General features: G+C 47.0%; 1 protein-coding gene across 1 annotated transcript; it reads left to right on the forward strand.

Moving 5' to 3' along the window:
* Positions 1 to 30392: 30392 nt before the first annotated feature.
* On the forward strand, positions 30393 to 81330 carry LOC143781551 (mediator of RNA polymerase II transcription subunit 30-like). Its single transcript, XM_077268192.1, has 5 exons — positions 30393 to 30442; positions 33130 to 33271; positions 79030 to 79188; positions 80072 to 80182; positions 81206 to 81330. The coding sequence occupies exons 2-5, from the start codon at positions 33194 to 33196 to the stop codon at positions 81299 to 81301; spliced, it is 444 nt and encodes a 147-aa protein (XP_077124307.1). The 5' UTR covers positions 30393 to 30442; positions 33130 to 33193; the 3' UTR covers positions 81302 to 81330.
* Positions 81331 to 144179: the final 62849 nt, after the last annotated feature.

Consider the following 144179-nt stretch of genomic DNA (forward strand, 5'->3'; position numbering starts at 1 on the left):
ACTGTACGCCCCTCAGCAGGGTCACGGACCGGGTCTAGCCACCGTGACGACCTCAGAGCAGAGACTCAGAGGCCCGGTACCGGGTACCCCTCGGCCCTGCAGCAGTGGGGGCGCTACATTATTTTATGAGCCTCCGATATGATTTGTACGAGCAGAGTGACGCTAACAGTGAAGCTCCTTTTAATGAACTTAGTCAGCAGATATAACATTTAGTATCTTTACAGTTTATATTCCGTATGCTTTTGCTGTTTTTTCCTTTTTTTTTTTTGTGTACAATCTATGAGAAAATACTGGAAACAATCAACAAGCTGCTGTTGCTGTATGTGTTATATCTGTTACAAGGGCAATCTTACCACCGCTGCAGCCTCAGGGTATGTGTCCACGGTCAGGAAACGCTGCGTTTTTGACGCAGCGTCCAGATGTTACAGCATAGTGGAGGGGATTTAATGAAATCCCGTCTCCACTGTGCATTAAAAACGCATGCGTTTTTCCCACAAAAACCACATACGTTGCGTTTTTTCAGAATGCAGCATGTTGCTACAATGAGCAAAACACGCAGGAACACCGCAGGTGACCTGCCAGTGACCTCAGGTGCATTTTTGGTCAGGATCTTACCTGCATAAAATCCCGACCAAAGCCTGAAGCAAACCTGAACGTGGACACATACCCTTAGCAGTGGCAGCGGGGACGAGGGGTGGAGGAGGCCCTTGCGGGAGGCGGCGTATAATGGGACAGATGGCAGTAAAGAGAATAAGAATCTTTGTAATGAATTGGAGAGTGGGAAAAGATGTTATCAGGGTCTTATAATGAATAGGAGGGGGAACGTAAGATGTTATACAAGGTTTTATAATGAATTTGGGGTGGGGAAGTATGCGAAGTCCCTGATAGCGTCTTACTCCTTCCCAATTCATTATAATGCTATATATAATGAATTGGGGGGTGAGTGATGAGGGGGTAAAGGGGATAGGACACTATCAGGGACTTATATTGAATAGAGAAAGAAGCTGGAGGATGCTATACAGGGATTTAAATGAATTGATGGTGGTGGGGAAGACGCTGTCAGGGACGTATAATGAATTGGGGGTGGAGGAGGACAAATCCTCTCTGTGAAGGTCTGAGGTTGTGGGTTGTAATCATCACGTAGGCAGGTTAACAATGCAATTAGTTTATTTCTTCCATTTAGGGTACAGCAAATCCAAGTAGATGGCAATAATGAGATACCCCCAGTCCGCAAGATCTCAACCCAGAACCGGTAGTTCCACTGCCCCCGTACCAGGTGATACCCACTGTCTCACAACTTTTGGTTGGCCCACAGGTTTTGTATCTCCTGCCTGTATAGTCTGCAGTCAGTCCAATCTCTTACAGGTGACGGATACCACGACCGCAGCACGTGTATCCAGCCCCAGCCAGGAATATCCCCAGATTACCCCATCAGTGTCCTAAATAACCCAATGCATGCCCCAGAATTGAGCCCGGTCCTAGGGAACCCCCCCCCCCAAAGCTAACATGTGCATTGGTGAAGGTATTTTCCTGAGACTTTACCTTGGACTGAATGTGAGATTCCCTGTGGTGACGGCTCCACTGGGTCTACTATTCCCATCCACATAATGGGACCAGTGACTGGGAGGACAGTGGCTTAATTGAGGCTCTTGAGACACTAACGAGAGTAATGGAATGATTGCTTTAACTGAATCTCATGTCTGGACCTATGTATACAAAAGATCCAGCCCGCACGTCTTTCTCTGCTTGCTGAATGGAAACATCGATTCCTAAGGTTGATGGTTTTCCAGGAGAGATGTGTGCACCTTAAACTGATGAGCAAGTAAATGTCTAATAAAACACAATGAGATTGATGTAACCGGGGCTCCTTGCTGAAAAAAGTCTGAGTCTCTTAGAGATGTGGACTCCGCTCTACCTCCATTGGTCCAATAGTCTTTAGTCCGTGGCCTGCTCCTCCCCCTCCCCAATTCATTATAAGTCCCTGATAGAATCCTCTCTCGCGCTCTCAATTCATTGCAAAGCTCTGATAGTGTCTTCTCCTACCCCAAATTCATTCTGTTGCTACCAGGGACTTATAATGAATTGGAGGGGATAGTATACAGGGAATAATAGTGAATTGGGGTTATGAGAGAATGCTATCAGGGACTTATGCTTTGATTTAAACCATTCCATTGTAGCTGCTGGAAGGTGAGCCTTCGCCACAGTCACAAGTCTTTTGCAGCCTGTAACAGGTTTTCCTTCTAGATTGCCCTGTATTTAGCTTGATCTATTATCCCATCAACTGTGACCAGCTTCCTTTTCCCGACTGAGGAAAAAAAAACCCACAGCATGATGCTGCCACCACCATGTTTGACTTGGGGATGGTGTTTTCAGGGTGATGTGAGGTGTTCATTTTCTGCCACATATAGCGTTTTGCAATTAGCCCAAAAAGTTTTTCTTTGGTCTTATCTGAACAAAGCACCTTCTTTCACGTGCTAGCTGTGTCTCCTTCATGGCATTCTGGAAACTGCAAATGGGACTTCTTATGGCTTGCTTTAAAAAATGTCTTCCTTCTTACCACTGTTTCATAACGGAGAAAGTATGGATAATTTCAGCTCACCACTACGATGGCCATTTCAGACGCTCCAGGACAGGAGTAGTTCAGTCCAGACTAAGAATAGCTGTATCCAAGCCAGTGGCGTATCCAGGGGGGGCAGCCGGGGCATGTGCCACGGGCGCAGCTGACAGGGGGGCGCCAGCGGGCCGCCTGATGATGCGGCGGTCCAAGGAGGCTCCTCATCGGCGGCATTCTGCCGCCCCCACACTGAGATTGTAGTCCCGTTCTCTGAGCCGGCTGTCAAATTGACAGCCGGCTCAGATAAAGTCCTACGTGTGGAATCCCAAGTGTCAGCAGCATAACTACCGCGGTCGCAGGTGGGACTGCACTTGTCCCGAAGCAGAGCCCCTCCACCGCAGAGAGCCGCACACCACAACTATGGTAGAGGCTAAATCCAAGTCGGCTAAAGGACCTCTGCCAACGTCATGCCCATGTGACCGGAAGGGGCGGCACCTCTTCCTCCATAGAACAGACAGAGCAGACACGAGGAAGCTGTGATATCATGGCGGGATTTCATGCAGGATTTGGTTTTGGAGTGTTTTGTGCAGAATCTGCCTCTTCCTCCATAGAGCAGAGCAGACAGGAGGAAGCTGTGGATGTCATGGCTGGATTTCGAGGATTTTGTGCAAGATTTGGGGTATTTTGGGGTCATTCTCCAAAGTCACAGATCAGGTAAGTGGGAGTCTGCCTGGGGAGAATGGGGTGATGTTGCTTGCATGGGGCTGTGTTGTGAATTTACCTTTTGGCTCCCTCTAGTGGCTACTAGTGATTTGACTCTGGGTATGTCATTCATCCCTTGTATGCTCACCTGGGTCGTTAGGTCAGGGGTGTCGCTATATAAGCTCCCTGGACCTTCAGTTCAATGCCTGGCAACGTTGATATCAGAGCTAATCTGTAGTGCTCTGGTCTGCTGATCCTGGTTCCTGCTTGATTAAGCTAAGTCTACTTTCTTGCTTTTTGCTATTTGTTTTTGTTTTGCATTTTTGTCCAGCTTGTATATAATCTGTTTCCTGACCTTGCTGGAAGCTCTAGGGTGGCTGGTGTTCTCCCCCCGGGCCATTAGACGGTTCGGGGGTTCTTGAATCTCCAGCGTGGATCCATTAAATGTTTAATGCATTGCAGAAGCGGGATTATAAGAAAGAAAGTTCTGAGTTTTTTTTTTCTCTCTCGGTTTTTTTTTTTTTTTTTTTTCTTTTCCCCTTTACCTCAGAGTGGCTTGTGATTGCTGCAGACATGAATGTCCAGACCTTGATTACAAGTGTGGACCAGCTTGCTGCTCGTGTGCAGGGCATACAAGATTATGTCATCAGAAATCCTATGTCAGAACCTAAGATACAGATTCCTGAACTGTTTTCCGGAGACCGATTTAAGTTTAGAAATTTCAGGAATAATTGTAAATTGTTTTTGTCCCTGAGACCCTGTTCCTCTGGAGACTCCGCTCAGCAAGTGAAAATTGTTATTTCTTTTTTACGGGGCGACCCTCAGGATTGGGCTTTCTCGCTGGCGCCAGGAGATCCGGCATTGGCTGATATTGATGCGTTTTTTCTGGCGCTCGGTTTGCTTTATGAGGAACCCAATCTTGAGATTCAGGCAGAAAAAGCCTTGCTGGCTATGTCTCAGGGCCAGGACGAGGCTGAAGTGTATTGCCAAAAATTTCGAAAATGGTCCGTGCTGACTCAGTGGAACGAGTGTGCATTGGCTGCAAATTTTAGAAATGGCCTTTCTGAAGAATGTGATGGTGGGTTTTCCCATTCCCACAGGTCTGAATGATTCCATGGCCCTGGCAATTCAAATTGACCGGCGGTTGCGGGAGCGTAAAACCGCAAATTCAACTATGGTGCTGTCTGAACAAATGCCTGATTTAATGCAATGTGATAGAAAAACCGCAAATTCACCTATGGTGCTGTCTGAACAAAACGCCTGATTTAATGCAATGTGATAGAATCCTGACTAGAAATGAGCGGAAAATTCATAGACGCCAGAATGGCTTGTGTTACTACTGTGGTGATTCTACACATGTTATCTCAGCATGCTCTAAACGTCTTACTAAGGTTGTTAGTCCTGTCGCCATTGATAATTTGCAACTGCAGCGCCCCAGAGTCCTGGTCGTTGCAGTACTGTGGCTCCGCCACTAAGGGGAGCCATGGTGCGTTCGATGGCACTGAAGGAGTTCCTCTGAACAGGTATCACAGACACCAATATGTTTCACAGCAGGGCCTCTGGGGGGGAGCTAAGGGTGCTATTCATTAGGCCACTCCCCACCATAGTGGGTAAACTGGGGGTCAGGCAGGAAGTTAGTAAGAGAAAGCTGACTGGATTGAACGAAGCAACACCTTGTGGCAGAGGGTGTTGCGGAGGAAGAGACAGTAGGGTCTCTGTCAGGGGTGGGATCCTGACAGAGGCTTGGCATTGGAAAGAACGTAACGGGACCGTGCCTGCTCAGCATAGCGGCGGTGCCCCAAGAAAGGACTAGAAGCGAGATAGATTGTGCTGAGTGAGAAACGAGATCAAGCAAAAGGAGAATACCAGTGGGGGTTATGCTGAAAGAGGCAGCACCTTACTGAGGCGCATTACCGGTGGCCGGAACGCCGAGGGAGTGGAATAGAATACAGCTTCAAGCCATACTCCAAACAGCGGCAGGACAGTCAGTCTCAGGCGGGCTGTCTAACACATATCACCTATGAAGTCTTGGGGGGCAATTGCGGGAGAGGGGCGTCTCTAGGGTCCCGGAAGAACTCCAGGCCTACCTGACAAACGGGTGCCGTTCCAACCTGAATAACAGGGAGGGATGGAATACGAGAAGAACATCAATTAATCGAGTTGTGAGGGAACTTAAGAAACAGACACAACCGTTGTGGGGTACTTTCCGTGAGCACAGCAGGGAAGGACTACAACACACAGCGCTAGAAGGAGGGCACTGATTTCCACCTGTGAAGAGAACTCTGGAAGTGCCATTGGACCGGCCGGACTTGCGCAGCCTGGTGAACCGGATTCTGGACTGAGGACCGAGAGATCTCCAGTAAAGAGGTAAAGAGACTGCAACCTGGTGTCCTCGTTATTTACCGCGACCTGCACCCCACAACTGCACCGCTACACCACCATTAACACCTCTTATTGCACCGGACGTCCCCCACTGACGGACAGGGCCACGGACCGGGTCTAGCCACCGTGACAACCCCAGGACTGAGACTCTGAGGCCCGGCTCCGGGTACCCCTCGGCCCTGCGGCGGTGTGGGGGCGCTCCAGACTTGGCGTCACGAACAGGATCTACTTAAGCCTGAAGAATCAGGTCATGTGTGCCTAGAGACTGTGATTTGTTGTGCTTGGACTGTACTTTATTGCAAAGACTGTGCTGTGTCACTTGCCGCCAAAAGTTCGCGCCAAAACCGCCGCCATTACAGCGCTAAGGAGAGCGCAGGAGAAGAAGAAGGGCGTGGAAGTGGGCGTGAACAAGCTGAAGAGCGCGAAAGACAATGGCCGCCCAGTCTAAATATCTCGGCCCCTTGAGGACGTGTCCGTCAGCAGCCGAGATCCGCCTCCTGATCCTCAATGGTGGGCAGAGACAGAGAAAACGAAACCGCCCACGCAGGAGAGAGCGGGAAAAAGACCAGGAAGAAGAAGTGAGCGACATGGAGGACGCCATGGCGAGCCGCCCGGAGCCGGAGCGTGGGGTCGGAGCAGAGGACTCCCCCAGCCACCCGGAGGGGCACCGCAACCCGGCCTCCACCACTGATGCTGAATTCCTGCAGGCCGGAGTGGACGAGATCAGCGACCGACCCCGGCGGACGCAGCTGAGCACTGAGGCCGGGTGGAAGAAGGCCATCATCAGGAGCCTCACCAGACATCTGTCGGAAGCCTCATCTGGTCCGGAGCAGGAAAGAAGTCCCAGCGCCCCGAAGCCGGAAAGCGAGATGCTGCGAGCAGAGATGACGACGTTGCAGCGCGAGGCCCTGCAGCCAGCGTTCCAGACCCCAGCGGAGGCAGAGCAGACCGGCACCGGAGGAACCGCATCTGAAGCAGGTAGGAAGAACGACCCTGCCCTGATGACCGACACCACTCCAGTGACTGCTAGTGCCACAACTGCTGACTCCATTCCAGTGACTGATCTTGCAGCAGCCGCTACCTCTGCTGCAGCAAATGCCCATACTCAAGCTGCGCAGACCTCCATCGCTGCGCATGATTTAACCATACATGAAAGACGGATTAACGGCGTTTGTCCAGCACTGGGTGTAACCCTGGACCTCACTTTGCCCAGGCCAAGAGGGGTTAAGTGCCAGGTGCAGCCCTGGAAGCCGTCCAACTAAACCTCGGAAACCTGAACATGTAAATAGTTAACTGTTTGTTTCCCTGCTTTTTGCTGCTAAAACCCGTCCTGGGTTAACTCTTAAAGGGATCCCTTTGTTTACCCGGGATCCCTATTGCTTTTTATTTTTGCTTTCACTTTCATTTTTGCCTTTTTGTTCCACAATGTTATAAAAACTGCTGAATCATGAACAATGCATGATACAAACTTCTTGTAAATAGTTTGCACCTTCTTAAAGGTGCTATCTACTGGTTCCATATGAAGAAAGGACACTTTGCGAAGATATTGTTTTTTTGAAAACATCACTGGAGTCCTTATTGCAAACAGACTTGCAGCTTGAGGAGTTGCACTACCTCATAGAGACTTGGTCCCCTCTTAAAGGGGATGTTCACTGATGGTACTTAGAGAATGATGTTGCTCTAAAAAGAAAGTTAATGATGCTGCTGATATGTACAAGTTGTATGTAACTAAATTGTTGAAAGAAAGAAGTGTTTAATAATGTGTTCTGAGATAAAGTAATTATTGGAAAGGTGCAGTAGGCCCCCGTAGGGGTAGACATGAAGTCCTGCATAAGTGAAAGTTAGAAGAAAGATGCAGCAGACCCGTAGGGGTAGACATAGTGTCCTGCATACATGTTAGTAAGAAAAGTAGTGAAGGAAGTTTAATGTTCGATAGAAAATGTTTAGATAATGTTGATAAGAAAAAAAAGGTGAGGATAGAAGGTAAACCCTGCATCCCCATAGAAAGTTAGTTCGTTACTAAGGACAGAAAGTAGACCCGTAGGGGTTAGTGAGTGAGTCCTTATAGGAGTCAAGCAGAGTGGACTCCGTGTTCTCAAACTGAAAGGAATGTTATGTCTATACTATGTATAGTTGCGAAAGGCAGTAGGCCCTGGCTGAACGGGGCGGTCCTGTAAAAGAAAGGAGAGGCAGTAGGTCTGGTGCCATAGGGACAGGCGGTCCTGCAGGTTCAAAGTAGGGGAATGTAAAAGTTAACTTGCCCTGTAATGTGATTATAGGAAGGCCTTTAGCGAGCTAGGAGTGTATGTTCCTTGAAGGCAATGTTAAATTATTGTTCATAAAATTTGCACTTAGTAGAATACCCGGTTGGGTAATGAGAGTTAATTGTAGCCTGTTGCTATGATATTTAATTATGTTTGTAACGTTAAAGTGTCCTCACCTCCCATAAAGGGAAGCCTGTTCAAGTATGCTTATTGTTTTGCACTCAACAAATTTGTATGTCTTTTTGCTAACCTGTATTGTTGTTTTCTTCCCAGTCCCGGAGTACTGTGTTTAACCAGGGGGGAGTGCAGCGCCCCAGAGTCCTGGTCGTTGCAGTACTGTGGCTCCGCCACTAAGGGGAGTCATGGTGCGTTCGATGGCACTGAAGGAGTTCCTCTGAACAGGTATCACAGACACCAATATGTTTCACAGCAGGGCCTCCGGGGGGGAGCTAAGGGTGCTATTCATTAGGCCACTCCCCACCATAGTGGGTAAACTGGGGGTCAGGCAGGAAGTTAGTAAGAGAAAGCTGACTGGATTGAACGAAGCAACACCTTGTGGCAGAGGGTGTTGCGGAGGAAGAGACAGTAGGGTCTCTGTCAGGGGTGGGATCCTGACAGAGGCTTGGCATTGGAAAGAACGTAACGGGACCGTGCCTGCTCAGCATAGCGGCGGTGCCCCAAGAAAGGACTAGAAGCGAGATAGATTGTGCTGAGTGAGAAACGAGATCAAGCAAAAGGAGAATACCAGTGGGGGTTATGCTGAAAGAGGCAGCACCTTACTGAGGCGCATTACCGGTGGCCGGAACGCCGAGGGAGTGGAATAGAATACAGCTTCAAGCCATACTCCAAACAGCGGCAGGACAGTCAGTCTCAGGCGGGCTGTCTAACACATATCACCTATGAAGTCTTGGGGGGCAATTGCGGGAGAGGGGCGTCTCTAGGGTCCCGGAAGAACTCCAGGCCTACCTGACAAACGGGTGCCGTTCCAACCTGAATAACAGGGAGGGATGGAATACGAGAAGAACATCAATTAATCGAGTTGTGAGGGAACTTAAGAAACAGACACAACCGTTGTGGGGTACTTTCCGTGAGCACAGCAGGGAAGGACTACAACACACAGCGCTAGAAGGAGGGCACTGATTTCCACCTGTGAAGAGAACTCTGGAAGTGCCATTGGACCGGCCGGACTTGCGCAGCCTGGTGAACCGGATTGTGGACTGAGGACCGAGAGATCTCCAGTAAAGAGGTAAAGAGACTGCAACCTGGTGTCCTCGTTATTTACCGCGACCTGCACCCCACAACTGCACCGCTACACCACCATTAACACCTCTTATTGCACCGGACGTCCCCCACTGACGGACAGGGCCACGGACCGGGTCTAGCCACCGTGACAACCCCAGGACTGAGACTCTGAGGCCCGGCTCCGGGTACCCCTCGGCCCTGCGGCGGTGTGGGGGCGCTCCACAACCTAAATTTATTCTATCTGTAACTTTGATTTGCTCACTGTCATCGTATCCTGTCATGGCGTTTGTAGACTCAGGTGCTGCCCTGAGTCTTATGGATCTGTCATTTGCCAAGCGCTGCGGTTTTGCTCTGGAGCCATTAGAAAATCCTATCCCTCTTAGGGGTATTGATGCTATGCCTTTGGCAAAAAATAAACCGCAGTTTTGGACACAGGTTACCATGTGCATGACTCCCGAACATCGGGAGGTGATACGTTTTCTGGTTCTGCATAAAATGCATGATTTGGTTGTTTTGGGTTTGCCATGGTTACAGACCCATAATCCAGTCTTGGACTGGAAGGCAATGTCAGTGTCAAGTTGGGGCTGCCATGGAATTCATGGAGATTCCCTGCCCTTGTCTATTGCTTCTTCTACGCCTTCGGAAGTTCCGGCGTATTTGTCTGATTATCAGGATGTCTTCAGCGAGTCTAAGTCCAGTGCACTGCCTCCTCATAGAGAATGTGACTGTGCAATAGATTTGATTCCTGGCAGTAAGTTTCCTAAGGGGAGACTGTTTAATTTGTCGGTACCTGAACATACCGCAATGCGTTCATATATCAAGGAGTCTCTTGAGAAGGGGCATATCCGTCCTTCTTCTTCCCCTCTTGGTGCGGGATTCTTTTTTGTGGCCAAAAAGGACGGATCTTTGAGGCCTTGTATTGACTATCGGCTTTTAAATAAGATCACTGTCAAATTTCAGTATCCTTTGCTGCTGTTGTCAGATTTGTTTGCCCGGATTAAAGGTGCCAAGTGGTTTACCAAGATAGATCTTCGTGCTGCGTACAACCTTGTGCGCATTAGGCAAGGCGATGAATGGAAAACCGCATTCAATACGCCCGAAGGTCATTTTGAGTACTTGGTGATGCCATTTGGGCTCTCTAATGCACCTTCAGTTTTTCAGTCCTTCATGCATGACATTTTCCGGAAGTATCTGGATAAATTTTTGATTGTTTATCTGGATGATATTCTGGTTTTTTCTGATGATTGGGACTCGCATGTGGAGCAGGTCAGGATGGTTTTTGAGATTTTGCGTGAAAATTCTTTGTTTGTAAAAGGCTCAAAGTGTCTTTTTGGTGTACAGAGGGTCCCCTTTTTGGGGTTCATTTTTTCCCCTTCTGCTGTGGAGATGGACCCAGTCAAGGTCCGAGCTATTCATGATTGGACTCAACCCTCGTCAGTTAAGAGTCTTCAGAAGTTCTTGGGTTTTGCTAACTTCTACCGTCGTTTTATCGCAAATTTTTCTAGCGTTGTTAAACCGCTGACGGATATGACCAAGAAAGGCTCTGATGTAACTAACTGGGCTCCTGCTGCCGTGGAGGCTTTCCAGGAGTTGAAACGCCGGTTTACTTCGGCGCCTGTTTTGTGCCAGCCTGACGTCTCACTTCCCTTTCAGGTTGAGGTGGATGCTTCAGAGATTGGGGCAGGGGCCGTTTTGTCGCAGAGAGGCCCTGGTTGCTCCACTATGAGACCTTGTGCCTTTTTCTCTAGGAAGTTTTCGCCGGCAGAGCGAAATTATGATGTGGGCAATCGGGAGTTGTTGGCCATGAAGTGGGCATTTGAGGAGTGGCGTCATTGGCTCGAGGGTGCTAAGCATCGTGTGGTGGTCTTGACTGATCACAAAAATCTGATGTATCTCGAGTCTGCTAAACGCCTGAATCCTAGACAGGCCCGCTTGTCATTGTTTTTCTCCCGTTTTGACTTTGTGGTCTCGTATTTACCAGGTTCTAAGAATGTGAAGGCCGATGCTCTGTCTAGGAGCTTTGTGCCTGATGCTCCTGGAGTCGCTGAACCTGGGGGTATTCTTAAGGAAGGAATTATCGTGTCAGCTATTTCTCCAGATCTGCGACGTGTGTTACAGAGATTTCAGGCTGGTAGGCCTGACTCTTGTCCACCTGACAGATTGTTTGTGCCTGCTAAATGGACCAGCAGAGTCATTTCCGAGGTTCATTCCTCAGTGTTGGCAGGGCACCCGGGAATTTTTGGCACCAGAGATCTGGTGGCCAGGTCCTTTTGGTGGCCTTCCTTGTCAAGGGATGTGCGGTCATTTGTGCAGTCCTGTGGAACTTGTGCTCGAGCTAAACCTTGCTGTTCTCGTGCCAGCGGGTTGCTCTTGCCCTTGCCTGTCCCGAAGAGACCTTGGACACACATCTCTATGGATTTCATTTCTGATCTTCCGGTGTCTCAGGGCATGTCTGTCATCTGGGTGATATGTGATCGTTTCTCCAAGATGGTCCATTTGGTTCCTTTGCCTAAGCTGCCTTCCTCTTCTGATCTGGTTCCTGTGTTCTTCCAGAACGTGGTTCGTTTGCACGGCATTCCTGAGAATATTGTGTCGGACAGAGGATCCCAGTTTGTTTCCAGGTTCTGGCGATCCTTTTGTGGAAGGATGGGCATTGATTTGTCGTTTTCGTCCGCTTTCCATCCCCAGACTAACGGACAAACGGAGCGTACTAATCAGACTCTGGAGGCTTATTTGAGGTGTTTTGTCTCTTCTGATCAGGATGATTGGGTGACCGTCTTGCCGTTGGCTGAATTTGCCCTTAATAATCGGGCTAGTTCCGCCACCTTGGTTTCGCCATTTTTCTGCAACTCTGGTTTCCATCCTCGTTTTTCCTCGGGACATGTGGAGCCTTCTGACTGTCCTGGGGTGGATTCCGTGGTGGATAGGTTGCAGCAGATCTGGACTCATGTGGTGGACAACTTGAAGTTGTCACAGGAGAAGGCTCAGCGTTTTGCCAACCGCCGCCGCGTTGTGGGTCCCCGACTTCGCGTTGGGGATTTGGTATGGCTGTCTTCTCGATTTGTTCCTATGAAGGTCTCCTCTCCCAAATTTAAGCCTCGCTTCATTGGTCCTTACAAGATATTGGAAGTCATTAATCCTGTATCCTTTCGCCTGGATCTTCCGGTGTCGTTTGCCATTCACAACGTATTTCATAGGTCCTTGTTACGGCGGTACGTTGTGCCTGTGGTTCCTTCTGCTGAGCCTCCTGCTCCGGTGTTGGTGGAGGGCGAGTTGGAGTACGTGGTGGAGAAGATCTTAGATTCTCGTCTCTCCAGGCGGAGGCTTCAGTACCTGGTCAAGTGGAAGGGCTATGGTCAGGAGGATAATTCCTGGGTGGTCGCCTCTGATGTGCATGCGGCCGATTTAGTTCGTGCCTTTCACGCCGCTCATCCTGATCGCCCTGGTGGTCTTGGTGAGGGTTCGGTGACCCCTCACTAAGGGGGGGGTACTGTTGTGAATTTACCTTTTGGCTCCCTCTAGTGGCTACTAGTGATTTGACTCTGGGTATGTCATTCATCCCTTGTATGCTCACCTGGGTCGTTAGGTCAGGGGTGTCGCTATATAAGCTCCCTGGACCTTCAGTTCAATGCCTGGCAACGTTGATATCAGAGCTAATCTGTAGTGCTCTGGTCTGCTGATCCTGGTTCCTGCTTGATTAAGCTAAGTCTACTTTCTTGCTTTTTGCTATTTGTTTTTGTTTTGCATTTTTGTCCAGCTTGTATATAATCTGTTTCCTGACCTTGCTGGAAGCTCTAGGGTGGCTGGTGTTCTCCCCCCGGGCCGTTAGACGGTTCGGGGGTTCTTGAATCTCCAGCGTGGATTTTTGATAGGGTTTTCGTTGACCATATAAGTTATCTTACTACATTCTGCTATTAGTAAGTGGGCCTCTCTTTGCTAAACCTAGTTCATCTCTGTGTTTGTCATTTCCTCTTACCTCACCGTTATTATTTGTGGGGGGCTTGTATCCTACTTTTGGGGTCTTATCTCTGGAGGCAAGAGAGGTCTTTGTTTTCCTCTTCTAGGGGTAGTTAGCTCTCCGGCTGGCGCGAGACATCTAGCGACCAACGTAGGCATGTTCCCCGGCTACTTCTAGTGTTGGCGTTAGGAGTAGATATATGGTCAACCCAGTTACCACTGCCCTATGAGCTGGATTTTTGTACTTCGCAGACTTGCTGATATCTCTGAGACCCTCGCCATTGGGGTCATAACAGGGCTGCCTGGGGAGAATGGGGTGATGTTGCTTGCATGAGGCTGCATGTGCATGCTGGATGGGGGGTCCGCCTGGGGAGAATAGGGTGATGTTGCTTGCATGGGGCTGCATGTGCATGCTGGATGGGGATCTGCCTGGGGAGAATAGGGTGATGTTGCTTGCATGAGGCTGCATGTGCATGCTGGACGGGGGGTCCGCCTGGGAAGAATAGGGTGATGTTGCTTGCATGGGGCTGCATGTGTATGCTGGACGGGGATCCGCCTGGGGAGAATAGGGTGATGTTGCTTGCATGGGGCTGCATGCTGGAGGGGGGTCTGCCTGGTGAGAATGGGTGATGTTGCTTGCATGGGGCTGCATGTGCATGCTGGACGGGGGGTCCGCCTGGGGAGAATAGGGTGATGTTGCTTGCATGGGGCTGCATGCTGGAGGGGTGTGTGCCTGGGGAGAATGGGTGATGTTGCTTGCATGGGGCTGCATGCTGGAGGGGGGTGCCTGGGGAGAAGGGGGTGGTGATGCTTGCATGGGTCTGCCTGGGGAGAATGGGGTGATGTTGCTTGCATGGGTCTGCCTGGGGAGAATGGGGTGATGTTACTTGCATGGGGCTGCATGTGCATGCTGGACAGGGGGTCTGCCTGGGGAGAATGGGGTGATGCTTGCATGGTGCTGCCTGGGGAGAATGGGGTGATGTTGCTTGCATGGGGCTGCCTGGGGAGAATGGGGTGATTTTGCTTGCATGGGGCTGCCTGGGGAGAATGGGGTGATGTTGCTTGCATGGGGCTGCACGTGCATGCTGGACGGGGGGTCTGCCTGGGGAGAATGGGGGGGAATGTTGCTTGCATGGGGCTGCCTGGGGAGAATGAGGTGGTGATGCTTGCATGGGGCTGCCTGGGGAAAATGGGGTGATCTTGCTTGCATGGGGCTGAGTGTTAATGCTGGGGGGGTTCTGCCTGGGGAGAAGGGGGAGATGTTGTTTGCATGGGACTGCGTGCTGGAGGGGCCTGCCTGGGGAAAGGTGACTGCATGCTGGGGGTCTCAGTGGGAAGGGGGTCATGTTCCTTGCTAGCGGTGCTGGGTGTCTGTTTGGAAGGGGGGCTGCAGGTTTCTGGGGAAGAGAGGCTGTGTGCTGGAGTCTCTGTTGGGAAGGGGGTCATGTTGCATGTGGGGGGGATCTGCGTGCAGGGGGGTCTACCTGCAGAATGGGGCTGATGTTACTCGCATGGGTCTGTGTGGTGTGGGGGGCTGATGTCATGTGCTGTGCAGGTCAGTGTGTGATGTCACTTGCGGTGGGGGGTGCAGGGAAGTATAGTGCTACGTGTGTGGGGGCGAACAGGGGAGGGGATGAATGATGATGGAGATCTGAGGGATTGATATTACTTAGAATGAGAATCTCTGCCTGATGGTGAGGAGTCGGTACTGGTGTTTTTTTTTTAAATACATAAAACGTGTTCTCATTAATATTATTGGGGACACATGCTGTCAGGTTGATGACTGACCTATGACCTCTGGGAGCTAAACAGCTTTACATCAATGTCTCCAGATCCCTGGCTTTATTCTCCCCTCGCACGCTGTGCTGGTCAGTATTAGCCCGGTGGCCACTGGTGTCAGCCACTACTTGTATCCAGTTTTCTGCATGATTTTTTTTCTGTTTTATTCTAGGTATTGTGACTTTTCCCCATCCTGTGCCCCCCAGAGCAGTGACCTCCCTGCAGATGTTATTTCATCACTGGACTTCTTTTCACCAAGTGGAAAAACGGTGCCCCCACAATCCATGTGAGGACCCAAAGGGATGACACTGTGGGCGTCTGATAATGTCAGATAGATGAGTATAATTTACCTAAAAGGAAAAAAAAAAAAATCCCTTTTTCTCGATCCGCTCTCCCTCTGTCTCCCCGCTCTCCCTCTGTCTCCCCGCTCTCCCTCTGTCTCCCCGCTCTCCCTCTATCTCCCCGCTCTCCCTCTGTCTCCCCCAAAATCGATGGTGCGCTAAGCCCACCAGCATCAGGGGCTTATCTACAGCATTCTGTAATGCTGTAGTTAAGCCTCTAATGTATCCAAAAAGATGAGAAAAAGAGGTTATATTATACTCACGCGGGCGGTCCGATCCAAGTCGCAGTCCGGTCCTGGGCCTCCCATCTTGATAGGATGACTTCCTCTTCTTGTCTTTACGCTGCGGTGCGCAGGCGCCGGGAAAGGTCAGAGAGGCCTGGGGCCTGCGCACTGCAGTACTTTGTGCTGGAGCCGCAGCGTGAAGACACGAAGAGGACGTCATCTGATGAAGATAGGAGGCGCCAGAGCGGACCGCGATGCCCATCGGACAGGACCGGGACTGTCCCTCGGTGAGTATAATATAACCTCTTTTTCTCATTTTTTTAGGATACATCGGGGGCTTATCTACAGCATTACAGAATGCTGTAGATAAGCCCCTGATGCTGGTGGGCTTAGCTCGCCCTCGATTTTGGGGGTGACAGGTTGCCTTTAAGCACCACAATACAATTTTTGCAGCTAAAGCACAGGGAACTTTGGTACAAAATGTGTTTTTCTTTTTAGTAATTAATCTGTCTTTAATGTTTAATTCATTGTTTTGATTTCTAAAACTCTTTATTATTGATTTGTTTGTATGCATACTTATATATTTCTCGTTTTTATTTCTAACTATTTGACTTGTAATAAACTTGTTTGACAGCTATGAGTTGAAATTTCATTTCCTTGCTGATTTACATTCTATGGGATAATGGGGAAGAGACAAAAGGTCGGGGTTGCAGCAGCTCGGGTGGTGGTGAGGTGGCAGAATGGTTATTGCAGGCTGTAGGCTTTCCTGAAGAGGTGGGTTTTCAGGTTCTGTCTGAAGGATCCAAGGGTGGTGGATAATCAGACGTGTTGAGGCATAGAATTCGAGAGGATGGGGGATATTGGGGAGAAATCTTGGAGGCGGTTGTGTGAGGAATGAATAAGTGTGGAGGAGAGTAGGAGGTCTTGGGAGGATTGAAGATTACTTGAGGGAAGATATTGGGAGATTAGTTCAGAGATATAGGGAGGGGACAGGTTGTGGATGGCTTTATAGATCAGTGTTAGTAGTTTGAACTGGATTCGTTGTGGAATTGGGAGCCAGTGGAGGGATTTGCAGAGGGGAGAAGCAGGGGAGTAGCGAGGAGAGAGGTGGATTATCCGGGCAGCAGAGTTGAGGACAGACTGGAGTGGTGCAAGAGAGTTAGCGGGGAGGCCACAGAGGAGGATGTTGCAGTAGTCGAGGTGAGAGATGAGGGCATGCACAAGCATTTTAGTAGATTGAGGGCAGAGGAAGGGACGGATTCTGGCAATATGTTTGAGTTGGAGGTGGCAAGAGTTTGGACGTGCGGTTTGATGGACAGAGCAGAGTCGAGAGTTACTGTGAGGCAGCGGATTTCAGGTGTGGGAGAGAGCTTGACGCTGCTTACCATAATAGATAGATCAGGTAGGGGGGATACGCGAGATGGAGGAAAGATGATGAGTTCGGCATTGTCTGCATTGAGTTTTAGGAAGCGAGAGGTGAAGGAGGATATGGCTGATAGACACTTCGGGATTCTGGACAGCAGAGAGGTGACATCTGGGCTAGAGAGGTAGATCTGAGTGTCATCAGCATACAGGTGATACTGGAAGCCATGGGACTTTGAGTTATCCTAGGCCAAGGGTATAGATGGAAAAAAGTAGGGGCCCCAGGACAGAGCCTTGAGGGACTCCAACAGAGAGAGGGCGGAATAAGCCAATACAGTCTGCTGTGCCTGCGCAACGACCGCAGAGTTGCCCAGATCATACCCCTACTGATTACTGGGTGGCCACCCTGCTGGATCCCTGCTGCAAAGACAAAGTACCATTATTACTTCCGTCACTGGAGCGGGATGGCAAAATGTGTGAATACAAGCACATGCTGGTAGGGGCACTACTGACGGCATTCCCACCTGACAGAAGAAACACAAGGCAGAGGAGGAGGAAGTCGCCAACGCAGCTGGGGCACCACCTCGGAAGGGAGGGTTAACATGGCTAAAATGTGAAAAAAATTCAACAGCATGACACAGCATCCAGCACCACCATCTGATACGGTCTATACAAATAGGTGCCAGCGTTATAACAACATGGTGGAAGAGTACATGTCAATGTCCACACTAGGGTTGAGCGAAACGGGTCGGCCATTTTCAGAAGTCGCCGACTTTTGGCAAAGTCGGGTTTCATGAAACCCGACCCGACCCCTGTGTGGGGTCGGCCATGAGGTCGGCGATCTTCTGAATCTGGTATCGGAATTCCGATACCGAGTTCCGATATGTTTGCGATATCGGAACTCGGTATCGGAATCCACATTTAAGTGTAAAATAAAGAATTAAAATAAAAAATATTGATATACTCACCTCTCCGACGCAGCCTGGACATCGCCGCTGGTAACCGGCATCTTCCGTTCCTAAGAATGGCGCTTGAAAGACCTTTCGATGACGTCACGGCTTGTGATTGGTCGCTGAGCGGTCACGTGGGCCGCCGCGACCAATCACAAGCCGTGACGTCATCGAAAGGTCCTTCACGCGCTGATTCTTAAGAAGGAAGGCTGCCGGAAAGAAGCAGGGTGAGTATATACCTAATAGGAATATACTCACCCTCGGCTTCTTTCCGGCAGCCTTCCTTCTTAAGAATGAGCGCGTGAAGGACCTTTCGATGACGTCACGGCTTGTGATTTGTCGCGGCAGCCCACGTGACCGCTCAGCGACCAATCACAAGCCGTGACGTAATTCTCATGGCCTAAATTCCTAGAATGAGGAATTTAGGACCTGAGAATTACGTCACGGCTTGTTGTGATTGGTCGCTCAGCGGTCACGTGGGCCGCCGCGACCAATCACAAGCCGTGACGTCATCGAAAGGTCTTTCAAGCGCCATTCTTAGGAACGGAAGATGCCAATTACTACCAGGGCGCGTCAGAGGGTGAGTATATCAATATTTTTTATTTTAATTCTTTTTTTTACACTTAAATATGGATCTCAGGGCCTGAAGGAGAGTTTCCTCTCCTTCAGACCCTGGGAACCATAGTATCCCATTGCACTGCATTGGGTTTCGCGTTTCGGCCGACCCCGACCCCGACTTTTTTATAGGATCGGCCGATTTCACTCGACCCGACTTTTGAGAAAGTCGGGTTTCGTGAAACCCGACCCGATCCTATAAAAATAAAAGTCGCTCAACCCTAGTCCACACGTCTGCATGTACTAAGTGATGGGTCTGCCCATTTAACTTCTTGGTTTCCAAACTGGACACATGGCCTAGGCTTGTACTTTTTGACTTGGAAGTGCTGGCATGCCCCGTGGCAAGTGTAATGTTGGAACATGTGTTTATCACAGCAGGGGATATCACACATAGGTGCATCCACCTGTCCAAAGCCAACGTGGGCACTCTTGCATTCATTAAAAGAAACCAGGAGTGGAGTCCACAGGACTTGTCTGTACCTTTGGCTGACCAGACAAATGTACCATCTGCACCCAGACATTGTTATATTTTATTTGCCATTTGTTTTATTTTGGGGCCTTACCAAAAAGGAAGAGAAATAAAATCCCCAAAAATAATGTTGGATACCATCAGGCCTGCCTCTTCCACCTACACTGCAATGTCCACCTCCTGCTAGTCCACCTACACCACCACCTCCTCCACTAGGACATCCGACTACTGTATCTACATTGTTCTTTTTTATTTTATACTATGTTCTTCTAAGTGCTGTCCCTAAAAAAAAATTAATAAACCACCCTCTCAAAAAAAAACTGTTGGATACCTCATCCCCTGCCTTTTCCACCTTCATCGTCACATTCGCCTCAAGCTCATCCACCTACTACACCTCCTCCTACATTTGGACCTATGCCTCTTTTATCAAGATTATTATTATTACTTTTTATTATCTGTTATTTTAAGTGATCTTACTATCCATATTTGTTTTCAGGGCTGTTGTCCTGCTTACCCCCTTTTTGTTCCATTTTACACGTTTACCGCTTACTACCCCCAATTTACAGCACGAAAGTTCGAGACCACATTGGCTGTGAACTGGTCTCATTATGCTGGAAAGGGCCCAATAAACATTCACCTTTTCAGCCTATTAATCAGTGAACAGCTGTCTGCTTTTTCTTAGCTGGTTATTAAAAAAATGGGTGGACTCACCCAAAAAATTGGGGCCCCCTCCATTTTTAATAACAAGCTAAGGCAAAACAGACAGCTAAGGGCTAATATTAAAAAGCTGTGAAGGTCCATGGATATTGGCCCCTACCAACACTAATAAGACTAGTCCTCAGCCGCGCGAGAAATGGAGCATCTATTAGAAGCGCTAATTCTTGAGCATCAACTCAGCTCTTCCTGATTGCATGTGTGCAGTGGCAATTGGGGTAATCTATACAGCTCTGGCAAAAATTAAGAACCCACCACATCAAAACCCTGTCATGGGCAGCCCAATCTCCAGACCTGAACCCAATTGGAAAACTTGGAATGTAATCAAGAGGATGATGGATAGTCACAAGCCATCAAACAAAGAACTGCTTACATTTTTGCGCCAGAAGCAGTGTGAAACACTGCTGGAAAGCATGCCAAGATGCATGTAAGCTGTGATTAAAAATTATGGTTATTACACAAAATATTAATTTCTGAATAGTGATGGGCGAGCACTAAAATGCGCGGGTGCTCGTTGCTCGGGTCGAGCAAATTGGAATACTCGGGTACTCGGCCAGAACAGCGAACCCAATATAAGTCTACGGGAGACCCGAGTATTTTTACTGCGATCCCCCCCGGGGGTCCTTTTAATTTCTAAAAACATCTGAAAATGATGGAAACACTGCTCAAAAGACACAGGAACATCATGGGGATCGCCCCTGGAAGAAATCCTGACTCCTAGTTCACAGCCTTAATCATTTTTTTCCGAGATTCATGCCATTTTTCCCGGTGCCACAAAAAACACATTAAAACGAAACCAAAACGGGTTTTGCTGGGAAATATGTCAAGGTACATCCTTTGTAGGTTAATCACTTGCCTGTAAGGCCAAATATTTAACCCCAGACCGAAAATTTCCTCCCCCACTTGGGCTTAGTTCAGACGCAGCGATTTTGAAGCGTTTTTCAACTTTAACATTGCATTCAACCACAACAAATGCATTCACTGGGAAATGTCAAAAATACTTTTCAAAATGTATTTTACAATTGCAAGGTAAGGATGCATTCCAACTAGCGCTGGGGTCCGCCAGGAGGGGATCCGTAATGGATCTGACCTCCTGGTGACCCCAGCTAAGGCTGGCGGAATCCCGCCATTCCGGCAGCCTTAGACTACTTTCACACTAGCGTTTTTTTCAATACGTCGCAATGCGTCGTTTTGGCAAAAAAACGCATCCTGCAAAAGTGCTTGCAGGATGCGTTTTTTTCCCATTGATTAACATTAGCGACGCATTTGGGACGCATTGACACACGTCACAACCGCCGTGCGACGGTTGCGCCGTGTTGTGGCGGACCGTCGGCTGCAAAAAACGTTGCTTGTAACGTTTTTTGCGGCCGACGGACCGCCATTTCCGACCGCGCATGCGCGGCCGGAACTCCGCCCCCACCTCCGCGCACCTCACAATGGGGCAGCAGATGCGCTGGAAAAATGCATCCGCTGCCCCCGTTGTGCGGCGCAGAGAACGTTAGCGTCGGTAACCGAGCCCGACACTAGTGTGAAAGTAGCCTTAGCTGGAGTTACCAGGAGGTCAGATCCATTATGGATCCCCTTCTGGCGAACCCCAGCGCTACTGGGAACACAGCCTAAGATGTGTATATTTTAAAACATAATTATGTGCATAAAACAACAAAAAAGTAAGTAAACGGGCACGCCAAATATAGGCATTCTATATGCAATTTTTTTATGAAAACATTTTTTGTTTGTAGCAAACTTGGTGCAGGAATATTTATTTGTAACTTTACATATTCCCCTGACAATTCTCGCATATTATTTTTTCGGCTGAATGTTCCTTGCATACATTTTGTCCGCAAGTAGAACAGAAACGCTCCGATTTTCTTTCCTTCTTTGCTGGACAAATATAGCAGCGCTGTCATGCAGAATCCACACTCTTCCCAGCAATAGCAGAGTCATAAAAGTTCTTCCCCAGCAACAATACATACAAAAAGACTGAGTATCACATGTAAACCTAGTACAGGACTAAAAGGCCCCAGGTGCGTGAATATGGGGTAGTCCCCAAAAAAGGTTGTTATACCGAAATGTCTGTAACATAAAAATATATGAATAACTGGAAATTACTAACAACTATATACCTGAGGATTACCTAGATTTTCAAAATTCTAACTAAAGTACTTTTACAGAAAATAGAAAACATGTAACCTGGCAGGCCTGCGAGGCCCCAGGTATGCGTTCTAGGGTTAAACTGAGATATCATGGAGTCATCAGACGAGTGGCCATAAACCACTAGAAAATAAAAGCCACAAGGATTTAGACCAAACCACCACAGGCAGAGTTTCAGTAAACCTTAATGTTTTACAATGACAAACAGCAAACATATAGAGGCTTCGAACTGTTTCTGAAGTGAGAAAACAAACATTTATCAAGATTGTGTCACTATGAGCATTGTCTGTCACATCTGTAAATGTTTTACAAGACATGCAGCTATGTGATTGTCTGAATGCATTCGGTGTGCAGTATTTCAATCTTGTTTACAAATCGCCATTTGTATATTCGCCATTTGTACATTTGAGGCAGCCAAAGTTATGGCTCTCAAGGAGAGAAACTAATATAGTGGACAAAGAAATATTTGTAATAAACTACTGAGCCAAACTAACATCATTGCATTATCAAATTTATATGAAGTGTATTGTGTCCAATTTGCGCAACCAGGCAACACAAAAAGGAGCTTTTCCAGTGAGCTCTATAAGGTACACAAATGTGAAGTGTTTGCCATCAAGGATGTGGTTTCACCAATGGTGGGTACCTTTTTTAAAAATATACTATTGCCATCACAGCCACCCATGCCCAGGCCTATAACAATACAAAGCATGTTCACCCAGGTCATGTCGTCGGAGATAAGGAAGAGACATTGCAGGAGACAGAGTTAAGAATTAGGGCCAATGTAGTGGTGTGGGTCTCTGAAACTTGTAATGCAGTGCATGATCTGCCAAACAATTCCCCAATGGGGGTACCTTTTTTAAAAGTACACTAGTGCCATCACATGCCCCTAGCCCAAATATCAACGGCCTATAACAGTACTGAGCACGTTTACCCTGGTGATCTAGTGGCAGGAACATTTTAGATTGCAGGAGACTGAGTTAAGAAGTCGGCCCAATGGAATGTCATGCCCAATTCCACAATGTGGGATCCTTTTTAAAAAAAATAAGAGAGTGCCATAACAGCCCCCTTGGCCAAAATGCACCGTACAGACCACGTTCACCCTGGTGATATATTGGTTCTGGATGAGGATAAGGAGGAGGATAAGAACAAACAGACAAAATCTGTAAGCGTATACCCATGTGGGGTTGTGAAGAGGTGCATGAGAATACGCCTGCCCAAAAGAGAGAATGTATTTGAGGTTATGTTTGCTGTTTTCACTTGGTGGTGTACAGAAGTCTTTCCCAATCCAGGCCTTGTTCATTTTTATAAGAGTCAGCCTGTCAGCATTTTCAGTTGACAGGCGGATGCGCTTTTCTGTTATAATTCCACCAGCGGCACTAAAAACCCTCTCTGACAGAACGCTAGCAGCAGGGCAGGCCAGGACCTCCAAGGCGTAGAGAGCCAGTTCATGCCACGTGTCCAGCTTGGATACCCAATAATTCAAAGGCACATAGGAATCACGGAGGATGTTTGTACGATCTGCAAGGTACTCCCTCACCATCTTCCCAAACATTGCACTTCTTGTGACAGCACCCCTTGCCTCTGTGCCGCCACGATGGGAGTGTCTGAGAAAACTGTCCCAGAACTTGGCCATTGTTCCCCTGCCTGAGCTGGATTGTACTTCTGTCTCTCGCTTGGAGTCCTTGGTTGTACAACAAACTCTGACGTCTGCTGCCAGCGTTCTCACATGGGAATTTTCTAAGTAATTCCGCTACAAGGGCCCTGTGGTACTGCAACATTTTAGTACACCTCTCTGCCTCAGGCAGAAGAGATTGAAAGTTCTCCTGGTAGCGTGGGTCTAGAAGTGTCACCAACCAGTAATGAGTGTCACCCAAAATTTTGATAATCCGAGGGTCACGTGAAATACAGTGCAACATAAAGTCAGCCATGCGTGCCAGACTGCTAACAGGCAAGACTTCCGTGTCCTCATCAACAGGACGACTGACGATGCTGTCCTCCTCCTCCTCCCTGTCCTCAGGTCATCCCCACTGAACAGAAGCTAATACAGATGTGTTTGTAGCACCATCTATAGCACATGAAAGTAGCTCCTGTTCTTCCTCCTCCTCCTCATTGCCTACCAATCCACGTTGAGAAGACATGAGGCTGGGCTGAGTGTAATCCCCCTGTATGTTTCCTTGCTCAATGTCCTCGTGCTCCGCCTGCAATGCATCCTCTCTGATTGTGAGCAGAGAGTTTTTCAGAATGCTGAGAAGCGGGATAGTGATGCTAATTATGGCATAATCGCCACTCACCATCTTAGTGCAGTCCTCAAAGTTTTGGAGGATGTTACATATGTCTGACATCCATGTCCACTCCTGAGGTCTTATGTGTGGAGTCTGACCTGAAATTCGATGGCCTTTTTGATGTTGGTAGTCAACAACGGCCCTCTTCTGCTCACAAATCCTTTCCAACATATGCAGCGTGTTGTGAATTCTGCTCTTGGGCTCCCTCCGGTGGTTGTAAGTGGTACTGCTCCTGATCTCAGCAGTCATCAGGTGCTTTCACTTACTACCAATTCTGACTGGGCTACTTATTCTGGCTGGATCCTTTAGTCAGTGCCAGTTGTCCATTGTTTTCTGGAGGATTCACATCTCTGCTTGGTTTCTCCTGCTGGATTGTCCAAATCATCAAAGATAAGTCCTGGCTTTGTTTTTGCAGTCCACATGCGGTGGACTTTATAGCTCAGTGAATTGCTATGTTTTTTCTTGTCCAGCTTTGTCTGTGTAAGGATTTATTCAGCCAAGCTGGAAGCTCTGGAGTTGCAGAGTTACCCTCCATGCCTTTAGTTAGGTGTGGAGATTTTCGTATTCTCTGTGGTGGATTTTTGTAGTATTTTAATACTGACCGCACAGTACTCTGTCCTGTCTTTTCTTTCTAGCTAGCGTGGCCTCCTTTGCTAAATTCTGTTTTCAGTCTGCGTATGTAATTTCCCTCTCTTCTCACAGTCAATATTTGTGGGGGGCTGTCTTTCCTTTGGGGATTTTCTCTGAGGCAAATATAGTTTTCCTGTTTCTTTCTTTAAGGGTAATTAGCCCTCCGGCTGTGACGAGGTGTCTAGGGAGTGACAGGAACATCCCACGGCTACTTCTAGTTGCGTGTTAAGTTCAGGGTCTGCGGTCAGTATAGAGGCCACCTACTCCAGAGCTCGTCCATGCTGCTCCTGGGCCACCAGATCATAACAGCAGCGTAGAGTTCCAGCGCGTGGGGATGGGGACATCACACAATAGTCGGTGAGCTGGAATCTGAAAACGCTGCTGAAGCATGGCAAGGGCGGCTGAAGCTGTAGCTGACTTTCTAAAAAGGTCAGACAGACGGCATACTTTCACTAGCAGATTCGGCAGCTCCGGGTAGCTTTTCAGAAATCGTTGAACCAAGAGGTTAAGCACATGGGCCAAGCAAGGTGTGTGTATGAGCTCACCTTGCCTCAGAGTAGCCATCAGGTTACGGCCATTGTCACACACGACCATGACTGGCTGTAGGTTCAGTGGTGTCATCCAAACATCTGACTGCTTTTTCAGCGCTGTCCACAACTCTTCTGCATTGTGCGGTTTGTCACCTATGCAGATTAGCTTCAGCACAGCCTGTTGCCGCTTGACTGAGGCAGTGCTGCAGTGCTTCCAGCTTCTGACTGATGTGTTGATTTCAGAGATGGAGGATGAAGAGGAGGAGGTGCAGGAGCTGTAGACTGTGGGGGCAACCCTGATTGACATAGGGACAGAAATCCTCAGCATGGGGAGGATGTGTTCCATCCCAAGGTCCAACTGGGTCCCGGCTTCCACTATGTTAACCCAGTGTGCCGTCATTGAGATGTACCGTCCCTACCCACAAGCACTTGTCCACGTGTCCGTGGTTAGGTGGACTTTCCCGGTAACAGCATTGTTGAGGGCACGGGTAATGTTGTGGGACACATGCTGGTGTAATGCCGGTACGGCACACCGGGAGAAATAGTGGCGACTGGGGACCGAGTACCTTGGGATGACCGCCCCCATCAGGTTGCGGAATGCTTCCGTCTCAACAAGCCTAAAAGGCAGCATTTCTAGCACAAGCAGAAGAGAAATATTAGAATTGAGGACTGTGGCCTGTGGGGCGTTGGCTGGGTATTTCTGCTTGCGTTCCAAAGACTGGGTTATAGACAACTGAACGCTGTGCTGGGTCAAGGACGTGGACGGGCTTGCTGATGGTGCTGCTTGACTGTGGGCCACAACAGGTGCAGGGCTAGAGGCATCTTCACATGCACGGTGTACTGGGGATTGGCTTCTATGCAAAACAGTGGAAGAAGCAGTGGTGTGACCAGCAGACAGTGGTCCTCGAGCCTGGGGTTCAGCCCACAAAGTCAGGTGCTTTGCTTGCATGTGCCTGATCATGCTGGTGGTCAGGCTGGTTGTTTTGCTACCCCTGCTGAAGCAGGCATGGCAGGTGCTGCAAATGGCCTGTTTAGGGTTATCGGCAGAGTCTGTAAAAAATAGCCAGACTCGGGAAGATCTCACAGGTGGAATGGCAACTTCACTCTTCACTAGTCTGTGGCCACCACACTGCTTCTTCCTGCCTGTTGGGGGATATGCCTCCTTCCCCATTTGTGCTGCTGTCCTCGCTACCCATGTCCTCCTGCCAGCTTGGGTCAGTTACTATGTCATCCAGTACCTCGTCGTCCACATCTGCACCCTGCGCCTCCTCCTGACTTTCTAGAAATTGTGTCTCATCATGGTCCACCTTTTGTGACACTTTCCCACCATTGCCTTCGTGTGACTGGGGCTGGTCAAAGCTTTGGGCAGCTCTACATCCGATCTCATCTTTGCCCACTTCAAGTTGACTGGGAGAGATTTCTGAATCTTGAAATGGAAAACTGAACAGCTCTTCAGAGTGTCCAAGTGTGGGATCAGTTGTCTCAGGGCACTCGGCATGGTGGGAGGAAGGAGGATCAGGGTGAGGAATATCCTGGCCTCACTCACGGCTACTCAGACTTGACCGTGCGGAAGACAAGGTGGTGGTGGTGGTGGCTAAGTGACTGGAAGCATTATCCGCTATCCAACCAACAACCGTTACACACTGCTCTGGCTTCAATAGTTGTGTGCTGCGGTCCCCTAGAAACTGGGACAGGAATGTCGAGCGAGAAGATGTGGGTCTTTGTTGTTGCCCACTTTCACCTTGCCCACGGCCTCATCCTCTGGATGCACCATCAGCATCACGTTCACTTCCCCGTCCCTTGCCTTAACCATTTTAAATGGACTACTGCACTATTTCAAATGCTCAACACAAATGTCTTTATTAGTAGCAAAATAATATCTGATCAGTATGCCTGCAAATCTATGATTTTTCAAACCCAAACACCAGACAGGCCTCAGCCTGACCTAACAGACTGTATTCAATTTTTTTTTTTAAGTTAATTTATGCAAAATAGTGCTGTATAGAATTTGAGTATCACACAGCCAAAAAATAAGTACACCAGCCTCCAATGCCCAAACTTGGAGCACAGAGATATATGACGGCTGTAACGGAAATACCACAATGGCAAATCTGTGGCCTTTGAATTTTTTTGATACGAAATAGTGCTGTATAGAATATGAATATCACACAGTCAAAAAATAAGTACACCGGCCTCCAATGACCAAATATGGAGCACGCAGATATATGAGGCCTTTTTCAGTGAATTTAAAACACCAAAAAAAAGGGAGCACAAGGGTCGCACAGACAACTATGCTACGTATGCCTGACAAACTATAACTTTTCAACAGGCCTCAGTCTGACAGAACAGACTGTATTTTTTTTTGGGGGGGGGGGATTTTTTTTTTAAAAAGAAGGAAAAATAGGTATATAGACAGTAAATAAGCTGCAGCAGCAGGCAGTTATGGAGCTTTGGGAGGGATGCAGTGGGAGCAATGGACGCACATACAGTGCCTGCAGGCCTTGCACTGATGTGGATATGCTATGCCCTGCCTACCTAGCGCTGCAATATCGGGACCCACGAATTAGCCCTAAAAAGGACTTTTGGTGTCTGAGGAGTTGTGGATGTAAGAGTTACAGACCTACACTAACTCTAAAACCACGATTCCGACCCTATCTCGGCAGCAGCTCTCCCTATTCTCGCTGAAACAGGAACAGAATGCGGCGAGCAGGGCGACGCCAGGTCTCTTATACTCGGGATGATGCTGTACGGCCCAGCCAATCACTGCACGACACAACAAAGATGGCTGCCGTGTTTCATGGCCTGGCAGACAATCCCTGCACCGTGATTGGGTCTCTAAAGTCCGCCAAAACTGCTGGGTGGAGACTGCAGTTACCGCCGAATAATCCCGGAAATGCTCGCTGCTCGCCGAGTACCCCGATACTCGGGCGAGTAACGAGTAGTGGCGAGCACGTTCACTCATCACTATTTCTGAACTCTTACGGAGTTAAAAAATTAGTACGAAGAAAAAGCAGAAGTCCAGCGTGGGTGATGTCCATAAAAAATACCTTTTATTCCATTTTTGTTAAAAGCACATAAATCCAAAGTCCATCTTCATATCCATAGACACAAAAACGGGTGATTCCTACCAGTGACAGTCACAGGCTTAAAGTGCATTAAAATCAAACGCGTTTCAACGGTCGTGCCGCCTTACTCATTGTGTCATCACACCTGGCGGAAACATTGTAGTAGGTTGGATTGCCGGACTGCCCCCAGCGTGACACAGGGGCACTACAGTACGGAAGTCCGACAGTGAACCAGTGGGATCATTACAGTGCATCAGATTGGTGAATCTCTGGTGGACTGCGTTGCCCACTAGACTTTGTTATATACAGCAAGCTAAAGCTAAGTGGGCAGAAGGACCTGGTGTTTTAGCTTACTAAGTCTGGTATTAAACCACTCCAAGGGACCTGCTCCTTTATCCCACTTGGATTTAGCTTTCTCACAGAGAGCAGGCTAAATCCAAGTTGGCAGAAGGACCTGGTCCATTTGGCCAATAATTCTAGTATTAACCCCTTCACAACGCATGATGCAGTTACGTCATATATCATAGAAATATATAAAAAAAAATATTGCTTTTGCTCAATTAAAAAAATACACAAATTTGGAATTGACGTGTTCAGAAAGGTCTGACCAATCAAAATGTAAAATAATCTGATCAGTAAACGGTATAACGAGAAAAAACTCGAAACGCCATAATGACTTTTTTTTGGTTGCCGCAACATTGCAATAAAATGAAATAAGAGGTGAGAAAAACATGGTATCCGCGCCAAAATGGTATCAATAAGAACGTCCCGCCAAAATAAAAAAAATTCCCAGCGGCGATGTGGATGGAAAAATAAGTTATGGGAAGGAAAAAAATAAAAAAAAAATGGAAAATCGCCCGAGGGTTAAAACACTCCTAGGTGCATGCATGGAAAAAAATCTGTGGTTGTGTGATCTACAAAAATGATCACCAGTAAATAAAACGGGACGAGGATGAGATTGGCGCAGAATATTGTACACACTGGGATTAAAGGGAACCTGTCACCACGTTTTTGGAAGATGGGATAAAAATAGCGTTAAATAGGGGCAGAGGTGGGCGTTACATTAGTGTGTGTGTTATGCGTTTATTACCCACCTAAGTTGCCGAAATAACTTTGCAAAGTCTCCGTTTTCGCCTGTCAATCAGGCTGGTCAGGTCGCATGGGCGTTGTCTTCCCCCAGATTTGGCGTAGTTTTCCGTTGGTGGCGTAGTGGTGTGCGCATGCCCAAAGTCCGGAATCCTCTTCCAGGGGATTTAAAATAGCGCGGTGTTCGTTATTGCATTGGTGATCGGTGGGCGCGGCCATCTTCCTTTGGCCGCGCGTGCGCAGAAGCGGCGCTCTGCTGGCCGCGGCTTCAGGAAAATGGCCGCCGCGATATCTATCTGCGCACGCGCGGCATCCCGCGGCCATTTTCCTGAAGCCGCGGCCAGCAGAGCGCCGCTTCTGCGCACGCGCGGCCAAAGGAAGATGGCCGCGCCCACCGATCACCAATGCAATAACGAACACCGCGCTATTTTAAATCCCCTGGAAGAGGATTCCGGACTTTGGGCATGCGCACACCACTACGCCACCAACGGAAAACTACGCCAAATCTGGGTGAAGACACCACGCCCATGTGACCTGACCAGCCTGATTGACAGGCGAAAACGGAGACTTTGCAAAGTTATTTCGGCAACTTAGGTGGGTAATAAACGCATAACACACACACTAATGTAACGCCCACCTCTGCCCCTATTTAACGCTATTTTTATCCCATCTTCCAAAAACGTGGTGACAGGTTCCCTTTAAGGGGAAAATTCGTGTGTATAATTGTCACATATAAATAAATGTGTAATCAGATGTCATATCTAGTCTGCGGCTCAATATTACTGCACAAAATCACATGACAGGATTCATATCTATCTATATACAATGAGGGTCCTTGTATCTACTGGGATTTAGCATTCTTATATAGAGCAGGCGAAATCCAAGTCCGCTAAAGGCCCTGGTCCCTCTGCCGACTGGGAAATAGCCGACTGTGTGAGAAAGCGAAATCCCAGTGCACAGAGGGACCTGGGCCTATAGCCGACTGGGATTTAGCCACAACCCCACAACTATGGCTGCTGCTGCTCTGTGTGCACAGGACCTAGGATGAGGTCACAGGAGGGGAGGAGTCAGAGTCACATGATCGGGACGGGAGGACCTCTGTGTAGTGCTGGACTCTGCTGGTTTTCATGGTGCTGAACGAGGGTAAGGTTTTGTGTGGGGTCAGGAGTGGTTTATGTGGATGTAGCAGAGCCATGTGTGTATGAGGTGTACAGAGCGGAGCCGTGTGTGCAAGGTGTATGGAGCGGAGCCGTGTGTGTACGAGGTCTACAGAGCGGAGCCGTGTGTGCAAGGTGTATGGAGCGGAGCCGTGTGTGTACGAGGTCTACAGAGCGGAGCCGTGTGTGCAAGGTGTATGGAGCGGAGCCGTGTGTGTACGAGGTCTACAGAGCGGAGCCGTGTGTGCAAGGTGTATGGAGCGGAGCCGTGTGTGCGAGGTGTTCAGAGCGGAGCCGTGTGTGCAAGGTGTATGGAGCGGAGCCGTGTGTGTACGAGGTCTACAGAGCGGAGCCGTGTGTGCAAGGTGTATGGAGCGGAGCCGTGTGTGTACGAGGTCTACAGAGCGGAGCCGTGTGTGCAAGGTGTATGGAGCGGAGCCGTGTGTGTGTACGAGGTCTACAGAGCGGAGCCGTGTGTGCAAGGTGTATGGAGCGGAGCTGGGTGTGTGCGAGGTCTACAGAGCGGAGTGTGTGTGCAAGGTGTATGGAGCGGAGCCGTGTGTGTGCAAGGTGTTCAGAGCGGAGCCGTGTGTGCAAGGTGTATGGAGCGGAGCTGTGTGTGTGCAAGGTGTATGGAGCGGAGCTGGGTGTGTGCGAGGTCTACAGAGCGGAGCCGTGTGTGCAAGGTGTATGGAGCGGAGCTGGGTGTGTGCGAGGCCTACAGAGCAGAGTGTGTGTGCAAGGTGTATGGAGCGGAGCCGTGTGTGTACGAGGTGTTCAGAGCGGAGCCGTGTGTGCAAGGTGTATGGAGCGGAGCTGGGTGTGTGCGAGGTCTACAGAGCGGAGTGTGTGTGCAAGGTGTATGGAGCGGAGCTGGGTGTGTGCGAGGTCTACAGAGCGGAGCCGTGTGTGCAAGGTGTATGGAGCGGAGCTGGGTGTGTGCGAGGTCTACAGAGCGGAGTGTGTGTGCAAGGTGTATGGAGCGGAGCCGTGTGTGCGAGGTGTAAGGAGCGGAGCCGTGTGTGCAAAGTATATGGAGCGGAGCCGTGTGTGTACGAGGTGTTCAGAGCGGAGTGTGTGTGCAAGGTGTATGGAGCGGAGCTGGGTGTGTGCGAGGTCTACAGAGCGGAGCCGTGTGTGCAAGGTGTATGGAGCGGAGCTGGGTGTGTGCGGAGCGGAAGCCGTGTGTGTAAGGTGTATGGAGCGGAGCTGGGTGTGTACGAGGTGTAAGGAGCGGAGCCATGTGTGCAAGGTGTATGGAGCGGTGCTGGGTGTGTGCGAGGTCTACAGAGCGGAAGCCGTGTGTGCAAGGTGTACGGAGCTCAGCCGCGTGTGTAGGAGTAACTAGGTGTGGCCATTATACTGTATGCAACATGTGTGTGTGTGTTTGTGCGTGCATGCGTAGCGCTGCGGGTGAATGTGCAGAGAGGTAAATGGTTTTGTGTGAGTGTGTACGGGGAGAAGAGGCGAGGGCAATGATGGGGCTGACGGGGAGAGTGCAATAATTGGGATGGAGGGAGAGGAGGAAATGATGGATGTGGTGGAATGGGCAATGATGGAGGTGGAATAGGCAATGATGGGGGGAGGAAATGATGGAGGTGGAAATTGGAATGGTCGATGGTGGTGGGGGGAGAATGCAATGATGGTGGGGAGTAGGAAATCATGGAGGTGGTGGAAAGGGCAATAATGAGGGGGAAGAAATTATGGACGTGGTAGAATGGACAAGGATGGTGGTGGTGGAAAGCACACTGATGATATTGGAGGGGGAGAAAATGATGGAGGTGGTGGAATGGGCAAGTATGGTGATGGCGGCGGAAAGGACAATGATGATCGTGGTGGAAAGGGCAATGATGGGGATGGTGGGGGAAGAGAAAATGATGGATATGGTGGAAAAGACAAAGGAGGAAATGATTGAGGTGGTGGAATGGGAAATTATGGGGTGATGGGGAGAAAGCAATGATAGTGGTGGTGGAGAAGGCGAAGATGGAGGTAGTGAAGAGAGCAATGATGGGGTGGGGTAGAGGAAAATAATAGGCATATATGAGGAAACAGTACAGGAGAATGGGGGGCATGTATGAGGAAACAATATGGGGGGATGGGTGCAGACAGTATGGGGAGCGAATGGGGGAATGTATGCGGGCACAGTATGAGTAGTGATGTGAAAAATGCATGTTTACAGAGTACGGGGAGTGAGGGTGATGGGATGTGTGCAGACACAATGGGGAGTCAGGTGAGCAGGCAGTATAGAAAGTGAGGGGGTAAATATATGAGGAGACAGTATGGTGAACAGGAGGGATGTGAGAGGAGACAGTATGAGGAGGGAGGGGAATAGTGTGAGGAGCCAGTATGAGGGGAGAAAAGTGATTGGGCATAGAATAGAAACTGAGTAGTGGGGGCGTAGCATGGAGGGACAGTGTAAGGGCACAGCCAGGAGCGGACAGTATACCAGGAAGGGGGAGTGTGATGAGAGAGTACAGTATAAATACTGGGCCCTATAGGGGGGACACAGTATGAGAGGACAGTGTGAAGAGGGGTCCGGTATGGAAAGGAGAGGTCAGTGTGAAGAGCATGTACCATAAGAGGGACAGTGTGGGGGTCATATTTTATGCAAATATAGTGAGGGAGGGGCAATTTTTTATTCAGGAGCATTATAATGACACTTGTATCTTTAAGGGCATCATGTGGAGATTTTCTGCAAAAGAACGGAGAAGATGGAAGTCTGCAGAGACGGCTGTGGATGAGAAAACTCATCATGGGATCTGGACAAGATGAAGAAAAGAAGGAGATCGGCTCCAGAGACGACGTCACCTATAAGGTACCTGGATGTAAATGTTATTTGTGATACTGACTAATTCTCATGTTTTTATTTATGTTAGGAGCATTAAAGGGGATGTCCCGGTTTGTAATGAGTCTGCAGTCATTCTTTGTGACTGCAGACTTCTGAGTTCTCACAATGCGCACTGCACGCTGTCAGAATTCTCTCGTGCCGGCGATTTACATACATGCGGTCATGTGCTGACTAGACATGCGTGGCCTCACTCTATGAAAATGAACTGAGCGAGGCCGGCCACGTCTAGTCGGAATGTGGTCAGAAGTATACAAATCACATGCTTGTGCTGACATGACTGTCCACCGGCAAGGGAGAATCCTAAAAGTGTGCAGTGCATGCGTTGTGAGAATTCAGAAGCTGCGATGTCAGGATTCAGCTCTGCAGGCTCCAGTAGTCGTCACATGGACACTTCACTCATATGTGATTTTCATACTTATGGTCCTGTGACAACGAGCTTCTCTTCTGCTTCTCTCAGTTTTTCACTGAATATTGAGAGCATTAAGGAGAGCGGCTCGTGGGTACATGACTAAGTGTGCAAATCGCATATGTCCTGGGGGGAACGCCAAAATGAATTCTTGCCCCGGGTGCCAGAAACCCTAGATACGCCTCTGATCCAAGCAAAAAAAGGAGTGTATCCAGCCAGCGTTGAAGGAACAGTGATAGACGTTTATGCAAAGAACTTCTCAATATTTAATGAATCCAAAAATGTTTCATGTATAGACAAATAATGTAACCCCTCACCCCCCTAAAACTACGCGTTTTGGCAGATGCCTTTTTCAAGTTGAAGTTTTCAAGAAGTTCTTTGCATAAACGTCTATCACTGTTCCCTCAACGTTCGCTGTATACACTCCTTTTTTTGCTTGGATACTGTTTTATAGCAACCAGATTTGTGGTGTATACGACTAAGGCTACTTTCACACTAGCGTTTTTTGCAATCCGTCGCAATGCGTCGTTTGGCCGAAAAAACGCATCCTGCAAAAGTGCTTGCAGGATGCGTTTTTTCCCCATAGACTAACATTAAGCGACGTATTGCGACCGATTGACACACGTCGCAACCGTCGTGCGACGGTTGCGCCGTGTTGTGGCGGACCGTCGGCACAAAAAAACGCTACATGTAATGTTTTTTGCCGCCGACGGTCTGCTTTTTCCGACCGCGCATGCGCAGCCGGAACTCCGCCCCCACCTCCCCGCACTTCCCCGCACCTCACAATGGGGCGGCGGATGCGCTGGAAAAATGCATCCGCTGCCCCCGTTGTGCGGCGCAGAGAACGCTAGCGTCGGTAACCTCGGCCCGACACACTGCGACCGGCCGAGCCCGACGCTAGTGTGAAAGTAGCCTAATACAGTAGTTGTCCTGTAGACAGATTCTCCCACCTGAGCTGTGGATCCTTGCAGCTCCTCCGGAGTGACCATGAGCCTCTTGGCTGCTTCTCTAAATAGTGCTTTTCTTGCTTGAGATGTCAGTTTAGGTGATCTTGGTAGGTTTGAATTGTCCCATACTCCTTCCATTTTTTTTTATCATGAATTGAACCATGCTCCATGAGATATTCAGATCGTGGTCTATTCTTTTATAACCTAATCCTGCTTGTCTCTTCTCCACAACTTTATCCCTGACATTTCTGGTGTGTTCCTTGGTTTTCATGATGCTGCTAGATCCCTAATATTCTCAAGCAAACTCCTGAGGCCTTCACAGAACAGCTGTAGTTATACCGAGAATAAGTTACACACAGGTGGACTCGATTTACTCATTATGAGACTTCTGTATGGAAACGATCACGCAGAATTGTATTTAGGGGTGTCAGACTACAGAGGGATGAATGCTAATGCATGTCACAATTTTGAGATTTTTTTTTCAAATATTTAGAAAACCATTTATCATTTCCTTTACACTTCACAAATACTTGGTACTTTGTATTGGTATATCACATCCACAAAATCACAATAAAATACATTTAGGTATGTGTGTGTATCGTGGGAAAAAATGTTTAAAAGTCCACGGAGTATGAATACTTTTTCAAGGCACTGTATTTGTTGGAGTATAGCCACAGCTGCAACTTGTCCTGGAATTACTAATTAGCAGAGTTGTTGTAGTGAGCTTATATACTTGTAGTTCCTCTAGAGTCTAGACCAAGGGTGTACAACCTTCTAATGAAATGTGGTCAGGGTTTATATACACCCCTGAACAGAAAGGGCTTTATGCCAAGAAGCAAGCAACTGTTTTCTGGGATTTAGACGTAGACTCTCTACAACAGATCATAGACTACAGTGGAGCGAGCCACAGACATAGAGGCCACCTGCCTAGTTCACATACTACTTTCTGGAGTGTTAAATGAGTGACAAGGCCTCGTTCTCCTGAGAAGTACAGTATACACAGGACACCATTAGCACTTGCCTGTTCCTGCTCCTCAGTTGTCGCCACTACTCCCCTGTGTGGCTACTCACATAGTTATTCTGTCAAACAAGCATATTTCTATCAAATGGTTGGGACCACACAGAATGGAATCACGGGATGCATATGGCCCCTAGGCTGCAGATTGTGCATTGTCTGTGTTAACCTCTCCAGTTTGTTTGCATGTGTTCTTCCTCTAATCCTTTGCCACGCTGTGGTGGTCTTTGGTAAGGAAGGGGGGCCGCAATCTGTCCTGGGAACAGGGAACCTAACTATCCCTCTCCTGGGGGTACTCTTAAAGGTAGAGAGGCCCAAGTCTCCAACCTTACTATGCTCCTGTTAAGGTCCTAAGTTATGAAAACATTCTGGAACCATTGAATTACTGTATATGCTCGAGTATAAGCTGACCCGAGTATAAGCTGAGACCCCTAATTTTGACACAAAAAACTGGGAAAACTTAATGTCTCAAGTATAAGCCTAGGGTTGGAAATGCAGCAGCTACCAGTAAATTTCAAAAATAAAAATAGGTACCAATAAATGTAAAATTATTTGAGACATCAGTAGGTTAAGTGTTTTTGAATATCAATATTGAATCAGGAGCCCCTTATAATGCTCCTTACAGTTCATGATGGGCCCCATAAGATGCTCCATATTAAAATACGCCCCATATAATGCTGCACAAATGTTGATTATGGCCCCATAAGATGCTCCATAAAGATATTTGCCCCATATAATGCTGCATAAAAGTTGATTATTGCCTCATAAGATGCTCCATAGGAAATTTGCTCCATATAATGCTGCATAAAAGTTGATTATTGCCCCATAAGATGCTCCATGGAAACATTTGCCCCATATAATGCTGCATAAAAGTTGATTATTGCCCCATAAGATGATCCATAGAAACATTTGCCCCATATAATGCTGCACAAATGTTGATTACGGCCCCATAAGATGCTCCATAAAGAGATTTGCCCCATATAATGCTGCATGAAAGTTGATTATTGCCCCATAAGATGCTCCATAGGAAATTTGCCCCATATAATGCTGCATAAAAGTAAATTATGGCCCCATAAAATGCAGTTTATGCTGATATTATTAACTGTACAGTATAGCTGAGCCTGGCGGTGGAACGAGGAGAGGTGAATATCGCGCAATGCCCCCGTTATACTCACCTGCTCCTGGTGCGGTCCCTGCATGTCCCTGGTTCTCCAGCGCCGACAGCTTCTTCCAGCGTTGAGCGGTCACCGTTACCGCTCATTACAGTAATGAATATGCGGCTCCACCCCTATGGGAGTGGAGTTGCGTACATTGTTGTGAATTCCGCTCTTGGGCTCCCTCCGGTGGTTGTAAGTGGCACTTTTGTGAGTTCTGCTCTTGGGCTCCCTCCGGTGGTTTTAAGTGGTACGGCTGCTCCTTGGATTTAGCAGTCAGCAGCTGCTTCCACTGATCGTCTATTCTGGCTCGGCTATATAGCCTGGCTCTATCCTTCAGCCAGTGCCAGTTGTCAATGGTTCCTGGTTGGATTCACATCTCTGCTTGGATTTCCCTGATATTCTGACCAGTTCAGCAAAGATAAGTCCTTGCTTGTTCTTTTGCTGTCCACATATTGTGGACTTAATCGTTCAGCACTTTCTATGTTTTTTCTTGTCCAGCTTGTCAGTATGGATTTATTCAGTTAAGCTGGAAGCTCTGGAAAGCAGATTTACCCTCCACACCTTTAGTCAGGTGTGGAGATTTTTGTAAACTCTGTGGTGGATTTTTCTAGTATTTTTATACTGACCGTACAGTATTCTGTCCTGTCCAATCTATCTAGCTAGATTGGCCTTCTTTGCTATAGCCTGGTTTCATTCTGTGTGTCATTTCCCTCTCCACTCACAGTCAATATTTGTGGGGGCTGTCTGTCCTTTGGGAATTTTCTCTGAGGCAAGATAGCTTTCCTGTTTCCATCTTTAGGGGTAGTTAGTCCTCCGGCTGTGACGAGGTGTCTAGGGAGTGACAGGAACATCCCACGGCTACTTCTAGTGTTGTGTTTAGCTCAGGAACTGCGGTTAGTACAGGTACCACCTCCTCCAGAGCACGTCCCATGTTGCTCCTAAACCACCAGTGCATAACAGTACAACTGGCCAAAAATGAATTAAATGCATCTCAATAGAAGGGAAAAAAAAAAAAATTCTGAGCCATTTTTTTTTCTGCAGTCTGTTTTGTCTTTTTTCCTCTTAATCTCTGGGTGGTTCAGGTTTTTGGCGCTGGCATGGATGTTCAGAGTTTATTTTCTCGTGTGGATCAACTTGCTGCAAAGGTACAGAGTATCCAAGATTATGTTGTCCAGACTCCGGCTTTAGAGCCTAGAATTCCAACTCCTGATTTGTTTTTTGGGGACAGATCCAAGTTTTTGAACTTTAAAAATAACTGCAAATTGTTTTTTGCTTTGAAACCCCGTTCCTCTGGTGATCCCATTCAGCAGGTTAAAATCGTCATCTCTCTGCTGCGTGGTGACCCTCAGGACTGGGCATTCTCCCTTGAATCAGGGGATCCGGCATTGCTTAATGTAGACGCATTATTGTATGACGATCCTAACTCTGTGGATCATGCAGAAAAAACCTTGTTGGCCCTGTGTCAGGGTCAGGAAACGGCAGAATTATACTGCCAGAAATTTAGAAAATGGTCTGTGCTCACTAAATGGAATGAGGAGGCTCTGGCAGCAATTTTCAGAAAGGGTCTTTCTGAAGCCCTTAAAGATGTTATGGTGGGGTTCCCCACGCCTACTGGTTTGAGCGAATCTATGTCTCTAGCCATTCAGATTGATCGGCGCCTGCGCGAGCGCAAAGTCGTGCACCATATGGCAGTGTCCTCTGAGCAGAGTCCTGAGCCTATGCAATGTGATAGGATTTTGACTAGAGCAGAACGGCAGGGATGCAGACGTCAGAATAGGCTGTGTTTTTACTGTGGTGATTCTGCTCATGTTATTTCTGATTGCCCTAAGCGTACTAAGAGGGTCGCTAGGTCTGTTACCATCAGTACTGTACAGCCTAAATTTCTCTTATCTGTGACCCTGATTTGCTCATTATCGTCCTTTTCTGTCATGGCATTTGTGGATTCAGGCGTTGCCCTGAACTTAATGGACTTGGAATTCGCCAGGCGCTGTGGTTTTTCCTTGCAGCCTTTGTAGAGCCCTATTCCTTTGAGGGGCATTGATGCTACGCCGTTGGCCAAGAATAAACCTCAGTATTGGACTCAGCTGACCATGTGCATGGCTCCAGCACATCAGGAAGATTGCCGTTTTCTGGTGTTGCATAATTTGCATGATGTTGTTGTACTGGGTTTTCCATGGTTACAGGTACATAATCCGGTGCTGGATTGGAAATCTATGTCTGTGACTAGTTGGGGTTGTCAAGGGGTACATAGTGACGTTCCTTTGATGTCAATTTCCTCTTCCCCCTCTTCTGAAGTTCCTGAGTTTTTGTCGGATTTCCAGGATGTATTTGATGAGCCCAAGTCCAGTTCCCTTCCTCCACATAGGGACTGTGATTGTGCTATTAATTTGATTCCTGGCTGTAAGTTCCCTAAGGGGCAACTTTTCAATCTGTCTGTGCCAGAGCATGCCGCCATGCGGAGTTATGTTAAGGAGTCTTTGGAGAAGGGGCATATTTGTCCGTCTTCGTCACCATTGGGAGCGGGATTCTTTTTTGTTGCCAAGAAGGATGGCTCCTTGAAACCCTGTATTGATTATCGCCTTCTTAATAAGATCACGGTCAAATTCCAATGCCCCTTACCTTTGCTTTCTGATTTGTTTGCTCGGATTAAGGGGGCTGGTTGGTTTACTAAGATTGACGTTCGAGGGGCATATAATCTTGTTCGTATTAAACAGGGTGACGAATGGAAAACTGCATTTAATACGCCCGAAGGCCATTTTGAATACCTTGTGATGCCTTTCGGGCTCTGTAATGCTCCTTCTGTATTTCAGTCCTTCATGCATGATATTTTCCGCAATTATCTTGATAAATTCATGATTGTGTATTTGGATGATATTTTGATTTTTTCTGATGATTGGGAGTCTCATGTGAAGCAGGTCAGGATGGTATTCCAGATCCTTCGTGATAATGCTTTATTTGTGAAGGGGTCTAAGTGCCTATTTGGAGTTCAGAAGGTCTCTTTTTTGGGTTTTATTTTTTCCCCCTCGTCTATAGAAATGGATCCTGTTAAGGTCCAAGCCATTCATGACTGGATTCAACCCACATCTGTGAAGAGCCTACAGAAATTTTTGGGCTTTGCTAATTTTTATCGCCGTTTCATTGCCAACTTTTCCAGTGTGGTTAAGCCCCTGACCGATTTGACGAAGAAAGGCGCTGATGTGACGAATTGGTCCTCTGCGGCTGTTGAGGCCTTTCAGGAGCTTAAACGCCGATTTACTTCTGCCCCTGTGTTGAATCAGCCGGATGTTTCTCTTCCTTTTCAGGTTGAGGTTGACGCTTCTGAAATTGGGGCAGGGGCCGTTTTGTCTCAGAGGAGTTCTGATGGTTCTTTGATGAAACCGTGTGCTTTTTTTTCCAGAAAGTTTTCGCCTGCGGAGCGCAATTATGATGTCGGCAATCGGGAGTTGTTGGCTATGAAGTGGGCATTTGAGGAGTGGCGACATTGGCTTGAGGGAGCCAAGCACCGCGTTGTGGTCTTGACCGATCATAAGAATCTGATTTACCTCGAGTCGGCCAAGCGGCTGAACCCTAGACAGGCTCGATGGTCCCTGTTTTTCTCCCATTTTGATTTTGTGGTCTCGTATCTTCCGGGATCTAAGAATGTTAAGGCTGATGCCCTCTCTAGGAGTTTTTTGCCTGATTCTCCTGGAGTCCTTGAGCCGGTTGGCATTCTTAAGGAAGGGGTTATTCTTTCTGCCATCTCCCCTGATTTACGGCGGGTGCTTCAGGAATTTCAGGCTGATAAACCTGACCGCTGTCCAGTGGGGAAGCTGTTTGTTCCTGATAGATGGACAAGTAAGGTAATTTCTGAGGTTCATTGTTCGGTGTTGGCTGGTCGTCCTAGGATTTTTGGTACCAGAGATTTGGTTGCTAGATCCTTTTGGTGGCCTTCCTTGTCGCGGGATGTGCGTTCTTTTGTGCAGTCCTGTGGGACTTGTGCCCGGGCCAAGCCTTGCTGTTCCCGCGCTAGTGGGTTGCTTTTGCCTTTGCCGGTCCCTGAGAGGCCTTGGACGCATATTTCCATGGATTTTATTTTGGATCTTCCTGTTTCCCAGAAGATGTCTGTTATCTGGGTGGTTTGTGACCGGTTCTCTAAAATGGTCCATTTGGTACCTTTACCTAAATTGCCTTCCTCCTCTGATTTGGTTCCATTGTTTTTTCAGCATGGTTTGGTTCGTTTGCATGGCATTCCGGAGAATATTGTGTCTGACAGAGGTTCCCAGTTTGTTTCTAGGTTTTGGCGGGCCTTTTGTGCTAGTATGGGCATTGATTTGTCTTTTTCTTCGGCGTTCCATCCTCAGACAAATGGCCAAACTGAGCGAACTAATCAGACCTTGGAAACCTATTTGAGATGCTTTGTGTCTGCTGACCAGGATGATTGGGTGGCTTTCTTGCCGTTGGCCGAGTTTGCCCTTAATAATCAGGCTAGTTCGGCTACTTTGGTTTCACCTTTCTTTTGTAATTTTGGTTTTCATCCTCGTTTTTCTTCGGGGCAGGTTGAGCCTTCTGATTGTCCTGGTGTGGATTCCGTGATGGACAGGTTACAGCAGATTTGGACTCATGTGGTAGACAATTTGACGTTGTCTCAGGAAAAGGCTCAACGTTTTGCTAACCGCCGTCAGTGTGTTGGTCCCCGGCTTCAGGTGGGGGATTTAGTCTGGTTATCTTCTCGTCATGTTCCTATGAAGGTTTCTTCCCCTAAGTTCAAGCCTCGGTTTATTGGTCCTTATAAGATTTCTGAGATTATCAATCCGGTATCTTTTCGTTTGGCCCTTCCAGCCTCTTTTGCCATCCATAATGTTTTCCATAGATCTTTGTTACGGAGATATGTGGTGCCCGTTGTTCCCTCTGTTGATCCTCCTGCCCCAGTGTTGGTTGAAGGGGAGTTGGAATATGTGGTGGAGAAAATTTTGGATTCTCGTTTTTCGAGGCAGAGGCTTCAGTATCTTGTCAAGTGGAAGGGTTATGGCCAGGAGGATAATTCTTGGGTTGTTGCCTCCGATGTCCATGCCGCCGATTTGGTTCGTGCTTTTCACTTGGCTCGTCCTGATCGGCCTGGGGGCTCTGGTGAGGGTTCGGTGACCCCTCCTCAAGCGGGGGGTACTGTTGTGAATTCCGCTCTTGGGCTCCCTCCGGTGGTTGTAAGTGGCACTTTTGTGAGTTCTGCTCTTGGGCTCCCTCCGGTGGTTTTAAGTGGTACGGCTGCTCCTTGGATTTAGCAGTCAGCAGCTGCTTCCACTGATCGTCTATTCTGGCTCGGCTATATAGCCTGGCTCTATCCTTCAGCCAGTGCCAGTTGTCAATGGTTCCTGGTTGGATTCACATCTCTGCTTGGATTTCCCTGATATTCTGACCAGTTCAGCAAAGATAAGTCCTTGCTTGTTCTTTTGCTGTCCACATATTGTGGACTTAATCGTTCAGCACTTTCTATGTTTTTTCTTGTCCACCTTGTCAGTATGGATTTATTCAGTTAAGCTGGAAGCTCTGGAAAGCAGATTTACCCTCCACACCTTTAGTCAGGTGTGGAGATTTTTGTAAACTCTGTGGTGGATTTTTCTAGTATTTTTATACTGACCGCACAGTATTCTGTCCTGTCCTATCTATCTAGCTAGATTGGCCTTCTTTGCTATACCCTGGTTTCATTCTGTGTATGTCATTTCCCTCTCCACTCAGTCAATATTTGTGGGGGCTGTCTGTCCTTTGGGAATTTTCTCTGAGGCAAGATAGCTTTCCTGTTTCCATCTTTAGGGGTAGTTAGTCCTCCGGCTGTGACGAGGTGTCTAGGGAGTGACAGGAACATCCCACGGCTACTTCTAGTGTTGTGTTTAGCTCAGGAACTGCGGTTAGTACAGGTACCACCTCCTCCAGAGCTCGTCCCATGTTGCTCCTAAACCACCAGTTCATAACAGTCCATATTCATTACTGGAATGAGCGGTAACCGTGACCGCTCAACGCTGGAAGAAGCTGTCAGCGCCCGGAGAAGCAGGGATCTGCAGAGACCGTACCAGGAGCAGGTGAGTATGATTAGAGAGCTGCTGCTTCCCCCCCTGCTGAATCCTGGGAATGACTCGAGTATAAGCTGAGAGGGGCAATTTCAGCCTTAACCCCTTCACCCCCGGAGCTTTTTCCGTTTTTCCGTTTTCGTTTTTCGCTCCCCTCCTTCCCAGAGCCATAACTTTTTTATTTTTCTGTCAATTTGGCCATGTGAGGGCTTATTTTTTGCGGGACGAGTTGTACTTTTGAACGACATCATTGGTTTTACCATGTCGTGTACTAGAAAACGGGAAAAAAATTCCAAGTGCAGTGAAATTGCAAAAAAAGTGCAATCCCACACTTGTTTTTTGCTTGCCTATTTTGCTAGGTTCACTAAATGCTAAAACTGACCTGCCATTATGATTCTCCAGGTCAGTACGAGTTCATAGACACCTAACATGACTAGGTTCTTTTTTACCTAAGTGGTGAAAAAAAATTCCAAACTTTGCAAAAAAGTAAATAAATAAAATTGCGCCATTTTCCGATACCCGTAGCGTCTCCATTTTTCGTGATCTGGGGTCGCGTGAGGGCTTATTTTTGGCGTGCCGAGCTGGCATTTTTAATGATAGCATTTTGGTGCAGATACGTTCTTTTGATCGCCCGTTATTGCATTTTAATGCAATGTCGTGGCGACCAAAAAAACGTAAATCTGGCATTTCGATTTTTTTTTTCATTAGGCCGTTTAGCGATCAGGTTAATGCTTTTTTTTTATTGATAGATCGGGCGATTCTGAACGCGGCGATACCAAATATGTGTAGGTTGGGTTTTTTTTTTATTGATTTATTTTGATTGGGGCGAAAGGGGGGTGATTTAAACTTTTATATTTTTTTTATTTTTTTCACATTTTTTTTTACTTTTTTTTTTTACTTTTACCATGCTTCTATAGCCTCCATGGGAGGCTAGAAGCAGGCACAGCCCGATCGGCTCTGCTACATAACAGCGATCATCAGATCGCTGTTATGTAGCTAAAATGCAGGTGTGCTGTGAGCGCCGACCACAGGGGGGCGCTCACAGCCACCGGCGATCAGTAACCATAGAGGTCTCCAGGACCTCTATGGTTACAATGTACAAGCATCGCCGACCTCCGATCATGTGACGGGGGTCGGCGATGCGCTCATATCCGGCCGCACGGCCGGATGCGGTAGTTAAATGCCGCTGTCTGAGTTTGACAGCGGCATTTAACTAGTTAATAGCGGCGGGTGATCGCGATTTCACCCGCCACTATTGCGCGCACATGTCAGCTGTAAAAAACAGCTGACATGTCGCGACTTTGATGTGCGCTCACCGCCGGAGCGCACATCAAAGCGGGGGTCCCGACATGTGACGTACTATTCCGTCACATGTCGGGAAGGGGTTAAAAAATGGGCTGAAATTCTCGGCTTATACTCGAGTATATACGGTGCATAATACATATTCCTAAAAAAAGGGGGGTACTCTCAAATATGCAATAGAGAATGCATGAAGACCACAGACAGCTTTAAGTACCGTAACAATCATATGGATACTGTTATGATGACCTGGTGGTTAGGAGCACTAGGAATGACCTGATGAGCAGACTAGTAATACAGGACAAGCTCTGGGAAGTGGGAGCTCTGCTGACCGCAACCCCTAATCCTATCACAACAACTAGAAATAGCCGTGGAGAGTACCTGACTCTGCCTAGACGCCTCTTCACAGCCTAAGAGCTAACTACCCCTAAAGATAGAAAATAAGGCCTAACTTGCCTCAGAGAAATTCCCCCAAAGAGAAAGGCAGCCCCCCACACATACTGACTGTGAGTTAAGATGGAAGTCACAAACACAGGAATGAAATAGGTTTCAGCAAAGGAGGCCAGACTTAACTAAACAGACTTGAGGCTAGAAAAGGTATCTTTGCGGTCAGCATAAAAAACTACCAAAAAACCACGCAGAGTGTGCAAAAGAGACCCCACACCGACTCACGGCGTGGAGGTGCCACTCTGCATCCCAGAGCTTCCAGCTAGCAAGGCAGAATCATGATAGCAAGCTGGACAAGAAAACAGTGGTAAACAAATAAGCTAGCAGGGACTTAGCTTTTGCTGGAGTAGACAGGTCATCTGAAAGATCCAAAAGAGAACTGAACCAGTACTAGGACATTGACAGCTGGCATCAAGTAACGGTCTAAGTGGAGTTAAATAGAGCAGCCAGCCTAGGACTAAACGAGGTCAGCTGAGGAAGGAACCTCAGAACCAGCAGCTCCACTCACAGCCACCAGAGGGAGTCCATGGACAGAACTCGCCGAAGTACCATTCATAACCACCGGAGGGAGTTCGAGAACAGAATTCACAACAGGATACACAGCGGAGTGTGCTTACTTATAAATTAGTCAAAAAAGACAACAAATTGTGTAAAGTTATAAAACGTCTTTTTAATGCAAAAATTACAAACAAACCACGTGCCAAATAAATAATTGAGTCCATATTAGAAGTCAGTTTATATTAAAAGAACAAGCGGGCAGCAATGTAACCATGAAAGCAATGGAAGGCACACAATGTGAATATATGGGGGAACCCCAGACATGCATGTCAAAAATGCCGTTCGTTAATAAAGTGCATAGTGCATAACATATGAACAAATATATGAATGCATGTACTGAGGCACCACCACAGGTCACAAAGATGCAGGGCAAAAAGATAAAAATTATGTAATGCCAAGCAAAATCTACTTGGCCAAACATGTTGTCATGACACAGGACAGGGTTTTTCCTGTCCTGGTCAGGTGGGGGTTAACCTTGCTTAGCCTCTCTTTGGTTCAGGGAGGGCTTTCTAGGTCTGCTGCTGGCCTTGTTCTGTGTCAGTGATATTTTTGCTTACCCGGCTTAAGTTGTTGACCCAGGTTATCGTTCTGATATCGTTGTGCCTCTGTGTGCTTGTGTTTCCAGTGTATGACCCGGCTTAGACTCTGTTTCTGCCTCTTGATTCAGTACCGCTCTGTACTCTCTAGTTCTGACCCCTGTTTGTAATTTTTGCATTAGTAAAGATGTTTTGTAACTTTACAGAATTTGTCTTTGGTGACTAATTTATAAGTAAGCACACTCCGCAGTGTATCCATATTATTGTTACGGTACTTAAAACTCTTTGTGGGCTTCATGCATTTTCTAAGGTCTTAAGTTGTCAACTCCACCTCCCCCAGGAGGCCTGGGACAGATGTAGGGAGGAATATATAGAAGGATAGGAAGGTACAAACCAAATGGAAAAATGATAATGGAGAAAGCATACACCCAAAAACAGCAGACAACAATCTCCAGCAGCAAATACGAACTCCAACTTCAGCACACGATCTCCAGCAAGCCAGGAAGTTAAATTTTCACAGGAACGGATGAGAAGGTCTGGCCAGGATCTCCCAGGAGGACATGACACACTCTTGACATCCTTTTTACGAGAAGTTCAGGGGGCTCACTGCTCATGCTCACTCTGTGCATGGCTCAGCGTCCTCCCTGTCCTCCCCCTTCTATGCATGGCTCAGCGTCCTCCCCTTCTATGCATAGCTCAGCGTCCTCCCCCTTCTATGCATGGCTCAGCGTCCTCCCCCTTCTATGCATGGCTCAGCGTCCTCCCCCTTCTATGCATGAATCAGCGTCCTCCCTGTCCTCCCCCTTCTATGCATGGCTCAGCATCCTCCCCCTTCTATGCATGGATCAGCATCCTCCCCTTCTATTTATGGATCAGCGTCCTCCCTGTCCTCCCCTTTCTATGCATGGCTCAGCATCCTCCCCCTTCTATGCATGGCTCAGCATCCTCCCCCTTCTATGCATGGCTCAGAGTCCTCCCCCTTCTATGCATGGCTCAGCGTCCTCCCCATCCTCCCCCTTCTATGCATGGCTCAGTTTCACGCTCACGCCCTGACTGGTGGGCGTGAGCTCGGGGGGTTTGTGGCCCCACTGTGCCACAAACCAGACTACCCTGGAAGGGGCGTGACTATGACAGCTGCCTGGGTTTTCACTGGAGCCTCTGATGGTGAGGTCAGGCTTGTGCAGCAGGCAGCTGCCAGGTGCTACTCCAGGGTGGTGTCTGGCTGTGGCTGCTGATCCCACTTGGGAGACAGGAGAACTAAGATTGGTGCGGGCATCAGGCAGGACTAGCAGATGAGCACGGATGAGATTCAGACGAGTAGGCTGGCACGGCTGAGACACAGAGCTGGCAGAGACACGGCAGAGAACACAGGGCTGGCAGGAACACGGCAGAGAACACAGGGCTGGCAGGAACACGGCAGAGAACACAGGGCTGGCAGGAACACGGCAGAGAGCACAGGGATGGCAGGAACACGGCAGAGAACACAGGGATGGCAGGAACACGGCAGAGAACACAGGGATGGCAGGAACACGGCAGAGAACACAGGGATGGCAGGAACACGGCAGAGAACACAGGGATGGCAGGAACACGGCAGAGAACACAGGGATGGCAGGAACACGGCAGAGAACACAGGGATGGCAGGAACACGGCAGAGAACACAGGGATGGCAGGAACACGGCAGAGAACACAGGGCTGACAGGAACACGGCAGAGAACACAGGGCTGGCAGGAACACGGCAGAGAACACAGGGCTGGCAGGAACACAGGACTGGCAGGGACGGCAGGAAACACAGAACAGGAAGGCACAGCAGGAACACAGGACTGGTTGATGTGGTTTATGAAGGAACAGGTAGGGACCTGTTCACACTGGAGGTGCAGGTAACGGATATGAAGTGTGGAGGAACAGGTAGGGACCTGTTCACACAGGAGGTGCAGGAACGGATATGAAATATGAAGGAACAGGTAGGGACCTGTTCACACAAGAGGTGCAGGAAAGGAAACAAGCAGAAAGGAATGAGGTATGAAGGAACAGGTTGGGACCTGTTCACACAAGAGATGTAGGTACGGAAACAAGCCAGAAGGAAAGGAGAATGAAGGAACAGGTTGGGCCCTGTTCACACAGAAAGAGAACCGCAAGGCTGCAGATAGGAGCGGAAGAGCAGCAAGAGATAGCGCAGCAATAAAAGCTAAGCAGAGCAGAACCACAAGAAATGCGGAGAGGAGCTGCAGCAAGAGGTCTCTGCAGCGGTAAAGCAGAGCAGAACCGCAAGGAATGCGGAGAGGAGCTGCAGAAAGAGATTCTTGCAGCAACGGGAGCAGAGCAGAGATGAATGGAGCAGAACCGCAGGAGTGCGGATCAGAGGTAAAAGGCACAAAGGTACAGAGCAGGCAGAGCTGCAAGAGTGCAGAGCATAAGCAGACTGAGAACACAAGGAAAGACACAGCAGTGAAGGAAGCCACAGACAAGGAGACGGAGATAAGACTAAGTACAGACAAGGCAATGGAACAAGACACAAGGACACAGGGACCAGGATATTCTGCCTCCTGGAGGGCGGACAACAAGACCAAGGCAAGGAGAAAAGCCTCCAGAGAGGGAGTAACATAGAGCAAGGCCTGGCAAACTCAGCAGCTAAACACTAACTGAGCAAACACATTGCACAGGCCCAGACCACTGGGTGGAGCTGCAGTAAATACTGGAGGTCTCCTGGCAATTGGTCAGGAACAGATTAGACAGATGCACCTGATTCCTATAAGAACCAGAGAGTTCAGGCGCCGCCCCCCTATACACACAGCCATGAAGCATGCAGAGAGCAGAGGCACAGAACATGGAGCTGGCATGAAACAGAAGCCACATCATGACCTGGAGCAGTGGGTAAGAGTGTGAGAGATGAGAGGCCATGCCGTGATGCCAGCAGAGTTGTTAAACTCAGCATCCTCCCCTTCTATGCATGGCTCAGCGTCCTCCCCCTTCTATGCATGGCACAGCTTCCTCCCCCTTCTGTGCATGGATCAGCGTCCTCCCCCTTCTATGCATGGATCAGCGTCCTCCCCCTTCTATGCATGGATCAGCGTCCTCCCCCTTCTATGCATGGATCAGCGTCCTCCCCTTCTATGCATGGATCAGTGTCCTCCCCCTTCTATGCTTGGATCAGTGTCCTCCCCCTTCTATGCATGGATCAGTGTCCTCCCCCTTCTATGTATGGATCAGCGTCCTCCCCCTTCTATGCATGGATCAGCGTCCTCCCCCTTCTATGCATGGATCAGCGTCCTCCCCCTTCTATGCATGGATCAGCGTCCACTCCCTTCTATGCATGGATCAGCGTCCTCCCCCTTCTATGCATGGATCAGCGTCCTCCCCCCTTCTATGCATGGATCAGCGTCCTCCCCCTTCTATGCTTGGATCAGCGTCCTCCCCCTTCTATGCTTGGATCAGTGTCCTCCCCCTTCTATGCATGAATCAGTGTCCTCCCCCTTCTATGCATGGATCAGTGTCCTCCCCCTTCTATGCATGGATCAGTGTCCTCCCCCTTCTATGCTTGGATCAGTGTCCTCCCCCTTCTATGCTTGGATCAGTGTCCTCCCCCTTCTATGCATGGATCAGTGTCCTCCCCCTTCTATGCATGGATCAGCGTCCTCCCCCTTCTATGCATGGATCAGTGTCCTCCCCCTTCTATGCTTGGATCAGTGTCCTCCCCCTTCTATGCATGGATCAGTGTCCTCCCCCTTCTATGCATGGATCAGCGTCCTCCCCCTTCTATGCATGGATCAGCGTCCTCCCCCTTCTATGCATGGCTCAGCGTCCTCCCCCTTCTATGCATGGCTCAGCGTCCTCCCCCTTCTATGCATGGCTCAACTTCCTCCCCCTTCTGTGCATGGATCAGCGTCCACCCCCTTCTATGCATGGATCAGCGTCCTCCCCCTTCTATGCATGGATCAGCATCCTGCCCCTTCTATGCATGGCTCAGCATCCTCCCCTTTCTATGCATGGCTCAGCATCCTCCCCCTTCTATGCATGGATCAGCATCCTGCCCCTTCTATGCATGGCTCAGCATCCTCCCCCTTCTATGCATGGCTCAGCATCCTCCCCCTTCTATGCATGGATCAGCGTCCTCCCCCTTCTATGCATGGATCAGCGTCCTCCCCCTTCTATGCATGGCTCAGCGTCCACCCCCTTCTATGCATTGCTCACCGTCCTCCCCCTTCTATGCATGGGTCAGCGTCCTCCCCCTTCTATGCATGGATCAGCATCCTGCCCCTTCTATGCATGGCTCAGCGTCCACCCCCTTCTATGCATGGATCAGCATCCTGCCCCTTCTATGCATGGCTCAGCATCCTCCCCCTTCTATGCATGGATCAGCGTCCTCCCCCTTCTGTGCATGGCTCAACGTCCTCCCCCTTCTGTGCATGGCTCAGCGTCCTCCCCCTTCTATGCATGGCTCAGCGTCCTCCCCCTTCTATGCATGCATCAGCGTCCTCCCCCTTCTATGCATGGCTCAGCGTCCTCCCCCTTGTATGCTTGGATCAGCGTCCTCCCCTTCTATGCATGGATCAGCATCCTCCCCCTTCTATGCATGGCTCACCGTCCTCCCCCTTCTATGCATGGATCAGCGTCCTCCTCCTTCTATGCATGGATCAGCGTCCTCCCCCTTCTATGCATGGCTCAGCGTCCTCCCCCTTCTATGCATGGATCAGCGTCCTCCTCCTTCTATGCATGGCTCAGCGTCCTCCCCCTTCTATGCATGGATTAGCGTCCTCCTCCTTCTATGCATGGATCAGCATCCTCCCCCTTCTATGCATGGATTAGCGTCCTCCTCCTTCTATGCATGGATCAGCGTCCTCCCCCTTCTATGCATGGATCAGCGTCCTCCCCCTTCTATGCATGGATCAGCGTCCACTCCCTTCTATGCATGGATCAGCGTCCTCCCCCTTCTATGCATGGATCAGCGTCCTCCCCCCTTCTATGCATGGATCAGCGTCCTCCCCCTTCTATGCTTGGATCAGCGTCCTCCCCCTTCTATGCTTGGATCAGTGTCCTCCCCCTTCTATGCATGGATCAGTGTCCTCCCCCTTCTATGCATGGATCAGTGTCCTCCCCCTTCTATGCATGGATCAGTGTCCTCCCCCTTCTATGCTTGGATCAGTGTCCTCCCCCTTCTATGCTTGGATCAGTGTCCTCCCCCTTCTATGCATGGATCAGTGTCCTCCCCCTTCTATGCATGGATCAGCGTCCTCCCCCTTCTATGCATGGATCAGTGTCCTCCCCCTTCTATGCTTGGATCAGTGTCCTCCCCCTTCTATGCATGGATCAGTGTCCTCCCCCTTCTATGCATGGATCAGCGTCCTCCCCCTTCTATGCATGGATCAGCGTCCTCCCCCTTCTATGCATGGCTCAGCGTCCTCCCCCTTCTATGCATGGCTCAGCGTCCTCCCCCTTCTATGCATGGCTCAACTTCCTCCCCCTTCTGTGCATGGATCAGCGTCCACCCCCTTCTATGCATGGATCAGCATCCTGCCCCTTCTATGCATGGCTCAGCATCCTCCCCTTTCTATGCATGGCTCAGCATCCTCCCCCTTCTATGCATGGATCAGCATCCTGCCCCTTCTATGCATGGCTCAGCATCCTCCCCCTTCTATGCATGGATCAGCGTCCTCCCCCTTCTATGCATGGATCAGCGTCCTCCCCCTTCTATGCATGGCTCAGCATCCTCCCCCTTCTATGCATGGCTCAGCGTCCACCCCCTTCTATGCATTGCTCACCGTCCTCCCCCTTCTATGCATGGATCAGCGTCCTCCCCCTTCTATGCATGGATCAGCGTCCACTCCCTTCTATGCATGGATCAGCGTCCTCCCCCTTCTATGCATGGATCAGCGTCCTCCCCCCTTCTATGCATGGATCAGCGTCCTCCCCCTTCTATGCTTGGATCAGCGTCCTCCCCCTTCTATGCTTGGATCAGTGTCCTCCCCCTTCTATGCATGGATCAGTGTCCTCCCCCTTCTATGCATGGATCAGTGTCCTCCCCCTTCTATGCATGGATCAGTGTCCTCCCCCTTCTATGCTTGGATCAGTGTCCTCCCCCTTCTATGCTTGGATCAGTGTCCTCCCCCTTCTATGCATGGATCAGTGTCCTCCCCCTTCTATGCATGGATCAGCGTCCTCCCCCTTCTATGCATGGATCAGTGTCCTCCCCCTTCTATGCTTGGATCAGTGTCCTCCCCCTTCTATGCATGGATCAGTGTCCTCCCCCTTCTATGCATGGATCAGCGTCCTCCCCCTTCTATGCATGGATCAGCGTCCTCCCCCTTCTATGCATGGCTCAGCGTCCTCCCCCTTCTATGCATGGCTCAGCGTCCTCCCCCTTCTATGCATGGCTCAACTTCCTCCCCCTTCTGTGCATGGATCAGCGTCCACCCCCTTCTATGCATGGATCAGCATCCTGCCCCTTCTATGCATGGCTCAGCATCCTCCCCTTTCTATGCATGGCTCAGCATCCTCCCCCTTCTATGCATGGATCAGCATCCTGCCCCTTCTATGCATGGCTCAGCATCCTCCCCCTTCTATGCATGGATCAGCGTCCTCCCCCTTCTATGCATGGATCAGCGTCCTCCCCCTTCTATGCATGGCTCAGCGTCCACCCCCTTCTATGCATTGCTCACCGTCCTCCCCCTTCTATGCATGGGTCAGCGTCCTCCCCCTTCTATGCATGGATCAGCATCCTGCCCCTTCTATGCATGGCTCAGCGTCCACCCCCTTCTATGCATGGATCAGCATCCTGCCCCTTCTATGCATGGCTCAGCATCCTCCCCCTTCTATGCATGGATCAGCGTCCTCCCCCTTCTGTGCATGGCTCAGCGTCCTCCCCCTTCTATGCATGGCTCAGCGTCCTCCCCCTTCTATGCATGCATCAGCGTCCTCCCCCTTCTATGCATGGCTCAGCGTCCTCCCCCTTGTATGCTTGGATCAGCGTCCTCCCCTTCTATGCATGGATCAGCATCCTCCCCCTTCTATGCATGGCTCACCGTCCTCCCCCTTCTATGCATGGATCAGCGTCCTCCTCCTTCTATGCATGGATCAGCGTCCTCCCCCTTCTATGCATGGCTCAGTGTCCTCCCCCTTCTATGCATGGCTCAGCGTCCTCCCCCTTCTATGCATGGATCAGCGTCCTCCCCCTTCTATGCATGGCTCAGTGTCCTCCCCCTTCTATGCATGGCTCAGCGTCCTCCCCCTTCTATGCATGGATCAGCGTCCTCCCCCTTCTATGCATGGCTCAGCGTCCTCCCCCTTCTATGCATGGATCAGCGTCCTCCCCCTTCTATGCATGGATCAGCGTCCTCCCCCTTCTATGCATGGATCAGCGTCCTCCCCCTTCTATGCATGGCTCAGCGTCCTCCCCCTTCTATGCATGGCTCAGCGTCCTCCCCCTTCTATGCATGGATCAGCGTCCTCCCCCTTCTATGCATGGATCAGCGTCCTCCCCCTTCTATGCATGGATCAGCGTCCTCCCCCTTCTATGCATGGATCAGCGTCCTCCCCCTTCTATGCATGGATCAGCGTCCTCCCCCTTCTATGCATGGATCAGTGTCCTCCCCCTTCTATGCATGGCTCAGCGTCCTCCCCCTTCTATGCATGGATCAGCGTCCTCCCCCTTCTATGCATGGATCACCGTCCTCCCCCTTCTATGCATGGATCAGCGTCCTCCCCCTTCTATGCATGGATCAGCGTCCTCCCCCTTCTATGCATGGATCAGCGTCCTCCCCCTTCTATGCATGGCTCAGCGTCCTCCCCCTTCTATGCATGGATCAGCGTCCTCCCCCTTCTATGCATGGATCAGCGTCCTCCCCCTTCTATGCATGGCTCAGCGTCCTCCCCCTTCTATGCATGGATCAGCGTCCTCCCCCATCATACTCACCCTCTTTGCACGTCCCTGCATCTCCGTTGTCCGGCTCCGGCAGCTCTCCTCGCCTCTGCTCAGCGGTCACGTGGTACCTCTCATTAAGGTAATGAATATGTACACAAAGAAAAGGAACCACTACTAACTGCCATCACCAATTGTGTATACAGGCCGATTGGACACCCGTTACAGGTAGTGTATGGCTTCAGGGGTACGGTTTACAAAGCAACAGGAGCAGAACTATTATTACATTCTAGATATTTAATCCAGGAAGATAGGCAGTGCTTATAAAATATATACAAGATTATACAAAATTACATGAATAAAAGGAATAACGAAAAAGAACTCTACTAAACCTGATGTCATGGAAATTACTCCAAGCTTAACAGAGAGAAGCGCTCCGATTAGGAAAATGGACCAGTCACACAGCGAACTATGACTTTCCAGAGAGACAAATGACCCAAACCCAAATTTCATCAGCTTAAGATTATGCCCACACACCGTCCCTTGATGAGCTTATGTGGTGGCTGAATGTGGGATATACTGGGTTTGTTAGAATTGTATAAGATCCCCAGTTTACAGGACATCTTTGCCCCTGAAGGTTCCTGGCAGTAGATATTGATGTCATATTTCTTGTCATGATTTTACCGTTAAGTAGAGACCAAACCTGGCCTGGTTCGCCTAATCTATTACTAAGGCTTCTTTCACACTTCCATCAGTACGGGGCCGTCGCTAAGCGTCGGCGCGACGTACCGACGGACGTTGTGAAAATTCGGCACAACGTGGGCGGCGGATGCAGTTTTTCAACGCATCCGCTGCCCATTCTAAAGTCCTGGGGAGGAGGGGCGGAGTTCCGGCCGCTCTTGCGTGGTAGGAAATGCAGGACCCGACATACGAAGAAACGTTCCCTTGAACGTTTTTTCGTGACGACGGTCCGCCAAAACACGATGCATCCAGTGCACGACGGACGCAATGTATGGCCATACGTCGCAATCGGTCGGCAATACAAGTCTATGGGAAAAAACGCATCCTGCGGGCACATTTGCAGGATGCGTTTTTTTCCCAAAACGACGCATTGCGGCGGTGGCCAAACGACGCAAGTGTGAAAGTAGACTTAGTCGGAGGGCTTCTAGCAGCGATGTGAGTGAATGCATTCTGTTTGTCCCTTTGCTATGATGCTGAAAATGTATCTCCCTTAATTATCAGATTGATGCAAACCCCAATATTCCTATCTGGACCCCGGAGACAGGCTGTCTAGCTGCAATTGTTACATTTTTCTTTGAAGAGAACAAGAGTTACCTCTGAAGGTGTTAGATTTTCCACTTATCTGCCCCCTGAATATACAAATCTATGTGGTAATTACATGGTCACTGCAGAATGTCTCTGCTTGAAAGTTAGGGTACCGTCACACAGTACCATTTTGATCGCTACGACGGTACGATTCGTGACGTTCTAGCGATATCGTTACGATATCGCAGTGTCTGACACGCAGCAGCGATCAGGGACCCTGCTGAGAATCGTACGTCGTAGCAGATCGTATGGAACTTTCTTTCGTCTCTTGATCACCCGCTGACATCGCTGGATCGTTGTGTGTGACAGCGATCCAGCGATGTGTTCGCTTGTAACCAGGGTAAACATCGGGTAACTAAGCGCAGGGCCGCGCTTAGTAACCCGATGTTTACCGTGGTTACAAGCGTAAACGTAAAAAAAACAAACAGTGCATACTTACATTCCGGTGTCTGTCCCCGGCGTCTCAGCTTCTCTGCACTGTGTGAGCGTCTGCCAGCCGGAAAGCGAGCACAGCGGTGACGTCACCGCTGTGCTTTCCGGCTATGGCGCTTACACAGTGGAGAGAAGCAGAACGCCGGGGACAGACACCGGAATGTAAGTATGTACTGTTTGGTTTTTTTACGTTTATGCTTGTAACCACGGTAAACATCGGGTTACTAAGCGCGGCCCTGCGCTTAGTTACCCGATGTTTACCCTGGTTACCGGGGACTTCGGCATCGCTCCAGCGCCGTGATTGCAACGTGTGACCGCAGTCTACGACGCTGGAGCGATAATCATACGATCGCTGCGACGTCACGGATCGTGCCGTCGTAGCGATTAAAATGGTACTGTGTGACGGTACCCTTAGAGTGTCAGCTCTTCTCTAGTTATAATTAGTTTTCAATCTTCCCCATACAGTATGTTCAATATGAATGGGGTGGGGGTGAAATACGTCCTCTCCCTGGAGATGTCTGTATTGATTTTAACTTTCTCTGACACAAACTATCCAGATTATCATCCAGATACACAGTCATAAATAAAAATCTAGGAGTTCGGACCCTTTCACACATCGGTTTTTTGCCGTCAGTCACAACCCGATGACTCGACGGATTGACTGATCCGTCGCAGATTGTGGAAAACTGATACGACAGATTCGGTTTTTTGACGGATCCGACTAGCGGATCTGGCTAAATCGGAGCGTGCTCAGTTAAAAAAATGGAATCCGTCGCCATCATTTGATGGATCCAGCGCCCATAGGCTTCCATTCGAGCAAACGACAAGATGGGGATGGATCCGTCACTGTCCGTTTTTTCGACATACAAAAAAAAAGTTACTTTGTCTGTTGTCTCCGGCCGCCGGACAATTTTCGTCGGATCCGGCGAACAACGGATGAAACGTGAGGCCATCCGTTGCAATCCGTCTCTAATACAAATCTATGAGAAAAAAACGGATCTGGCGGCATGAGTCGCCAGATTCGTTTTTATTAAAGTTCGACGGATCGCGACTGATAGCAAAAAACGATGTGTGAAAGGGGCCTTCACCAGCATCTGCAAATGGCCTTTCTCAAGTGCATGGATGTTCTTCCAGTTTTTGCTTGTTTTTTTCTTTAGGTACTATGGTTTCTTCCTACACAGAGATTGGATTAACATTTCAGGTGTTAGAAACGCTTTCACTTTTGAAGAATTTGATGTAGCCATGCCCCAATCCTAGCTGTTCCCCGAAACTGGTCTGAAAATGCCAAACTTTTTGTGCAACTTCACATTGCACAAAAAGTTTGCAAATTTTTAAAGTGACGTAAACACTTTTATGTATCACCACTAAATTTAATTGGCTTCCTATGAAATTGACTGATGTGTTTTCTAAACAGTGAAAGTAGATTGTTAGTCTCAATGAGAAGAGAGACTGGTGACAATTCTTGTACAGCATTTCAGAATATATTGGAGGTATATTATTACATTTTGCAATACAGATGTTTATTTCCTTTATGTGTATTGAAACTACACAAAAAAATGAGGAAAAGGCAAATTGGACATAATTTCACACAAAACTCCAAAAATTGTTGGCACCTTTCAAAAAATATGAGTAAACAACTTTGTTTAAAGCATGTGATGCTCATTCAGACTTACCTGTGGCAAGTAACAGGTGTGGGTAATATGAAAATCACACCTAAAACCAGACAAAAGGGGGGAAGTTGACTATCCTTGCATTGTGTGTCCATGTGTGCTACACTAAGCATAGAAAACAGAAAGAGGAGACGAGAACTGTTTGAGGACTTGAGAACGAAAATTGTTGAAAAATATCAACAATCTCAAGGTTACAAGTCCTTTCACAGAGATACTGATGTTCCTTTTTCCATGGTGCACATCATCAAAAAGTTTACAACCCATGGCACAGTAGCTAATCTCCCTGTAGATGGATGGCTTAGAAAAATTGATGAATGGTTGTAATTCAGGATAGTCTGGATGGTGATTAAGCAGCCTTAATCAAGTTCCAAAGAAATTCAATCTGTCCTGCATTCTCAGGGTACATCAGTATCAGCAAGAACTATCTATTGACATTTGAATGAAATTAAATGCTATGGCAGGAGACCCAAGAGCACCCCCACAGCTGACACAGAGACATGAAAAAAATATACTTCAGTTTGCCAAATGTACATGAGTAAGCCAAAATCCTTCTGGGAAAATGTCTTGTGGACAGATGAGACCAATATCGAGTTTTTGGGCAAAGCACATCATTCTACTGTTTATCGAAAACAGAATGAGGTCTACAAAGAAAAGAATACAGTACCTACAGTCAAATATGGTGGAGGTTCAAAGATGTTTTAGGGTTATTTGCTGACCCTGGCACTAGGTGCCTTGACTGTGTACAAGGCATCATGAAATCTGAAGATTACCAAAGGATTTTGGGTAGTAATGCAGCGCCCAGTGACAGAAAGCTGGGTTTGCATGCTAGGTCATGGGTCTTCCAGCAGGACAATGACCCCAAACCTTCAAGAAGCACCCTGAAATAAATGGAAAAAAATTGCTTGGGAGATCTGAATTGGCCAGCAATGAGTCCGGATCTAAATCCCATTGAACACCTGTAGAGAGAGATTAAAATTGCTGTAGGGAGAAGGCGCCCTTCAAATATGAGACCTGGACCAGTTTGCAAAAATTAGTTGTCAAAAATTCCAGTTGAAAGGTGTAAGACGCTTGCTGGTGGTTATATGAAGCAATTGATTGCAGTTATTTATCCTGAAGTGTGCAACCAAATATTACGTTGAGGGTGCCAACAATTTTATGAGGTCCACTTTGGGGGTTTCGTGTGAAATTATTTCCAATGTGCCTTTTTTTCCTCATTTTTTTTGTGTTGTTCCAATACACACAAAGGAAATAAAAATGTGCATAACTTAACATATGTAATTGCAATAAATTTCTTGAAGAAATATTTCATCTTCTGGAACACCTTCAAAGATGCCAACACTTTCAGCCATGGCTTGTATGCATTACGAAATAAATAATGCTGTATGTAGTAAAAGTAGTGATGTGATCACTTTAAGGCTGTGTGCACACGTAGCAGATTTTTTGCGTTTTTTTCACGGTTTTTCGCTATAAAAACGCTATAAAACCGCGAAAAAAACGCTAACATTAAGCATCCTATGTAACAGAATGCAATCCGCATTTTTTGTGCACATGCTGCATTTTTTCCTGAGCGGAATCGCAATCCAGAAAAAAACGCAGCATGTTCATTAAAATTGCGGAATCGCGGCGATTCTGCAGACATAGGAGTGCATTGATCTGCTTACTTCCCGCAGGGTGCTGTGCACACCATGCGGGAAGTAAGCAGATCAAGTGCGGTTGGTACCCAGGGTGGAGGAGAGGAGACTCTCCTCCACGGACTGGGCACCATATAAGTGGTAAAAAAAAAAGAATTAAAATAAAAAATAGTGATATACTCACCTTCGGGCGGCCCAACCTCCTCAACGGCTTCCGAGGTGTGTGTGAAGGACCTGCGATGACGTCACGGTCACATGACCGCGGGTCACGTGACCGCTACTTCAATGGAAGGTCCTGAACACACAGCATTAGGAACGGAAGCCGCTGAGGTGAGTATAACCTTTTTTTTAATTATTTTTAACATTCTACCTTTTACTATAGATGCTGCATAGGCTGCATCTATAGTAAAAAGTTGGTCACACTTGTCAAACACTATGTTTGACAAGTGTGACCAACCTGTCAGTCAGTTTTCCAAGCGATGCTACAGATCGCTTGGAAAACTCTAGCATTCTGCAAGCTAATTATGCTTGCAAAACGCTAGTTTTCTGCGGGTATATGCATGCAAATTCTGCATGCGATATACCCGCGGCAGGAGGCGCAGAATTGCCGCGGAAATTTCCGCGGCAATTCTGCTACATGTGCACATAGCCTAAAGCAGTACTGAGTAACTGGCAGCCCAGAGGCTCCTGACTTTTCTATCAGACTCTTTTATGTGACACAAAGCTGTATACTTGGACAGGGCTGTGAGGATTGTACGGACTGTGTCGAATCTTGGTCAGCCAACAGCTACTCCTCCTAACCTAGTCTCTTCTAACTCCTCCACAAACTCGGCCAAGCATATTTTCTCCAATGGAGAGGGGGATTATCCACTGCAAGTCACAATTCACCAGGGGGGGAACATTTTTTTCTGCCAAGGGCCATTTGGATATTTATACGATCCTTTGCAGACAAAATTATCAACCTGAAACATACCCTGCTATATTTGGTCAAACATTTAATTGCCTCACCTCTAATGCGATGGCTTGAACTGCTTCTCTTTGATGGGGATGTGCTGTTAGGAGGTATGGATGATGTTAGTACTTATAACTGAGATTTGTCTTTGTGATAAGTTTTGTAAAGAACTTGCAGCAGTGAGGCTAGGTTCACATTGGCGTTTCTGTGCATATCGTATCATCTGCATGCGCAAACGCATACAAATGCATGCTTACGCCTCCGCATCATCTTATGCATGACGTAACACCCCCCCCCCGCTGCGTGTGCATGCGTTTAAATGCGTTTTGGCATGCGTTTGCGTTATTTATGCGCATGGTGGAGGTGTTGACATAGTTTCCTGGACATGCACAGTCTGAGTATGCATGCGTATCGAACGCATGCATACGCATGTCCTTGCGTACCAATGCGTTCTCATAGACAGTAATGCATGTTTTGACGCACTCATCCGCATACGCATGATTGCGCAATATTTGATGCCTCAAAAATGCAACATGCTGCGTTCGTCGGACACCGCCGCACACTGTGAAACGACACATACGTACGCATGTTAAAGATGTGTACGCATGCGGATCTATGCAGATCATACACTGCACACAGATACACTAATGTGAACCCGGCCTTATTCATACCGAACATAGATGTATATTACACTGCAGGTCTCATCACAGTGGGAAATTCATCAATCAGAGATCTGCAGTATAAATAACTTTTGAGACACACAGACTGCTGTATACACATCACATAGGAGACACAGAGTGAATGTTTATATACATCACCAACGAGACACTGAGGAGACTGCCATATATATCACATAGGAGACACCGAGACTGCCATGTACATCACATAGGAGACACCAAGACTGCCTTATACATAACACAGGAGACACCGAGACAGCTGTATATACATCACAGGAGACAAAGGGCTGCGGCATATACATGACAGTAGACATGGGGCTGTGGCATATACATTACAGGAGATATGGGGCTGCGGCATATACATTACAGGAGATATGAGGCTGCGACATAAACATCACAGGAGACATGGGGCTCTGAAATAAGCATCACAGAAGACATGGGGTTGAGGTATAGGCATTCCTAGAGACATGGGGCTGCGGTATTGACTTCAAGAAAAACATGGACATTACAGGAGATATGGGTCTGTGGTATAATCATCACAGAAGAAATGGGGCTGCAGTATAGACATTACAGGAGACGCTGGGCCTGTTGTATAATCATCGCAGGAGACCCTGGGGCTGCGGTTTAGCTATCACAGGAGACTCTGGGTTGTGGTATAGACATCACAGGAGACTCTCGGGCTGCGGTATAGATGTCACACAAGACATGGGGCTGTGATATAGACATCACAGGAGGCATAGGGCTGTGGTATAGACATCGCAGGAGACATGGGGTTGTGATATAGACATCACAGTAGACATGGGGCTGCTGTATAGATGTTGTAGGAGACATGGGGCTGGACTACAGATATCACAGGAGACATGGTGCTGTGGCATAAACATCACAGGAGACGCTGCGGCTGTGGTATAATTATCACAGGAGATGCTGAGGCTGCGGTATAATCATCACAGGAGACATGGAGTCTGCGGTATAATCATCACAGGAGACATGGAGTCTGCGGTATAGCCTTTACATGAGATGCTGGGGATGCAATATATCCATCATAGGAGATGCTAGATCTGTGGTATAATCACAGGAGAGGCTGGGACTGCGGTACAGACATAATAGGAGATGCTGGGTTGCGGAAGACATCATAGTAGATGCTGGGGCTACCGTAAAGACATCACAGGAGACACGGGACTGCAGTATGGACATCATAGGAGATGCTGGAGCTGCGGTATAATCATTACAGGAAATGCTGGGGCTGCGGCATAGGCATCACAGGACACATGTGGCTGTGGTATAAACATCACAGAAGATGCTTGGGCTGCGGTATAGACATCACAGGAGACATGGGGCTGCAGTAAAGATGTCACAGAAGACATGAGGCTGCAGTATAGACATCACAGGAGACATGAGGCTGCAGTATAGGCATCACAGGAGACATGGAGCTGCTGTATAAAGGCAGGAGATGCTGGGCCTGCATATAGACATCACAGGAGAGTATCAGAATATAAAATATGGTTTGAGTCTGACTGTTCTTTTTGTTCTTTTATATCTTTGTTGAAACTACCAAAGCTGTCAATCAAGCGCCTATTTTCTTCAAACATAGATTTTAAACAGGATTTATAATTAGCTATTGATTGTTCAAAGGAAACTGATTGATTATTAAGAGACAGGTTTTTGTCTGATTGACTGCTTTGAGCTGTGGTATTATTCTTTATAGACAGTGTCTCTGAATTTTTACAGATAGATGGAGTGGACTCATGACAGGCAGTTATAAATTCAGAGGAGCTGTCACTTTTAACACCAAAAGCTTCCCCTTTCGTTGATGGTACTAAGAATGGTCCCTCCAGAGTTGCATCTATATATATAATTGTCTAAGGGTTTAATTGTCTGTCTGTCCTGGAAATCCCGCGTCGCTGATTGGTCGAGGCCGCCAGGCCTCGACCAATCAGCGACGGGCACAGTCTCTGATTGGTCAAGGCCAGCCGGCCTCGACCAATCAGCGACGGGCACAGTCTGCTACGAATTCTGGAATCATCATTGTCCTCCACTGCTGTCAAGTGCCGCCATTGTGTAGGGTGCGTGCCTGCGTCTCCCTGTATGGGCGGCATCTCCCTGTGTTTCTATCTTAGAATGGGTCATAAACGAAGATACGCCAATGAGGATGACAGAAAAGCAGCAGCAGCAAAATTATAAATAACTCATATATAGTCCCATACAACCCGTACTTATCAAAATGCTACAACTGTCACATCAACGTAGAAATCTGTGCTTCAATAAAAAGTGTAAAATATCTCTTCAAGTACATCTACAAGGGGCATGACAAAGCTAACATCGAAATACAACAGAAAACAGTCAATCACGATGAATCATCAACTTTTGTTGACTCAAGATATGTCAGTGCTCCAGAAGCTGCTTGGAGGATATTTGCGTTTCCAATGCATTCACAGTCCCATGCCATTATACGTTTAGCTATTCATTTACCAAATCAACAGCAGCTTTATTTCTTTGAAGATGCTGAAGTCAAAGATGTCTCAAAAACTTTAAGCACGACATCAACATTAATGGAATGGTTTTTGCTGAACCAACGTGACGAAAACGCAAGGCACTATTTGTACCGAGAGATTCCAGAGCATTACATTTGGAATAAAACTTGGAATGCAAGACAACGAGGAGTTAGCAGAATAATTGGATGCATGTATACTGTTAGTGTCAAGGATCAAGAAAGATATTGCTTTCGGCTGTTACTACTACATATCAAAGGAGCTAAAACTTATGACGATCTGAAAACAGTTAACGGAGTATTGCACGATACATTTAAAGCTGCAGCTTTGGCTTTAGGACTTCTATTGGATGATACTGTGTGGAAACTTACTTTAGAAGACGCAGTTACCCTACATATGCCTAAGCAACTTCGTGAATTGTTTGCCTACATGTGTGTATTTGGACCGCCTACAAATCCAGCTCAACTTTGGACTAATTTTAAAGAACATCTAATCGAGGACTACTGCTTACGTCTTCACAACAGAAGTGGAAGTTGTCAAAATTGCGAATCTTATGCCATGCAAGATGTCCAAAATATCTTACTACTACATGGAAAAACGTTTTCAGACTTTAATTTGCCCCAGCCTGCCATTCAAGTTCCACAAGTTCCAGAGTATGACGAAGCTTACGAATTATTGTTGGCAACAGAGAAGACAAACTCCTTAAATGAACAACAACGGATTGCATATGACACTATTGTGAGCGCTATAGAAAACCAAGCAGATGCAAGGCCAAAATGTTTCTTTATTGATGGTCCAGGAGGGAGCGGTAAAACATACCTCTATGAAGTTATAATGCATCACGTTAGAGGGTTGGGAAAAGTCGTATTGCCGTCAGCTACAATAGGGATTGCAGCAAACCTTTTACGAGGAGGTCGCACTATCCATTCACTCTTTGGGATACCAGTTCCAGTCAATGAAATCTCTATTTCCAGAATAAAACAAGACACATTTGCAGGAAGACTGTTAAAAAATGCACATGTTTTCATACTTGACGAGTGCACCATGGCACCCAAATATGCTTTGAGCTTAATTGACAAACTTCTGCGTGAAGTAATGACTACAAATGTCGCTGAAAAAAGTAAAATTCCATTTGGAGGTAAAGTTTTTGTGATTGGCGGAGATTTTAGGCAATGCCTTCCAGTCATACCAAATGGAACAAGAACAGATGTTATCGAGTCCAGCTTAAAAATGGCTGACCTTTGGAAACAGTTCAATAAACTCCAACTAATTAACAATATGCGATCTTCGGACCCAGAGTATAGCAACTGGCTTCTTAAACTTGGCAACGGTGAACTTAGCAAGGAATACAACCTTGGAGAAGATATTATTGAAATACCAGAAGACATTTTGTGCACTGACTGCATCGTAACTGATGTTTTTGGACAATGCATTGAAATTGATGTGAACGACCAAAGCAGTGTTGAGAGGGCCTCTTCTCATGCAATTCTTTGTCCCAAGAATGATGACGTGGCTCTGCTAAATTCCCAGGTGATGGATAGAATGCCTGGTGAGTATAAGTTGTATAAAAGTGATGATTCAGTGGATGTAGACAATGAAGATGAACGAGAGCATTATCCAGTTGAATTTTTAAATAGTCTTACGCCATCAGGAATGCCATCCCACAGACTTCAACTGAAAGTTGGAACTATCATAATGTTGCTGCGGAATCTAAATACGAAAAATGGTCTACGTAATGGAACTCGCCTTATTGTTACTGGACTCCATTCTCACGTCATTCAAGCAAGAGTGATCACTGGATCAGCAAAAGGAGATGAAGTGTTCATTCCACGCATTGATTTATGTCCTTCAGACACGGGTCTTCCATTTAGGCTTCGGCGTCGACAGTTTCCAATAAAACCAGCTTTTGCCATGACAATAAACAAGTCACAAGGTCAAACTCTACACCGTGTTGGCATATATCTACCGCAGCCCGTTTTTGGTCATGGACGACTCTACGTTGCATTTTCAAGAGTTAAAATGAGATCCAACGTCAAGGTGCAAGTTCTTCCTACCCCTTTACAAGGAAAGTTGCTTATAGGTAGTCAAAAGGTATTCACAAGAAATGTGGTGTACAAAAATATTTTGGCTTGATATTGTTAATAAATATATTATAGTGTCAATGTCCTTCTTTTGTCCGATGATTTATTTAAATACAGTTACAGTTCATGTAATGTGGTTTATATATTTTGATGATCTGTTTCATAATTTCATTCAATTGTATTAAGTTCTATGACTAATAACATTTAATGATAATAAATATATTTTACCCATTATTGCATTATTCTTCAATCTTCATAAAAAAACTACATCCATATTCTAGAATACTACGCTATATACTACGTGGCCGGCAGCGAACAATCAGCGACAGGCGACAGGGATATGGTGCCCACACTGCTAAATACTGCGTGGGCTGTGTGATATACTGCAGGGGCTGCTATATACTACGTGGCCAGTGTTATATACTGTGTGGGCTCTGTGACATACTGCGGGGGCTGGGCAATATACTACATGGGCAGTGTTATATACTACGTGGGCTGTGTGATATACTGCGGGGGCTGTGCTATATACTACATGGGCAGTGTTATATACTACATGTGCTGTGTGATATACTGCGGGGGCTGTGCTATATACTACATGGGCAGTGTTATATATTTAGTATATAGGAGGCATGTAGTATATAGCAGACAAATAGTACGTGGCCTGTGCTATATACTATGTAGCTGCTATATACATACATACATATTCTAGAATACCAGATGCGTTAATACAGGCCACGCACTATATATAACACAGCCCACTTACTATATAACACAGCCCACGCAGTATATAGCAGCCACGCAGTATATAACACAGGCCACGCAGTATATAACACAGGGCACATAGTATATAGCACAGCCCACGCAGTATATAACTGCGCCGCCCTCTGCCTGAACAGTCAGTGCGGAGAGACGGGACGCTGAGGAGCAGCGACGAGAGGTGAGTATGTGATATTTTGTTTTTATTGCCTCAGCAGCAGCATTACATGTGGCACAATGCTGTATGGAGCGTCTATGGGGCCATAAAGAACTGCATGGAGCATTACATGGAGCATATATGGGGCCATAACTGCATGGAGCATTATATGGGCCATCTATGGGGCCATAACTGCATGGAGCATTATATAGAGCATCTATGGGGCCATAACTGCATGGAGCAATATATGGGGCATCTATGGGGCCATAAAGAACTGTATGGAGCATTATATGGGGCATCTATGGGGCCATAAAGAACTGTATGGAGCATTATATGGGGCATCTATGGGGCCATAACTGCATGGAGCATTATATGGGCCATCTATAGGGCCATAACTGCATGGAGCAATATATAGGGCATTATATGGGGCATCTATGGGGCCATAAAGAACTGTATGGAGCATTATATGGGGCATTTATGGGGCCATAACTGCATGGAGCATTATATGGGGCATCTATGGGGCCATAAAGAACTGCATGGAGCATTATATGGGGCATCTATGGGGCCATAACTGCATGGAGCATTATACTACGTGACTGGGCAAAATACTGCGTGACTGGGCAATATACTACGTTGGACATGCAATGTACTGCGTGGGCTGCGCAATGTACTGCGTGGGCTGCGCAATGTACTGCGTGGGCTGCGCAATGTACTGCGTGAGCTGTGCAATGTACTACGTGGGCTGCGCAATGTACTGCGTGGCTGCGCAATGTACTGCGTGGGCTGCGCAATGTACTGCGTGGGCTGCGCAATGTACTGTGTGGCTGCGCAATGTACTGCGTGGCTGGGCAATGTACTGCGTGGCTGCGCAATGTACTGCGTGGGCTGCGCAATGTACTGCGTGAGCTGTGCAATGTACTACGTGGGCTGCGCAATGTACTGCGTGGCTGCGCAATGTACTGTGTGGCTGCGCAATGTACTGCGTGGGCTGCGCAATGTACTGTGTGGCTGTGCAATGTACTGCGTGGCTGCGCAATGTACTGCGTGGGCTGCGCAATGTACTGCGTGGGCTGCGCAATGTACTGTGGCTGCGCAATGTACTGTGTGGCTGCGCAATGTACTGTGTGGGCTGCGCAATGTACTGCGTGGGCTGCGCAATGTACTGCGTGGGCTGCGCAATGTACTGCGTGAGCTGTGCAATGTACTACGTGGGCTGCGCAATGTACTGCGTGGCTGCGCAATGTACTGCGTGGGCTGCGCAATGTACTGCCTGGGCTGCGCAATGTACTGCGTGGGCTGCGCAATATACTGTGTGGCTGCGCAATGTACTACGCATACATATTCTAGAATACCCGATGCGTTAGAATCGGGCCACCATCTAGTCTATATATATATATATATATATATATATATATATATATATATATATATATATATATATATATATATATATATATATATATATATATAATCATCTAAGGTCCATTTCCATCTGTTTGTCTGTCCTGGAAATCCCGCGTTGCTGATTGGTCGCGGCCGGCTGGGCAGTGGCGTATCCAGTGGGGGGCAGCTGGGGCATGTGCCCCGGGTGCAGCCGACAGGGGGTGCCAGCGGGCCGCCTGATGATGCGGCTGTCCAAGGAGGCTCCTCGTCGGCGGCATTCTGCCTCCCCCACACTGAGATACTCACCTACTCCTGGCGACGCGGTCCCTGCAGGTCTCTAGTTCCCCGACGCCGCAGCTTCTTCCTGTACTGAGCGGTCACATGGTACCGCTCATTACAGTAATGAATATGCAGCTCCACCTCCCATAGGGGTGGAGCCGCATATTCATTACTCTAATGAGCGGTAATGGTAACCGCTCAATACAGGAAGAAGCTGGCGGCACCGCGCTGGGGAAGCAGGGACTGCACCATGCCAGGAGCAGGTGAGTATAACGGGGAGGGGAGCGCTGTGCGATATTCACCTGCTCCTCGTTTCGGCGCCGCTCCATCTTCAGCAGTGACGCTCAGGTCAGAGGGCGCGGTGACGTGGTTAGTGCACGCCCTCTGCCTGAACGTCCGTGTTGAAGACGGAGCGGCGCCCGGAACGAGGAGCAGGTGAATATTGAAAGTGCCGGGGGCCTGAGCAACGGAGAGGCGAGTATATGATTTTTTTTTTATCGCAGCAACAGCAAATGGGGCAAGTGTCTGTATGGAGCATTTTATAGGGCCATAATCAACGTTTCTGCAGCACTATATGGGGCAAATATATTTATGGAGCATCTTATGGGGCCATAATCAACGTTTCTGCAGCACTATATGAGGCAAATATATTTATTGAGCATCTTATGGGGCATAATCAAAGTTTCTGCAGCACTATATGGGGCAAATATATTTATGGAGCATCTTATGGGGCCATAATCAACATTTCTGCAGCATTACATGGCGCAAATATCTCTATGGAGCATCTTATGGGGCCATAATTAACGTTTGTGCAGCACTATATGGCGCAAATATCTTTATGGAGCATCTTATGGGGCATAATCAACGTTTGTGGAGCATTATATTGGGCAAATGTGTCTATGGAGCATCTTATGGGGCCATTATTAACCTTTATGCAGCATTATATGGGGCTCCTGATTCAATATGGATATTCAAAAACACAACCTACCGCTATCTCAATTAATTTTGCTTTTATTGGTATCTATTTTAACATTATGGGGATTCAGGAATGTACCTTGGCTTGGTCATACAGTTTCAATAGAGTTAAGGTTCAAATGGGGGAGGTTTGGGGGGGGGCGCCAAACTGATCCTTTGCCCCGAGTGCAGGAAAGGCTAGATACACCTCTGCGGCTGGGCGTGACCAATCAGCGACAGGCACAGTCCGCCAGTGAGTTGGCCCCTCCCTGCTCCCCTCCAGTCAGTGCCCCCTCCATACTCCCCTCCAGTCAGTGCCTATGCAGCATCAATAGTAAAAACATATAATGTTAAAAAAAATAATAATAAAAAAAATCATTATATTCTCACCTTCCGGCATCCGCGGCAGCCTTTCCTGCTCCTCTCGACGCTCCGGTCCCAAGAATGCATTGCGGCAATGACCCCAGATGACGTAGCGGTCTCGCGAGACCGGTACATCATCACGGGTTATTGCCGCAAGGCATTACTGGGAACGGAGCTTCACGAGGAACATCGCTAAAGGCCTGGGCAGGATCTGGGGGCCGCCGGAAGGTGAGTATATAACTATTTTTTATTTTAATTCATTTTTTAACAGGGATATGGTGCCCACATTGCTATATACTACGTGGGCTGTGTTATATACTATGTGGGCTGTGTTATATACTGCGTGGGCTGTGTTATGTACTACGTGGGCTGTGCTATATACTATGTGGCTATTTAATATAGTACGTGGCTGTGCTATATACTACATGGGCTGTGCTACACACTGCGTGGGCTGTGTTATATACTGCATGGGCTGTGCTATATACTAAGTGGCTGTGCTATATACTACGTGGCTGTGCAATATACTATGTGGCTGTGCTATATACTACATGGGCTGTGTTATATGCTACGTGGGCTGTGAGACTCTTTCACCCGGGGCCCTCAAGAACCTGGAGCTGGCCCTGGCTTCACTGATTGGTTGCGCCCGGCCTTCATAAATAAACTACATACATATTCTAGAATACCCGATGCGTTAGAATCGGGCCACCATCTAGTTAAATATAAATATGGTCCCATTTCCCTGCAACCCCCATTGGAGGATGTAGTAACACTTAAAGGTAATATACCTTCCGCATTATATTGATAATAAATAGGATTCTTTGATCCAGAAGAAGGCTGCACCTCATTATATTCTGATAGCGACTTTTCACTAAGGCTACTTTCACATTAGCGTCGTGCACTGCACGTCGCAATGCGTCGTTGCAGCGCACCGACGCATACTGTGCAAGCCCCGCACAACGGGGGCAGCGGATGCTGTTTTTCAACGCATCCGCTGCTCCATTGTGAGGTGCGGGGAGGAGGGGGCGGAGTTCTGGCCGCGCATGCGCGGTCGGAAAAGACAGGAACGACGCACCAAAAAACGTTACAAGCAACGTTTTTTGGTGGCGACGGTGCGACGTGTGGCAAAGAGTCGCAATGCGTCGCTAATGCAAATCAATGGAGAAAAAACGTATCCTGCAAGCACTTTTGCAGGATCCGTTTTTTCTTCAAAACGACGCATAGCGACATGCAGTGCACGACACTAGTGTGAAAGTAGCCTTACCGCTCCAGATAGTAGCTGATTTGAAGCATCTTTAATGAGATTGGCAGGTTTTGGGAAGGATTTCTCCCCTGTCTCAGAATGTCCCAACCGATCACCAGGCTGTACATCCTCTGTGCTATCAGGAGGAAATCCTTCTGGCAAGCGATGCTGTTGTTGGGAGTTCCCCTCCACCACCGTCTCCGTTGCAAACACCTGACTTTTACTGATACCTGCAGCCGCAGGTACAAACATCTTTGCTTCGTGCCAAAGGCTGCTTCCAAGATGCCGGGCTATGGAGGGTGATCTGACAGGTCCGTGCAGCGACGGAGCAGGAAGCTCTGCTCAAGATTTCCCCATCTGGGGCTCAGCCGAGGCATTTACCTTGATCTCCCGGAGCTTCTTTAACCCCTTCATGACCGTGGGATTTTTCGTTTTTCCGTGTTCATTTTTCACTCTCCTCCTTCCCAGGGCCATAACTTTTTTTATTTTTCTGTCAATTTGGCCATGTGAGGGCTTATTTTTTGCAGGACGAGTTGTACTTTTGAACAACATCATTGGTTTTAGCATGTCGTGTACTAGAAAACGGGAAAAAAATTCCAAGTGCAGTGAAATTGCAAAAAAAGAGCAGTCCCACACTTGTTTTTTGTTTGGCTTTTTTGCTAGGCTCACTATATGCTAAAACTGACCTGCCATTATGATTCTCCAGGTCATTACGAGTTCATAGACACCTAACATGACTACGGTAGGTTATTTTTTACCTAAGTGGTGAAAAAAAATTCCAAACTTTACTAAAAAAAAAAAAAAATTTGCGCCATCTTCCGATACTTGTAGCATCTCCATTTTTCATGATCTGGGGTCGGTTGAGGGCTTATTTTTTGTGTGCCGAGCTGGCGTTTTTCATGATTCCAATTCAGTGCAGATACGTTCTTTTGATCGCCCGCTATTGCATTTTAATGCAATGTCGCGGCGACCAAAAAAACGTAATTCTGGCGTTTCAAATTTTTTTCTCGCTACGCCGTTTAGCGATCAGGTTAATGCTTTTTTTATTGATAGATCGGGCGATTCTGAACGCGGCGATACCAAATATGTGTAGATTTGATTTTTTTTTATTGATTTATTTTGATTGGGGCGAAAGGGTGGTGATTTAAACTTTTATATTTTTTTTATTTTCACATTTTTTTTAACTTTTTTTTTTAACTTTTGCCATGCTTCAATAGCCTCCATGGGAGGCTAGAAGCAGGCACAGCACGATCGCCTCTGCTACATAGCAGCGATCTGCTGTTCGCTGCTATGTAGCAGAAATGCAGGTGTGCTGTGAGCGCCGACCACATGGTGGCGCTCACAGCTACCGGCGATCAGTAACCATAGAGGTCTCAAGGACCTCTATGGTTACAATGGAGAAGCATCGCCGACCTCCGATCATGTGACGGGGGTCGGCGATGCCGTCATTTCCGGTCGCCCGGCCGGATGCGGTAGTTAAATGCCGCTGTCTGCGTTTGACAGCGGCATTTAACTAGTTAATAGCGGCGGGTGAATCGCCATTTCACCCGCCGCTATTGCGGGCACATGTCAGCTGTTCAAAACAGCTGACATGTCCCGGCTTTGATGCGGGATCACCGCGGAGCGATGCATCAAAGCAGGGGACCTGACCTCGGACGTACTATCCCGTCCGATGTCAGTAAGGGGTTAAAGCTTCAGCGTCTGGAGCAGGAGCCACGTAGAGCACAGGAAACGTCACCGCTGATGTCTCTGGGGTTATCTGGACTCCACTGAATCTCAAGTTCACCGGCTTGCAGTTTAGATCAGCTGCTTGAAATGCTAACTTAGCTTGTTAACCTCCAGGATGGAGATGGCCCACGTCGGAGGTTTTCCCAGAGCTTCTCTGTCCTGGCAAAGGATTTTTTCTCCATGCTGTTCCCATTCCATCTGAGGGCTGTTTCCATCCATTTCAGCCATTTGCCTGTTCCCTCCCCCCTGGGTCTTCAAGAAAAATGCTTGAGTCTCCCATTGACTTCCATTATACTATTACTCAAATCGACCCCGTCCAAGCGTCCAGCCTGCTCAACTCAAATACCGAGCACTTGATTATTTTAGTGCTCGATCATCGCTAAAGACTATGTGTACTCGGTCTCTTGGTAGACTGTGCCGATTCAAATTCTATTATGGCAATAGCCATCTCTAGGGTATTGTTTCACGCTAGGAGATTCTTGGACTTGCACTGGCTAGACCAATCCTCTCAAACATTGGAAGACTCGAAATCTAAAATTAATAAAACTATCTGTTCAGAAAGGGGAGCGTGTGGGTCATTCCATATCAAGTGATCCAAATCTGAATATTTTTTTTACCTTACGTCTTTAGATTTTTTTTTTTTTTTTTTTATGAAGTACAATTTTAGTTAATTACAAATTAAAAGTTTAGAATTTTTTTCTTCATCGGTTAATTTTTTACAGATTTTTAAAGTTTTGAAAAAGCATGGATTTTGGCCTGGTATGGCTTTACATTTTTTATCATATCTCGGGCTAGAATTAAGATAAAGAGGTGGGAGAGGCATCATTTTTCTCAGAACGGTACCGGCTTTCATTTGATATGTCACAAGACTATGTTTCTTTATATTTTGTTTTGGAGAAATCAAATTAAAAATTTTGATGCGCAATTCTGAAAAAAACGTATGTTTTAAAATTGTGAAAACATGCATGTGTGTTACTTGTGTCCTTGTTTATATTTGTACAGGGATTCAACTTGGGATCTATCACATTTGTATTTTTTTTTTAAGCCTTGAGTCATCTGATTTTATGTTTGTGTGAGTTTCTTCCTTTTTTCTTTTCAAATTACAACTTACTGCATTCAACATTTATATGTAACAATAAAGAAACACAAAAAACAAATACCAAAGTGCCAGAATAAATGCATCTTAATCATCATAACAACTTGCTCAGCATTTTCAACCTGAATGCATTGAACAAGTCAAAAGATAAAAGGTGATCACATCCTCAAGTGTGGTTTTCTAAATACAGTCTGATCCTAATTATATGTTAAAAACAAGATTAAAAGAACCAATATTTCTACCACCTATTTATACATGGAACAATTTTTTTTCTACTATATCACTAAACATGTCATTTCTGAAGTGTTTAAGAAGAATAGTCCAGTAGTTAAATCCTCGTTCTATAAAATATGAACTAATCAAACAATTAATAGTAGGTTTTTACACTGGCCTGTTATCATCAATGTGTCCCTTCTAGTGGGTGAAATGTCATCTTGTCCATAAGCGCTCACTAGCAATGGCCGTTTCCTTCTGTGTCAGTATGTGCGGCTGTCGTGGTGCTCGGCTCCACCTGAGTTAGATCTGATTTTTGTAACTTTTACAATGTCTGATTTTCTTGGATACACAAAGGATGGCGCTGGACCAGACGGTGCAGAAAAGTCACTTCTACGTCTTCATTTTCACAATCTTTGGAGAGTCCAGTAGCCGTCGGCGCTAATCATATTCACAGGTCACATAGCCAGTTGTGTCATCCATTGCCGATCTTGTGCCGCCTTCTACCACGTCATGGACGTCACTGTCTTTATTTCCACTACATGGGATGACAGTCCGGTATTGCTGAGTCCCTGTGATGGGTTCTGCTTCCTGTAACCGATGTTATAACAAACTCTCCTCCTCCCCGTAGTCCTGGTTTGTACAATACATGGACTGGATGTTAGGAATATTTTTCTCCCTCCATTTGAGGAGTTGCCTCTCCTGGGTGATAAGATTTGGTGTGAATACGGTCTGTGGAGGCCCGAGCTGCCGGCCTGTCATCTGCTCTGCAGTCACCGTCTACCCCTGGTCATTCTCAGCCCTAACAAAGTTTCTCCTCTGTCCTCTCCTGCTTCTAAGTGGTAACATAATAACATAATACAGTAATATCTAGCAATCATGGATTATTTGGTAAATCTAGACCCCACACTGTTACACCTCAAGCTGAGCAGATCTGAAATCAAGATTTTTGAACTGACACTGTAATATTTTTATTTTTTAAAATATGATCCCATCTTGTATTTTGGTACAGATGTGAATAGGAGCATAACAGGCACATGTGCAGTTTTTGACATTTTTAAATTAAACATTTTTTTCAGAAATGCGTTTTAAAATTTTGCGCTTGCGTTCGCATAGGTAAAATATTATCAAAGATACTCTTGTGACATATCTGGTGAAAGCCTGTACAGTTCTGAGTAGAATGGTGTTTATTTTGTTTCTCTATCTCTTTTCTAGCCTGAGTTATGGGGAGAAATGTAAAGGCAGGCAACACCGAAATTCGCACTTTTTCCAAACTTTGAAAATCAATAAAAAATTTTAAAAAAATATCTAGAATTTTTTTTTCTTCACATTTTGCATTCTCTGACACACTATTACCAAATAACAAAATCTCAAAGGAATTAAAAATATAGTGGTAAAAATAATTGGTTCACTTAACATGGAATGACCCGTGTACACCAAAAGAAATGCAGTAAGAAAACTTGTAAAAATCTGGGAATGTTGGTTGTCCGCACCAGGAATTGCTTCTGTGGACTTACTCAGGATTACTATAGCAGATCGACTACTTCTATGGTCAACATAATCTCATGTCATAGATGATGGTTTTCTCATGGATAATATCTATATATGTGTTGGGAAAAATATAATCATTTTAATGCCTTGCCTCCATGTTAAATAACATTTGTTCGAACACCCGACCTTTCCATGAGATTCATGTATTTATTTTGACATTGTCTTTCTATACATGTAACTTGCGACATGTTGGTTTATGAAAATCATTTACCGTATATACTCGAGTATAAGCCGAGATTTTCAGCCCAAATTTTTGGGCTGAAAGTGCCCCCTCGGCTTATACTCGAGTCATGATCGGTGGTGGGGTCGGCGGGTGAGCACTGTCATATACTTACCTGCTTCCGGGGCTCCTGTCGCCCCCCCTGCACGTCCCACTGTCTCCGGGTGCCGCAGCCTCTTCCCCTGTTCAGCGGTCACGTGGGACCGCTCATTAGAGAAATGAATAGGCTGCTCCACCCCCCATAGGGGTGGAGCCGCCTATTCATTTCTCTAATGAAGCGGTGCCGGTGACCGCTGACAGAGGAAGAGGCTGCGGCACCGAAGACAGGCAGGGGGAAGGAGCGGGACGCCGGGAGCAGGTAAGTATTACATATTTACCTTCCCTCGTTCCACAGGCGCTGTCTCCATCTTCCCGGCGTCTCTCTCTCCGCTCTGACTGTGCAGGTCAGAGGGCGCGATGACGCATATAGTGTGCGCGCCGCCCTCTGCCTGATCAGTCAGTGCGGAGAGACGCCGGGAAGATGGCGCCGAGGAGCTGCAAGCAAGACAGGTGAGTATGTGTTTTATTATTTTTATTGCAGCAGCAGCAGCACAGCTATGGGGCAATAATGGACGGTGCAGAGCACTATATGGCACAGCTATGGGACAATAATGGTGCAGAGCACTATATGGCACAGCTATGGGACAATAATGGTGCAGAGCACTATATGGCACAGCTATGGGGCAATAATGGTGCAGAGCACTGTATGGCACAGCTATGGGGCAATTATGAACGGTATGGAGCATCTATTTTTATTTTTTAAATTCACCGGTAGCTGCTGCATTTTCCACCCTAGGCTTATACTCGAGTCAATAAGTTTTCCCAGTTTTTTGTGGCAAAATTAGGGGGGTCGGCTTATACTCGGGTCGGCTTATACTCGAGTATATACGATATGTACAATTTGGGCTGTGTTATTGTAATGTACTTTACTATTGTTTTGTTTCAAAATGTGAACAATGTGAGACTGGTAATATGCTTTTCACAATAAAACAACACATCAGATTTAAAGAAAATTATTTTTATTGAAAAATTTCTCATTATTATTCAAACAGATATTCTATTTCTAATACATGTACAAAGATATTAAAATCAAGCGAAAGACAAAGGAATTATATTTTCTTCCACAGTATCTCACCCTTATTACCATTTCATTATCACCCATTATGTAAGCTAGCTATGCTCCTGCCTATCGTGAAATGACCCCTGTTGACAGCCCATACTTCATGAAGTATACAGCTAGTCTGCATAGATCATGGGATGTCAGACATCCATTCCTGGCTGCCTTATAGTTGCCACTTCATCTAAGCATTCCCTACACTTTATTAAAGTATACACACAAATACATTAATTCTTATCTAATAGGATGACGACAGCTGTCCAGACCTGCATCCCACCACAAGGACCACTCCGGAGTAATCCCTGGAGAATGAAATCATCCTCAGTGACAAAGTGAGGAAATCTTCCTCGCTGACCAAGTGAGGCACTACACGCCCCCCTGTGGTCTCAGGGCATTGACTCTTCAAAAGAGTGCTGCTCAAACTGTTGGGGTGCAGCTGTGGGACCCTATTTTCAGAGATTATGTCCTCCACCCAACTCTCAAAAAGCTGAAAGGGTCTTCAGGAGAGATGGATAGTCGAGCTAGGCTATCAGACGGTCACCTCTGTAGCTGTAGTGTCATCCATCCTATGGTTCCAATCAGGTGCGGACATATCATTGGTGAAACCTGTGCACATGAGCCCAAGAGGTAAGGCGGCTCATTTCCACCTCCTCAGCAAATGGAATTGTGCATTGTGATGAGCTATTGGGCTGCAAATGGCTCATATATAGTTCTTGCACAGGGGTCCTCTTCTGTCTGTGTCCACCAGTCGTCCTATTGTATAATTAATTTCCTGCAATAAGAAACACATCACATAAATAAATCAAGATCAATACAATCAGTGCTATCACTACTACTATGGGTTTTAGCAAAGTCGAGTGTATATTGATTAAACAAACTCAAATGGACCCCATCCATGAGAAGAGGTTCCTTCCCTCTTTGAATAAATCTCTGACTTTTTGTTGCAGCTCCTTTACTTTATGCTCGTTTGTCGCAATTGAATTATGTGCATCTTCAATCTTGTAGCAGCAGTGTAGTGTCAGTGTGTACCCGGCTATACGGCGTGTCCCTCTGTGTAGTGTCAGTGTGCCCGGCTATACGGCGTGCCGCCCAGTGTAGTGTGTGTGTGCCCAGCTATACGGCGTGTCCCCGAGTGTAGTGTCAGTGTATGCCTGGCTATACGGCATGTCCCCGAGTGTAGTGTCAATGTGTCCTGCTGTATGGTGTGTGCACGGCTATATGTTGTGCCCCTCCCCGAGTGTAATGTCATTGTTTGTCTATATGGCATTTGTCCACCCCCCAAATATAGTGTCAGTGTGACCCACTGCCCTCCCTGGCTGTACGGTGAGTGTGTGCCGCTGGCTGTAACTGTAGTCTGTGCGCCCCATAACCCCCCACTCCTCTTCGGCTGTAGTGTCGATGCGTATGGTGCTGCTGTAGTGTCCGGTGCGTGTGGCGCAGCTGTAGTGTTCGGTGCGGGTGGCCCTGCTGTAGTGTCCGGTGCTTGTGGCGCTGCTGTAGTGTCTGCATGTGGTGCTGCTGTAGTGTTCGCGGTGCGTGTGGCGCTGCTGTAGTGTTGGTGCATGTGGCGCTGCTGTAGCGTGCGCGTGGCGCTGCCGTAGCGTCTGCGCGTGGCCCAGCCATAGCGTCAGTTCACATGGCGCTGCCGTAGCGTCGGTGCGTGTGGTGCTGCTGTAGTGTCGGTGCGTGTGGCGCTGCTGTAGTGTCGGTGCGTGTGGCGCTGCTGTAGTGTCCGTGCGTGTGGCGCTGCTGTAGTGTCCATGGTGCGTGAGGCGCTGCTGTAGTGTCGGTGCATGTGGTGCTGCTGTAGTGTCGGTGCGCGTGGCGCTGCCGTAGCGTTTGTTCGCGTGGCGCTGCCGTAATGTCGGTGTGCGTGGAGCTGCCGTAAAGTCAGTGCGCGTGGCGCTGCCGTAGTGTCGGTGCGTGTGGCGCTGCTGTAGTGTCCGCAGTGCGTGGCGCTGCTGTAGTGTCCGCGGTGCGTGTGGCACTGCTGTAGTGTACGCGGTGCGTGTAGCGCTGCTGTAGTGTCTGCGGTGCGTGTGGTGCTGCTCTAGTGTCCGCGGTGTGTGTGGCTCTGCTGTAGTGTGCGTGTGGCGCTGCTGTAATGTGCATGTGGCGCAGCTATTGTGTTTGCGGTGCATGTAACGCTGCTGTAGTGTTCATGATGCGTGTGGCGCTGCTGTAGTGTCCGCGGTGCGTGTGGCGCTGCTGTAGTGTCCGCAGTGCGTGTGGCCCTGCTGTAGTGTTCGCGGTGCATGTAACGCTGCTGTAGTGTTCGCGATGCATGTGGCGCTGCTGTAGTGTCCGCGGTGCGTGTGGCGCTGCTGTTATCTGCATGTGGCGCTGCTGTAGTGTCCGCGGTGCATGTGGCGCTGCTGAAGTGTCCGCAGTGCGTGTAACGCTGCTGTAGTGTCCGCAGTGCGTGTAACGCTGCTGTTGTGTTCGCGATGCGTGTAACGCTGCTGTAGTGTCTGCGGTGCGTGTGGCACTGCTGTAGTGTTCGCGGAGCGTGTGGCTCTGCTGTAGTGTCCGCGGTGCGTGTGCTGCTGCTGTAGTGTCCGGTGCGTGTGGCGCTCCTGTTGTGTCCGCGGTGCCTGTGGCGCTGCTGTAGTGTGCGTGTGGCGCTGCTGTAGTGTTCGCAGTGTGTGCAGGTGATGGGGAGGCACAGATCAGCCACTATGGAGATATCAAATACCGGTAGGCTTTTTAAAAAAAATAAAAATAATAATAATAATTATTATTATTTTGTTTGAGATAAAGGGGGTTTTCATAACAATATACCTGAAAACAATTTTTTGGTTTCATTTTCACTTTATTTTTTTAATTCCCCTTATGGGCTTCATGATTGCGGTGTGTAGTAAATATCCGTCCCCTATGGACCCCTCCTCAGGATCAGCTCCTTTTTTGGGGTAGGGCAGTTGTAAGGACTGGGGGGATGGGAATTTTGAGGAGTTTTTATCTTCCTGACGTAAAATAAAACAATAACCTAGAAGGTTCGTCGCCCTCATGATGGAGTCTCCTCTTCTGGCTTACACATGTGGCCCCTATGGCGGACACATGGACCGTCCTCTGCTCTTTGTAGCCGTACTCACAGCATTTTTGTGACTTTCCAGCTCCCGACCGGCATCTCATATCACATGGGAACTTACCAGGACCGGCTCGGGAATCTCCAGGAACACCTGTGGCAGCTCTCCATCATCTTCTGGAAGCTGAGGTTGGTGTACGATAAGTGCAACGAGAACTGCGCTGGGCTGGAGCCGGTGTCGGTAGAGGTACGTGATGCTGACTGATCACATTAGTGCCTATGGGTAGTGGTCCTGAACCCGAAAGATCGCACCCTGGTCGCTCCAGGTTGTGGGACTCGAGGGTGCACAGATTTTCCGAAAGGAGACGCTGCCAGACACCTGTTACCACCTATGAGAGCAAGAGGATCAGGCATGTTGAGCTTCAACATATCTGATCCGCAACATCATCCACCCCTATAATTGTCAGTATTGCTTTGAAAACACATGCGCTCTCAGCTGAGTGGAGCGTCCACTTGTGCAGGGAGTCGGGTGTACATAACTGTTGGCTGAACGATCCAGATTAGATTAAGTCGCATTCAGGACCTGCATCTATTGGTGTGGGGAGCGGATTTTGCTGCTGCGGATTTCAGTACAGATTCTCCTCTCTGAGAGGATGTACCCTGACGCTGCAGACAATCACACTACATCATTGTAACATCGCAGCGTAACGTCGGTGAGTGAGATCACGTTGGGACCTGCAATCTGCCACCACTGCGATAAGCAAGTTGATAAAAAGTCAATTCATTTTGACTATTGTTGACTTGCTTGTTTGTGATCACCAGCGTTGCGCTGCGTTGTAGCACATAGATCGGTCTCTGGCATTGTGGCGCTTAGTTGCCCTGTAGCTCCAGCCTAAATCTTACCTTCCAATGAATTATTGCCGTTTTTCCTCCTTATTGACACATCCACAAGTGTGAAGTATTTTGCCATAAGCTCAGACATAAATGGCGATGCAGTGTCCCGGTTTTTGCAGTCTGACCCGGAGCGTCTTCCTCTTCCGGCACAGTGCGCCATTGCCTTCCCGCTCTGTGTTATGTGTTCCGTGTTAGACATCAAACTCCATTTTACGTTTTTGTTTTTTTTTCCGTAGCAATTAATTCCATACATAGAAGATGACTACTGGAAGAATGACGACCGCGGCTTTGCCAGTCAGCTTCGGTACGCAAGCGAAGAAAGGAGGGACATTTTGGAAGTAAATAAGGTAATATTGAGAACATGGAGCTAGAGTTTTTCGCCATGCCCTGAATGATGAAGATGCTTTTTAACAAAATAGCGGTTAGGAATATATGATGGTAAGAGGCTGCTGGAGTTAGAGGAAGAGGCTGGCAGAGTTAGAGGAAGGGGCTGACGGGGTTAGAGGAAGAGGCGGCTGGAGTTAGAGGAAGAGGCTGGCAGAGTTGAAGGAAGAGGCTGGCGAGGTTAGAGGAAGAGGCTGGCGGGATTAGAGGAAGAGGCTGGCGGGATTAGAGGAAGAGGCTGGCCGGAGTTAGAGGAAGAGGCTGGCAGAGTTAGAGGAAGGGGCTGGCAGAGTTAGAGGAAGGGGCTGGCGGGGTTAGTGGAAGAGGCTGGCGGGGTTAGAGGAAGAGGCGGACGAGTGATTAGAAGTGAGTGGGATTTGCAGTAACAACGTAGCGGAGCGATCTACGGTCTTTGTGTGTCCCGAGTTGCATAACAATGTATCTCACTGTGCCCCTCTCTTTTGGCAATTCCCTTTGAAAGTTGTGCGAACAGTGTACCAAAGCCTGTTTTATTTTTTTATCATTACTCTTGGACACTTTTAGCCCGAACAGGATCTGCCGTCTCACCTGAGAATGGATAAGATGGGAATACTCCGTTAACAACAAAATCGGGGCTGAGTAGTATAAGATGTGAAACACTTCAGCCCTTTACTTCCTCCCTGCTGATGTCAGAGAACAGGATGGAGAGATTAGGCTCAAATAATCTGGAAAATAGATACATGGTAGATTGTTAGAATTACATCTCTTTTCTACTTGTCTCAAAAATAATAAATGTTTTACCTAAATTGGGAACATATTCAGTCTGGACAGAGAATGGTTGGCTGATAAAGTCCTGTGTTTCCAGCAGCCTCTGCACCGATGCAGACAGTATAGGAGAGTCTAGCTGTTGTAAAGCTTAATTATATTGGGTCGTCTTCTTATTAACACATTTTACTGCTATTTTTTTTTTTACTTTTTTTTTTTTTTTTTTTGTATTTTTCTCACAGAACTTAAAACAGAAGAATCAACAGCTGAAACAAATTATGGACCAATTACGGAATCTGATCTGGGATATTAACGCCATGTTAGCCATGAGGAACTAAGCCGGATCGGCAATTAATTTTTTTTTTTAATTTAAAGGGAACCTGTCACCTGAATTTGGCGGGACCAGTTTTGGGTCATATGGGCGGGGTTTTCGGGTGTTTGATTCACCCTTTCCTTACCCGCTGGCTGCATGCTGGCCGCAATATTGGATTGAAGTTCATTCTCTGTCCTCCGGAGTACATGCCAGCACAAGGCAATGTTGCTTTGCGCAGGCGTGTACTCCGGAGGACAGAGAATGAACTTCAATCCAATATTGCAGCCAGCGGGTAAGGAAAGGGCGAATCAAACACCCGAAAACCCCGCCCATATGACCCAAAACTGGTCCCGCCAAATTCAGGTGACAGGTTCCCTTTAATATCACATCAAGGGACGTTTTCTGTGTAATAAATATTGCTTGTTTTTTGTCATAAAAAAAAAAATATTATTCAGAATTGATCTGACCACAAAGAGGACTGTGAGTTACCAAAGCTCCTATCCAATTTTGGATTTTGGCCGTAGTTGGGTGGGGCTTGGTTTCTTATAGAACCTCTTATAGAATTATTCATAGGAGTGTCAACCACAATCTTGGTAATCCGGCCGGTCATTATGGGGCTTTGGCTTCCACTGTTCCACTGGAGTAAGTAACCAGACCGTGTCTAGTAGGTATTGGTCCGGCCCGAGACCCCCAATACTTTGGAGCTTTGTATGGTTAGAAGTATCCCAGCGTCACCAAGGTGGTTCACAGATCTCCACCCAATTCTCTAGTTAAGGCAGATGAGATGATAGGTGCAGATATCACAGTCACTAGAGGTTATCTGGGGGTACAACTACTAAACAAATGGGGTTTTACACAAGTCCTGACTACCCAAAGTGATCGCAGTGGATCCCAGTGTCACTGCAGTACAGCTGTTAGGAGATACCGATGTGTTCTCGGATACATGACAATGAGTAACGACCGAGATGAGGGGTCCATGAAGATCTACCACAGGGAGGGGGGCACCAGCTTTTCTTCATTGCAACGTTTGGAAAGTTGCAGTCTTACTTCGTCAGCCCCATCTACCACCCCCAGTAAAATAATAACACTTACATTCCCCTCTGCGCCGTTCCAGTGGGGTCAGCACTAGTTGTCCCAGTGATCGCATGACACTGTCCTAACTTCACTCTTCCTTTCTATGGACGTAATTGACATCCGATTAAAGTGAGAGCTGCTGGTCTGTCATGGTCTACGAATGTCTTGATTTGTATGGGAGAGTAAAGCCAGCGCTGATTGGCCACAGTGATTGTGTGACATAGTAATGTCACGCGATCCCCGGGGAGCGCTACAGCCGAGACCACTGAAACGGGGCTGGGCGTACTGGAGGTGAGTATAACTGTTATTATTTTACAAGGGGGAAAAATATAGATTCAGATGGGGTTGTCCCGAGTATGTACCAACCCATTTAAAGGGATTGTCCAGAGTTATCACCTATATGCTGGATAGATGCTAACTAGTTGGCTAGTGGCGGTCTGAATCAGACTGGCAGAACAGCCACTTTCATCCCCGGTAGAATGGACTACGATGCTTCTCGACTGCTCCTCCAATGATTCCCTACGGGGCTGCCGAGTTCTGCACTCAATGGTTTTCGTCACATCCATAGAGCATGAGTGGAGCTGCAGTCGGTCATCCTTCCAGTTGTTCCATTTTGTGGTAGGAATGATAGTCCCCCGCTCTGCCGATCTGTGCTGGTCCCGGCACTCGGACCTCCATCGATCAATAACGATCGCCTATCATGTGGATAAGTGAAAAATTGTTTTCACCGGACAACTCCTTTTAAGACTCAAATGCACATTACTTGCAAGAGAAGTCAGCCGAGTATGAAGGTCTCCCCCCAATAGATGGTTCGGCCACATTCAATCCCTTGAAGGGAACCACATGAAGACCCCCACTGGCCGCCCCGGACCACAAGCATATCATTGACTTAAAACTGAAAATAAAGATTAAACAACAACCACAAGACGGATTTCATCACCCACGTATCATTGTAATCAGTATAACGGCACCAACCTGACACTGTCTGTAGGTTACTGTGCGCAATCCTGCTGACAGGTTCCCTTTAATGAATCATACAACTTTCATTTTTGCTCATTTACCTTTAAAGGCAATCTGTCAGAGGGTTTGTGTTATGTAATCTGACAGCAGCACGAGGTAGTGACAGAGATCCTGATTCCAGCAATGTATCACAACTGCGACACCCAGTAAATCACTGTTTACTCTGCTGCTGAGCCGTCTATAACCCCTCCCACATCACTGATTGGCTGCTTTCTGTGTACAATGTGCACTCAGTGCTAGTGGTGTGGTTGGACCAGGAGGCATGTGAGCTGTAGTCCTGAAGTGATAATCTCCTGCTGATAAAACACTGATTGTACAGAAACAGAGCCTAGTAAGTGACACATCACTGGAATCAGGATCTGTGTCCTTAAATCATGGTGCTCTCAGATTTCTTAATGGGAGTCTGTCAGCAGATTTTTACTAAGTAAACCGCTTCACAAACGACAAAGCTAGCAAAGGATCTTAGGCACTGTTCACATTACCATCATGGTTTCCGCTAATTCATGATGACTATGGCCGGTCCTGATGACCTCTTTGACTTATAATGAATATGATGTATAAGCAATGTTTTTTTTTCCATCAAAAATGCCGAATCCTCCAAAAGAAGGTGGAAAATGACAAATGTGAACAGGTCCTAACTGCGACGTCTTTAGACACTTGTGAGGAGACACTGCGTGTGCAGTCGGCCATGATGGGGATATTGGTGCCATCACAATGTGCTTTCACAGATTGGAATAAAATTCTAAACCTTTTAGAAAAAAACCCGATCACAGCTGGCACCTGTTGAAAAATCATTTTGGAGATCATCTTTGCTATTACGTGCTCGGCGTCCCCGCGGGGATCCATGTGTCAGACGCACACACGTTCTACAGGATGGAACATTTCTTCTCTTCAGGGACTTCCTTCTACTTGTCTGAGACTTTTACCAACATAACATAGATTTATAAAACAATTTGAAGGATACGTACTGGACCCCCTAAATGCTGTGCACTCTTCCACTGCCAGAATTTCATACTTTTAATTTTCATAACCACATTGGAAATGATCTAAAATATTTTAGTCATCTGATTTTATATAGGATAATTTATTATTTTTTTACCTATTTTATTTTTTTATTTTATTCTTATTTTTTACCTATTTTTAATATATTTTGCCTATTTTTTTTTTATCTGTTTTTTTTTTACGTAATTATTTTAATTTTAGGTGTTGGAGGCTGTCAGTAAAAAATGACTTTTCAATCCAAGCAGCTAGTTGCTCCTTTTGACGCTTCCAAACATTTTAGTGCACCTTCCCACCTACTTGTTTTCCATCTATCTCCACTTTTTTTTTCTGCTCTTGTTGGGCCAGAGTTGTCAATCAAGGAAGAAAAGGATGGAGATCCATAAGGAGGAAGGTGCACTGAGCTGCTCGGCCACACCATGGGTACACCGAGAGCCGGTGCTTGGTTTGAACAGTCATTTTGTGCTATGAGTTCATCGGTCATCACACATTCCCCTTGCGCATCTATAACAGGCTTATATTTAGAAGGTAATTAGTAAATTGCTTCGATCTAGGGTCATGGGTCTTTTATTTGTCGCTGTGCCTTTTTTATTGAAAGTGGTCTCATGATGGCAACCACTGTTAGTAGGGTATGCTCAAATTAAAAGGGGTATTTTCCAAGTATTCTCGGAAGTTGTCCTCTATATATGCGGTAGTGGATAACTTCCCAAACTATTGGGGGTCTGACCGCTGGGACTCCCACTAATGCAGAGAGCCCCGTGTGACTCCCTCCGATCCAGAGAGCCCCTTGTGACTAGAGAAGTGATCGATCATGCCCCATGCTGCTTCATTATTTTTTTGGGACCTCCGTAGATGACGGAGCTCTTCTCTCAGCTGTTCCTTGGTACTTAAAGAAGAATGAATAGAGCGGTAGTGCGTATGATCAACCATCGTGCCATTCTGGTCTCTTCAGAACTTCCGGTTCTTGGGATTAGTGGCGATCACAGAGGTCAGACCCCAGCGATCGGGAAGTTAGCCTCTATCCCGTGTATAGGGGATAACCTCTACATTTTAGTATACCCCTATAATATGCCCTGTAGGAACATATGAATGCCGTAGAGGAAGGTTCCCCAGCTTGGAATATTTCGAGTCAGAGAAAAGAGTCAATCTTTATGGTAGGTTCCGGTGTAACAGGCCAAAGTAACCCCGTCCCAGATTAACCCCGGGTATAATTTGGCCTAGGCCAGAGTATACCCCGGGGTATAAACTGGCCTAGGCCAAACTATACCCAGGCATAAAATGGCCTAGGCCAAACTATACCCCGGGGTGTAAAATAGCCTAGGCCAAACTATACCCCTCCAGGCCACATTATACCCCCCAGGGTTAAAGTGGCCTAGGCTACATTTAACCCTGGGTATATTTTGGCCTAGGCCAAACTATACCTAAGGATGTAAAACAGCCTAGGCCAAACTATAACAGGCCACACTATACCCTCAGGCCAGACTATAGCCTTTTACTGGTTGCTATGGGATTTTACATGGCCACTTTATCCTAGCAACGCCCTGGATACGGTTGGAAAAGGGGTTTATCTACCTTGGGGGCACCCTCACAGCACTGCGGGGAAGCCGGGGAACCCTTTTACTGGTTGCTATGGGATTTTACATGACCAATTTATCCTAGCAACGCCTTGTATACGCTTGGAAAAGGGGTTAATCTACCTTGGGGGCACCCTCACAGCACTGCGGGGTGGGTGGGGATCCCTTTTACTGGTTGCTATGGGATTTTACATGGCCACTTTATCCTAGCAACGCCCTGGATACGGTTGGAAAAGGGGTTTATCTACCTTGGGGGCACCCTCACAGCACTGCGGGGAAGCCGGGGAACCCTTTTACTGGTTGCTATGGGATTTTACATGACCAATTTATCCTAGCAACGCCTTGTATACGCTTGGAAAAGGGGTTAATCTACCTTGGGGGCACCCTCACAGCACTGCGGGGTGGGTGGGGATCCCTTTTACTGGTTGCTATGGGATTTTACATGGCCACTTTATCCTAGCAACGCCCTGGATACGGTTGGAAAAGGGGTTTATCTACCTTGGGGGCACCCTCACAGCACTGCGGGGAAGCCGGGGAACCCTTTTACTGGTTGCTATGGGATTTTACATGACCAATTTATCCTAGCAACGCCTTGTATACGCTTGGAAAAGGGGTTAATCTACCTTGGGGGCACCCTCACAGCACTGCGGGGTGGGTGGGGATCCCTTTTACTGGTTGCTATGGGATTTTACATGGCCACTTTATCCTAGCAACGCCCTGGATACGGTTGGAAAAGGGGTTTATCTACCTTGGGGGCACCCTCACAGCACTGCGGGGAAGCCGGGGAACCCTTTTACTGGTTGCTATGGGATTTTACATGACCAATTTATCCTACCAACGCCTTGTATACGCTTGGAAAAGGGGTTAATCTACCTTGGGGGCACCCTCACAGCACTGCGGGGTGGGTGGGGATCCCTTTTACTGGTTGCTATGGGATTTTACATGGCCACTTTATCCTAGCAACGCCCTGGATACGGTTGGAAAAGGGGTTTATCTACCTTGGGGGCACCCTCACAGCACTGCGGGGAAGCCGGGGAACCCTTTTACTGGTTGCTATGGGATTTTACATGACCAATTTATCCTAGCAACGCCTTGTATACGCTTGGAAAAGGGGTTAATCTACCTTGGGGGCACCCTCACAGCACTGCGGGGTGGGTGGGGATCCCTTTTACTGGTTGCTATGGGATTTTACATGGCCACTTTATCCTAGCAACGCCCTGGATACGGTTGGAAAAGGGGTTTATCTACCTTGGGGGCACCCTCACAGCACTGCGGGGAAGCCGGGGAACCCTTTTACTGGTTGCTATGGGATTTTACATGACCAATTTATCCTAGCAACGCCTTGTATACGCTTGGAAAAGGGGTTAATCTACCTTGGGGGCACCCTCACAGCACTGCGGGGTGGGTGGGGATCCCTTTTACTGGTTGCTATGGGATTTTACATGGCCACTTTATCCTAGCAACGCCCTGGATACGGTTGGAAAAGGGGTTTATCTACCTTGGGGGCACCCTCACAGCACTGCGGGGAAGCCGGGGAACCCTTTTACTGGTTGCTATGGGATTTTACATGACCAATTTATCCTAGCAACGCCTTGTATACGCTTGGAAAAGGGGTTAATCTACCTTGGGGGCACCCTCACAGCACTGCGGGGTGGGTGGGGATCCCTTTTACTGGTTGCTATGGGATTTTACATGGCCACTTTATCCTAGCAACGCCCTGGATACGGTTGGAAAAGGGGTTTATCTACCTTGGGGGCACCCTCACAGCACTGCGGGGAAGCCGGGGAACCCTTTTACTGGTTGCTATGGGATTTTACATGACCAATTTATCCTAGCAACGCCTTGTATACGCTTGGAAAAGGGGTTAATCTACCTTGGGGGCACCCTCACAGCACTGCGGGGTGGGTGGGGATCCCTTTTACTGGTTGCTATGGGATTTTACATGGCCACTTTATCCTAGCAACGCCCTGGATACGGTTGGAAAAGGGGTTTATCTACCTTGGGGGCACCCTCACAGCACTGCGGGGAAGCCGGGGAACCCTTTTACTGGTTGCTATGGGATTTTACATGACCAATTTATCCTAGCAACGCCTTGTATACGCTTGGAAAAGGGGTTAATCTACCTTGGGGGCACCCTCACAGCACTGCGGGGTGGGTGGGGATCCCTTTTACTGGTTGCTATGGGATTTTACATGGCCACTTTATCCTAGCAACGCCCTGGATACGGTTGGAAAAGGGGTTTATCTACCTTGGGGGCACCCTCACAGCACTGCGGGGAAGCCGGGGAACCCTTTTACTGGTTGCTATGGGATTTTACATGGCCACTTTATCCTAGCAACGCCTTGGATACGCTTGGAAAAGGGGCTTATCTACCTTGGGGGCACTGTCGCAGCATTGCATGGAGGCTGGGGAACTCTTTTCCTGGTTGCTAAGCGATTTCAAATGATCAATCTAAGGTACTTACACCATGTAAAACCCTATAGCAAGCAGGGTGCCCCCAAGGTAGATAAACCCCTTTTCCAAGCATATACAAGGCATTGCTAGGATAAAGTGGTCATGTAAAATCCCATAGCAACCAGTAAAAGGGTTCCTCGGTGTAACAGGCCAAAGTAACCCTGTCCCAGATTAACCCCGGGTATAATTTGGTCTATGCCAGAGTATACCCGGGCATAAACTGGCCTAGGCCAAACTATACCCCGGGGTGTAAAATAGCCTAGGCCAAACTATACCCCTCCAGGCCAGATTATGTAACTAATCTGGGGTTAAAGTTGCCTAGCCCAATTTATACCTCTCAGCTCATATTATACCCCAATGAAATCATTTGCATTGAGTGATATACACAAGAATTACTTAATGCTTCAACATTTTATTGAGAAACCAAACTGACAATTCTTAAAGAGTACCTCCCACTATACAAAACTTTTGCCCATGGCAAAAGTAGTTGTAAAGGGGGGTATTTGTAATGCATATGCATTACAAATACCCCCCCATTTTATAGTTACCTTAGGGGGGCTGCCCGATTACCCCCCCTCGCTAACCGCCGCTGCCCGTCTCCTGGTAGACGGGGTCCCCCTCCTGCCGCTAGGTGGCGCTGCCTCTCCATGCGCCGACGTCACAGCCAGGCGCCATAGAGGAGAGCGGCACCTGGCTAGTGCCGTTGGAGCTTGTAGAAGCAGAGCCAGCACCACCTAGCGGTGGGAGGGGGGGCAATAATTTCTCATTAGCTATAAGTCACTTATCATGCAATGCAATTATCTGGGGCAACAAATCGCCCAACAGTCATTCTGTGTATTATGACATTTAGTCTAGCATGTCCTTGCTACCAAATTAACGTTTAAAGCTAAACACTGATAACAACATTGAAATGATCGTGCTTATTTTCAAGATACAGTGCATGTTCAGTTGTTGACTGCAGATTGAAGCTTGCAGGATATGTCAACCAATCCATGGAGTCACCGACGTTTGTGTAGATTATTATGTCGCAACTCAACAGATTCGCCGTGGTCATGATCTCTGCATCAGTTGCCCAGACTCCATCACGAGAGATTCCAGAGATGTTCACATATTCATTCACATTTTGGTTCAAGTAGTCCTGTAGTTTTTTTGTCAAGTCAGTTTTCATATGGTGGATGACTTTATCTCTGAGAAGGGAATGGTTGTCCTCTGTTCCTGTCAAGATGTAGCTGATGGCCCGGAAGAAGCAGTTTCCATCACCTTTGGTTTTATATGTACGCCGTGGTTGTTCAAGGTCTCGTCTGCATCCACAGTATACAACCTTACTAAACGTAAGGCCAAGAGTGGTGCTAAGATACTTCCTTCTTGAACTTGGTAGTAGGTTGAAAGCCTTAGTTTGCTTATTTTTCTGTGTGGCAGAGTCACTGGAATAATCATCATCGGATGGTGGAGAAGCCTCTTTATCCTGGTAAATCTTTAGGTTGCTGGTGTGGTATGTGTTGCTTAATATCTTGCCAGTTTTGTTGTTCTTAAGTTTTACTCGTCCCTTGGTCAAGGATTCCACAACTAAATAAGGTCCAATCCAGCGTGGTTCCATCTTTGAACCTATGCGTTGAATACGGCGCTGATTCTTGATATAAACTATGGTACCAGCAGTGATTTCTTTGTTGCTTTTGTGTCGGCGATCAAAGGCACACTTCTGGTGTTCTTGAGCAGAGTGGATGTTGGTACTGACGTCTGAGTGCAGCTTTTTAAGAATGCTTGACAGTGTATTTAGCACATCAGGGGTGGCATGATCTGAAATGGGCATGGGATCCACCGTATCATCTTTTGAGGGATTAAGGTCCATGGGAAGCTTGGCCTTCCGTCCATACATGACCTCAAATGGAGTAACCTTGGTTGAAGCATGCACAGATGTGTGATAGGCAAACAGAACACCAGGGATGAATTGATCCCAGTTGTTTCCTTGGTCATTGACAAGCTTACTAAGAGCTTCTTTAAGTGTCCGATTATCACGTTCCCGCTGGCCATTTGTTTGTGGGTGGTATGCAGATGAAATACGGTGATCTGTTTGAAAATGTTCCATCAGGTTGTCAATGATCGAGTTTACAAACTCTCGTCCCTGGTCGCTAATCAGAGTCTCCATACAGCCAAGGCGACAGATAACGGAGTACAAAAAATTTGCCACTGACTTGGCACTCTTATCTGGGACAGCTGTTGCTTCAGTCCATTTGGAGAAATGATCAGTGGCAGCAACTATATATTTGTTGCCATTTGATGTTTCCTGAAGAGGGCCAATCATATCAATCCCAACTAAGCTCCATACTTTTCCAGGCACTGATATACTGTTGAGTGGTGGAGCTTCCTTTGTGATTTTGGGATTTATAACAAAACATTTTTGACAGGCTTTCACATACTGGTGAACGTCATTTTTCATTCCCTTCCAGTAAAACCGGTCAGAGATTTTGGCTAAAGTTTTATCTCTGCCAAAATGGCCCCCAGATATTGGGTTGTCATGACAGGCCTTCAGGATATTTGGCAGTCGACTTTTAGTAAGAACCTCCTTTTCCCTATGATAAACAATTCCTCCTTGGGCTCGATATGGCTTTGCTGTTTGTCTAAACTGGGACTTGGCATTTGCACGTTTCTCAGGAGGTAGATCGTAGGTATACTGAGGGTACCTTTGTTCTGTTGCAGTGTAGAATCTCAAAAGCTGGTCATACAATTGATCTTCCATGGTTGTCAAAATTGGAAAAGATTTGGTGTCATAGAGAGCAGAGAGGTGTCATAGAGAACATACAAAACAAGTTATCATTAACTATGCACTGACAGGACAGCGCCATCTACTGTCAGTTCAGATCTGCACACTTTTCAACAAATAAGCAATAGGGTGAGAAAAACAGTGAAGTGATAACATTATGGCCTAGAGAAATACTATAAAAACTATTTTATACCCCCTGGTATAAAGTTTATCCCCCGGGGGTATACTATGGCCTAAGTCAGCTTTTGAATTTTTGTGCTGTTTCCTTCCTCAGTAAAAGGGTTCCCCGGCTTCCCCGCAGTGCTGCGAGGGTGCCCCCATGGTAGATAAACCCATTTTTTAAGCGTATCCAAGGCGTTGCTAGGATAGAATGGCCATGTAAAATCCCATAGCAACCAGTAAAAGGGTTCCCCACCCACCCCGCAGTGCTGTGAGGGTGCCCCCAAGGTAGATTAACCCCTTTTCCAAGCGTATACAAGGCGTTGCTAGGATAAATTGGTCATGTAAAATCCCATAGCAACCAGTAAAAGGGTTCCCCGGCTTCCCCACAGTGCTGCAAGGGTGCCCCCAAGGTAGATAAACCCCTTTTCCAAGCGTATACAAGCCGTTGCTAGGATAAAGTGGTCATGTAAAATCCCATAGCAACCACCTAAGGGGTTAACCACCTATCCTTAAGTGCTGCGAGAGTGCCCCCAAGGTAGATAAACCCCTTTTTCAAGCGTATTCAAGGCGTTGCTAGGATAGAGTGATCATGTAAAATCCCATAGCAACCAGTAAAAGGTTTCCCCACCCACCCGCAGTGCTGCAATGGTGCCCCCAAGATAGATAAACCCCTTTTCCAAGCGTATCCAAGGTGTTGCTAGGATAGAGTGATCATGCTATATCCCATAGCAACCAGTAAAGGGGTTCCCCACCCACCCCTCAGTGCTCGTCAGTGCCCCCTAGGTATACAAAGCCCTTTTCCAAGCATATCCAAGGCGCCAAGACAACGAGCTGGCACGAGCAGGGCTGAAGATTTCATGTCACATGTGACTATAGGGAGGGGGTGGGGCTTAGAAAGGGAGATCCCTGGCGTCACCAGAGGTGGAGGAGCTTGAAAAGGAGCAGTGCCCGATGGGAGGGGGAGCTGTGACCTAGAAGAATGAGCAGCTTTCCCTCAGCTTACCCTGGGGGGTATAATCTGGCCTGGAGGGGTATACTTTGGCCTAGGCTATTTTATACCCCGGGGTATAGTTTGGCCTAGGCCAAAGTATACCCGGGGTATAATCTAGCCTAGGCCACTTTAACCCCGGGTATAGTCTGGCCTGGGGGTATAATCTGGCCTGTTACACCGGTTCTGGCAGACTCAAGCCGTCCTTCTATTACGCTGCTGTTGTTCTTCATGACTTACCAAGGCTCCTTTCAGCAAAATATACAAGTTCGATACTCCAGACCCCTGATCAGAAGCCAATTTACAAGTATGGAGTTAGCTAGTAGATTAGAGGTTGTCTCACGAAGACTCTTGTGCCGTAGAAGATGGAACTGTAATCAGCCGATCACAGAAGGTCTGGCTTATTCAGGTCCTAAGTATCAGCTGGGGAAGCCGGTTTTAGCCATGCGTCTCCCATGTATTGGTAAGAATATGTACATTGATAAAGTGGCCAGTTACATTTATGGCTAACCATGCAATCCGTAGATGAGCTAGGTCCGCGTTTTTCAGTAAAAAAAGAAAATAGAAATTATTCTGGTATAATAATCCGTACTACAGACATATTGACATAAAATAGATTATTAATTGTAGTTACATATTGGCCTTTACATGTCAGTATATCTTAGAAAAGCATCTCATTTTACAACCTGCTGTAAAATTTAATTTTAGATTCTTGTTGGCCTAACACTTAAAAAGTTTGTGATAGTTTACAGTATAATTGATGCTGTACTGGGGAAAATATATAAAGGATACAGAAAGCTGATGTCAAAGACATATAGAGTGTTGTGTAAGAGTTTTAGGATGTGAGGAAAAAATTCTGCAAAATAAGATTGCTTAAAAAAAAGTGTTAGTTTATTTTTATCGATTAACAAAATGTTAAAGTGAATGAGCAAAAGGGAAATCTAAATCACGTCAATAGTTTGCGATCGCCCTTCATCTTCAGGACACCATCAAAGCATCATTTCCTCTAAGTACTTGCACACATTTTGCAAAAGAACTTGTCAGGTAGGTTGCTCCAAACATCTTGGAGAAATAACCATAGATCTTCTGTGGATGTCACTTGTGCAAATCCTATCTTTTCATATAATCCCAGACAGACTGGATGAGGTCAGGGCTCTGCGGGGGCCGGATCATCACTTCCTGGATCCCTCGTTCCTCTTAATGACATCGGCTGTGTGTTCGAGGTTGTCCTCCGGCTTTAGAATACATTTGGAGGCAATCAGACGCCTCCCTGATGGTATTACATGATGGAGAAGTATCTGGCTGTATTTCTCAGGATTGAGGATGCCAAGAAATGGGCAGCGATGAAGATCATGGAAAGTTACTGCAGCAGCTGAAGGACCCATCATGCTACTTTCCTTTGAAATCAGAATATGTCCAGCAGTGCCATCAGCTGAGAACTGACAGAAACTGGGGGATCCTTCTACACCCATCTACTCTTTGGAAAAGTCTGTCCAGAATTGTGGCCAAACACTATACCCTCTACATGGAAACAAGGCCGGGTGACTAAACTATGCACAAAAACATAGAGCCTGGGGTGCATTAAAATGGCCGCAGGTGATCTGGACTGAAGACTCAAAATCATAGAATGTTAGAAGGAACCTCTCCAGAGTCATCTGGTCCAACCCCCTGCTCAATGCTTGATTCATTAAACCATCTCAGACAGGTGTCTGTCCAGCCTGTCTGTTTGAAGACTTCCATTGAAGGAGAACTCGCCACCTCTCGTGGTGAAACAATTGCTGTTACAGAAGGCAGATTGTTTGCCAAAGAGCTGGAGAGCGGTACAATAATGAGGGTCAGTAGCAGCAGTGAAGCATGCGGGAGGTCTTGTGCAAGTTTGCAGCTGCATTTCAGCAGATGAAGTTGGGGATTTTGGTCAGGATAAGTGGTGTCTTCAATTTTGAGAGATACAGGCAGATACTTCTCCATCATGTAATACCATCAGGGAGGCGTCCGATTGGCTCCAATTTTATTCTAAAGCCTGACAACGACCCCAAACATCCAGGCAATGTCATTAGGAAATATCTTCAGCATAAAGCAGAACATGGAGTCCCGGAATTGATGTGGCCTCCACAGATCTCAGCATCTGGGACTACAGGAAGAGACAGAAGGATCTGCACAAGTGACATCCACAGAAGATCTGGGGTTAGTTCTCCATAATATTTCTAACAACCTCCGAGTTCCTTCAAAAACTGTTGAAGTGTATCTAGAAGAACTGATGGCGACAACGGGCGGTCATCAAATATTGATGGGATTTAGATTCCGCTTTCCTTCATTCACTTTGCATTTTGTTAATTAATATAAACTATTGACACTTTTCTTCATTCTTCATTACCAAATCTAAGCCAAATGGCTTTATTTTTGTTCTCTCAGAAACATGGCAATACCTAACCTCATGGAAGCAGCTTTGTTTATCTGCCGCCAAAACCTGCTGCTCGTCGTGATTACTGCCCTAACCGACCGGCAGTTCCACAACACAACGAGGTCATTCGGCCGCTCCACATAAACGAGCGCAGAATCCAGTGCAAGATGAATCGGGCAAAACCGTCAGCGGGAGCTGTCCATGCTTTACTGATTTCAATAGTTAACAAACCATTTCCTTACGTGCTGCAGCAGACAGATTCCCATTTAGCAACAATATGAAAAATCTCACTCCAGTGTCAAAAGAGTACATAAAAGATATAAAATACGCCGGGGATGCTGGGCTACGGCAATGCGGTTACAGAGCGGAGGAGCCACGTTCCCCGGGCTGCCACTTTATGCTTAACAATATATTAATTGGGAATTATACAGTGGAGCCCGCTGCGAGGCGCCGGCTCTGAGGACCTCGGCACGCACCGGGAATGTAAGGGTCACAGCACCGGGCTGGAGGCTCTGCTGGCTTATATCTACAGGTGGATACAAGGATGTCGATATCTCAGTTTCCCATCATTTTCTAATCCTATAACGGCCCGGAATATTGCGCTCTTCCCTGCGTCCAGTGGTCCCATTGGATAATATCAGAACCCGGGATTTGTGCGTATGCACCGATTGGGTCATTGGCTATACTGATGCAGATGGAGACACTGTGCGCGCTGTCTTGCATAATTTTGGGCCGTATATTGGAGGCCGACACCAAGCCGTAGATTTTGTCTACCTGTCCGCCTCCAGTAGGCATATATATGGCCGAAAATAATGCAGGGCTCATGGTGACTCCATCTGCATCATTACAGTCAGAGGCTTCGTCGCCACATACGCCCAAATCCTGTTTTGCAGGGGGTTTGGACGTAAGCCCTGACGGGACCACTGGAGAGGAACACAACTGATGGAACAATCACCCAATTCATGGAAGAATTGATTGAACAACTTGTAGAAAAAAAGCCTCAAAGATCTCACATCAAATTACGGAAACTTTGCTTCCCTAGCCTGGATCTGAATGCCCTCGGCCAAGGAAGAGAGACAGGTTGGCACTATTCCTTATTCCCTAGCCCTCGCCAGATCTCAGGAGGCCAGCATGGTTTCCAGCTGCAAAAGTGGAGCTTATTAACCCCTACCTGTACTGTGCTGTAAATGAACGATGCAGAATACCCCGGTGCAATGGCCGACATAGGAGACAACTTCAGTTCCTGCCATTAAACACATCAGATATTACTTATTATTGTTCTGGGTCCACAATCAGGGGTGAACCTAGCCTCTATGCTGCCTGAGGCGAACTGAAAAACAGCGCCCCCCCCAATAGTAAAATCAGTGTAAATAAATCTGGTTTACTCTTTACTTACATTCAATTTACATTACATTTACTCTTTACATGCATTCAGTAGTTTGAAGTCACATAGAGTGAAGAAATATGTCTACAGCCCTGAACACCCCTTTAATTGCTACGTACTGTAGATCTGTATTCAGATGTAAGATAAATAATAATGATTGCAGGGGCCTTCACCATTTGACCCCCACTAATCACAGGCTGCAGTGGTTGTACTATTATGTACAGCAAATGACTGAGGTCAGTGATTGGCTGCAGCGGTCATGTAAATAATGCACAGGTCGACATCACTTTTGGTACCAGAGGGGAACACCGACACGAATAAGAATCACTAAGTAATGTAACGGGGTTTTCAATTCTATTTTTTAAGACCACCCCTTAGTCTAGGTTCACATTGAGTTCTGCGCGTCCGTTAAATGGACTACGTTACACCGCGGCATAACACGGTGTAACGTAGTCTGTTAACGCCGCCATTGAATGCAATGTCTGACGCATCGCTAGCGCATGCCCACAATGGGCGTACGCTAGCGATGTTCTGTCATTGAGTGACGACCCTGAGACACGGGCTGCAGCGTTTCCGGGTCCGTCACCGCTAGCGCAGAGAGAGCTAGCAGATGCTCTATCTGCGCTAGCGGGCAGCCATACCGGCACTTGCGTTACCAGCAGCCCGTTACCGTATGTGTTGAACGGCTGCTGTTAACGCAATGTGAACCCAGCCTAACTCTTTTGAAAAATTAAAGTCCACAACTGTCAGGTGACTGGCTCAGGCCCCCTTCAGAGAAACGTCTAAGGCTATGTGCACACGTTGTGGATCCGCCGGTGTGGGTCCACAGCAGCTTTCCATGCGTTTACAGTACAATATAAACCTATGGAAAATGGAATCCGCTGTGCACATGCTGCGGAAAAAAACGCACGGAAATTCAGCGGGTTACATTCCGCAGCATGTCAATTCTTTGTGCGGTTTCCGCAGCGGTTTACACCTGCTCTACTATAGGAATCTGCAGGTGTAAAACCACAGGTGGAATCCGCACAAAATACGCAAAAAAAACACGGTAAATCCGTGGTAAAACGCAGTGCCTTTTACCTGCGGATTTCTGAAATCCGCTGCAGAAGAATCTGCAGCCCTCAAAAATACTTGTGCACATAGACTCACAATCACCTGACCGCTGCAGTTGATCACAGGTTTTATCTGTTCTGTGACATCCAGATGGTGCAGTCATCACTTCCAGAGCTGCTGTCTACCACCAGAGAGGTCTGTGGCTGAATTCCCGAGGGTGACAGGAGGGCAATATCTCTCTGTGTAGGATTTATTTTAACCCCTTCCCGACCTGTGACACAGCGTATGCGTCATGAAAGTCAGTGCCAATCCGACCTGTGACGCATATGCTGTGTCACAGAATGATCGCGTCCCTGCAGATCGGGTGAAAGGGTTAACTCCAATTTCACCCAATCTGCAGGGACAGGGGGAGTGGTACTTTAGCCCAGGGGGGGGGTGGCTTTGCCCCCACGTGGCTACGATCGCTCTGATTGGCTGTTGAAAGTGCAACAGCTAATCAGAGCAATTTGTAATATTTCACCTATGAAAAGTGGTGAAATATTACAATCCTGATCTGCCCCCCCCCACCGCCACCGATCTCCTCCCCAGTCCTCCGTTCTGTGGTCCGGTCCCCTCCGTCCTCCTGTCCGCTCCCCCGTCCTCCTGTCCGCTCCCTCCTTGCTCGGATCCACCCTCCCTGTGCTCCGATCCACCCCCCGAGCTCCCCCCTCATACTTACTGAGCCTCCCAGTGTCCGTCCGTCTCCTCCCTGGGCGCCGCCATCTTCCAAAATGGTGGGCGCATGCGCGGTGCGCAGGCCGGCAGATTCGTTCCATGTACATTTTGATCACTGTGAAAACCTATCACAGTGTTCAAAATAAAAAAAGTTGTAAATTAACCCCCCCCCCCCTTTATCACCCCCATAGGTAGGGACAACAATAAAATAAAGAAAATATTTAATTTTTTTTTTTCCACTAGGTTGAGAACTAGGGTTAGGGTATTCTGGTCCTCTGTGGATTTTTCCACAGCGCATTTGATAAATCCGCAGTGCAAAACCGCTGCGGACTTATTGCGGATTCAACGTGGTTTTTCTTCGGATTTCACTGCGGTTTTACAACTGCGGTTTTCTATTGTAGCAGTTGTAAAACCGCTGCGGAATCCGCAGAAAGAAGGGACATGCTGCGGAATGTAAACCGCTGCGTTTCCGCGCAGTTTTTTCCGCAGCATGTGCACAGCATTTTTTGTTTCCCATAGGTTTACATTGAACTATAAACTCAAGGGAAACTGCACACGGTGCGGATTTGGCTGCGGATCCGCAGCGGATTGGCTGCTGCGGATTTGTAGCAGTTTTCCAACAGGTTTACAGTTCCATGTAAACCTATGGAAAACTTTTTGGAAGTGCATCTGAACAGCAAGGTGGATTGCTGTTGAGGGGAGATAGAGAAAAAAAATAAATCTATAAATCTTCAGCACAGCGAGTGTGAGCGAGCTGAGTGTGACCTGAGCGTAAGTGTGAACGGCGGTAAGTGTGTGACTTGTGATTCAGTGACTTTGGAATCAGGGAGTTTCCAAGGGAGGAATTGCTTCTGTTTTTTTTTTTTTTGGCTTAATTAATACTTTGTATTTATTTTTAATTAACGTTTCTGTGTGGTGCAATCCCCATTAGGAAATGTGCTCCACAATTGTTAATGCCATCCAGTGTACATCTTGCCACATGTATGCAGTCCTTGACCAGCCGGTCGAGGGTGCATACTGCTGTGCGAGATGTGAGCACATTGTGCCTTTGGAAGCCCAGATTCTTGATCTAAATGTGCAGCTGGCAACACTGAGATCCATAGACAATATGGAGAGGAGTCTTCTGCTCACTGAGCAGACGCTCAATGGGATAGATGAGGGGGGGATGGTAGGATGGAGCTGCAGGACAGTGAGGCAGTTAGCTGGGTGACAGTTAGGAAGCGGGGTAGAGGGAAGAGTGCCAGGGAGGCTAGTCCTGATCTGGCACACCCCAATAAGTTTGCTAAGTTGGCAGATGAGGGGGGTGCCAGTACAGGGGTAGCACTGCTGCAGCCAGGCATGTCCTCTGAAAGCCGGAGGAGTGACTGCTCCAGTAAGGAGGGAAATAGGAGAGCAGGGCAGGCCAGACAGGTGCCGGTAGTGGGGGACTCAATTATTAGGGGAACAGATAGGGCAATCTGTCACAAAGACAGGGATCGTCGGACGGTGTGCTGCCTACCTGGCGCTCGAGTCCGACACATCGCTGATCGGGTGGACAGATTACTGGGAGGGGCTGGTGAGGACCCAGCGGTCATGGTGCACATTGGCACAAATGACAAAGTTAGAGGTAGGTGGAAGGTCCTTAAAGATGATTTCAGGGAATTAGGCTGCAAGCTGAAAGCAAGGACCTCCAACGTGGTATTTTCCGAAATACTGCCTGTACCACGTGCCACGCCAGAGAGGCAACGGGAGATTAGGGAGGTTAATAAGTGGCTCAAGAATTGGTGTAGGAAGGAGGGGTTTGGGTTCCTGCAGAACTGGGCCGACTTCTCAGTTGGCTACAGGCTCTACGCTAGGGACGGGCTGCACCTCAATGGGGAAGGTGCAGCTGTGCTGGGGGAGAAAATGGTTAGAAGGTTGGAGGAGTGTTTAAACTAGGGATTGGGGGGGAGGGTATTCATTTTATAGGAGGGGAAGATAGTTCAGATAGAGACCTGGGCACAAATAAGGAAGTTGGGGGTGGCGGTGGCATGGGGGGTGGGGTTAGAACAGTTAGTAATTTAAGAAAGAATAGAGGTACAGAGAGTAACATCAAGTGCATGTATACTAATGCCAGAAGCCTCGCCAACAAAATGGATGAATTAGAACTAATGTTGTTGGAGCATAATTATGACATGGTGGGGATATCTGAGACGTGGCTGGATGAGAGCCATGACTGGGCTGTTAACTTGCAGGGCTATAGCCTGTTCAGAAATGACCGTACAGATAAGCGAGGGGGTGGGGTGTGTCTATATGTAAAATCTGCCTTAACCCCTTACTGACCTCGGACGTACTATACCGTCCGAGGTCAGCTCCCCTGCTTTGATGCAGGGCTCCGCGGTGAGCCCGCATCAAAGCCGGGACATGTCAGCTGTTTTGAACAGCTGACATGTGCCCGCAATAGGCGCGGGCAGAATCGCGATCTGCCCGCACCTATTAACTAGTTAAATGCCGCTGTCAATCGCAGACAGCGGCATTTAACTACCGCATCCGGCCGGGCGGCCGGATATGACGTCATCGCCGACCCCCGTCACATGATCGGGGGTCGGCGATGCTTCTGAATGGTAACCATAGAGGTCCTTGAGACCTCTATGGTTACTGATCGCCGGTGGCTGTGAGCGCCACCCTGTGGACGGCGCTCACAGCACACCTGCATTTCAGCTACATAACAGCGATCTGATGATCGCTGTTATGTAGCAGAGCCGATCGGGCTGTGCCTGCTTCTAGCCTCCCATGGAGGCTATAGAAGCATGGCAAAAGTGAAAAAAAAAAGTTTTTAAAAATGTGAAAAAAAAAAAAAAACATAAAAGTTTAAATCACCCCCCTTTCGCCCCAATCAAAATAAATCAATAAAAAAAAAATCAAACCTACACATATTTGGTATCGCCGCGTTCAGAATCGCCCGATCTATCAATAAAAAAAAAGCATTAACCTGATCGCTAAATGGCGTAATGAGAAAAAAAATCGAAACGCCAGAAATACGTTTTTTTGGTCGCCGCGACATTGCATTAAAATGTAATAACGGGCGATCAAAAGAACGTATCTGCACCAAAATGCTATAATTAAAAACGCCAGCTCGGCACGCAAAAAAATAAGCCCTCACCTGACCCCAGATCACGAAAAATGGAGACGCTACGAGTATCGGAAAATGGCGCAATTTTTTTTTTTTTTTTTTTTTTTTGCAAAGTTTGGAATTTTTTTTCACCACTTAGGTAAAACATAACCTAGACATGTGAGGTGTCTATGAACTCGTACTGACCTGGAGAATCATAATGGCAGGTCAGTTTTAGCATTTAGTGAACCTAGCAAAATAGGCAAGCAAAAAACAAGTGTGGGATAGCACTTTTTTTGCAATTTCACTGCACTTGGAATTTTTTTCCCGTTTTCTAGTACACGACATGGTAAAACCAATGATGTCGTTCAAAAGTACAACTCGTCCCGCAAAAAATAAGCCCTCACATGGCCAAATTGACGGAAAAATAAAAAAGTTATGGCTCTGTGAAGGAGGGGAGCGAAAAACGAAAACGGAAAAACGAAAAATCCCAAGGTCATGAAGGGGTTAAAACCCATCCTGCGTGATAATATAGGTGAATTTAATGAAAATGTAGAGTCCCTGTGGGTGGAGATAAGGGGAGGGGGAAAAAATAATAAATTACTGATAGGGGTTTGTTATAAATCTCCAAAACTAATGGAAGCAATGGAGAATATCCTCGTCAAGCAAATAGATGAAGCTGCGACTCAAGGAGAAGTCATTATTATGGGGGACTTCAACTACCCTGAAATAGATTGGGGAACAGAAACCTGCAGTTCCAGCAAAGGTAATCGGATTTTGACAACTATGAGAGACAATTACCTTTCACAACTGGTTCAGGACCCAACAAGAAGGGGGGCACTGCTAGACCTAATATTAACCAACAGGCCAGACCGCATATCAAATATAAGGGTTGGGGGTCACTTGGGGAATAGTGACCACAAAATAATAAGTTTTCATGTAACCTTTAATAAGATGGGTAGTAGGGGGGTGACAAGGACACTAAACTTCAGGAGGGCAAATTTCCAACGGATGAGAGAGGATCTTGGTGCAATTAACTGGGACGATATCCTGAGACACAAAAATACACAAAGAAAATGGGAGACATTTATTAGCATCCTGGATAGGACCTGTGCACAGTATATACCGTATGGGAATAAACATACTAGAAATAGGAGGAAACCAATATGGCTAAATAGAGCTGTAAGGGGCGCAATAAGGGACAAAAAGAAAGCATTTAGAGAATTAAAGGAAGTAGGTAGTGAGGAGGCATTAAATAAATACAGAAAATTAAATCAATTCTGTAAAAAGCAAATCAAGGCAGCAAAGATTGAGACAGAGAGACTCATTGCCAGAGAGAGTAAAAATAATCCCAAAATATTCTTTAACTATATAAATAGTAAGAAACTAAAAAATGACAGTGTTGGCCCCCTTAAAAATAGTCTGGGTGAAATGGTGGATGAGGATGAGGAAAAAGCCAATATGCTAAATGACTTTTTTTCATCAGTATTTACAAAAGAAAATCCCATGGCAGACAAAATGACTAGTGATAAAAATTCCCCATTAAATGTCACCTGCTTAACCCAGCAGGAAGTACAGCGGCGTCTAAAAATAACTAAAATTGACAAATCTCCGGGCCCGGATGGGATACACCCCCGAGTACTGCAGGAACTAAGTACAGTCATTGATAGACCGTTATTTTTAATCTTTAAAGACTCCATAATAACAGGGTCTGTACCACAGGACTGGCGTATAGCAAATGTGGTGCCAATATTCAAAAAGGGGACAAAAACTGATCTCGGAAATTATAGGCCAGTAAGCTTAACCTCTACTGTGGGTAAAATCCTGGAGGGCATTCTAAGGGATGCTATACTGGAGTATCTGAAGAGGAATAACCTCATGACCCAGTATCAGCATGGGTTTACTAGGGACCGTTCATGTCAGACTAATTTGATCAGCTTCTATGAAGAGGTAAGTTCCGGACTGGACCAAGGGAGCCCAGTGGACGTAGTATATATGGACTTTTCCAAAGCTTTTGATACGGTGCCACACAAAAGGTTGTTACATAAAATGAGAGTAATGGGGATAGGGGAAAATATGTGTAAGTGGGTTGAGAGCTGGCTCAGGGATAGGAAACAAAGGGTGGTTATTAATGGAGCACACTCGGACTGGGTCACGGTTAGCAGTGGGGTACCACAGGGGTCAGTATTGGGCCCTCTTCTTTTTAACATATTTATTAATGACCTTGTAGGGGGCATTCAGAGTAGAATTTCAATATTTGCAGATGACACTAAACTTTGCAGGGTAATCAATACAGGGGAGGACAATTTTATATTACAGGATGATTTATGTAAACTAGAAGCTTGGGCTGATAAATGGCAAATGAGCTTTAATGGGGATAAATGTAAGGTCATGCACTTGGGTAGAAGTAATAAGATGTATAACTATGTGCTTAATTCTAAAACTCTGGGCAAAACCGTAAATGAAAAAGACCTGGGTGTATGGGTGGATGACAAACTCATATTCAGTGGTCAGTGTCAGGCAGCTGCTACAAAGGCAAATAAAATAATGGGATGTATTAAAAGAGGCATAGATGCTCATGAGGAGAACATAATTTTACCTCTATACAAGTCACTAGTTCGACCACACTTAGAATACTGTGCACAGTTCTGGTCTCCGGTGTATAAGAAAGACATTGCTGAACTGGAGCGGGTGCAGAGAAGAGCGACCAAGGTTATTAGAGGACTGGGGGGTCTGCAATACCAAGATAGGTTATTACACTTGGGGCTATTTAGTTTGGAAAAACGAAGACTAAGGGGTGATCTTATTTTAATGTATAAATATATGAGGGGACAGTACAAAGACCTTTCTGATGATCTTTTTAATCATAGACCTGAGACAGGGACAAGGGGGCATCCTCTACTTCTGGAGGAAAGAAGGTTTAAGCATAATAACAGACGCGGATTCTTTACTGTAAGAGCAGTGAGACTATGGAACTCTCTGCCATATGATGTTGTAATGAGTGATTCATTACTTAAATTTAAGAGGGGACTGGATGCCTTTCTGGAAAAGTATAATGTTACAGGGTATATACACTAGATTCCTTGATAGGGCGTTGATCCAGGGAACTAGTCTGATTGCCATATGTGGAGTCGGGAAGGAATTTTTTTCCCCATGGTGGAGTTACTCTTTGCCACATGGGGTTTTTTTGCCTTCCTCTGGATCAACATGTTAGGGCATGTTAGGTTAGGCTATGGGTTGAACTAGATGGACTTACAGTCTTCCTTCAACCTTAATAACTATGTAACTATGTAAAACCAAATCCGCTATGCCCATGGTGCGGAAAATACCGCGCAGAAACGCTGCGTTGTATTTTACGCAGCATATCAATTCTTTGTGCGGATTCCTGTTATGATCCGGTGACTTTGGAGCCGCATGAGACTCTCAGGAAAAGTGGAATCTATACTGACCGCAATCCTAAACTGACACCGCAACTAGAAGTAGCCGTGGGGTGTACCTAACACATCCTAGACACCTCGACACAGCTGGAGGACTAAATACCCCTATAGATGGAAAATGGAATTCTATCTTGCCTCAGAGCAGAACCCCAAAGGATAGGCAGCCCCCCACAAATATTGACTGTGAGTATAAGAGGAAAGACACACAGGCAGAAAACAGGATTTAGCAAAAAAGGCCACTGTAGCTAAATAGAAAAGGATAGGACAGAATACTAAGCGGTCAGTATTAAAACCCTAAAAATATCCACAGCAGTTAATACAAAAATTCCACCATCTAACTAAAGACATGGAATGTATATCTGCATCTCCTGAGAATCCAACTTGACTGAATAAATCCAAACACAGTCAAAGCTGGACTAAGAAAAACAATGAATAGCACTGAATTGTAAAGCACACTGCATGTGTGCTGCAGAAGCAAAACCAGACACTTATCTTTGCTGATTTTGGCAGCAGGGCAGGAGGAACCAGACAGAACCAGACAGAGATGCAAAACCTCCAAGAACAATGGACAACTGGCAATGACTAATGAATCCTGCACACCTAAATAGCCCAGTCAGAGCTGCAATCAGCAGAGACACCTGCCCAGGATTGCGACCCAGGGACAACTGCATTACCACCACCAACCACCGGAAGGAACCCAAGAGCGGAATTCACAACAGTACCCCCCCTTGAGGAGGGGGCACCGAACCCTCACCAGAGCCCCCAGGTCGATCAGGCTGCGCCAGATGAAAGGCACGGACCAAATCAGCAGCATGGACATCAGAGGCAAAAACTCAAGAATTATCCTCCTGGCCAAAACCCTTCCATTTGACAAGGTACTGAAGCCTCCTTCTCGAAAAGCGAGAATCCAAAATCTTCTCAACCACATACTCCAACTCCCCATCAACCAACACAGGGGCCGGAGGATCAACAGAGGGAACAACGGGCACCACATATTTCCGCAATAAAGATCTATGGAAGACATTATGGATAGCAAACGAGGCCGGAAGGGCCAATCGAAAAGACACCGGATTAATAATCTCAGAAATCCTATAAGGACCAATAAACCGAGGTTTAAACTTAGGGGAAGAAACCTTCATAGGAACATGACGGGAAGACAGCCAGACCAGATCCCCAACCCGAAGCCGGGAACCAACACACCGACGACGGTTAGCAAAACGCTGAGCCTCCTCCTGAGACAACACCAAATTGTCCACCACATGAGCCCAAATCTGCTGCAACCTGTCCACCACAGAATCCACACCGGGACAGTCAGAAGGCTCAACCTGCCCTGAAGAAAAACGAGGATGAAAACCAAAATTACAAAAGAAGGGCGAAACCAAAGTAGCCGAACTAGCCCGATTATTAAGGGCAAACTCAGCCAATGGCAAGAAAGCCACCCAATCATCCTGATCAGCAGACACAAAGCATCTCAAATAAGTTTCCAAAGTCTGATTAGTTCGCTTGGTCTGGCCATTTGTCTGAGGATGGAATGCGGAAGAAAAAGTCAAATCAATGCCCAGCCTAGCACAAAAGGCCCGCCAAAACCTAGAAACAAACTGGGAACCTCTGTCGGACACAATATTCTCCGGAATACCATGCAAACGAACCACATGCTGAAAAAACAATGGAACCAAATCAGAAGAGGAAGGCAATTTAGGCAAAGGCACCAAATGAACCATCTTAGAGAACTGGTCACAAACAACCCAGATAACCGACATCCTCTGAGAAACCGGAAGATCAGAAATAAAATCCATAGAAATATGCGTCCAGGGTCTCTCAGGGACCGGCAAAGGCAAAAACAACCCACTAGCAGGGGAACAACAAGGCTTGGCCCGCGCACAAGTCCCACAGGACTGCACAAAAGAACGCACATCACGTGACAAGGAAGGCCACCAAAAGGACCTACCAACCAAATCTCTGGTACCAAAAATAACAGGATGGCCAGCCAACACAGAAAAAGGAACCTCAGAAATCACTCTACTAGTCCATCTATCAGGAACAAACAGTTTCCCCACTGGACAGCGGTCAGGTTTGTCAGCCTGAAATTCCTGAAGAACGCGGCCTGCTATGACGGCCTAGTCGATGACGCGACCCGGGTGCCACCGTGCATGCGCCGATATGCCGGCTTCATTTCCGGTCATCTTAGTATTTTAACAGCATGAGAACGGTTACACACTAACCCTGTTGAGAAAGCGACAACGCGAAACGCGCGTCCAGGGGAGCCACACTAGTAAGGGGAACCCTTTTCAAGATATCATTATGGGTAAGCCTGACTGAACAGATTGTACTTTCTTTGCATCAGTGCCTCATTGGTTGTTGTGAGAAGGGGACACCGGAAGGACCCTGTATGTTACTATGATGGTTTTGGGCTGGGCACTCTATTGATGAAAAAGGGTTAAAAGGGCATAGTACTTTGTGCTTTCCCTCCTTGTGTTTGGCTACCATTCTTTCCCTTTTGTGTTACCTCTCTGTGTCTGCGGAGTGCGTACAGCACTCACTGCAGTATTTATATATATTGATGTTAATGAGTTGAATTTAATAAATTTTCTATTTTTACATACAACTATGTTGTTGTGGATGTTTCTGCTCCGTTTTTTTGCATATATCTTTGTTTGGAGCTATCCTGTGTGGTCTAAAGGGCATGTAGAGGGAGTTTTCATGGTCTGCTCCCCTCCAATACCATTTACAGTGGTGCTTCAGTTTTCTTCTATTAAATATTGTCTTTCTGTGTTTTTCACAGCCAATAATCTGAAGCCGATGGATTTTCGGACACGAGACCAAACTTGGTTGTCTCTGCTACAGGAGGTTTTCAGAGAGGGGTCTGATGGTGTTTTAACTACGAATGGTGATGATGACTCCAGAGAGATAATTGTTAAGTTGAAGTCTCTGCTACACAGGCGTACGAGACTATGGTGGAATAAGGCCACCCTGGGACAGTATCTGGCCCGTGGCTTGATCCCAAGGGGATTGCGCGTACAGATATTTCCTTCCTTTCCTGTGGAGGATGAATCATTCAGATCTGAGTGGGAAGAAGTTGCCACAAAATGCTCCAGGGGGTTTATTGAATTGCTTATGCAATTGGATACGAAAAAATTGTCTGAGTTGGAGAAAGAGATCGATGCCATCCAAAATATTATAAAAGATGATCTGACTACGGAGGCACTAGAGAAACTAAATAGTGATTTGGATAATGACTTTGTGAAATGGGAATAGGAGATCAGTGTGATCAAAACCAAAAAATTACAGAGAGACAATGGAGACTATCGGGATAATCGAGTGTACCGTTGGAGGATGGGTAAAAATAAAACTCGTCCTGTATTGCAAACCAGATCGGGTTCCATTTCATCCGTAACATCAGTGGATGAAACTAGTATAGCCTCTGACCGATCTAATACATCTGGTGGAGGGAGGGAGCGAAAGATACAGCCGAATAGAGCTGCCAAGGTTAAGTACAATGGAAAAAGAAGGAAACTTACCCCTCCGCCATCCTATGAACGGAAGGCCAAGAATACAGGCTTAGAGGTGATTAATTTGTCCTCTCATCCCCTATCTAGTACACAAATTGAGGTTTTAAAATTGGGTCTCAATTTTGTTCCATCTAACCAATTTGATTTATTTACAGTCGTAAAAGACACCCATCTATTTTGCCGCAAATTACTCCTCAAAAAACTACATGGCCAAAAAAATCTTGGTGATATCTCATTGAATGAGGCGGAGGCCGACGCTTTGTCAGCGTTAGAGGATCTTCTCAAGGAGCAACAATCAGATTCTTTAGGTAAATTCCCTTCCACACTCATGCCTAGGTCAACCACATTCCCCCCCCTGTCTTTATGCCCACAAGTGGATATATTTTGTAGACTGGTTACCGAAGACCTGGCTAAGATATAGAGGGGTCTATATAATGATAATCTGACAGTGGGTCAAAGGAAAGCTCTAAGAGAATTGCAGGAACTTGATTCCGTAGTGATAAAACAAGCTGACAAGGGGGGGAATGTGGTGATTTGGCCAACCGAGAAATATGAAAGGGAGATTATGCGACAATTGAGGAATAAGGATACATACCGGGTGTTACCTCAAGATCCCACTCAGACTTTTACTAACAAACTGACGCGCATCCTGGATCTGGCAGACGGGCTGGATGCTGTCCCTAGGAATGTGCTTGAGGGACTTATGCCCAAGTTCCCTAGAATTGCTACATTCTATGCCCTGCCCAAGGTGCATAAGGATGCTGTGAACCCGCCTGGGCGACCGATTGTCTCTGGCATAGGGGGGTTGTGTGATAATATCTGTAAATTTGTTGACTTTTACTTAAAACCATTGGTCGAGACGCTTCCCTCCTATGTCACAGACACCACGGATGTATTGAAGACGGTGGACGGACTGTCTCTTGAAACGGGTATGATTCTTGTCACTATTGACATTGAGTCATTATATACATCTATCAGACATGTGGACGGACTTAGGGCCGTCCATTTCTTCCTTGAAGGCACTAACTGGGATGGCCATTTAGTTGAATTTGTTTTGGAGTTACTTGAGTTTATTTTAACTCACAATTATTTTGTTTTCAAAGATAGGTTTTATTTACAGTTACAGGGTACGGCGATGGGTGCGGCGTGTGCCCCGTCTTATGCAAACCTCTTTCTGGGATTCTGGGAGAGGCACATTTTTCAGGGAGATGGGGCACACGCCGCTGACCCGGTGGTGGGCTGGTTTCGCTACATTGATGATGTTCTGATGATCTGGAACGGTGGCGAAGCCAGCCTATCCAACTTCATGCAGGAATTAAATCACAATACTTTTAATTTGAAATTTACCTATTCTTGGCACAAAACCACTATTGATTTTTTAGACATCACTTTATGTGTAGCCGGGGATGGTTCTATTGAAATGGATCTCTACAGAAAAGAAACATCTGTTAATTCGTTATTGCACGCATCCTCGGCACACAATTATTCTGTTATTAAGGCCATCCCAGTTGGGCAATTTTTGAGGAACAGACGGGTGTGCTCTACGGAAGCCCGCTTCGAGAGGCCGTCCGCCATCCTATCGGAGCGCTTCCAGGCAAGAGGGTACAGTCGCCGGAGCATCAGGGCAGGGTATGGAAGGGCTAAGTCCACACGGAGGGTGGACTTATTAGCACAAGGGAAGAAGCTTAAACCTGATGATGCGTCTGGGGTCAGGTTCATATCAACTTCAAACTGCCAGTGGAACCGCATCCGAGAGATATTGAAGAGGCACTGGTCTGTATTACAGACCGATACAATACTGGCCTCACATTTAACAGAATTTCCCCTTATGACTCAACGGAGGGGTAGGAATTTGAGAGATAATTTGGTGAGGAGCCACTATGTAGCCAAAAATAGTAATAAAAATTTCTTGGATGCGGGCAGCCCGAGACAGGGGTGCTATCCATGTGGCTCATGTGTCGCGTGTCCGAATATCCTTAGATGTGGGACCTTCAAGACCTCAGATGGGAGCAGGGAATTTAAAATAAGGGAATTTATCTCATGCAGTACGGCCTGTGTCATTTACTATGCAACGTGTCCCTGCTCCCAAATTTTTGTGGGTCTCACATCTAGGGAATTAAGAATTTGGACGCGCGAACATGTACGTGACATTATTGCCGCAAAAAAGGCAGTGGATGTGGCAGGTCTAAAAACTTTACCTAGACACTTCCGGAAGTTTCATGGATGTGACCCCAAAGGTCTGAAAATAAGAGGCATAGAGAGGATATATGGAGGGATCAGGGGTGGCAATACCACCAAAACACTTGCACAACGTGAGTGTAGGTGGATTGTCACCGTTGATACCATAGCTCCAAAGGGGTTGAACGAGAAACTAAGTTTCGCCCCTTTTCTCTGATATGTCTGGTATTTAGAATATAGTTACCACCTTTTGGTCCTGTTGTGCCTGTGTGGCATTGGATATTTTGAAATTTGAAATTTGAATACATGGGACTAGGGTTGAGCGACTTTCATTTTTTTAAGATCGAGTCGGGTTTTGTGAAACCCGACTTTGTCCAGAGTCGAGTCGAGTGCAGTCGGCCGATTATCGCTAAAAGTCGGGGATCGACCGAAACACGAAACCCAATGCAAGTCAATGGGGAAGCATAGTCGGCAGTGAGTGGAGGCCAGGAAAACACCTACAGTGCCCATTTTAATGCCAAAAACATCCATTCTTGTTTTCTGAAGCTTGTCAATCTTAACTAACTTTATAATAATAGTTGGGCATTGGAAATTGGGGGTCATTTGGCAAAAGTTGTGGGGGGTAGGGCTGGTTCAAGGTTTTAGTGGGCCCAGGAAACGTGGCCTATGTCACGGCGGTGGAGCAGGGAGAGGTAAGTATTTCAACGTTGCAAGTGCTGTGATCCTGAGCAAGCAGGGGGGGGGCACTCGTTCTCATTGGCACTGGCACAGGGCCCCTCAAAGTACAGCGGTGTGTTTGCATGGCGGGGGCGCCTGCCACCAGCAGCGACACTTTTGCATCCTCTGAGGGGCCCTGTGCCAGTGACGTCGCCAACGAGTATGCCCCCCCCACCTGATGAAGGAACCTGCACTTTCATCTGCACCTTCCTCTTTGTCCCTGTGTAAGGTGGTATAACATGCGGGAAGGGGAACCTTACTTTCAGCAGGGTCAGATTCTGGCTGTGTAGAGTGCAAGGGGAATGTAGTGGTCTAGGTCAATGTACCAGCAGACTCATCTAGCAGTGGCTGGGCAGTGGGCAGGATGAGGAGGAAACAGATATAGGGCCAAAGAATAAAGTAGGCTAAATGCAGTTCAAAATTGGTAACAGGACTAAACAGGCGGCATTGCTTTGTTCAGTGGAGTAGCAAACCCAGGAGCAGCAGACAGTTTTAAGGGCCCAAACACACTAATAGGCCAAATGCAGTTTAATATCTGCTACTGTAGGCCAAAAGCTAGAAGGTTGAAGCTCAGCTTTATTCAGTTGAGGACAAACACCATGGAGGGGCAGACACCGTTAGTAGGCCCTAAACACCAATTTTTTTTTTTTTAAAAAGCTTAATAAGAGCCAGAAGGTAGAAGCTCAGCTTTATTCAGTTGAGGACAACACCAGGCAGGGGCAGACACCGTTAGTAGGCCGGAACCAAAGTTGAAGGCCAAATGCAGTTTAATATCTGATACTATAGGCCGAAAGCCAGAAGGTTGAAGCTCACCTTTATTCAGTTGAGGACAACACCAGGGAGGGGCAGACACCGTTAGTAGGTCCTAAATACCTATTTTTTTTTATTTTTTTTTAAATCTTAATAAGAGCCAGAAGGTAGAAGCTCAGCTTTATTCAGTTGAGGACAACACCAGGCAGGGGCAGACATCGTTAGTAGGCCGGAACCACCAATTTTTTAAAAAACAGCACTTAATGAGAGCCAGAAGGTTGAAGCTCAGCTTTATTCAGTTGAGGACAAACACCAGGCAGGGGCAGACATCGTTAGTAGGCCCTAAACACCTATTTTTCTTTTAAAAAAAGCTTAATAAGAGCAAGAAGGTAGAAGCTCAGCTTTATTCAGTTGAGGACAAACACCAGGGAGGGGCAGACACCGTTAGTAGGCTGGAACCACCAATTTTTTAAAAAACAGCACTTAATGAGAGCCAGAAGGTTGAAGCTCAGCTTTATTCAGTTGAGGACAACACCAGGCAGGGGCATACATCGTTAGTAGGCCCTAAACACCTATTTTTTTTAAACAAAAGCTTAATAAGAGCCAGAAGGTAGAAGCTCAGCTTTATTCAGTTGAGGAAAAACACCAGGGAGGGGCTGACACCGTTAGTAGGCCCTAACCACCAATTTTTTTTAAAAACAGCACTTAATGAGAGCCAGAAGGTTGAAGCTCAGATTTATTCATTTGAGGACAACTTGAATTAGGGACTGCAGACAGACTTACCAGGCTGTCCCCTGTGTGGACCATGCATCCAATACATTAACCCATTGCGCCACAAAGGACACGTAACCTTCCGTGGCCATGCCTACAGGTCCATGTGTCTGTTGTCAGGTGTACCTTTGGACTCACAGATTGACAGAGTGCATGGACAATGCGGTCTTTAACATGCTGGTGGAGGGGTGGGATGACTTTTCTCGCAAAAGAATTGTCAACTGGGTAGCTCATAGCGTGGTACAGCGTAGTCCATCATGGCTTTATTAATATTAAATAAAATAAAAAAAATAGGCTCTATGCACTGTAAAATAGGTTCCAGGGGTAAACGGGCAGCATTGGTGTGGTCAGTGGAGGAGTATTGCAAGTAGGGACCGCAGACAGGCTAACAAAGGCCTAAAATAACAAATAATAGGCTCATGGCAGTTTTACATCCGTTACATGGATATACAGGCAGCTTAGTGGTCAGCGGAGGAGGAGTATTGCAAGTAGGGACCGCAGACAGGCTAACAAAGGCCTAAAATAACAAACAATAGGCTCATGGCAGTTTTACAACGGTTACATGGATACACAGGCAGCTTAGTGGTCAGTGGAGGAGTATTGCAAGTAGGGACCGCAGACAGGCTAACAAAGGCCTAAAATAACAAACAATAGGCTCATGGCAGTTTTACAACGGTTACATGGATACACAGGCAGCTTAGTGGTCAGTGGAGGAGTATTGCAAGTAGGGACCGCAGACAGGCTAACAAAGGCCTAAAATAACAAACAATAGGCTCATGGCAGTTTTACAACGGTTACATGGATACACAGGCAGCTTAGTGGTCAGTGGAGGAGTTGTCATGATCCCAATGGCTGGGGATCACAAAAAGGGCAAGCACAAAAAAAATAGGACGAGCTCTAGGGTGATGGAACCTGAGCTGACCGCGATCCTGAACTTAACACACACACTAGCAGCAGCCGGGGAACGTGCCTGAGGTGACTCTAGACATCTCGCGCCAGCCGGAGAACTAACTTCCCCTAGAAGAGGAAACGCAGACCTATCTTGCCTCCAGAGAAATACCCCAAAGAAATAGCAGCCCCCCACATGTAATGACGGTGAATTGAGAGGAAGGCACATACGTAGGTATGAAAACAGATTTAGCAAAATGAGGCCCGCTAAAGCTAGATAGCAGAAGGATACAAAAGTAATCTAGGCGGTCAGCGAAAAACCCTTTCTTCAAAAAGCCATCCTGAAATTACTGGGACCCATGTGCCAACTCATGGTACATGGGGAGTAATTTCAGCCCACTAGAGCAACCAGCATCAAAGATTTATATGTATGCAAGCTGGACTAAAAACATGATAAGGCAAAACACAAAAACAGGAAAATCAAAACTTAGCTTGTCCAGCAGATTATAGGAGCAGGTAGCAGAGGCAAACAGAGACACTCTGATTACATTGATAGCCTGCAAGGGAATGACAGGAAAGCCAGGTTAAATAGGAAACTCCCAGCCCATGATGGAACAGGTGGGAACCAGAGACCGCAAACCACCAAAGTCACCCAGTACCACTTGTAACCACCAGAGGGAGCCCAAAACAGAATCCACAACAAGGAGTATTGCAAGTAGGGACCGCAGACAGGCTAACAAAGGCCTAAAATAACAAACAATAGGCTCATGGCAGTTTTACATCCGTTACATGGATACACAGGCAGCATTGTGGTCAGTGGAGAAGGATTGCAAGGAGTGTCTGACACAGTTAGTACTCACAAAAAATAAATAGATGTTAATGTCTCGCAAAACAACCCCCCAAAAAAAAGTGTGGCATACTTAGGTACAGGGGTGGGCTCATCTGCTGAGTTTCTGACAAAGTAATTTGGCAGTAAATTAGTATTTACTGGTGTCAATATAGGACACTGACCCAGACTACTTTAACTAGCATCATAGATGTCAACAAATTGGCATTGTTTGACAGTGCCAGGCATTGAATGATGTCAGCGCATAGACTAAACATTGGTGGAGCTGTGCGAGATAATTTTGCACGTGGTAGAGCACATTTTGAGCTGGGGGGGAACTCTCTTGTGGCCGGCGGTACCGCCCCAGGGCCCCTCATGTTACAACGGTGTGTCTGACGTTGGGTGCGCACCACCACCGCCAGAGACACTACATTGTACTATGAGGGACCCAGTGGCAGTGCTGTCGACCAAAAGCGAGCACACCCACCTCTTCTGACAAACAGCACTGTAACTAACGGGTGCTTGCGCCAAGTGGCGAGACCACGGCCCCGTGGGGGGAGTTTTCCCATTGGGGGAGGTGTAAACATGTCGTATGCTGGTCAAACAGCTGCTGCAAATTAAGAGATTGGAACACTCAGTAAAACCAGTCCACAAGAAAGACCTTTTTATAGGAAAGCTAGGTGTCAGCCGGGAAAGGTGGGGCAAAATAATTTGAAATCCAGGAGTGGTTCATTTTAATGAAGGTGAGATCATCCACATTTTGGGTAGCCAGACGAGTCCTTTTTTCGGTTAATATTGAACCAGCAGCACTGAATACTCTTTCTGATAGCACACTAGCTGCTGGGCAAGCAAGCTCCTGCAACGCATATTCTGCCAATTCAGGCCAGGTGTCTAATTTTGATGCCCAGTAATCAAATGGGAATGACGGTTGAGGGAGAACATCGATAAGGGATGAAAAATAGTTAGTAACCATACTGGACAAATGTTGTCTCCTGTCACTTTGAATAGATGCTGCAGTACCTGTCCTGTCTGCGGTCATTGCAAAATCACTCCACAACCTGGTCAGAAAACCCCTCTGTCCAACGCCACTTCTGATCTGTGCACCTCTAACACCTCTGCCATGTAGCCCCCTGCAGCTTGTGTGAGAACCGTCACCGGCGCTGTGTGCTGGGAATGCCTGAATCAAACGGTCTACCGAGTAGCTTGTTTGGTTGCTAAGATTTGTTCGAGGTTCCCATGTGGCATAATATTTTGCAATTTGCCTTTATAGCGAGGGTCAAGGATGCAGGCCAACCAGTAATCATCATCGCTCATCATTTTAATAATGCGTGTGTCCCTTTTGAGGATACGTAAGGCATAATCCGCCATGTGGGCCAAAGTTCCAGTTGTCAAATCTGCGTTTGTGCTGGTTGGAGGGGCAGTTACAGGCAAATCTACGTCACTTGTCTCCCTTAAAAAAACAGAAACCGGCCTTGCAACTCCACTAATTTCTGTTGGCCCAGGAGAAGCTTCCTCATTCAAAAAGTACTCATCCCCATCATCCTCCTCGTCCTCCTCCTCCTCTTCGCCCGCTACCGCGTCCTCTACACGGCCCTGACCAGACAATGGCTGACTGTCATCAAGGCTTTCCTCTTCCTCGGCTGCAGACGCCTGCTCCTTTATGTGCGTCAAACTTTGCATCAGCAGACACATTAGGGGGATGCTCATGCTTATTATGGCGTTGTCTGCACCAGCCGTGTGCATTCCTCAAAACACTGAAGGACTTGACACAGGTCTTGTAGCTTCGACCACTGCACACCTGACAACTCCATGTCTGCCATCCAACTGCCTGCCCGTGTATGTGTATCCTCCCACAAAAACATAACAGCACGCCTCTGTTCGCACAGTCCCTGAAGCATGTGCAGTGTGGAGTTCCACCTTGTTGCAACGTCGATGATTAGGCGATGCTGGGGAATGTGTTATGACCCCAATGGCGAGGGTCTCAGAGGAACGTGGAAGTCTGCAAGATACAAAAATCCAGCTCATAGGGCAGTGGAAACTGGGTTGACCATATATCTACTCCTAACGCCAACACTAGAAGTAGCCGGGGATCATTCCTACGTTGATTCTAGATGACACGCGCCAGCCGGAGAATCTAACTACCCCTAGTAGAAGAAAATAAAGACCTCTCTTGCCTCCAGAGGAAGGGACCCCAAAGCAGGATAGAAGCCCCCCACAAATAATAACGGTGAGGTAAGAGGAAATGACAAACACAGAAATGAACCAGGTTTAGCACAGTGAGGCCCGCTTACTAATAGCAGAATAAAGAAAGGTAACTTATATGGTCAACAAAAACCCTATCAAAATCCACACTGGAAATTCAAGAACCCCCGAACCGTCTAACGGTCCGGGGGGAGAACACCAGCCCCCCTAGAGCTTCCAGCAAAGATCAGGATACAGATTAGGAACAAGCTGGACAAAAATACAAAACAAAACAAATAGCAAAAAGCAAAATAGCAGACTTAGCTGATATAACCAGAACCAGGATCAGTAGACAAGAGCACAGCAGATTAGCTCTGATAACTACGTTGCCAGGCATTGAACTGAAGGTCCAGGGAGCTTATATAGCAACACCCCTAACTAACGACCCAGGTGCGGATAAAAGGAATGACAGAAAAACCAGAGTCAAAAAACTAGTAACCACTAGAGGGAGCCAAAAAGCAAATTCACAACAGTACCCCCCCCTTAGTGAGGGGTCACCGAACCCTCACCACGACCACCAGGGCGATCAGGATGAGCGGCATGAAAGGCACGAACTAAATCGGCCGCATGAACATCAGAGGCGACCACCCAGGAATTATCCTCCTGACCATAGCCCTTCCACTTGACCAGGTACTGAAGCCTCCGCCTGGAGAGGCGAGAATCCAAGATCTTCTCCACCACGTACTCCAACTCGCCCTCAACCAACACCGGAGCAGGCGGCTCAGCAGAAGGAACTACAGGCACAACGTACCGCCGCAACAAGGACCTATGAAATACATTGTGAATAGCAAACGACACAGGAAGATCCAGACGAAAAGATACAGGATTAAGGATTTCCAATATCTTGTAAGGACCAATGAAGCGAGGTTTAAATTTTGGAGAGGAGACCTTCATAGGAACTAAGCGAGAAGAAAGCCACACCAAATCCCCAACGCGTAGTCGGGGACCCACACCGCGGCGGCGGTTGGCAAAGCGCTGAGCCCTCTCCTGTGACAACTTCAAGTTGTCCACCACATGATTCCAGATCCGCTGCAACCTATCCACCACAGAATCCACCCCAGGACAGTCAGAAGGCTCCACATGACCCGAAGAAAAGCGAGGATGGAAACCAGAGTTGCAGAAAAAAGGCGAAACCAAGGTGGCGGAACTAGCCCGATTATTAAGGGCAAACTCAGCCAACGGCAAGAATGTCACCCAATCGTCCTGATCAGCAGAGACAAAGCACCTCAAATAAGCCTCCAAAGTCTGATTAGTTCGCTCCGTCTGTCCATTAGTTTGAGGATGGAAAGCAGACGAAAACGACAAATCAATGCCCATCCTACTACAAAAGGATCGCCAGAACCTAGAAACGAACTGGGATCCTCTGTCTGACACAATATTCTCAGGGATGCCGTGCAAACGAACCACGTTCTGGAAAAACACAGGAACCAGATCGGAAGAGGAAGGCAGCTTAGGCAAAGGAACCAAATGGACCATCTTGGAGAAGCGATCACATATCACCCAGATGACAGACATGCCCTGAGACACCGGAAGATCAGAAATGAAATCCATGGAGATATGTGTCCAAGGTCTCTTCGGGACAGGCAAGGGCAAGAGCAACCCGCTGGCACGAGAACAGCAAGGCTTAGCTCGAGCACAAGTCCCACAGGACTGCACAAATGACCGCACATCCCTTGACAAGGAAGGCCACCAAAAGGACCTGGCCACCAGATCTCTGGTGCCAAAAATTCCCGGGTGACCTGCCAACACCGAGGAATGAACCTCGGAAATGACTCTGCTGGTCCACTTATCCGGGACAAACAGTCTGTCAGGTGGACAAGACTCAGGCCTATCAGTCTGAAATCTCTGCAACACACGTCGCAGATCCGGAGAAATAGCTGACAAGATAACTCCATCCTTAAGAATACCAACAGGATCAGCGACTCCAGGAGCATCAGGCACAAAGCTCCTAGAAAGAGCATCGGCCTTCACATTCTTTGAACCTGGTAAATACGAGACAACAAAATCAAAGCGGGAGAAAAACAATGACCAGCGGGCCTGTCTCGGATTAAGGCGTTTAGCAGACTCGAGATACATCAGATTTTTGTGATCAGTCAAGACCACCACACGATGCTTAGCACCCTCGAGCCAATGACGCCACTCCTCAAATGCCCATTTCATGGCCAACAACTCCCGATTGCCCACATCATAATTTCGCTCGGCAGGCGAAAATTTCCTAGAGAAAAAGGCACAAGGTTTCATAACAGAGCAACCAGGGCCTCTCTGCGACAAAACGGCCCCTGCTCCAATCTCTGAAGCATCCACCTCAACCTGAAAGGGAAGTGAGACATCGGGCTGGCACAAAACAGGCGCCGAAGTAAACCGGCGTTTCAACTCCTGGAAAGCCTCCACGGCAGCAGGAGCCCAGTTAGCTACATCGGAGCCCTTCTTGGTCATATCCGTCAAAGGTTTCACAATGCTAGAAAAATTAGCGATAAAACGACGGTAGAAGTTAGCAAAACCCAAGAACTTCTGAAGACTCTTAACTGACGAGGGCTGAGTCCAATCAAGAATAGCTCGGACCTTGACTGGGTCCATCTCCACAGCAGAAGGGGAAAAAATGAACCCCAAAAAGGGAACCTTCTGTACACCAAAGAGACACTTAGAGCCCTTGACAAACAAAGAATTTTCACGCAAAATTTTAAAGACCAACCTGACCTGCTCCACATGCGAGTCCCAATTATCAGAAAAAACCAAAATATCATCCAGATAAACTATCAAAAATTTATCCAGATACTTCCGGAAAATGTCATGCATAAAGGACTGAAAAACTGAAGGCGCATTGGAGAGCCCAAAAGGCATCACCAAGTACTCAAAATGACCTTCGGGCGTATTGAATGCGGTTTTCCATTCATCACCTTGCTTAATGCGCACAAGGTTGTACGCACCACGAAGGTCTATCTTGGTGAACCACTTGGCACCTTTAATCCGGGCAAACAAGTCAGACAACAGCGGCAAAGGATACTGAAATTTGACAGTGATCTTATTTAAAAGCCGATAATCAATACAAGGCCTCAAAGATCCGTCCTTTTTAGCCACAAAAAAGAATCCCGCCCCAAGAGGGGAAGAAGAAGGACGAATATGTCCTTTCTCCAGAGACTCCTTGATATACGAACGCATAGCGGTATGTTCAGGTACAGACAGATTAAACAGTCTTCCCTTAGGAAATTTACTGCCTGGGATCAAATCTATAGCACAGTCACAGTCCCTATGAGGAGGCAATGCACTGGACCTGGACTCGCTAAAGACATCCTGATAATCAGACAAATACTCCGGAACTTCCGAAGGCGTAGAAGAAGCAATAGACACAGGCAGGGAATCCCCATGAATACCACGACAGCCCCAACTTGACACTGACATAGCCTTCCAGTCCAGGACGGGATTATGGGTCTGTAACCATGGCAGCCCTAAAACAACTAAATCATGCATTTTATGTAAAACAAGAAAACGTATCACCTCGCGGTGTTCAGGAGTCATGCACATGGTAACCTGTGTCCAATACTGCGGTTTATTTGCTGCCAATGGCGTAGCATCAATACCCCTAAGAGGAATAGGATTTTCTAATGGTTCAAGAATAAAACCACAGTGCTTAGCAAATGACAGATCCATAAGACTCAGGGCAGCACCTGAATCTACAAACGCCATGACAGGATAAGATGACAGTGAGCAAATCAAAGTTACAGACAGAATAAATTTAGGTTGCAAATTACCAACGGTGACAGGACTAACAACCTTAGCTATACGTTTAGAGCATGCTGAGATAACATGTGTAGAATCACCACAGTAGTAGCACAAGCCATTCCGGCGTCTATGAATTTTCTGCTCATTTCTAGTCAGGATTCTATCACATTGCATTAAATCAGGTGTCTGTTCAGACAACATCATGAGGGAATTTGCGGTTTTGCGCTCCCGCAACCGCCGGTCAATTTGAATAGCCAGTGCCATAGTATCATTCAGACCTGTGGGAATGGGAAAACCCACCATAACATTCTTAATAGTATCAGAAAGGCCATTTCTAAAATTTGCGGCCAGTGCACACTCGTTCCAATGTGTCAGCACGGACCATTTCCGAAATTTTTGGCAATACACTTTAGCCTCATCCTGGCCCTGAGACATAGCCAGCAAGGCCTTTTCTGCCTGAATCTCAAGATTGGGTTCCTCATAAAGTAAACCGAGCGCCAGAAAAAACGCATCAATATCAGCCAATGCCGGATCTCCTGGCGCCAGCGAAAAAGCCCAATCCTGAGGGTCGCCCCGTAAGAACGAAATAACAATTTTTACTTGCTGAGCGGAGTCTCCAGATGAACAGGGTCTCAGGGACAAAAACAATTTGCAATTATTCTTAAAATTCCTAAACTTAAACCTGTCTCCGGAAAACAGTTCAGGAATCGGTATCTTAGGTTCTGACCTAGGACTTCTGATAACATAGTCTTGTAAGCCCTGCACACGAGTAGCCAGCTGGTCCACACTTGTAATCAAGGTCTGGACATTCATGTCTGCAGCAAGCTTAAGCCACTCTGAGGTAAAGGGGAAGGAGAGAAAAAAAAAAAAATGAGAGAGGAGAAAAAAAAAAACTCAGAATCTTCTTTCTTATAATCCCTCTTCTGCAATGCATTAAACATTTAATACGGGCCTGGCAAACTGTTATGACCCCAATGGCGAGGGTCTCAGAGGAACGTGGAAGTCTGCAAGATACAAAAATCCAGCTCATAGGGCAGTGGAAACTGGGTTGACCATATATCTACTCCTAACGCCAACACTAGAAGTAGCCGGGGATCATTCCTACGTTGATTCTAGATGACACGCGCCAGCCGGAGAATCTAACTACCCCTAGTAGAAGAAAATAAAGACCTCTCTTGCCTCCAGAGGAAGGGACCCCAAAGCAGGATAGAAGCCCCCCACAAATAATAACGGTGAGGTAAGAGGAAATGACAAACACAGAAATGAACCAGGTTTAGCACAGAGAGGCCCGCTTACTAATAGCAGAATAAAGAAAGGTAACTTATATGGTCAACAAAAACCCTATCAAAATCCACACTGGAAATTCAAGAACCCCCGAACCGTCTAACGGTCCGGGGGGAGAACACCAGCCCCCCTAGAGCTTCCAGCAAATATCAGGATACAGATTAGGAACAAGCTGGACAAAAATACAAAACAAAACAAATAGCAAAAAGCAAAATAGCAGACTTAGCTGATATAACCGGAACCAGGATCAGTAGACAAGAGCACAGCAGATTAGCTCTGATAACTACGTTGCCAGGCATTGAACTGAAGGTCCAGGGAGCTTATATAGCAACACCCCTAACTAACGACCCAGGTGCGGATAAAAGGAATGACAGAAAAACCAGAGTCAAAAAACTAGTAACCACTAGAGGGAGCCAAAAAGCAAATTCACAACAGGAATGTTCAAAGACCGCTGATAGTTCTGCATACGGCTGGAGTGTACGGGCGAACGGCGGATATGCGAGCAAAGTCTGCGCACTTTGAGGAGCAGGTCGGGTAACCCCGGGTAACTTTTCAGGAAGCACTGCACCACCAGGTTTAAGGTGTGAGCCAGGCAAGGAATGTGTTTCAGTTGGGAAAGGGCTATGGCAGCCATGAAATTCCTTCCGTTATCACTCACAACCTTGCCTGCCTCAAGATGTGCAGTGCCCAGCCATGACTGAGTTTCATTCTGCAAAAACTCGGACAGAACTTCCGCGGTGTGTCTGTTGTCGCCCAAACACTTCATTGCCAATACAGCCTGCTGACGCTTGCCACTAGCTGTCCCATAATGGCACGCCTGGTGTGCAACAGTGGCAGCTGCAGATGGAGTGGATGTGCGACTGCGGTCTGTGGACGAGCTCTCGCTTCTGCATGAGGAGGAGGAAGAGGAGGAGGGGGGGGCGAACGCCTACAGCCAACTCTTTCCTTGACCGTGGGCTAGGCAAAACTGTCCCAATATTGCTGTCCCCTGTGGACCCTGCATCCACCACATTCACCCAGTGTGCCGTGATGGACACGTAACGTCCCTGGCCATGCCTACTGGTCCATGCATCTGTTGTCAGGTGCACCTTTGTAGTCACAGACTGCCTGAGTGCATGGACGATGCGGTCTTTAATATGCTGTTGGAGGGCTGGGATGGCTTTTCTAAAAAAGAAGTGCCGACTGGGTAGCTCGTAGCGTGGTACAGCGTAGTCCATCAGCGCTTTGAAAGCTTCGCTTTCAACTAACCGGTAGGGCATCATCTCTAATGAGATTAGTCTTGCAATGTAGGCGTTCAAACCCTGTGTACGCGGATGCGAGGATGAGTACTTCCTTTTCCTAACAAGAGTCTCATGTAGGGTGAGCTGGACTGGAGACCTGGAGATCGTGGAACTAGCGGTGATGCCGGTGGACATGGGTGAGTGAGAGAGGGTTGGAAATGGTATTCTTGCCGGTGCCCTACATGCAGTGTTTCCTACTGCAAACCTGGTGATTCCCTGACTGCTTTGGCCTGGCGACGAAAGCTGCACAGATACTGCAGGTGGTGCGGGAAATGGTGGGCTTACAGGGAGGGAAGGGATGTAGCGTTGCTGACTAGCTTCATGGGCCGAGGGTTTTGCAACCTTTAGGGACGTTTGGTAGTTAGTCCAGGCTTGCAAATGCATGGTGGTTAAATGTCTAGGCATGCAACTTGTATTTAGACTTTTAAGATTCTGACCTCTGCTTAAGATAGTTGAACATTTTTGACAGATGACTTTGCGCTGATCATTTGGATGTTGTTTAAAAAAATGCCAGACTGCACTCTTTCTACTATCGGATACCTTTTCAGGCATTGCAGACTGAGCTTCTTTAACCGGATGGCCACGCTGTCCTCCAACTGGTTTTGGTTCGCGTTTGTGGCCAGATACGGGCCCGGTAGATGGAACCTGTTGTGATGTTGATACCTGCTGCGGCTCCTCCTCCTCCGCTTCAGAACTACTGCCGCCTGCACCCTGTTCCCCCAATGGCTGCCAATCGGGGTCAACAACTGGGTCATCTATGACCTTCTCTTCTATGTCGTGTGCAACTTCGTCTGTGTCACCGTGTAAGCCGGTGGTATAGCGTTTGTGACGGGGCACCATAGTCTCCGCTGGGTTTGATTCTGGCTCAGTACACTGCGAGGGCAATGTTCTGGTCTTAGTCAAAGGAACAGCATAGTAATCTGGCTTTGGCTGTGCATCTGTGCACTCCATGTCCGATTCAACTTCTAATGGGCATGGCCTGTTAACTGTTTCACTGTCTAACCCAGGAACGGTATGTGTAAAGAGCTCCATGGAGTAACCTGTTGTGTCGACTGACGCATCCTTCACTGTTGTTCTGGGTGAAGGACACAAGGAAGCGACTTGTTCCTGACCGGGAGCATCCACTGACGATGCACTGCTCTGACATTTGGCACTTTCCGAGGAGGAGGCGAAAGAGCTAGAGGCAGAGTCAGCAATGAAAGCCAATACTTGTTCCTCCTGCTCTGGCTTCAAAAGTGGTTTTCATACTGCCAGAAATGAGAGCGTTCGAGGCCTTGTGTAGCCAGACAACGAACCTGGCTCAGCAACTCAAGACTTAGGTGCTGTACTGCTTTTACCACGACCACCTGATGCTCCACCACCACTACCATCATTACCAGCTGACAATGACCACCCACGGTCTGCTGCAGCCAGGCATGTCCTCTGAAAGCCGGAGGAGTGATTGCTCCAGTAAGGAGGGAAAAAGGAGAGCAGGGCAGGCCAGACAGGTGCTGGTAGTGGGGGACTCAATTATTAGGGGAACAGATAGGGCAATCTGTCACAAAGACAGGGATCGTCGGACGGTGTGCTGCCTACCTGGCGCTCAAGTCCGACACATCGCTGATCGGGTGGACAGATTACTGGGAGGGGCTGGTGAGGACCCAGCGGTCATGGTGCACATTGGCACAAATGACAAAGTTAGAGGTAGGTGGAAGGTCCTTAAAGATGATTTCAGGGAATTAGGCTGCAAGCTGAAAGCAAGGACCTCCAACGTGGTATTTTCCGAAATACTGCCTGTACCACGTGCCACGCCAGAGAGGCAACGGGAGATTAGGGAGGTTAATAAGTGGCTCAAGAATTGGTGTAGGAAGGAGGGGTTTGGGTTCCTGCAGAACTGGGCTGACTTCTCAGTTGGCTACAGGCTCTACGCTAGGGACGGGCTGCACCTCAATGGGGAAGGTGCAGCTGTGCTGGGGGAGAAAATGGTTAGAAGGTTGGAGGAGTGTTTAAACTAGGGATTGGGGGGGAGGGTATTCATTTTATAGGAGGGGAAGATAGTGCAGATAGAGACCTGGGCACAAATAAGGAAGTGGGGGGTGGCGGTGGCATGGGGGGTGGGGTTAGAACAGTTAGTAATTTAAGAAAGAATAGAGGTACAGAGAGTAACATCAAGTGCATGTACACTAATGCCAGAAGCCTCGCCAACAAAATGGATGAATTAGAACTAATGTTGTTGGAGCATAATTATGACATGGTGGGGATATCTGAGACGTGGCTGGATGAGAGCCATGACTGGGCTGTTAACTTGCAGGGCTATAGCCTGTTCAGAAATGACCGTACAGATAAGCGAGGGGGAGGGGTGTGTCTATATGTAAAATCTTCCTTAAAACCCATCCTGCGTGATAATATAGGTGAATCTAATGAAAATGTAGAGTCTCTGTGGGTGGAGATAAGGGGAGGGGGAAAAATAATAAATTACTGATAGGGGTTTGTTATAAATCTCCAAAACTAATGGAAGCAATGGAGAATATCCTCGTAAAGCAAATAGATGAAGCTGCGACTCAAGGAGAAGTCATTATTATGGGGGACTTCAACTATCCTGAAATAGATTGGGGAACAGAAACCTGCAGTTCCAGCAAAGGTAATCGGTTTTTGACAACTATGAGAGACAATTACCTTTCACAACTGGTTCAGGACCCAACAAGGAGGGGGGCACTGCTAGACCTAATATTAACCAACAGGCCAGACCGCATATCAAATATAAGGGTTGGGGGTCACTTGGGGAATAGTGATCACAAAATAATAAGTTTTCATGTAACCTTTAATAAGATGGGTAGAAGGGGGGTGACAAGGACACTAAACTTCAGGAGGGCAAATTTCCAACGGATGAGAGAGGATCTTGGTGCAATTAACTGGGACGATATCCTGAGACACAAAAATACACAAAGAAAATGGGAGACATTTATTAGCATCCTGGATAGGACCTGTGCACAGTATATACCGTATGGGAATAAACATACTAGAAATAGGAGGAAACCAATATGGCTAAATAGAGCTGTAAGGGGCGCAATAAGGGACAAAAAGAAAGCATTTAGAGAATTAAAGGAAGTAGGTAGTGAGGAGGCATTAAATAAATACAGAAAATTAAATACATTCTGTAAAAAGCAAATCAAGGCAGCAAAGATTGAGACAGAGAGACTCATTGCCAGAGAGAGTAAAAATAATCCCAAAATATTCTTTAACTATATAAATAGTAAGAAACTAAAAAATGACAGTGTTGGCCCCCTTAAAAATAGTCTGGGTGAAATGGTGGATGAGGATGAGGAAAAAGCCAATATGCTAAATGACTTTTTTTCATCAGTATTTACAAAAGAAAATCCCATGGCAGCCAATATGACTAGTGATAATAATTCCCCATTAAATGTCACCTGCTTAACCCAGCAGGAAGTACAGCGGCGTCTAAAAATAACTAAAATTGACAAATCTCCGGGCCCGGATGGGATACACCCCCGAGTACTGCAGGAACTAAGTACAGTCATTGATAGACCATTATTTTTAATCTTTAAAGACTCCATAATAACAGGGTCTGTACCACAGGACTGGCGCATAGCAAATGTGGTGCCAATATTCAAAAAAGGGGCAAAAACTGAACTCGGTAATTATAGGCCAGTAAGTTTAACCTCTACTGTGGGTAAAATCCTGGAGGGCATTCTAAGGGATGCTATGCTGGAGTATCTGAAGAGGAATAACCTCATGACCCAGTATCAGCACGGGTTTACTAGGGACCGTTCATGTCAGACTAATTTGATCAGCTTCTATGAAGAGGTAAGTTCCGGACTGGACCAAGGGAACCCAGTGGACGTAGTATATATGGACTTTTCTAAAGCTTTTGATACGGTGCCACACAAAAGGTTGTTACATAAAATGAGAGTAATGGGGATAGGGGAAAATATGTGTAAGTGGGTTGAGAGCTGGCTCAGGGATAGGAAACAAAGGGTGGTTATTAATGGAGCACACTCGGACTGGGTCACGGTTAGCAGTGGGGTACCACAGGGGTCAGTATTGGGCCCTCTTCTTTTTAACATATTTATTAATGACCTTGTAGGGGGCATTCAGAGTAGAATTTCAATATTTGCAGATGACACTAAACTCTGCAGGGTAATCAATACAGGGGAGGACAATTTTATATTACAGGATGATTTATGTAAACTAGAAGCTTGGGCTGATAAATGGCAAATGAGCTTTAATGGGGATAAATGTAAGGTCATGCACTTGGGTAGAAGTAATAAGATGTATAACTATGTGCTTAATTCTAAAACTCTGGGCAAAACCGTCAATGAAAAAGACCTGGGTGTATGGGTGGATGACAAACTCATATTCAGTGGCCAGTGTCAGGCAGCTGCTGCAAAGGCAAATAAAATAATGGGATGTATTAAAAGAGGCATAGATGCTCATGAGGAGAACATAATTTTACCTCTATACAAGTCACTAGTTCGACCACACTTAGAATACTGTGCACAGTTCTGGTCTCTGGTGTATAAGAAAGACATAGCTGAACTGGAGCGGGTGCAGAGAAGAGCGACCAAGGTTATTAGAGGACTGGGGGGTCTGCAATACCAAGATAGGTTATTACACTTGGGGCTATTTAGTTTGGAAAAACGAAGACTAAGGGGTGATCTTATGTTAATGTATAAATATATGAGGGGACAGTACAAAGACCTTTCTGATGATCTTTTTAATCATAGACCTGAGACAGGGACAAGGGGGCATCCTCTACGTCTGGAGGAAAGAAGGTTTAAGCATAATAACAGACGCGGATTCTTTACTGTAAGAGCAGTGAGACTATGGAACTCTCTGCCGTATGATGTTGTAATGAGTGATTCATTAATTAAATTTAAGAGGGGACTGGATACCTTTCTGGAAAAGTATAATGTTACAGGGTATATACACTAGATTCCTTGATAAGGCGTTGATCCAGGGAACTAGTCTGATTGCCGTATGTGGAGTCGGGAAGGAATTTTTTTCCCCATGGTGGAGTTACTCTTTGCCACATGGGGTTTTTTTGCCTTCCCCTGGATCAACATGTTAGGGCATGTTAGGTTAGGCTATGGGTTGAACTAGATGGACTTACAGTCTTCCTTCAACCTTAATAACTATGTAACTATGTAAATGACCGCCCACGGCCACGACCTCTTCCACTAGACTTCCTCATTGTTTGCAAAACGTAACCAAAGTAACGCTATTTGTTACTGTAAAACAACTTATAAGGTGAACTCAAACTTCTGTAGGATTTATATATACCTTTATAGGTGCCTGACACTGAAAGGAAAATCAGGCCCAATGTTACACACTAGGTTTTCTGTGCCCCAATAATTTGAGACAGATGGCACACACAGGAGCAGCACTCAAGCAGACTTGCCAAGTGGTTTTCGGTGGCACACAATGAGAGACAGATGCCACCCACAGGACTGGCACGGAGGCAGACTTGCCAATATTTATCTTCCACTAACTATTTTTTTTTTAAAAGGGAGAATTTACCCAAAAGACAAAAAGGCCCAGTATTACACAGTGGTTTTCAGTGGCACACAATGAGAGACAGATGCCACACACAGGACTGGCACAGAGGCAGACTTGCCAATATTTATCTCCCACTAACTATTTTTTTTTGAAAAGGGAGAATTTACAAAAAAAAAAAAAAAAAAGGCCCAGTATTACACAGTGCTTTTCAGTGGCACACAATGAGAGACAGATGCCACACACAGGACTGGCACGGAGGCAGACTTGCCAATATTTATCTCCCACTAACTATTTTTTTTTTAAAAGGGAGAATTTTCCCAAAAGACAAAAAGGCCCAGTATTACACAGTGGTTTTCGGTGGCACACAATGAGAGACAGATGCCACTCACAGGACTGGCACGGAGGCAGACTTGCCAATATTTATCTCCCACTAACTATTTTTTTTTTTAAAAGGGAGAATCAACCCAAAAGGCAAAATGGCCCAGTATTACACAGTGCTTTTCAGTGGCACACAATGAGAGACAGATGCCACCCACAGGACTGGCACGGAGGCAGACTTGCCAATATTTATCTCCCACTAACTATTTTTTTTTTTTAAAAGGGAGAATTTACCCAAAAGACAAAAAGGCCCAGTATTACACAGTAGTTTTCGGTGGCACACAATGAGAGACAGATGCCACACACAGGACTGGCACGGAGGCAGACTTGCCAATATTTATCTCCCACTAACTATTTTTTTTTTAAAAAGGGAGAATTTACCCAAAAGACAAAAAGGCCCAGTATTACACAGTGGTTTTCGGTGGCACACAATGAGAGACAGATGCCACCCACAGGACTGGCACGGAGGCAGACTTGCCAATATTTATCTCCCACTAACTTTTTTTTTTTAAAAGGGAAAATTTACCCAAAAGGCAAAAAGGCCCAGTATTACACAGTGCTTTTCGGTGGCACACAATGAGAGACAGATGCCACCCACAGGACTGGCATGGAGGCAGACTTGCCAATATTTATCTCCCACTAACTATTTTTTTTTTTTTAAAGGGAGAATTTACCCAAAAGACAAAAAGGCCCAGTATTACACAGTGGTTTTCGGTGGCACACAATGAGAGACAGATGCCACACACAGGACTGGCACGGAGGCAGACTTGCCAATATTTATCTCCCACTAACTATTTTTTTTTTTAAAGGGAGAATTTACCCAAAAGACAAAAAGGCCCAGTATTACACAGTGGTTTTCGGTGGCACACAATGAGAGACAGATGCCACCCACAGGACTGGCACGGAGGCAGACTTGCCAATATTTATCTTCCACTAACTATTTTTTTTTTAAAAGGGAGAATTTACCCAAAAGACAAAAAGGCCCAGTATTACACAGTGGTTTTCAGTGGCACACAATGAGAGACAGATGCCACACACAGGACTGGCACAGAGGCAGACTTGCCAATATTTATCTCCCACTAACTATTTTTTTTTGAAAAGGGAGAATTTACAAAAAAAAAAAAAAAAAGGCCCAGTATTACACAGTGCTTTTCAGTGGCACACAATGAGAGACAGATGCCACACACAGGACTGGCACGGAGGCAGACTTGCCAATATTTATCTCCCACTAACTATTTTTTTTTTAAAAGGGAGAATTTTCCCAAAAGACAAAAAGGCCCAGTATTACACAGTGGTTTTCGGTGGCACACAATGAGAGACAGATGCCACTCACAGGACTGGCACGGAGGCAGACTTGCCAATATTTATCTCCCACTAACTATTTTTTTTTTTAAAAGGGAGAATCAACCCAAAAGGCAAAATGGCCCAGTATTACACAGTGCTTTTCAGTGGCACACAATGAGAGACAGATGCCACCCACAGGACTGGCACGGAGGCAGACTTGCCAATATTTATCTCCCACTAACTATTTTTTTTTTTTAAAAGGGAGAATTTACCCAAAAGACAAAAAGGCCCAGTATTACACAGTAGTTTTCGGTGGCACACAATGAGAGACAGATGCCACACACAGGACTGGCACGGAGGCAGACTTGCCAATATTTATCTCCCACTAACTATTTTTTTTTTAAAAAGGGAGAATTTACCCAAAAGACAAAAAGGCCCAGTATTACACAGTGGTTTTCGGTGGCACACAATGAGAGACAGATGCCACCCACAGGACTGGCACGGAGGCAGACTTGCCAATATTTATCTCCCACTAACTTTTTTTTTTTAAAAGGGAAAATTTACCCAAAAGGCAAAAAGGCCCAGTATTACACAGTGCTTTTCGGTGGCACACAATGAGAGACAGATGCCACCCACAGGACTGGCATGGAGGCAGACTTGCCAATATTTATCTCCCACTAACTATTTTTTTTTTTTTAAAGGGAGAATTTACCCAAAAGACAAAAAGGCCCAGTATTACACAGTGGTTTTCGGTGGCACACAATGAGAGACAGATGCCACACACAGGACTGGCACGGAGGCAGACTTGCCAATATTTATCTCCCACTAACTATTTTTTTTTTAAAAGGGAGAATTTACCCAAAAGACAAAAAGGCCCAGTATTACACAGTGGTTTTCGGTGGCACACAATGAGAGACAGATGCCACCCACAGGACTGGCACGGAGGCAGACTTGCCAATATTTATCTCCCACTAACTATTTTTTTTTTAAAAGGGAGAATTTACCCAAAAGGCAAAAAGGCCCAGTATTACACAGTGCTTTTCGGTGGCACACAATGAGAGACAGATGCCACCCACAGGACTGGCACGGAGGCAGACTTGCCAATATTTATCTCCCACTAACTATTTTTTTTTGAAAAGGGAGAATTTACCAAAAAAAAAAAAAAAGGCCCAGTATTACACAGTGCTTTTCAGTGGCACACAATGAGAGACAGATGCCACACACAGGACTGGCACGGAGGCAGACTTGCCAATATTTATCTCCCACTAACTATTTTTTTTTTTTAAAGGGAGAATTTACCCAAAAGACAAAAAGGCCCAGTATTACACAGTGCTTTTCGGTGGCACACAATGAGAGACAGATGCCACACACAGGACTGGCACGGAGGCAGACTTGCCAATATTTATCTCCCACTAACTATTTTTTTTTTTTTAAAAGGGAGAATTTACCTAAAAGACAAAAAGGCCCAGTATTACACAGTGCTTTTCGGTGGCACACAATGAGAGACAGATGCCACCCACAGGACTGGCTCGGAGGCAGACTTGCCAATATTTATCTCCCACTAATTTTTATTTTGGAAAATGGAGAATTTAGCCCCCCCAAAAAAATGTCCAAGTATCACACAGTGGTTTTTTCGGTGGCACACAATGAGAGAGAGATGCCACCCACAGCAATGGCACGGAGGCAGACTTGCCAATATTTATCTCCCACTAATTTTTATTTTGGAAAAGGGAGAATTTAGCCCCCCCCCAAAAAATGGCCCAGTATCACACAGTGTTTTTTTTCGGTGGCACACAATGAGAGAGAGATGCCACCCACAGCAATGGCACGGAGGCAGACTTGCCAATATTTATCTCCCACTAATTTTTATTTTGGAAAAGGGAGAATTTAGCCCCCCCCCAAAAAAATGGCCAAGTATCACACAGTGGTTTTTTCGGTGGCACACAATGAGAGAGAGATGCCACCCACAGCAATGGCACAGAGGCAGACTTGCCAATATTTATCTCCCACTAATTTTTATTTTGGAAAAGGGAGAATGTAGCCAAAAAAAAAAAAATGGCCAAGTATCACACAGTGGTTTGTTCGGTGGCACACAATGAGAGAGAGATGCCACCCACAGCAATGGCACAGAGGCAGACTTGCCAATATTTATCTCCCTGCAGTTATCTCAGAAAAGTATGGCAGGCAGCTATAAAAAGGACTGCTGCACACAAAAGTGTGGACAAACACACAAGATAGCTGTGCAGAAAGGAAGGAACAACAGGATTTGTGCTTTGAAAAAAGCAGTTGGTTTGCACAGCGGCGTACACACAGGCACAGCAACGCAGCTATCAGGGTCAGGGAGCCTTCTAGGGCAGCCCAATGAGCGACAGCGCTGAGGAAAAAAAAATGTAGCTTCCACTGTCCCTGCAAACAAAAGGTGGTGTTGGACAGTGGAAATCGCTACAGCACAAGCGGTTTGCAGCTTTATGTACCCTGCCTATCACTATCCCTGCTTCTGAAGAAGCGGCAGCAACCTCTCCCTACGCTCGGATCAGCAGCAGTAAGATGGAGGTCGGCGGGAACGCCCCTTTATACCCCCTGTGACGCCGCAGAAAGCAAGCCAATCACTGCAATGCCCTTCTCTAAGATGGTGGGGACTGAGATCTATGTCATCACGCTGCCCACACTCTGCGTCCACCTTCAATGGCTGAGAAATGGCGCTTTTAGCGTCATTGAAACGTGACTTTGGCGCGAAAGTCGCGTACCGCATGGCCGACCCCACACAGGGATCGGCTCGGTTTCATGAGACGCCGACTTTGCCAAAAGTCGGCGACTTATGAAAATGAACGATCCATTTCGCTCAACCCTACATGGGACTGTTTTAGCCCTAGTAGTCTCTGCTCTTGAGTCAATTCACTATTCTGTTTTTTATTCTTTTAATACTAATTGCTCTTGTGTTTGTCTTATTTTTAGTTTATTCTAGCATATCTATGGCCGCGGATGGTGTTTGGGCTGCATAATATCCCCTTCCTCCATGCAATAATATCACACTGCTATTTTAAGAAGCAATAAAGAGAGAAAAGGAGAAAAAGCTGGCACAAAAGAAAAATTGGAATGTCAACATTACTAATTCCATGTATATAAATGTTGTCACTGTATGCACATGTCACTTTATGCACTTTTTGATATATGTTTTATATATGTTTTATACGGTTGGAGATTTGTGTTATATTTGCACAACTATGTTAGTTGTGCTGAGTATTTTTATCTTCCCTGTGCACTGGAGTATTATGTACAGCAGCACCATACACTTATTACTTTTTATTTTTTGTTCACTTACATGGTAGGTAGGAATATGCAGCCCCTTGATCCTTCTAAATATGGCCGTTGCTGCGGTCGTCTTAAAAATGGATGCCAGGTGCGCGCATGCCCGCTGCCGCCCGGGGAGTGCGTCTTCTGCTGTGTCCGTCTCTAATGGCAGGGGGGCGTTACATGATGTCTATGGGAGGTTTTTCCCCCTTACGCCCGCTCTGCTATGACGGCCTAGTCGATGACGCGACCCGGGTGCCACCGCGCATGCGCCGATATGCCGGCTTCATTTCCGGTCATCTTAGTATTTTAACAGCATGAGAACAGTTACACACTAACCTGTTGTGAATTCTGTTTCTGGGCTCCCTCTTGTGGTCACTGCTGGTACTGAATGACTTTGGTTTTGGGCTCCCTCTGGTTGCTTTGTGTGTTGTCTACTGGTCTCTGACCTCCACCTGTTTTCATTAGTTGCAGGGAGGTTCCCATATAACTCTGCTTCTCTGACATTCATTGCCGGCTGTCAATGTAATCAGTTCATTTCTGTTTTTCTGCTGACTACCTGCTCCCAGATTCTTCAGGACAAGCTAAGTTTTTAGTTCTCAGTTTTTGAGTTCTGTCTAATTATGTTTTCTAGTCCAGCTTGCTAAGATGTGAGTCCTTGCTGCTGGTTGCTCTAGTGGGCTGAATTTCTCCCCATGTACCATGAGTTGGCACATGGATACGTGAAATTCAGGATGGATTTTTACTAAGGGTTTTCTGCTGACCGTTTAGCTCCCCTGTTGTATCTTTCTACTATCTAGCTTTATCGGGCCTCTCTTTGCTACATCTTATTTTCATCCCTGCGTATGTGCCTTCCTCTCGCTTCACCGTCATTATTTGTGGGGGGCTTCTATTATCTTTGGGGTGATTTCTCTGGAGGCAAGCTAGGACTTTGTTTCGTCTTCAGGGTTAGCTAGTTCTCCGGCTGGCGTGAGACATCTAGAATCAACGCAGGCACGTTCCCCGGCTACTGCTAGTTGTGTTTGTTAGGATTAGCGCCGCGGTCAGCACAGTTACCATCTCCCTAGAGCTCGTCCTATTTTTGACACTATCGCTTGTCCTTTTGCGTTCCCCAGCCATTGGGAACATAACAGTACAGTTGGCCAACAAGGTGTTAACTGTATGGCAAAAGCAGGAGAAGAGAAGTCTTGAGGAATTTTTTTTTTTTTTCCTCTCTGGGTTTTGCTGCCTTGCCTTTAATTGCTGTCTGGCTGACTTCTCACCTCCTCTTAATCTTTGAGTGGCTCTGACTTCAGCTGTGGACATGGATGTTCAGAGTTTGGCTTCCAGTCTGGATCACCTTGCTGCTAAGGTTCAAAATATACAAGATTTTGTTGTTCATACTCCTATGTCTGAGCCTAGAATTCCTATTCCAGAGCTATTTTCTGGAGATAGATCTAGGTTCCTAAATTTTAGGAACAATTGTAAGTTGTTTCTGTCTTTGAAATCTCGTTCCTCTGGTGACCCTGCTCAGCAGGTTAAAATTGTCATTTCTTTCCTGCGGGGCGACGCTCAGGATTGGGCGTTTGCATTGGCACCCGGGGATCCTGCATTACTCAGTGTGGATGCGTTTTTTCTGGCTTTAGGTTTGCTCTATGAGGAACCCAACCTGGAGATCCAGGCTGAAAAAGCATTATTGGCCATATCTCAAGGGCAAGATGAAGCAGAAGTGTACTGTCAAAAATTTCGGAAGTGGTCGGTGCTTACTCAGTAGAATGAGTGTGCCCTGGCTGCAAATTTCAGAGAAGGTCTGTCTGAGGCCATTAAAGATGTTATGGTGGGGTTCCCTACGCCTACAGGTCTGAATGAGTCAATGACTATGGCCATTCAGATTGATCGGCGGTTGCGGGAGCGCAAACCTGTGCACCATTTGGCGGTGTCCTCTGAACAGACATCTGAGAGTATGCAATGTGATAGAATTCTGTCCAGAAGTGAACGGCTAAATTATATAGTCAAGTAATGAAGGCAGCACACTGCAGCGCTAAAACATGCAAACATGAAACATGAAAACTGAACTGCAATACTGCACTAGAAATATGAAAAATGAGAGCGTTTAGCGCATAAAAATGGCCAATTTTCTGTGTACCTGATAGCCCCTTTACGGCATCTCTCGTATATCAGGTCCTACGCTTGCCTACCTCGCTGAGAATAAACGTCTCCATGTGAATAGGTACCTGTGAAAACCTCTTCCTAGACTCACATTCTCTCTCTCTGTGGAGGGGTACCGGACCTGCTGCGATTAAAACACCTGGGCTAGGAGGCGGAGTGCTCAGTCAGAAGGCTAAATAATATATTTGAAAAAACTGACCGTCACATCCATACATAGACTAAGTGTGAACAGGTGCTGAACCTAGAGTAACCAACTCATATATATATAGTCAAGTAAAAAAGGCAGCACACTGCAGCGCTAAAACATGCAAACATGAAACATGAAAACTGAACTGCAATACTGCACTAGAAATATGAAAAATGAGAGCATCTCTCGTATATCAGGTCCTACGCTTGCCTACCTCACTGAGAATAAACGTCTCCATGTGAATAGGTAACTGTGAAAACCTCTTCCTAGACTCACATTCTCTCTCTCTGTGGAGGGGTACCGGACCTGCTGCGATTAAAACACCTGGGCTAGGAGGAGGAGTGCTCAGTCAGAAGGCTAAATAATATATTTGAAAAAACTGACCGTCATTACTTGACTATATATATATGAGTTGGTTACTCTAGGTTCAGCACCTGTTCTCACTTAGTCTATGTATGGATGTGACGGTCAGTTTTTTCAAATATATTATTTAGCCTTCTGACTGAGCACTCCTCCTCCTAGCCCAGGTGTTTTAATCGCAGCAGGTCCGGTACCCCTCCACAGAGAGAGAGAATGTGAGTCTAGGAAGAGGTTTTCACAGGTACCTATTCACATGGAGACGTTTATTCTCAGCGAGGTAGGCAAGCTTAGGACCTGATATACGAGAGATGCCGTAAAGGGGCTATAAGGTACACATAAAATTGGCCATTTTTATGCGCTAAACGCTCTCATTTTTCATATTTCTAGTGCAGTATTGCAGTTCAGTTTTCATGTTTCATGTTTGCATGTTTTAGCGCTGCAGTGTGCTGCCTTCATTACTTGACTATATATATATGAGTTGGTTACTTTAGGTTCAGCAACTGTTCACACTTAGTCTATGTATGGATGTGACGGTCAGTTTTTTCAAATATAACGGCTAAATTATAGACGGCAAAATGGGTTGTGCTTTTATTGTGGGGATTCAGCTCATGTTATATCAGCATGCTCTAAGCGTAAGAGAAAGATTGATAAATCGGTCGCCATTGGTAATCTACAGCCTAAGTTCATTTTGTCTGTTACTCTGATTTGTTCACTGTCATCTATTTCTGCCAATTCCTTTATTGATTCAGGTTCTGCCCTGAGTCTTATGGATTGGTCATTTGCCAGACGCTGTGGTTTTGATTTGGAGCCGTTAAAAGTCCCTATTCCCCTGAGAGGAATTGACTATACGCCATTGGCTACAAATAAACCTCAGTACTGGACACAGGTGACCATGTGCATGACTCCCGTTCATCAGGAGGTGATTCGCTTCCTAGTGCTGCATAATTTACATGATGTTCTTGTGTTAGGTCTGCCATGGTTGCAGATCCATAATCCAGTCTTGGATTGGAAAACAATGTCTGTGTCAAGTTGGGGGTGTCAGGGAGTTCATGATGACGCGCCTGTGATGTCAATAGCTTCATCTACTCCTTCTGAGATCCGTGTGTTTTTGTCTGACTATCAGGACGTATTTGAGGAGCCTAAGTTCAACTCGCTTCCTCCTCATAGGGATTGTGATTGTGCTATAGATTTGATTCCTGGCAGTAAGTTTCCTAAGGGACGATTGTTCAACTTGTCTGTTCCTGAGCATACTGCCATGCGGAGTTACATCAAGGAGTCTTTGGAAAAGGGACATATTCGTCCATCTTCGTCCCCTCTAGGAGCAGGTTTTTTCTTTGTGGCTAAGAAAGATGGTTCCTTGAGACCTTGTATAGATTATCGCCTGCTGAATAAAATTACGGTCAAATTTCAGTATCCCTTGCCATTGTTGACTGATTTGTTTGCTCGTATTAAGGGGGCTAGGTGGTTCACTAAGATAGATCTTCGTGGCGCATATAATCTGGTGCGGATAAAGCAAGGTGATGAATGGAAAACTGCATTTAATACGCCTGAGGGCCATTTTGAGTACTTGGTAATGCCTTTTGGACTCTCTAATGCTCCTTCAGTCTTTCAGTCCTTTATGCACGACATCTTTCGTGAATATCTGGATAAATTTATGATTGTGTATCTGGATGATATTCTAGTTTTTTCGGATGACTGGGAGTCTCATGTTCAGCAAGTTAGGAAGGTGTTTCAGGTCCTGCGGGCCAATGCTTTGTTTGTGAAGGGCTCAAAATGCCTTTTTGGAGTCCAGAAGATTTCTTTTTTGGGTTACATTTTTTCTCCTTCTACTATTGAGATGGATCCTGCCAAGGTTCAGGCAATCCTTGACTGGACGCAACCTACATCTGTTAAGAGTCTTCAGAAGTTCTTGGGTTTTGCTAACTTTTACCGTCGCTTTATAGCTAATTTTTCTAGTGTTGTTAAGCCTTTGACAGATTTGACCAAGAAAGGTTCTGATGTTGCTAATTGGTCTTCTGCGGCTCTGGAAGCATTTCAGGAGCTGAAGCGCCGGTTTTCCTCTGCTCCGGTTTTGTGTCAGCCAGATGTTTCACTTCCCTTTCAGGTTGAGGTTGATGCTTCCGAGATTGGAGCAGGGGCGGTTCTGTCGCAGAAAAGCTCCGATGGCTCGGTGATGAAGCCATGTGCTTTCTTTTCAAGAAAATTCTCGCCTGCCGAGCGGAATTATGATGTCGGTAATCGGGAGCTCTTGGCCATGAAGTGGGCGTTTGAGGAGTGGCGCCATTGGCTTGAGGGAGCTAAGCATCGTGTGGTGGTCTTGACTGACCACAAGAATTTGATTTATCTCCAGTCAGCCAAGCGGCTGAATCCCAGACAGGCTCGTTGGTCATTGTTTTTTTCTCGTTTTGATTTTATAGTCTCGTACCTACCTGGTTCAAAGAATGTTAAGGCGGATGCCCTTTCCAGGAGTTTTTTGCCTGACTCTCCGGGAGACTCTGAGCCTACTGGTATTCTTAGGGAAGGGGTGATTTTGTCCGCCATCTCCCCAGATTTACGTCGTGCTCTGCAGGAGTTTCAGGCGGATAGACCTGATTGTTGTTCGCCAGAAAGACTGTTTGTTCCGGATAGATGGACCAGTAGAGTCATCTCTGAGGTTCATTCTTCTGTATTGGCAGGTCATCCTGGAATATTTGGTACTAGAGAATTGGTGGCCAGGTCTTTTTGGTGGCCTTCCTTGTCGAGGGATGTGCGCTCCTTTGTGCAGTCTTGTGGAGTTTGTGCTCGGGCCAAGCCTTGCTGTTCTCGTGCCAGTGGTTTGTTGTTGCCCTTGCCTGTCCCGAAGAGGCCTTGGACGCACATTTCCATGGATTTTATTTCTGATCTTCCCGTCTCTCAGAAAATGTCAGTCATCTGGGTAGTATGTGACCGTTTTTCTAAGATGGTTCATTTGGTACCTTTGCCTAAATTGCCTTCTTCCTCCGAGTTGGTTCCACTGTTTTTTCAGAATGTGGTTCGTTTGCATGGGATCCCGGAGAACATTGTTTCTGACAGAGGATCCCAGTTTCTGTCTAGATTTTGTCAGACTTTCTGTGCTAAGATGGGCATTGATTTGTCTTTTTCGTCGGCATTCCATCCTCAGACGAATGGCCAGACTGAGCGAACTAATCAGACATTGGAGACTTATTTAAGATGTTTTGTTTCTGCTGATCAAGATGACTGGGTTACCTTCTTTCCGCTTGCCGAGTTTGCTCTTAATAATCGGGCTAGTTCTGCTACTTTGGTTTCTCCTTTCTTTTGTAATTCGGGGTTTCATCCTCGTTTTTCTTCAGGTCAGGTAGAGCCTTCTGATTGCCCTGGAGTGGATGTGGTGGTGGACAGGTTGCATCAGATTTGGAATCATGTGGTGGACAATTTGAAGCTGTCACAAGAGAAGGCTCAGCTTTTTGCCAACCGCCGTCGCTGCGTGGGTCCCCGACTTCGCGTTGGGGACTTGGTGTGGTTGTCTTCTCGTTTTGTTCCTATGAAGGTCTCCTCTCCTAAGTTTAAGCCTCGGTTTATCGGTCCTTATAAGATCTTGGAGGTCCTTAACCCTGTGTCTTTTTGTTTGGATCTCCCAGCATCGTTTGCTATTCATAATGTGTTCCATCGGTCGTTGTTGCGGAGGTATGTGGTGCCTGTGGTTCCTTCGGTTGAGCCTCCTGCTCCGGTGCTGATTGAGGGAGAATTGGAGTATGTGGTGGAGAAGATCTTGGATTCTCGTGTTTCTAGACGGAAGCTCCAGTATTTGGTTAAGTGGAAGGGTTATGGTCAGGAGGATAATTCTTGGGTTGTCGCCTCTGATGTTCATGCGACTGATCTGGTTCGTGCCTTCCATAGGGCTCATCCTGATCGCCCTGGGGGTTCTCGTGAGGGTTCGGTGACCCCTCCTCAAGGGGGGGGTACTGTTGTGAATTCTGTTTCTGGGCTCCCTCTTGTGGTCACTGCTGGTACTGAATGACTTTGGTTTTGGGCTCCCTCTGGTTGCTTTGTGTGTTGTCTTCTGGTCTCTGACCTCCACCTGTTTTCATTAGTTGCAGGGAGGTTCCTATATAACTCTGCTTCTCTGACATTCATTGCCGGCTGTCAATGTAATCAGTTCATTTCTGTTTTTCTGCTGACTACCTGCTCCCAGATTCTTCAGGACAAGCTAAGTTTTTAGTTCTCAGTTTTTGAGTTCTGTCTAATTATGTTTTCTAGTCCAGCTTGCTAAGATGTGAATCCTGTGCTTGCTGGTTGCTCTAGTGGGCTGAATTTCTCCCCATGTACCATGAGTTGGCACATGGATACGTGAAATTCAGGATGGATTTTTACTAAGGGTTTTCTGCTGACCGTTTAGCTCCCTTGTTGTTTCTTTCTACTATCTAGCTTTGCTACATCTTATTTTCATCCCTGCGTATGTGCCTTCCTCTCGCTTCACCGTCATTATTTGTGGGGGGCTTCTATTATCTTTGGGGTGATTTCTCTGGAGGCAAGCTAGGACTTTGTTTCGTCTTCAGGGTTAGCTAGTTCTCCGGCTGTCGCGACTCGCGAGACGTCTAGAATCAACGCAGGCACGTTCCCCGGCTACTGCTAGTTGTGTTTGTTAGGATTAGCACCGCGGTCAGCACAGTTACCATCTCCCTAGAGCTCGTCCTATTTTTGACACTATCGCTTGTCCTTTTGCGTTCCCCAGCCATTGGGAACATAACACTAACCCTGTTGAGAAAGCGACAACGCGAAACGCGCGTCCAGGGGAGCCACACTAGGAAGGGGAACCCTTTTCAAGATATCATTATGGGTAAGCCTGACTGAACAGATTGTACTTTCTTTGCATCAGTGCATCATTGGTTGTGAGAAGGGGACACCGGAAGGACCCTGTATGTTACTATGATGGTTTTGGGCTGGGCACCCTATTGATGAAAAAGGGTTAAAAGGGCATAGTACTTTGTGCTTTCCCTCCTTGTGTTTGGCTACCATTCTTTCCCTTTTGTGTTACCTCTCTGTGTCTGCGGAGTGTGTACAGCACTCACTGCAGTATTTATATATATTGATGTTAATGAGTTGAATTTAATAAATTTTCTATTTTTACATACAACTATGTTGTTGTGGATGTTTCTGCTCCGTTTTTTTGCATATATCTTTGTTTGGAGCTATCCTGTGTGGCCTAAAGGGCATGTAGAGGGAGTTTTCGTGGTCTGCTCCCCTCCAATACCATTTACAGTGGTGCTTCAGTTTTCGTCTATTAAACTTAGTATGCAGTGTCTGTGTACAGGTAATACAGTGATCACCGGTGACATTATACACAGGAGCTCTGTATATGGTGTATAATGCAAATGTAATACAGTGATCACTGGTGACATTGTACACAGTACCGCTGTATATAGTATACAGTGTATAGCATCAGTGTACAGGTAAAATAAAATAAATACATCACTGCAGCAATAACATCCCTTAATTAGCCCCTATGGTAATAATATCCCCCCATCCTGGCCCCCGTGTGTCTCATTCCTGGCTCCAGCCATATGTTCTCCTATCCTGCCCCATATGATCTCCCAATCCTGCCCCATCTGTCCCATGATCCTGCCCCATCTGTCCCATGATGCTGCCCCGTCTGTCCCATGATGCTGCCCCGTCTGTCCCATGATCCTGCCCCATCTGACCCATGATCCTGCCCCATCTGTCTCCATCCTACACCATCTGTCTATATCCTGCCCCATCTTTCCCATGATCCTGCCCCATCTGTCTCCATCCTGCCCCATATTCCTGCCCCATCTGTCTCCATCCTGCAACATGTCTCCATCCTGCACCACGTCTCCATCCTGCACCACATCTCCCTCCTGCACCACGTCTCCCTCCTGCACCACATCTCCCTCCTGCACCACTTCTCCCTCCTGCACCACGTCTGCCTCCTGCACCACATCTCCCTCGTGTCTCCATTCTGCCCTTGTGTCTCCATTCTGCCCCCGTGTCTCCATTGTGCCCCCGTTTCTCCAATCCTGCCCCATGTCTCCAATCCTGTGTGGCACCCCAGGAGTTCAGGTACCACAGTGATGCTGACCTTCTCTCAGGAAGGGTAGCACCATGCCTGGAGACAGGAGCAGGTAATCTTGCACACAACACCTTCTGACTCTAGGCCAAGAGGTTTAGCTCAAAACCCGGTTTCAGGGCTGCTTCCCTGAATATAGATCGTGGTGTGGAGGAGGAGTCAGACAGTTGGTCCCAGGAAACCAGTGAGAGCAGACAGTCTGAGGAAGACAGTCAAAGAGCGAAGAGAGAAAGGGAAGGAGCAGAGGAGAGATCCAGGGCTAGAGGATGATGCGAGTGGGCCTCCTTGAGCCAGTGCGCAGAAACCGGGCACCGGGAGCCCGAGCCTGTGGGGAAACTGCAAGCCCCCCAGCAGAGCCGGAGGGCACAGGTCTATGCGTAAGTTGCCCACACCACACCTGAGGCACAGCAGCAATTTAGAGCCTGGAGTCACGGTGCCAGAGACCCCAAGTGAACATGTCAGGCTACCTGTCGTGCAGGTATCTGTCCCAGGACAGGAGAGAGAAAAGGGGACCTTGCTAGGACTACAGGCAGCAAGGGACCAGAAACCAGCACAGAAGTGGAAGGCCCCTAACCTGACCTGCCAAAGCGATCCTTACTCGTCTGCAGGCTGCCTGGACTCCAGCTACACCTGTTACCGGTACCCTGGACTGAGGCTGAATACCATCTCAGTAAACCAGGTAAAGACTGCAACCCTGTGTCCTCTGTTATTTATCAGCAACCCTCCATCTTTTCCATATACCTTGGGAGCCCTGGGGACCCCGCTTCACCTGTGGGAAGCATCACCATCTAGCTGCCATACCATCACCCCAGGGGACCCCTTTAAGCGGCGTCGGTCCCCACTGACCGAACACCACAGGTGACGTCATGACAAACTTTATTCAAAAACCCCTTAAAAGACTGTTCCCCTTTAATTGAGCGCCCAGGGCACGGACCGGGTGGCAGCCACCATGACTACCCCTTTAACTGCGACCGGTCCCGGTGCCGAGTACCTCAGGCCCTGCCGGGCAACACAACCTTGGCATCACGAACCCGATTTCGTGCCCTGGCATCGCCAGGTACTGTGTGCCAGAGACTGTGACAGTTTGCTCGCAAACCGCCATTACCACGCCGCGTGGAGCGCGAGGGAAGAAGGGGCGTGCCTTCGTGGACGGAGCCAGCAGAAAGAGTGCAGCGCCCCAGAGACCTGGTCGTTGCAGTAACATCGCTCCGCCGCTAAGGGGAGTGATGGTACGTCTGATGGCACTGAAGGAGTTCACCTGACCAGGTATCACAGACACCAATACACTTCATAGTCTGGCCTCCAGGGGGAGCAAAGGGCACTATGCATTAGGCCACTCCTCACAATCTGGTAAAACTGGGGGTTAGATAGAAAGTTAGACTGAAACCTGACTGGGTTGGAACCAGGCAACATCCTGTGGCAGGGGGTGTTGCAGGGGAAGATTCAGGGGGGTCCCTGTCAGGGGTGGGATCCTGACAGAGGCCTAGTGAACAGAAAGAACGTTACAGGACCGCGCCTGCACTTCATCGCGGCGGTACCCCAAGAAAGGACAAGAAGAGAGGTTTATTGTGAAGAGTGAGAAACGAGATCAAAGCAACAAGGAGAAAACACCAGTAGGAGTCGTGCTGTAAGATCGAGGCAACATCCTACTGAGGCGTGTAGCCGGTGGCCGGAAACTGTAATGATCCCAATGGCAGGGAATCACAAAAAAGACAAGTACAAAAACAGGACAGCTCTAGGGAGATGGAACCTGAGCTAACCGCGATCCTGAACCTAAACACACAACTAATAGTAGCCGGGGAACGTGCCTACGATGATCTCTAGACGTCTCGCGCCAGCCGGAGAACTAACTTCTCCTATCAGAAGAAATACAGACCTCTCTTGCCTCCAGAGAAAAACCCCCACAGAAATAGCAGCCCCGCACATGTAATGACGGTGAAATGAGAAGAAATCACATACGTAGTTATGAAAACAGTTTCAGCAAAATGAGGCCCGCTAAAGCTAGATAGCAGAGGATACAAAAAGATGAACTGCGCGGTTAGCGAAAAACCCTTTAAAAAACCATCCTGAAATTACTTGAACTCATGTGCCAACTCATGGCACATGAGTAGCAATTTCAGCCCACTAGAGCAACCAGCAGCAAAGATTCACATATCTGCAAGCTGGACTAAAAACATGCTTAAGCAAAAATGAACAGGAAAATCCAGACTTAGCTTGTCCTGAAGGTCATAGGAGCAGGTAACAGAGGTAACAGAAACACACTGATTACATTGATAGCCGGCGAGGAACTGACTGAAAAGCCAGGTTAAATAGGAACTCCCATTTCCTGATGAAACAGGTGGACCAGAGACCGCAGAGAACACAAGTCACCCAGTACCATCAGCAACCACCAGAGGGAGCCCAAAAACAGAATTCACAACAGGAAACGCCGAGGAAGTAC

The sequence above is a fragment of the Ranitomeya variabilis genome, chromosome 6 (assembly GCF_051348905.1).
Source record: "Ranitomeya variabilis isolate aRanVar5 chromosome 6, aRanVar5.hap1, whole genome shotgun sequence".
Classification (NCBI taxonomy): Eukaryota; Metazoa; Chordata; class Amphibia; order Anura; family Dendrobatidae; genus Ranitomeya; species Ranitomeya variabilis.

Excerpts from the sequence above, each read along its gene's own strand:
- LOC143781551 (XM_077268192.1), top strand. The coding sequence starts at position 33,194 with ATGAGAAAACTCATCATGGGATCTGGACAAGATGAAGAAAAGAAGGAG. Across the intron at positions 33,272-79,029 it reads GAGACGACGTCACCTATAAG|CTCCCGACCGGCATCTCATA; the intron begins GTACCTGGATGT and ends GTGACTTTCCAG. Across the intron at positions 80,183-81,205 it reads ACATTTTGGAAGTAAATAAG|AACTTAAAACAGAAGAATCA; the intron begins GTAATATTGAGA and ends TTTTTCTCACAG.